The sequence below is a fragment of the Poecile atricapillus genome, chromosome 9 (assembly GCF_030490865.1).
Source record: "Poecile atricapillus isolate bPoeAtr1 chromosome 9, bPoeAtr1.hap1, whole genome shotgun sequence".
Lineage (NCBI taxonomy): Eukaryota > Metazoa > Chordata > Aves > Passeriformes > Paridae > Poecile > Poecile atricapillus.
Genome location: NC_081257.1, coordinates 17,708,637 through 17,852,265, shown reverse-complemented (window position 1 = coordinate 17,852,265; position 143,629 = coordinate 17,708,637). Strand labels below are relative to the sequence as shown.

Genomic DNA, 143,629 nt, shown 5'->3' with positions numbered 1-143,629 from the left:
GGAAGTTTTTGTGGTTTCTAGAGGAGAAGCCTCTTTTGATTGTGGGGAGAAAAAAAAACCCAAACATTCTTGTGTCACTTCCAAAAATAAAAACTTGCCTATTAAGGGAGCTTTCATGACTGTCTCTAAGGTGAGCTGGGCAAAGCAGGGTCGTATCCATCAGCACAGTGACCACAAGGTGCTTGGATTTGCCTTGCTGTGCAATGCTCTGTGGGTGGATGTAGCCATGGGTGCTCTGCCCACTCTGTGGTGAGACATCAGGCAGCCCTGGTCTCAGCTGAGGCTGGGTTTTATCAATCTGCACAAATCATTCGGTGCAGAAGACACAAAGCATGTGATTCCCTCCCCATCATGTGGGAACAGGCACAGGGAGAGAGTGGAAGGAGGCTGTGTCCCACCAGGGCTGGTTTGATGCTGCTGAGCCTCTGGCCTGAGAGCCAGGCTGGAGAAAATCCCAGCAGATCTAAGAGGAGGGGGTAGGAGCTGAGCTGGAGCAAGTACATAAAGCTACATATGTACAAAGTACACACAGAGCAGCATAAAGCTAAATATCATCCAGAAATAGCGCTCAAATGGTAACAAAACACCAGATTTAGGGGGTAAACACAAGATTTGAGTATCTGAGGTAATACCTGCTCAGAGACTGATACGTGCTCTCTGTGTGGGAGTCAGCCAGTGGAAAGCTCAATCAATCATGTCTGCGAGTGCTGCGATTGCACATGCTGATGAAGCATGAATGCAGCCAAGGACTTGAGCTGAAACACCCTCTGAAAATGGATAAACCCTCCTAGAGCTCAGAATCCACTTGAGAGCATGCTGCCCGGGGAAGATCAATCAACAAAGTGAATATATCTTTTGTCCCAGGGCTGAGCTTTCCAAAACAACCATGACCCTTCACTGAAACCAAGGGAAAGCCATGAACGCTCTGTACCTTCAGCTCCCATGGCAACCTGCAGGCCCAAGATGTCTTTACAGGTCCAGACATCACATAACTCCAGTCACTGCAGCTGGAAAGGCACATTTCTTGTGAATGCTGTTTTATGACTGAGCTTCAGCTGGAAAATCAAGTGAAAAATGGCAAAACTGCAGGCATCTGGATGCATTTCTGGGGTACACCTTATCCTTCCAAGGTTTTTTCAATAGGTGAGAAATGACAGGGTCTGATGCTGGTTTTGTGCCAAGGAAAACCATCAGAATCTGAACACAGCCTTCCAAAGGGATTTTAGTGAATTACAAAGCTGTCTCATCCCCCTCTGCTGTGGAACAAGACCTCTCCTGCCTTCCCCTTGTCTCTTTCTATGGCTGTGAGGTCTGGTCATGCCCTGATCCATGGAGAAGAAGCCAGGCATGTCAGGAGTGTCAGGGGGAGGCTCCCTGTGCCAAGCTATGAGCTACTGAGCACCCTGTGAGGGCCTGCAAATGTGCAGACTGACAGGGCCCTTGTTCATGAGATGGCTGGTGACAACAAGAAGCATTTTCTGAGAAATTTTGGGTGGATCCTTTAGGCAGACTAAACTGGAAGACAAAATAATCTGTGCTTTGATCTACCTGGGATATTGGCATTGATCAAAGTTCTCAAACAAATTAAGAAGAGGATTCAGCAATGATGGTTTTGCAGCCTTTCCCTCAGAAGTCTCCAATTCTTGTTGAATCAATGACTTCATGAAAAAGAGCTGGGGGAGAAACAGGCTTTGCATTCCCAAAGATTTTTTAGATTTCAGAGATTTTTCTGTTCTGCATCAACACAAACTCAAGGCCTCCCAAAAGTTTCTGTAGGAAAAAAGAATTTCAAGAGTCTATTCAGGAATAATAGAGAGCCTGAGGGCAAGGCCAGTTGCGTGGGCTTTGGGAGGTGCCTCTTGCTCTGAGTCACTACACAGGCTCTTGAGTTTGATTGTCTCACGTTCCTGAGGAGGTGCCCAGTGAGAAGGCAATTCCTTACACCACAGTGACTGTCTCCTGGCTTTTGCTGAGAAAACCTTTCCTGATGAAAGCCTCATCAGCATCAATACATTCTCCCAAAGTCTTTCAATGAGCTGACATCTTGCAGTGTAGAGGATCCACTGGCAGAGTCCCAGCCTCTCCTAAATACAGCACTCTAACAGGCTTAGCAGCAGAGTAAACACCAACTTCAGTGAAAGATGTTCAAACAAATATTCTAATATTCTCTCTCACACTTTAACAGTACTTTCATGGCATCATCTCGTACGGCAATACAGCAGTTTCCTGCTAGACTGCTGAAGCTTTCCAGCAGCCACAGCTACTGCCTGGAACACTGACTTCTGTAGTTAATTGAGAGGTGCATTCAGACAGAAACCCCCAAATTGCTCAAATACCTTTATTCATCTCAGCCTCACACACACAGTGCATCAGATTTATTTAGCCTGGTAACATCTATACAAGAGAAACTCCTGTAGAAAAGTTTCTTAGAGAAACTTCTTCAGCCCTTTCAGAAATGCATAGCTATGGGTGCTCTGTCACTGAACCTTTCCAAGTATGAAATAAACTCCTTTATAAATTAATGATTCTTGCAGTGTTATTGGAACAGTGTTCTTAACATGCCATTTTATTGCTGTTCTGCTCATAACTTCAAGCTTCTTTAAGTGTTCATGCTCGCTTAGAAACCTCTGCATCTCTTTTTCAATATACAATTTTTAATCTTCATGGTCGGCTTAATCCTGAGTTTAGACATGACCTTCAAGGATCTAAATACAAAAAGCTAAATAGAAAAATCCTTGATACATTTTGTTCATTCTCTTGATGAATTTTTTTCTTGAAGAAAATTGGTCGATCCTAAATGCCAGATTGTTATGAAAGACTAATAGTGACCAAGGTTGCATAGCTTATATCACCTTTCTATCAAAATGAAGCACTCACTACATTAAAAACCATAGTGTTTAGAATGAAAAATATTGTTACCATGGAAAATAAAAAGGGAAGCATTATTGCAAAGACAATACACCAGGAGAAATCACTAACATTTGAAGTCCCCCATCATATTGCTCCACAGGTTGACAATAAAATGATTAATACAGAGATAAAAGAAAGTGCAGAGCATTAGATGGGATGCAAAAAAAAACAAAAAATCTTCAGGCTAGAAAGGAGGTCATAGTTTCGAGCATATTCTTCTGACACAATGAAAGAGAACCTAAGAATGGAAAACCTCACCCATTGATGCTTTGAATAGACGTGGGTGGAGGAAATAGAAATGGGCAGAGGAAATAGAAATTGCCAATGCTGGGATATCCTTAGGGGCATTAAGGGAACACATCATTGGTGTATCACCCTGGGACTGTGAGCAAGGGCCGTGCCCCACCGGGGACAATGGCAGGTGTCTGTGGGCGAGAGCAGGGTCATACTCTGGCAGAACAAATTTTGGCAATTGAACTGTTCCTTTTTCCTTTCTGAATTACTGGTTGTTAATTTCCTTCCTGCAGAGGCCCCTGGACTTTGGCTCAGCTGGCAAAGGGTGGGTTTGTACATCAATTACCTTACTAAGCAGAACCTGGGACCTCTTTGCTGTTGCTGTCATAAAGTCCTGCACAAACTGCTACCAACTCTGCTAACCAAAGTCTGATCTCTCCTTCCACAAGGAGTAGCTGAGCTTTGAGTCCATTTGTTAGTTTTGGCAAGCTTGAATTCCTTTCATCTTCCAATAAGTACTTTTTCCCGCTCCAAACACTGGATCCTTTACTAGAAGGATGTTTTAAATCACTCCAGAAGAGGAGGGGAAGGAAGTAATGACACTCAGCATGTATCTGAAATACTTCTTTTGCATAACCAGCAGTATCAAGGATGATTTCCATGTTTTTAGGAAATGGACATGGATTTAATATCTTCCTTAATACTACTTTGCTTTACTCCCTCACACTGGTGCATGTGTTCCTCCACTCTATACGTGGTGTGGCAGCTCACAGTTGACTGTAACTGCATGGACACCTGTAGAAAATTGGCCTTGAATATATTTGGAACTTCTTGGCAGCCTTTCTCCAGTTTATCTGGGATTGAAACAGCAGTAATTGACTTTCAGGAAAGGAATAGTAATTTCCCTTTCCAAATCTAGTGCCAGATTCTGACAGGACACAAATGCCTGTGCTGGAAGGAGAGCAAGGCTCAAACTTGCCTGTCATCTAGAGCTGCACGGTGAGAGAGATGTGGGACAGGACATTTCTGTGCAAAATTTTGCCCTTTTCTCTGCCTAGAGCATGCTAGCCCAGGGTCCATTTTCTCCAAAAGTGGAACACAAGGGCTGAAGCTCTGGCAGAAGCGTTTGCACCCCAGGACCAAAAGCATCATCAGCCCTTTGTGCTGGCCAATGCCTGACTCCACAGGGAGATGGGCCTTGCAGCACTTCATGCCAGCAGGAGAGGATTAGGCTGCTCAGCTGTAAAACACTCTCCAGTGTCTGCTCTAGCTGCAGGTGGTGGTGAGAAGCAGCTCCCTGGCTGTGCATTAAACCCAGCACCCCTCTTTCTGCTATTAAGTGTATTCTTCTGGGCTGAGTAAATTACCACTGGACATCTGTAAAACACATTTATGTGTCTAGAAGGTTTCTGTAGACAAAGATGGGTTAGTTCTAGCTACCCTCCCAGTTTAGCCCCAGGGTAGGTTTCTGCTGTGGATTTCTCCAGTGAGGAACAGCATTCAATCGCTAACAAAAGGCAAGAGAAGCATTTTTGGTCTGTGTTATCCATTAGCGTCTGGGAGCTTGTGCCAAACCAATTCTTATTGTTACATTTGATTTGTGTGTAGATATCAATGGATATACCTCTAAGACCAATGGAATTCTGTATATAGGAACCCGTCTCCAATGGCTCATGTTTTTATGGCTTTCCATGCACTGCACTGGGTATTGCACATTATTAATACATGTGCTCTCTGATTGCTAAAACCTAGGGGAATACGTTTGCTTTTCCTCATTCCTCTGACTTGCAAAAGTACATTCATATGTTCCAATTTTTGCTTGGTTATTGTCTTTATTGACTTCATTGGACTAATCACAACATTGCATTAGATATACATGTTTTTTGGAAGGATCTGAATCTTATACTGACATTTTTTAGAAAAACCAAGTAAGCTGTTAACTTTGAGACAGATACAATTCTGTTGTTCTGTGTCCCTATGGTGCCAAGCTGTGGATTCCTCAGCCACAAATCCTGTACCTGTGTACTGTAAATATTTAATATTTAATATCTACAAAAGAGCTATATGCCAAGGCAGTGGAGCAGCCAGGGACACGCTCTACCCCTCTGCACACATATAGGCTAAGAGCTCTTTTAGACAGGTGACATTTCTCACTGGCAGAAGTTGTGCATCACTTACACCTAAATGAATACACTGGAAAAATTGATAGCCATTAATAAATGTCACAAGTTCTTCAAGGTGCAAGCAATTTTTTTTAATTTTTCAAAGTAAGTCAAAGAAAATCAAGCAGCAAATCCTTTTCTATTGGCAATGGCCTCTTAACTCTGGGAATCAAAATTACCTTCTAGCAACAGCTAATACTTGGCAAGCAAATGTCTACTGAGCCCACTTGCTGGAACTTTTTATGCCTTGCTCTCACTCTGTATGGGAAGTATATTGCTAGCATAGCACTCATCTAATTTAAAGCTGGGAGTGAAGCCATTGTGTACAGCAGAAGGTATGAGTGGGGAAATCCAAAGATATTATTTTCCAGGCCTTATTTGTTTTTAAATCCAAGACATGTTGCAGTGTACTTATTCCAAATGGGGACAGGAAAAGGAAAATTTCTCCAGGAGTATTTTTATGAACGATGAAGATAAATCACCTTTTTCAGAGCTGAGTTAGCAGTAGTCAAAGAAGCCATAATTCTCAATCAGGGAAGGAACTCGGTGTAACCCCCATTCCCTATGTGCTGCACCCACAGGGTGCTTGTTTAAAAGCCCAGTCCTCCAAAACCCAGAGGAATCCTGGTGAAAGGGAGCTCTAAAGGTATCTGAAGTTTTAACTGCTATTAAAAGCAACCCTGCAGTTTAAAGTTGGCAGTGCATGGATCTTTTCTGATTAGAGGAAGAGCAGCAGATAACAAAATAGAGATATCTACCAGAGCTGGCTCAGAATATTTGCAGAGCACAGAGGAAAACATGGGGAAGGGTGCTGCTGTGAAAAACCCACATTTCATCTTCCCCCTAACATTTCTGCTGAGTGATGCCCCTGCTTTACATGTGCAATTTAGCCACCAAAGGGCCAAGCAGAAGCTGTGCTCACCTCTGTGCATCCAGCTGGGGTTGAATTTGATGCCTGTAGGAGCCAAATGAAAGCAACCCTCTGAGAGCAACGTCCAGAGACATCTTAGACTGCAAGTGTTGTTTGCTCCTAATGCCTCAGAGCTCCAAAGCTCCAGGAGGAGACTGAGCCTTTGCATGAGGGTCTGAGCCCCTCGAAGTCCTCACACCCACCCCAGTTTGTGTTCCTGCTGTGGGACAGCCTTTGAATGGACACATTATCTTTTACAACTGAGCACAGGGGCCCCTCTCCTGGAAGGGATCTCCTGGGGAGGTATTTCATCTGCCATCCAATCCCTTCCTGCTGCCTAAACTCAGTCAAAAGGCACCGTGGGATTAACCCTTGGAGGTCTGATTCTGTGACTTTGGTCAAGGATGGCTTTGCAGATTTTAGGCATAAGCAAGCACAAGATCACTTCTTCGATTTTGGTCTCTGGTGTCCCCAGCTGAAAATGGGATTTTAAGTGCCAAAAAAAATCAGGGCAAAAATAGAGAACAGAAATGTGTAACTCATCTAAGGTACTAGACAGTGACAGACTATATAAAATGTTATTGTTCAACAAACACTGTCTCTAATAAACTCAATTTACTAGTGTTAGCAGCTTGGCAACTTGGAAACCCCAAACTCCAGTTAAGTAAGGAAACAAAAAGCAGAGCCATATGATGATACCCATAAACTACGCAGCTGGTTTCTGTTTTAAAAGATATTCTACTTTCCATATTAAATAAAGCTGCTTAGAGTGCAAAAGAAATCCCATATGGCCTTCTGGAAAATGAGAACCAAGTTCCAAACTAAAAAATCCCTGGCCATGTACCACCATTAAAAATAAAAGTGTGCTTTTTCTCTAACTAGCTACTGTAGCCCCAGAGATGAACCCACCTGGGTAGGGTGAGGAGTGGGAGAAACTGCTGCTTCTGATCTCAGGAGACATTTGGACCTCAGGAGACGCTGCAGGAGGAGCAGGCACTGTGGTGCTCAGTATCACTGTGGTGTTCAGGTAAGGCCAGGTCCTGCATCCCTACCTGCCACAGATTTCAGGAGGAGTTGAAAGATCTCTGGAGTTTGCATCTAAAAAAAAAACAAGTTCTTTATAAGAAACTGACCTTCTCTACCATCCTTATCAGTGCAGTTTGACCTCATATACTCATTTCTGGTTATACCCCAAGGTTTCTGACTCAAGATGATTTACCAAGCAATAAAAATATTGCTTTACTTTACAAATCTTGTACACATCTGTGAAATTAAGATATATGAAGTATTGCTTTCCTGACAGTACCAGGGCTCACAAAGGAAACGTGATGTGGTACACCCCAGTCATTGCTTTTCTGGTGGGGAATTTGTCTATAAACAGCTGTTCCTTTGAAATCTGCCAGTAATTTAAAAAACATCCAAATGATGTTTTACTGAGGGTTTTATAAAAGAATTTTGAACATAGAACACAATTTTCTTCTATCATACAATTTCATAAATAGCCTTTGAAGAATAACAAAACAATTTAAGCTGCAGCACTTAAATTTGGGAAGTTTTGGCAGACTGAATAACTTTAAGAAGCAAATATTTCCATAGGCATGCATGTAAGTAATAACACATTCATACACATGTGGATTAATATAGCAGAGATTAAAAAACAAAATTCAGTTGTTGACTTTGGTCATCAGAATTGGAGACTTTGGGTGAACTGATGCTCATTCCATGCAACTCTGCCCTCTGCTCACAGCTCTCCAAAGCGTTTGCACAACTATGGCATCATTCAGACTGTGCTCCCAAAATGTGAGGGGTGAACAAAGCTGTAGGGAAAGTGATGAGGAGACTGTGGCTGCAGGATTCAGCCCATGGATGGCCCAGCTGAGGGCTGGAGGGTGGCTGAAGCAAATCTGTGGATGGTTTCCTGGGTGAAGGGATGGTTTGGGTTAACAGACCTGACACCACCACCCCCCCAGTACATGGGCAACAGTGGAAAACACAGAGCAGCATCTGGAGGGCTGGAAAGAGGAAAAAGCAGGAGGGAAAGAGGAGCAGCCTGCAGAGATTCAGCCTCCCAGGACAACAGGATAAAAAACCTTACACAAACTTTGTAGTAATAGGCAAGTCTGGGTTTTGAACAGGCAACAGGGTTGGGGGAGATAAAGATGAAACATCATTTCTTTCTATCTCACAGTGAGGAGATAAGGACAAGGTGAGCAAGCTGCTATTTTCAGAAGGAGAGCCCCATTTTCTGGAGTGTGCAAGACTCAAAATGCAAGTCTGGAGACAGAAAATCTCGCTAATTACAGATCAGATTATTTATGAAGTGTGGGACTGCATCTTGCAGGAGCCAGTGGTGAGACATGCAACTCTAATCCTAGAGAAATGCCTTCTGAGAGCCAGCAGCCTGGGAGATAAGCAGAGAGATCCCAAGAAAGGAAGAACATGAGTTTTACAGAGGAACCAAAAGGCAAACAGAAGCTCTCTGGGGTCATGAGCATCCTGGGTCTCAGTATGTGCTGGTCCATCTCTGAGCTATGAGAAAAAGGTTAAGAGAGAGCTTTGCCTCATTCCAAAGCTTCAGTGACTGCAAGAACTAAAAAAATAAGAAGAAAAAGAAAAGTGAAAAGGAAGAGATTTGCAGTGTGAAGTTTTCAGATCCAGACTCAATAAACCCATGAGACAGGAGAGGACTGCCAACCACTTGGCTTCATTCACATGTACATTATTGAATCAACAACCTCTTCCCTGCCAACTGGACTGTCACCTGATAAACAGAAAAAAATTGGGCTGCAGAAATATAACAAAACCCTTCTGAACACAGTGGGGAAATGCAGGCTAGTGATAAGAAACCTCCAAAGCAGGGATGTTACCTTCTGGGTGCAAGAGATCTGCTGGCACAGAGCAGTGTCACCTCCAGCAGTGCAGGAGGAGGGGTGGATGTGGCTGCAACACAGCAGTGTGATGCCACCAGCTGAAGTACAGGACAATATCCCTGTGCAGCTTATTTGGGGGACAAGGCTTTGTCAGGCCTTATTCTGCAGAGATGGATGGATTCAGAGAGAATTCTGTTTAGTCTTGATGGAGCCATTAAATAATGAACTGGCAAACTTTCACAGCAGACTCATTAATGCACCCATAAAAGCCAACATAGTCTGGATCAGCAGCCACATAACGGAAAGAAAAACCTCCAGGAAAAGTAAAGAGCAGCTTATCTAAGTGGAGGAACCACTTAGCCAAAGCTTTTCACCACTATCAGTGCCTCAGGACAGGCCAGTTCAGCTGCCCCACACAAAGCATTCTGCAGCTGGGAGAGCAAGAGCAGCTGCTGGCACTCTCAGCCAGGCAGAAGCAACTTCACCAACCATTTCAGGGGAGCTGGCTTTCTGAAAGGTGAGCAGGGAAGAGCTGTGCCCAAAAGCCTGAAGAAAAATTTTGCACAGATTCAGAACCCTCCATCAGCTTCCTGCTTTAGTTTTGGAATGGATGTATGAACCAGCTTCAGGTGAAGAGAGGTTGAAAGATACATAAAATATCTTTGAGTACTAAGACCGTAACAAATCAAATGGATCAAAGCAGGGACTTCTGGGTGTAACAGAGACTACTGCAGTGCCAATTCAAAGATTAATTCTGCTCTGATTCAGTCCTGCACTTGCCCTGTCCCTGGCCACATCTGTGTCTCTTGGTTTCCCTCTGACATCCAGGTCTCTCCTGCAAGTCCATTGAAGGTCCTGGCACATCCCACATATTCTCCTCAGCTTGGGGGGCTTCAACAGCCACTCAAGAAGCCCCTCTGAGGAATGAGAAATGTGTCTCTTCAGGCCTCTCTGCTCCTGCCTCCTCAAGAATGACACATGACATTTACACTTTGGACAAGCCCCTTTTTCTCTCATGCTGCCTCCAAATGTAACTGAAGGAAAAAAGTCCTTCTTCTGCCCTCCAACACACAAGGAACAATTTTTATCCACAGCATGATGGTACAATACATCTTGGATATTAGCCAGTCCAAAAGCTGATGTCTTTATGGTGGAGACCTACAAAAACATGAACAAGTTGTAGCTCAATTTCAAAGGAAGAAATGTTAGAGATATGACTTATGTTTTTAAAGAAAACTGTATGTATGTTCTCTAGCAAAGGGAGAACCTGATCAGAAGGGAAATGGGAAGTGACTCCCAGGGTTCACACAGGACCATACCCAAAATTGCCTATGCAACCCAGCAGAGACATTTTTCTCCTGAACTCCATTTAAATCAGAACATGGATGTGTGAACCTCCAGAGTTCTTCAGTTTCTCTCAGCCCAGGGAAAGGTTGATATATTTGAGACACTGTTTATTCAGAGAGGCCCTAGAGACTGTGAGCCTTGGAAACAGCACAGCAGGAAAAGGACCAAACCTTTGGAGACAGCCAAGTGTGGCATAACCCCATGGAACAGCACTGCCAGGCACCAGCGAGTCTGACAGTGAAGAAAGGATTTGGCAAAGGGGAAAAGTAGGCAAGTATTGAATATACAGGTCTGGTAGGAAGGAAAGGAGCAGATTGAACTGCTTCAGTGTACAGTGGGTAACAGGAGAGCTTTGGGGAGAGCTCAACAATTACTGGAAGTGCTGTCACAGACTGAGTGACCCTAAGGCAGCTGGCATCTTTGGTAGGATCCAATGGTAATGTTGTTTGAAAAGAAAAGAGCAGTGACCAAGTTTCAGAGGCGTGGGTTCACAGAGAGCCTGCACCTGCAGCCTGCTATATTACACACGCTGCCCCTGCAAGCACATCAGCAGATGAAATGCAGACCTGAGGTGTACTCTTGGCTCCTGCACTTCCAGGGAAATGCTCAGCACTTCTTTAAAGACATTGTAATATGTTCTAAGTACACAGCCTTGCTTTCATCATGCCTTCAACCACATATTTTTTCATAAAGAGTTTATTTCATTACTTGACTGACATCTAACACAATCCTTGTGACAGAAGGGGTGCAGGTTGTAAATGACTGTACTGACCATAATGACCTTGCTCCATTACCCCTCATTTGCACAGCCCTTCCTGTCACAGCTGTGATATTACCAGGCTGGGACTTCACAATCTCAATTTTCACTCTGAGCATGCCAAGATGGTTTTTCAATACTGTGCTTTAATCACATTGCATCCTTTAGGATGAGTGGAGCCATGGCTTTAAAACCCTAGCCCAGTATACTTCAGGATTAAAGGACCACCTTACCACTACTCTTCTAAAATAGGTTCATTCTGAACTGGGACAAATGCTGGAGATCTCACTTCTGGAAAGCACATCTGAGCAGCTGAGTTGAACCAGATACTGTTCACCCTTTGTATCCTTGTATGCTTACTTATTCTGTTTGCTCTTTCCAGTGTGCATTCCCTGCTGCATTAATGTTATGATGCTGGTTAAAATTGCTTCATCATCTGTCTATTAAATTAAAAGATCATCAAGGCATTAAAGTGTTACTTAGTAGCTGGTGTTTACACAGATTGGTCATTAAAGATTCCAAGCTCCATTTAGCTCAGCGCTTACAAAGTAACTCATTAAGCTAAGATTGCAAGGCCCCCATTCAGCAAAACACCTACCATGTGTTCAAATACCATTAAATTCACCGAGTTTTAAGCTCATCATTTTGACTTTTGCCATTCTGTTCATTGGGCATTGCAACTGTTCCTAGTGGTTATCTGAAATGATACCTTTTCCCATGCCACAAAAATTCCTTTAAATATCATCAGTGTTGAAGGCTATTTTAGAAACCAAAGTCCCTCCAGCTGTACTATGAAAATTTATTCGTAGTATTTGTATGTACAAGCTTTGTACTTGAGAGTGGAACTCAGAGCATGGTCTGTGTGTTGCCACTGGAGAGGAGGCAGCCAAGAGACAATGACTGGGAGACACCTTGACTGAGGTGACTCAAGTGTTAACTTTCTGCAAGGCTGAAAAAAATTAAACCCAGTCACAGAACACCTGCATCACTCATTTATTATGTTATTCAATAGAGCTTTTTTGTGTCGGCTTCTTTGTTTCTCTGTCTCCATTGATGCTATCGTAGATTAATTGGCACCACTGCAAATGTTCACAGCTGTCTACAAGATGTTGGTGAGTGCAATCATGTCAGTCAAGCATGCTATCACCAAGGAGATGATTTCAGTCTTCAGGAAGACAGTTCTGTAATGTGACCTAATAAAATAAAATCTTTCAGCAACTTTTGAGAGAATATCCATCAGTCTTCAGGTTAAACCAGAAAATTTAGGCTTGTGCTGATGCTTTATCATTTTAACAGTTAGGCACTGAAATTTTAATAAAGTGGTCATGAGACAAATCATGTTAGATGATATAAGCAAGATTCCTATTTAACTTGGGATGTACAGAGCATGTCAGCCAAAGTGACACCATGCAGTGCTTGAGTTCACTGCTATGCCATTGTACCTTGTATTGGCTGAAACAGTTGCTTACTGTCACTTGAGATTCAGACCTTTAATATATTTATTTAGACCTTTAATATATTAACTTATTATTATTATTTATATACTTAAACTACAACTCAAACTGGGGCTGCCCCTGCTCATAAAGAAGAAGTGCTGGGGAGGGGCATCAGGGCCAGCAGACAATGTCACCCACCTGTAGCCCCTCAGTGGCTTTTGCTAACCAACTCTAACAAGCAAGGCTGAGAGGGAGATAAAGGTGCTTTCACTCTATGATTAACATGAGTCCAATTATTTCCTCTGAAAGGACAGATTTAAGAAGCTAGCTGATGTGTGTGGAGGCTCTTTTTGGTTGGAAGGTGCCCTGTGGCACACTAGGTGGGGGTGAAAGAGGTGCTCCTACATTCCCAGGAGAAAGTTCAGCCAAGGCTACCTCACACCCTTTTTTGCATGAAGACAGAAGATTCTGCATGTGCATGTTCACCCTAGGTAATGTGTGTGTATTTTAACCTAAAATGTTGGTGGAATTGAGTTGCTCAGCCTTATTTTGATTTTCTAAGGAGTCTTTGCAGAAAGTCGCAGGCTATGCTTTCTGAAAAGTTGTGTTTCTGTCCTTTTCCTATCAGCTTTTTATAACAAAGGCAGTATAATAGATCCTGTTTAATGTTATATTGACTTACCATACCAGACTGCGTGTTAAGTGCAGCTAGAATGGAGTCATTACACCCTCTATTAAAGTAGTAACCTTCAATTATGTCTACAGAGACTTGTTTTTCAGATGACAGAATAATTTACCCAAGAACACTAACCAGATTTATTTTGATTTAGTTCTATTATCAGAAAAAGCTAATCTACCCAGAGCAAAAGCATTTGACTGCCTATGAGATTTTTACTTTTTAAAGTCCAGCCTAAAATGCCTTTAAAGCATTTTTTATGTGAGACCCCTGCTTAAAAGCATATCATAGGGTTATCGTTGAAGTATTTCTCTTGAATGATGAGCATTATTTGAAATGATGGTGCATCTATGTCAAGTGCTGGTATGATCTCAGCATTTCTAATTTTTTTGGGAAATAAAGTAATAGAAAACCTAGGCAGTAAGTGTATGTTGGGGATGTATGAAAGGAGAAAAGGAAATTGGCTCATCAAAACCATTTTACATTACAAGTCTGAAGAATGACTCCTTCAAAACAGTGGTTTCCTGAAAGCCATAAATCTTTCTGCTTTGGCAGCCTGTCTTAATTGTTCATAGCTCTGAGCTGTTCATTCAAAGTATGTGCTCTTAATAACATTCAGTTGTGATTTTTAGCCCTGAAAAGAGAGAGGTGGGCACTTCTGTCAGCAGCCTGTGCTCAGCAGAGATGGCCACAGGTATTACTTTGGTGGTAGCCACAATTCACAAGCCCAGGGCTGTTTGACAGCCCACCTGAGCAAGCTGTGCTCATGCACTGTGTTATGGGAAGTCAGGGGTGCACTGGAGATGGAGAAAGAGGTTTATGGGACAGTTTCCAGAGGTGGCCTTCAAAATAAATTAGGTGATCTGGAAGTATGCCCTTCCCATTAAAACTGTGACTGTTGCAAAAGCAATTGAATCCAAATAACTTGTGTAGATGTTTTTGTGCTTTGCTCAGGAAAAGATTTGCAGGGAAATGTTTTGATGGTTCCAGAGAAGCAGCAGAACTTGAGCTGCAAAAGGCCCTGAAATCAGGGATGGGTTCTGTAATGCATAATCCAAGTCAGGAGTTTGCTGTGGTGTAACTGTTAAGGCAATGGGCTCAGCAGGAGTTAAAGGAAAGTTAAAATGAACAGAACCAAATAAAGATATTTGACTATTCCAACTTTAGGCTGTAAGCTATAGATAGTATACAAATATATGAAGAAAGTTCCTCAGCACAGCTGGTGAATAATTATCAGGTAGGAGTTATAATTTCCACATTAATGCCAGGTACAGTATTTCACTAGAGTGGACATAAATCTCCTGGCAGAACAATGGTTTTGTTTCTTGTCTTCTGCAGTAGAAATTAAATTCAACAAATGGCTTAATACACACTGAACAACCGTATTTCAAGTTCAGACATTTGTACAGCTATCATATGTAATTATTGCTTATGGTATTGACTTTTTTGAAGGTCTTTTAGTGAGAGTTAACAGTTCTGTAGTATTGACCTACTTAAAATCTTTGGTTTAGATTCTCAGCTGCCATGCAGCAGCTGGTGTGCCATCTGAAATTCTACCTGCTTTCTTCACAGACCCTATAGACTAATAGTAGAAAGGTCCCTAATTCTCAATTACATTGGCACTCATTCTTGTGGCTGTAATAGAAAGGGGTGAGGAAGGCAGGGTATTTGGTGTTCTGAGCCTGTCTTCTTTTATCATTGAAAGCAGGGGAGTTTGAGTCCCCACCCCCTTGGGACTTCATTAATACTTCTCCCAGGTGAACTTAGCCCTACACAAAAGGGTTCTTTGTACTTTCTCTAACCAGCTCTTTGTTCGGGCAGATATCCAGGGCAGTAGGGAAAAAGTCAATATTCTCTATTGAATCAGTGACTTTTTCCTGCTATGTTTCAAAAGAGCATTTCAGAGATAAATTTTTTATAATTGGCCATAGAAATAAATTCGTGTGTGTGTATATACAACAACAAGGAAAAATACACTATTTACATTGAAAAATTTTCCTTGAAGAGGAAAACTAGACATTAGGGTCATTGCTTCATTTAAAAAAACCAAACAAACCAAAAAAAACCACCAAAAAACCCAAACAAACAACCCAAAGCACACCAAAAAAGCCTCAAGGGCTTTGCCCAGATGGATATGGGCCTTGCATAGCTGAGCAATTATTATTTACAGTACCTGGTAAGATGAAAATAGCCAGAAGTTGCCCTCATGCCCCCTGACCTGACACCAGCATTTTTGCTATGTGCATGTGGCTATGGATGAAGGGAGAAATGCAGAACTCTCTTAATCCTCATTTTCCAGAGGATAGACATTAATGGTGCGTTTGGGAGCATCTGTAGCTGTGAGGTGCTGCTGGCAGAATTCACACTGCTTGTTCTGCAGGATGTCTGGGACTGCCCACAGCAGCTCTGTGTGCACTGGAGCTTTTCTGCTCCCCAGAACCAAAGTGTGGAGGTTGAGTTAAAGCATTAGGTGGCTCAGCTCTGATCATCTTTCTTCTTGCTGATAATTAATGTCCTGAAGAGCCTTGTACTGGTAACTTCTGGAGAGAGACTGAAAGCAGGCAACTTTTTCAGAACAAAGCAGAAAGAAGCTCAGAATATGAGCTTCTCTTAAGGCTTGCAAGCACAGGTACTCTACCACACAAAGCTGTCTGATGCCTTCGTGTTCCCTGTCACCATGAGATCTGAGCATCCATGAGTTCAGTAGAGTTATTCTCCCAATACAGAGGGTAGAGAAGTGCCCCTGTCCTCATTTTAACAGTGTGGCATTCAAGCATGGGAGTCGCATATTTAATCAAAATATTTCAATGCCTAATTAAGTACAAAAAATAATATGTTTTGGGCTGCAAGAGATCTTAAAGATTATCTAGTTTCTGGTCCCTTGTCATGGACAGGGACATCTTCCCCTGGACCAGGTCTCTCAAAATCTTGCACAGCATGGCCTTGGGCACCTCCAGGGATGGGACCCACAGCTCCTGGGGCAACCTGTATGGCAGGCTGTCATTGTCTACAGGGCAGCCTCTATGACAATGAATGCAGCAGTTTAATTGTGGGACTAGCATGCTGCTGGATCAGATTTCTTTCTCTAAACCAGTTCTTAAGTGAATGTTTCACCATGTGAGTCTTGCAGTGAGGTTCTTCTGCCTCAATGCAGTAATTTTTCTAAACAAATTTGTTTTCCCCTGGTAAACTTGTGTCATCTGGAGTCATGAAAGCAGAAGGAAGAAAAAAAGTAGAATTGCTAGGCTAATTTTAATTTCTGAGTTTGCATAGACTAAACTCCTCCTGGGAAGACCCTCTACACTTAAGGATGGGAAATTTTTAAAATATTTTTTCCTTCCCCCCCATGGAGTGGACGTGCAACAATCTTTGTAGACAACCATCACACTCTGCTGTGCTCATCCAGCACTGAACTGAGACTCATCAGTGGCATGTCCTCTTCTAAAGAAAGAAGAGGAGGAAAAATAAATTTTAAGAAGACCCAAACAACTTGCTTTTACATCATCTCACCAGAATGTAAACTAAAGTGAATCTTTGATGTTACATGCACAGATGTTGTAGCTGACATATCTCATGGCAGGCACCAAGCAAGAAGTGATGGAATGGCAGGAAGTTGAGGAGACCACAAACATCCAACGCTACAGGGATGGCCTGGAGCAGCAACCTACACAAACACAATGGTCTAACTTCATTGTTAATTAAGGTAGTGCTTTCCAAAGTACAACAGAAAGTTGGTGCTGTACTTGGGATTCTGATTTTCAGCACTAAAGAAAGATTTGGGAACAGAAGTCGATGTGTAAGCACCTGCCAAAAGAGAGATGCATTTATTGCAGTCTGTCTGCATGCAATAAGTTGTGATATGTGGATGCTTGTTAAAGAGTTACAGATTTTTGGATAATCGAAGAGTTAACATATGACAGCTGTTTGCCCATGGATTAAACCATATTTTATCAGCTAGACAGATACTCCTATTTCATAAATTATTATGCTTCCGTTCTTGGAGTGTCAGCGAGCAGGGAGGATGTCTTCTTGTCACACAAATAAACTCTTGCAAAAATTATTTTAAAGGATAATTAAGCTACATTTAAAGGATATTTAAACTTAGTCACAGACTTCTGACTACATATTTTTTTTCTCAGTCTTAATACAGAGTTTAAATCAGTTCAGTTAGTTCTCATCAGTTGCATTCATATTTCCGGTCTGGGATTTGAATGTGCAGTGTTAGAGAATCAACTCCATTGTAAGTGGTCAAAGTAGGAAATTACACAGAAGTTTAAAAGGCAGTGTTGCATGAGAAATAAAAGAAACTGTGAATATCTGTATTGAGTAAAATGCACCAAAAAGAGCTAACAAACCAACAATACCCACTACCATTCCTTTATGTGTTAGTAGACCTTAGTTTTTCTCTTGCTGCAAAGTGACTGCATGTGTTTGCACAGACATCACGTGGAAATGTGTTTCACCTTCATGTTGTTCATTTAATCCCCCTTTTTGAATCCCAAGTGGCTTTGGGAGCAGCACTTTGTACCATGTTAGCAGCAGTGATCCATCCTCTGAGCAGCTTCTGGGGGCAATGCTTGAGCTTACCAGCTTAAAATTCTTTATTGAACTCACTGATGCAGCAAACACCAGTGGAAAAGCCTGGCTGGAGCAAAACCATTTCTAATGTAGTAATAATGCTCACAGGTGATTTTTATTTTTCTCCTGTTCTTTCCATTGCCTCTTTGCTTCCCTGTGTACTGCTGTGATGAGATGCATAAAGAAAATCCAGTGTTGGAGCCATGCAAGGAGAAGTTGTTCTCTGTGATGTATGTAGAAGGATTCTGTTTAGAGCATCCATAACACTCCTGTCATTGTCCTGATTCTGCTCCTTTAGCTTTTGATGGGTTTGGTGTTGACAATGGATTTTTCTGATTTCTCTGGAATTTTTATTTAAAGTTCAAGATAGCAGGAGAATGCCCAATGTATTTGGACCTAAATATTACATAAATGTGTATAAAAAGATCTGTGCAATCTGTCATGAAATGTAGCACAATAGCTGTTAAATGTTACCAGTTTATCACCAATATTAGCATCCCTGTGTGAGAGAATATGTTTTGTATCTGTACTGCTGGGAGTGTTCCCAGTGGGGAGTTGGAAGGGACGTGCTTGGGACAATGCACTGTTTCTAATCAGCTATGCAAGTGTTGGTGAATGGCAGCAGATTTATCATCTGAAATTATTCTCTTCAAGTAGTTTTTTATTGTAATACCAGGAAACTAGTCTCTTTTTTTTAAGTGATTTATTGAAATCATCTGGCTATACTCTACCTAATAAAACGTAGTCTATGGCTGCTGGACTTCCTGCAGGAAAGAAGAATTAATCAGACATGCACAGGCACTATAAAGTGGAATGGAAGTTCTATCAGTTGCTGTAGCATAATGGAAAGTATGTAGGATCCAGGCTCAGTGGGTGTAAGAGGGTTTAAGCACAGGGCAGGTCGCTGGAGCCATATCCATTTTCCCCAGCTGAAGATGGCGTGTTAGTGTTGCAGTTGATCCTGTGCTTGGGACAAACTGAACAGGACCACTGGTGCAAATGTTTTAGGAGTTATTTTGCTATCCTTTCAGTCAGCAAAAGCAGTGTTTGGAAGTTGTTCTGGGTGGAAACCGTTCCACATGAGAGACTTGAACACGAACAGCCCATTGTCTGCTGCTTACGCAGAACCTCCTGCAAAGAAAAGCTTGGTCATCAACGGGCTCATCAGCAACGTGCAGGTTGAGCCATCTGTGGTGGTGGTGAGAGATCTCTTTCTAGAGCCACTTCCTGTATTTTTACATTGAATGTATAATTCCTGTATTAGGAAAAACCTTGCTTCTTCTTTGCTCTGCATATGCTATTGCAGTTGTCTCGTACTGTAATATTTAACAGCTAACTAATCATGCACTAAGTGACGTGGCTAATACAGACCCTGAGTGCTTATCCAAGGGCAGATCTCTACTGTTTTGAGTTTAGAGAGGGTTTTTTTTCCTCTGAAATTTGCTCCTCTGTCTCTTGCAGAAAGACACCTGGTTAAAAAAGCCTGAATTTTCCCTAAGAGATCTTCTTTCCAATGAATAAGTAGGAAAGTCAGTAAAATACATTTGTCAATGTTTTTATGCAGATTATTTCTTTCTTTACCCCTTGAAGAGACCTGGGGGAAAAACTGTTTGCTTTTCCAAGAGCCACCAAGTTAATTTCAAAAAATGTGGGCTTGTTCTGTCTGAACATTCTCCTCTCCCTGTTACCTGGTGGATCAAGTGAAAATGCTTGCAAGAAGGAAATAAATTAACAAGACCAAAATGATGAAGACTGTGAGACCATGAGGAGACCAGGCTGCAAGGCAGACTGATATGGGAAAATGTAGTGTCTGGCAGCAAGATAACAGGACTTGTGGTGTCTGTGGCTAGATTGGTTTTGATGAATGACCAGCTTAGTTTTGTTGCCTGTGTGACTCACTTCTTAGTTATCTGAGAAGCCTGAGGTCCCAGCTAAACTGAGCTTGCTATTTTACATTCAACAGTTTTCTCTCTCCCACTGTGAATTCATGGCTGGAAAGAGCTTGAATTATCTCTGTCCAGGCTAAAATTTTGGTTTGCAAGACTTGTTTCACATCAAAAAAATATATTTTTCTTGTTTGAAAGAAAATAATTTCCAAAAGTCTTTTGGAGAAAAAAGAAACGTTTCTCACCATGCATTGTTTGCAATATGATTGATACACTGTGTCCTAATTCTACATTAGAATCCTTATGTCAGTCCCTTTTCCATGGATTGAGAATACATGAATTCTGGGAACATCCTTGTAGATTTCATGATGCAGTTGACTCCTGTAGCATGTAGGATTATCCAGGATTTGAGCTGTTAAGTGGCTGGTCTGGGAAGTGGCATGGCAGGAGGGGAAAGCTGGTCCCTCAGGCAGGAGAGATATCCTTTCTTATCTCTATTTATTGAAGGTGGGTCTGACTAAACATGCAGAAGTCTCGTGAGCCCTCAGGATGAGGATGTGAAATTACTTGTAGCTGAGCCTTTTCTTTCCCCGGTTTTTGTTCATTAGTTCCAGCTCCCACATTGTTTTTTGCCTGAAAAGCTTCTGTTACACTATTTTAAAGTTCAGTGTGGGTGGCTTCAGAAAGCAATGCCTGTCTGGTCCCCAAGTGAGACAGGGATGTGGGGAAGTAGTAGTAAATGTTTGAGATCCTAGATATAATTGGTATCCTTGCTATTCTTTTAATGCTAAGTGATGGTTGCTTACACAAAGGAGGTAGCACCAAGGGAAAAGTTGAACTGTTTTGTTTGCAATAGTTCCTCCCTTTACAAACAGAGAAAGCAGTGGTTTTGGAATTTAAAAACTTAGTGCAACAATGCTACCTACATTTTTTGGCTGGGAAAATAATTTGTTGCTCCCTGTGAAATTTGCAGAGAAGGCAACCTTGAGCCAGGTCTTGTTAAACTCACCAGCTCCAGGACTGGGGAAATCTTCCCTCTGGCTCTGGGTTCCCACTGAGTAGTTCCCATCTGCCCATTAGGCTTGTGTTCCCATCCCATGTTCCCAATCTATTTGGCTATGAAGGGCTCTTTGGCTAAAATTGCTCTGAATTTCACTGAATAGTTTCAAAAAAGGATGAAAGGAATCCTGGAGTGTATTGGTTAGAATACTCACCTGAAAGTGGTGATATTGGGATCCAGGCCAGTAGAAATTACATGGTATTGTTTAAATACAGAATAAATATGTAGCTTAGGCTGTAGGTTAGACCCTCTTGAGGTGTTTATCTGTCTAAATATGGTATGGTCCTAGTGAGATTCTTCCAAAGGATCCAGGACACTTGAAACACCAGCTGTATATGGTCATTTTTAGTTGCACATATGTATTTTTCTTGCAGTTGTGTGTCATCCAGGAAGGAAACATTTCCATGGGAGAGGCAGTACATTCAGCCTTACCTATATTTTTTTTAAAAAAAGGTTAAAAAACTGCTACAGTAGAAAAATTTTGCATGTTTCTAGATGTCAGGAGGAGAGCAGGGGAGTATACACGCTTAAAACACCTGCATTGGTTAGGTGTACATTACAGAGAAAATGCAATGTTCAAACAATTCTGGTAGTTTTGTTGCACATTCAACTATCCTGGTCCTTCAGAAATTATTGCAAATTAAAGTGAGCTGGTAATTATCCTCCAAGTATCCCTCAGTGCTCCAAGCAGCACTGGAACAGGGCTTGCTGGCTCCTACACAGCCTCTCAACATGATTCCATGAGCTGGGCTTTGCTGTTGTTATGGTATCTCCATGTGTCAGTAAGTACTGGATACAGATAAATATTTCCTTAAAATGCATAGCAAGCATGAGAGAAATGGAGCTGGACAACCAATTCATAAGCTGTTATTGTAACTTTTCATATTCACCAAGTTAGAGGACAGAAAAAAGAAAAGGTGTTTTGGGGTACATTAAGATCATGGTTATGTTGTAAACATAGTTCATCAACTAATTCTGATCTCTCGAGTACTATTGTTCTTCACAAAATCATGCACTTTTTACACTTTTTCTGTCTCAGATTTTGTCACTTTACCAAGGGGGGATCCTTGCTTTTGTGCCCCTTACACTGCCTGCCAACAGCCCAGGTCTGCTACCACAGCCTTCTTGTTTGGGGTGAAGGTTTCTCTGAAGATGGGCTCCCACAGAGTCAGACATAGGTACCTCATCTCCTACTCCTCTGGCTTGGGGTGATATTCTTCTGGCTGGATTAGAAAATTCACTAGTGTACTTAATGATGCCTAAATGAGAGCTTTTGGTACATACTGCATCTTTCAAAATTGGTTTATTTGCATGTGTGACTGGAAGGGAACCAAAACCTCTCAAAAAAGCAGAGCAAAATAAAATCCCACTTAACCTCCTAGGAAAGATTTAGCTCCTTGACTTTAAGCAGAACAAAGTTTTATATAAATACATCCTGAACTTCACTCAAACTTGTTTACCATTAAAACTTATCTCTAAGCTTGCAATTGCAGAATTTGATGTTGTCAGCATTGTAGAGCCACATAGCACATACTTTAAACCAGTTTACAGTACTGAGAATTTAATAAAGGTAGCTGACAAGATAATTGCCAAATTATAGGAATGCATTGCCACCACTCACACACAAATGCTCTTTAATTATTTTTTGGCATCTGAGGAAAGAAAGAGGAATGCTGAATTAACAGGCAACATGCAATCCATCTGTGTTTGTTTTGGTGCATCCTGGGTTTGTGGAAGACACCAAAATGAGATGTTGACTGGGGTACAATGACCTTTGTGTGCAGGAAAAAAATTGCCACTTGCTAGACTAACAGTGTAAAACAAGAGAGTTGCTTGTCTTTGGATTATGACCTGGTCACCTAAAGCATGTGGGAAAAATGTGTTCAGATAAAGGCTACAAAATTGTTAACACTTTGAATTACGTTTAGATTACAGAGCTTTATACAACTAGCAGACTCCATGTTATTGAAAACCTTATCAGCTGCCATTCAGTGAATGCCCTTGCTAATAAAGCGCTCCATGGAATTTGTGCATGTGTTTGTGCCTGGTGTTTGTCCAGCCACATCTTGGGGATTTCCTTCTGAGGCATCCATCTGATCCTAATCCCAGCCAACAATGGGCATTTTATTTCATTATAGTCTATCACACAGTAATTAAAGAAATTATTTCCATGCTATTGTTATTATTGTCTGTGTATATATCACAGATGAAAATAGGAAAAATATTTCTTGTTAAGACAGTCATCTGTGGCATTATTCAGCCACTTGTCCGTTATGATTTCTTGATTCATTTAGAAAATTACATCAAATTACAATGATATGGAACTCTCTAATAGCATCATTGTCTGATTTCATTCTTTTGGGTTTTTTTAATTAAGTCAGTAGTCTATTCTGTGAGGGGTAAATGATCTTCATTTGTAAAATCCCATTCAAAGCTTGCTGCTTCAGATAGTAGAAACAAAAGGCTTAATGAAAACTGACATAAACTAGGACAGGAAATCTTGATCAGGCATTTCTTATGGATAGGACTGATAAACAGATCTTTATTCTTGTGAAATACAGCTCACTGGCAGCACAGGATACCAGGATTATGTGAGCATACAGCCCTTGCAGATTGTGCTCACCATCCCCAAAGCACTCTGTGGAAGCCAATGTGAAAGCCTGATTTGGAGTTTTGGTTCTGCAGAAGCCCTGGATAGGCTGGGGGTCAGTGTCAGGAATCAGCACTGTCACTTTGGTCAGCTGGGGAAGGAAATGCAGCAATAGCAGGGGGAAGGCGTGGAGAGGAGCCTGGAGGAGAGGGAGTTAATGTTGTGATTGTGCCATGGCCTCATGCAGATTGAGTTTTCCTTATCTGTCAGGAAAGGCTGAGAGCCTGAACACACGGGGCTGGAGATACCTGGCACAGCCTTGTTGGATATTTTCTCATACCAGACACAATCAGGTTCTTGGGGATGCCAAAAGAGGGAATCCTCTCCAATAGGTGCACAGAGCAGGGAAGTGATGACAGGTGGTAGATATCCCCTCACTGAGAGTTGGTTGGAAATCCTTTCCTTTCAGAATCCAAAAGCTTGGATTGTTTCACAGCCCAAATCTCTTAGTCCAGATTTCTGAATGGACTCTTCCAAGAAAAATAAAGGCTTGTCCTGAGGTGTTATTTGAAAGCTCTGATTTTGTCATATGGAGATGGAAATATGCTTGGACAAACCATCTGGGTGAGGATTACGGTTCAATACCAGTCAAGAGCCTGCATCTCAATTCCCCCCCCCCGCCCCCACCACCTTCAGGATTTTCTGTTTGGTTTTTTTTTCTCTTCAGAACTTTTTTTTTCCCCCAGCAGTGCAAAGCAATTGCTTCTTTAGTCACCAGGGTCACACTCTTTGGAGACATGAAGAATTTGAGATGGACAAAAAGAATGGTAGGATTTCATGTAGCTGCAATAGCTGGAAGAAAGTTAAAACCTGATCAGAGGATTTGTGTTCAGCACCCCAGCAGCTGGTAACTCCTGGAGCCAGCACAGCCTTCGAGCATGTCTGCTACCAGCCTGCTCTCCCTGGGACAAGCTCCCAGCAGCTGTCCTCACTGGGCACACAGATCCACCCCCCTGAGTGCAGAAATTCCCATCCCACAGAGGCTGTCTGACTTGCTGTGGGTACAACAGCACCAGAGTGAAACAGCTGGATCAGCTTAGAGTGCTCAAGTGCCCCTCAGCCTTGTCCCAGGTGAGGTTATCACAATTATCAGACTCCATACAAGGAAGCTTTCAAAGACAACATAATTGTTTTGGCTAAAAATATTTCTTTTTGAATCTTAGGAATTTCTAAGCAGGTCTTCTATTTATTCTCCACGTCAGGCCTGTGGTTACAGCTGTGGACATCACATCTGCTCTCATTAGTTACCCATGCTCATCTGTCTCTGATCTGACCTCCCTGGCTCAAGCACATGGTGCAATTGCAAGTTAATTGGCTACCAAGGTGCTTTTCCTGGATAGGAATTTTGAGACTAGTTTCCTATTTGATTTTGCTATTTTCCACTCAAATCCAATTTTCACTGCCAGTGTTGGCATAAATGGGAAATCTTCCTCCATGTGTTTGTCAACATCAGAGCAAAGCCTACAGCTCTCAAAGTGGCATATATCTTTTGGAGGTATGGCCAAGGGATGTTTTCAAAAATCTAAAAAGAAATCTTAAAAATCTAATATTCTGAAATCTCCAGCACAGAATAGCTCATCCTTACATTAACTTTTTACGCTCAAAAATGTATGTCTGAGGAGTATAAGCTGGTTTTCTAACAGTATTGATGCTTTAAGGTACTTAAACATTTGCATTCCACGGGCACCAATACATAATGAATAATATAACTGCAGAAGCTTTACCATAATGTACATGGGTACTGAAGAGGTCTTGTCTTCTGTGATCAATCTGGTTGGTAGATTCATCAGACTGACCTGTCCTTTGGTTGATGGGGAACACTAAAAGCATGTTCTTACCCTTGAGAATAACTCAATCCTAGTCATTTTCTTTATTTCTCTGCATATTTAGTCAATCAAAAACTGGGGAAGACAAAAATCCTCAGTGTGCAAAAATCACTGGAGGGGTGGTAACATGCAAAAAAAAAAAATCTTCATTTGTTTTAAATATCTCTTATTTCTCTCCATACAAGATTTCAACTTTCAGAAATCCTCCAAGTATTCATTCCAGCTTTGAATAATCCATACTTGTAACCAAATTTTGTGTGACTTTTCCTTTCTCTTTTTAAATAAGAAATAGGATAAAATCAACAGGGTATGCTTGCACTCAGCAATTTTGTCTATCGCTACTTTGAAAGAACTTTCCAATTATAAATTATCTCATTATGTTTTTCTTATCTAATGGCATCTCTGAATTAGGTTTCACCTCTGTGCAGTTAAGAATGTAAAAACAGTTTAATAATAATAATAAATAGGTGCTTAAAATAAGGGTGTCAGCAAATGCTTCCCTCAGATGTAAACAACTGGAAGTTCACGCTGCTGTTGTTTTCTGAAGGGTCTTGTCTGAGTCACTTTATTCAAGCACTGTTGTGGTCCTGAGGTCTGTAAAGTCCCTAGTGCACGTAAAGGTAACCTTGGATAAATGGTTGTGGCATCTGGACTTGGGTTTCAAGAATATATTTTGTAAATGTAAATATTGTCTCTCGTTAGTATGCTCCAATATTTGCTTACAAAGTTGTTTGTGTGAATTTCCTAGCAGAGAGATTTGCTAACAAATTATAGCTGGAGAACAGCAAAAATGAAGCAAACTCATTTGCAGGATAGAAAAATAAAAGTACACGAGGTACTACAGACAGCAGCCACTCAGTTTTTCGTGACAGCATTTGCATTTCAACACATTTGTGATTAAAAAGCCCATCACAGGGGCACAGTAAGAGCTGGGCAAGGGTCTCTCCTTGTCTTCAAGGAAAGAGCAAATATGAAGATTCCCTTACTCTCAAAATTTATTTTTCTATTTACTATTCATGATAGTTTCAGTAATTGCACTGCTAGCAGGTAGTATAACTGATAAAAGCTGTTTCTTAACTTTTTCTGTTTTGCTGTAACTAATTGACATAAATATTTATGCTGTAGTTATCAGTAAAATATATTTTTCTGTAAGTACCAATAACAAACCAATCCTTTAATTATTATATAGAACAGCTGGTGGCATTCACAGAAACATTTCCTTTTTACAGATAACTCAGGGAACAGTGCTATTTTCACTTGGATCCTTTCAAAGAAACAGGAAAATAAGAAGGGAGTTTTAATACTGTATTCTACATGCACATTAACTCCCACATTGTTTTCTGTCCAAGATTATAAACAATGTTCATTTGAGAAGCTTTAGATTTATTCCTGTTTTAAATACTGTAGGGAATGATTAAAGATACTGAGCATTAATTTTGTGAGGGTACATCAGAGGCACTTCCAGCTTGTGCCCTGCAAGCTAAACCCTGTGCAGGCACCAAAGTCTGTAACCTTTCTGCTGCTCCCAGATCATCTGGTAAAATTTTCATCAAATACTCAGCCCTTTTTGATGTCTGCCTATGTGATACTTGTCAAGAGCTGGAAAGAACAGATTGGTGCTGGATAACTACTGTTTGGACCCAAAAGGCATTTAATAGCTGTGTTACAATCCCTAGAAACTGCTCAGGGATTCCTTACCAGTAGTTAATGAATGTGCTTTATGATGAGAACAAAATAAAGTCAGAGTGAGCTGAGCTCTCCTAATGGTTTGTAAATCCTAAATACAAGATGGATTCTGCTCTTAACTTAATCCAGCAGTTTATAAATTGATATGAGAATGAGGGTGATAGGAGAACATGGCTTAAGGTCAGCTGTTGTCTTACAGTTTTTGAGAAGCAGCAGACTCAAATTCAAAGCATCTGTTGCAAAACTAAATGAATTCTAGTTGAAATTTATTTCTAGAAAAGTTGTCCATTGGGACATTCCTACAGTAAGTTGAATATTTATTTCTGCTGTGAGACATAATTGCATCTGCTGTGTGTTTTTGATTCTGAATGTCTGGGGGCCAAATCTCAGTTGCTTTAAATGGGTAGTGCTGTTCTCCCTGCTTTTGTTATGGAAAATTCAGCTTGAGATATCAAGCTGTGGAAAAGTTGTTTTGTTTTGGGGCTTTTTTGTGAGGAGATGGGTAGGTTAGGTAGGTTCATTCTGGGTAGGTTTTGGGTCTTTTTCCCTTGTGGACATAGGGTCAAACTACAAGTAGAATACTTGAAAAAATGTTGTTCTCCTGTGTCTGGTTAAAAAAAGCCTAATTTAAGTAGTTTCCTTAATTTAAAAAAAACATAAAATTACTCCTCTAGTAAAAGTTATTCTTTTGTTTTGCTCAAGTTTTATTTCCAATGAGCACAATAATATGTCATTAACAACCCAAATATTTTCATTCAAAATGGTGCCACTTCTCCTAGTTGGGAGTATGAGGCTTCATCTTTTCATCCTTTACCATGGGCCAGGTTCTCTGGCTGAGCTGCCATCCATCATGGGGAGGAACATAAACTCTTCCTCTGGCTGTTTTCCAGTGACACAGTTTTGGGGCTTGGGAGATCTTTTGAGGGTGTTTTGGAGTTTTGGGTTGTTGGGTTTGTAGCCTGGTTGGTTTTTTTAGTGCAAAAATATTTTATTTTTAGCATCTCCAGCTTTGATGTGTTTTTAAACAAATTCCACAGCAAGGTTTTGTTGCTCAGTAATCATTTTGCCCTTGAGAGAGATTTATATAAGATCTTCCAAAACATCTCCCCAAAGCTTCTCCAGTGTCATTTATTGTATGTTGAAGAAGGTTTTCATGGAAACAGGGCAGGTAGAGTAAGTACCCTTTACATACCCCATTGCTGATGTCCCATGCTCTGTGGATCTCAATGTGAGAATCATGAGATACCTTTGTAAAGTTTTTCTTTTAATATAGAGGTTTGGGTGGTATTTTCAGGATTTTCAGCTGTTGTTCCTTAGCTCTTTGTCTAGCTACTTTGTGCATGAAATAATTCATGTGGTTTGGACGCCTATTCAGAAGAAGGATTTAAGTTCAACTTTTAAACTGTTTAGTTTGTGTATGAGAATTTTTTTCCCTTGGACTATTAGCCATAGCTGTATCTGGGCCAAGATTTTTCATGAAGCATCAGGAATTTACTGAGTACATATGTTCATTCTGTTTTTTCCCCTTGAGACTACCTTTCTCCTGCAATCCAGCCTGGAAAAGAAACTTAACACTGAAACAGCCTTGACACTTTGTACGATGCTTCCTATGCTTCATGAACTCCTCCTCTTGGGTTTTTCAGGAAAGCACTGGGGCAGTATACAAAACTGCAAATAAAATGCAAGTTTACAGTTATAACCCTCAAGGATGAAAATCACAATTTAAACAAATAAGTGTAAATATTGGACATGGGCCAGAAGACAGAACAGATTAGGACTTTAGCTGATATGCAGAAATCTTTCCTGCTTTAAGTTAGTTAGTGTTGATATCACGTGCTAGTCTGTGCTTTAGGAACTTGAAAACAAATTTCTAATCACAGACAGTCAAAACTGGTGGCAAGGTGCTCAAATCTCTTGTTTTGAGCTGTGGACCTGCTTCATGTTGATTTTTAATTTTTTTTAACCAGACAAACTCAACAAGTTTTAACTTTCAACAGAAAATGTGTGACCCAGAAAGAATAGACCTCAGCCCCCTGATTTTTCTGACTTCATCCTCCAAACTCTTGTCCTTTCCTACAAAGTTTCCCAGGAAATGCAGCTTTGCAACAGACCCAGTTTTATTATTTACACTATTTAAGATTGCCCAGCTTGAAGCAGATTTTCCAGCAAGGGTGAAGGGCTCCAGCTGCTTGGGTCTTTTAAGAAGCCTTAAATTTGTCAACCAAGAATCATGTAAGCAATTTACACATCACACCTGAAACTCTGGGCTGTTGTTTAGTTACATGAATTCTCACCAGCTTCTTGTTTCTGTTCAAGCTGTGCATGACTACAGCAGATGGACAGAAACTCTGCTAGCAATCCTCCAAAACCACTCTTCTGTGTCCTCACAGTGTGGGGTTTGCACAGCTCTTGGTTGTTATCTGCTCTCTCTTCCTTAAGGAAAAACTGTACAAGTTTCTCTGCCTGTTTCATGTTAGTGTTAGCAGAAAGGAGGTTGCTGCAGAATGTGGACATGAAGAAAAGGTTTTCATGGGTTTGGGTTTTGTCTTAGTTGGCTAGAGTGAGCTAGAGTTGGTAGAAGTGAACTTTACCTTTAAAATAAACAGTATCACTTTGTCTGTAGCTGTTGCCTGTGTTCTCCTTGCCCTGGATCTCCAGTGTTTTGATTCTCAGGCACGGAGTGTGACTGGCCAAGGACTGAGATGGACAGGACAGAATCACCAGAGTAGTTTTACCTTCTCCTCTGACTGATTTCCAGGCAGGACACAGATGTTTTCAGGTTCTCCCACTTGTTGATATCAGGACATCAGTTTGCAACTTATTGCTGGAGGCAAATTCTCCTCATGTGCATTATTGCAAATGCTACATAAGCATTATGTATGATAGAATGTAAGAATATGATAGATGAAATAGAATAAGCAACTGCACTTTCAGAGTTCATATTTGGTATTCAGCTTGCAGCCAGAATAAGAAATTGGATGGTTTAGACCACTATTTTTTGAGGACTATCACTAACAGTGATAAAAATGACAAGATGACAAGGCCACATGTGCACTTAAGGCAGAAAAAATAAAAGCATGGGATAATTCAATCCATAGATTCCATTTTCATGCTCTTGCAGTCTCTAAGGACTTACATGACTGACAACTCTAATGGCAAAAATCTGGATCTGAGGGTCTTCCTTCAATGACCCAGCAAACCTTTGCCAAGTCATGATGGCTGCCTGATGCACAGCCTGAGTGTCAGCTGAAGAAAGAGAAACACCTGGGGTTCAAGAGCTGAAAAAGACATTTTAAAAGGAAATACAAGATGAAGTGGAAGAAGGCAGGCAAAGAGCAAAGACTGGAGTAGCTAAAACTAATAGTACAGACATTGCTGGAGATGAGACTGTTCCTGCTTCATGGATCATACAGATTTCCAGCCTTGGTTTTGTCACTGGCAGCACCATGCTGTTGTGAGATTACCAGTTTGAGAGTGGATTTTCTCTAAATGTCCATCATGTGGCAGTGCTCTGGGCAATGGGCAGTTCTCTTCCTCTGAGAAGAGTATCAGCTGGGTGTAAGAGAGGGGAAGGACACATCAGGGAGCAGTGGGCTGCAAGGAGAGGCTCTGCTACCAACTGGGGATGCCACAGAGCTCATCTGCAGATGTGAGCTCCTATTTAATGTGATTTCCAGCAAATCTTTAATCGAGCTCATGACCAGCCTTCTCATGTCACTTTTATCTGGATCTCTCTCGTCTCACCCCATAAAAAGTGGGTTTTATGAAGATGTGGAGTAGCCTACTGCACAAGTGACACATCACCTCCTGAAATCTAATAGAGCTGTCATCCTCGTGCTGCTGTCGTATCTGTTAAAGCCATCAGCTGAACATCTGTCCCTCTGTATTTTATACATTACAAACCACTTTGCCAACTGCCTCCACCCAGCCAGGTTGCCGGAAACACTGCATTTTAAATGCTTTTAGAGTGGGAGGAAAGAGGGAGTGTTTTATTCATTTTTCAGTCAGCTGCATCTGATAAAAGAACACTTTGTAGTGCTGGGTAACCCCAAACATGTAAAAGCTGGTTTGCAAGCCATGCTGCAGTATTATAAAAAGGACTGGAGCTCTTCAAAACTCATTCGATTGGAATCACATTGGACCCAAATTTGGCAAGAAAACCACCTAATTTCAGTGCTGAAATCTGCAACAAACTGGAAGTAATTCTCCATTAGCATGGAGTTCATATAAATCAAGGCTTCTGCTTCCAAAACTGAATTACCCACAACAGCACAAGCTATTGTTGCTTTTAGGAGCAGACATCCAAACCCAAGCATGTCCAGTTCCAGGTGTTCAGTGCTGTAATGGGGGCCAGGGTTGTTTGAGATATTTGAATAAGTTAAGCAGCATGTTGAGCTTCCCTGAAAAAAACTGATCTCCTTTTGAAAGGGATTTTAACCCTTCCAAAAAAAAAAAAAAAAAAAAATCTGACCTGTTTTTTCTGATTCTGAATATTTTTAGAAATATTCTAGATTTCTATAGAAATATTCAAATTTTCTGGCAGGATCTTTGTATTTGGCTTGATGATGCCCACAGGAAAGAGCTGCAAAGATGTCATGAACCTGGACCAGCAGCAGAAGGCTGGAGAAAGCACTGATGAAACAGAGGGAACAGGAGCAGACTGCAGGGCATGGCCAGAGGAGCTTCTGCAGCAAGTCCATCTTCCCCACACAGTTTGGTGTTACAATTTCATCACATACACCTCAAACAGAATTTGATCTCATTGTAAAGAGTGAGGAGCTGAGCAGATTGCTATTAAAATCAACCAGATTTCATAGAACTAACTGTAGGGTGGCAAACATTAAATAGCCAACTGCTATTTCGTTTTTACCCTTGTTTTAATGCTTTTTTGTCTAAACAGCAGCAGGTGTTCTGAGCTGCCCAGTCAGCGTTCCCATATGGGTCAGAAACTAAATCAGCTACCAAATATGGATGCAGAGTAATTAATTACTCCTGCAATACTTCTCTCTTTGCTGATATTGCATTTGTTTTCATTCTTGGGCTGTACCTGCCTGTGTGTCAGTTCCCAAGGCAGTGTCTGACTCTGTTTGCAACTTGGTGTAGTGAAAAGAACACCTTTTTCTACCCCTAATTCTAAATGTTACTATTGTCTTGTGGGTTATTTTTACCCTTTTGCTTAGAAAATGCTGGGGAGTCAAACCATATGTAAAGATGCTGTAGGTTTAATTGTGATTGGGATTGATATGGAACATGGTGCATTTGAGAGTTCATCTTGAGGGAAAAGTCACAGTATAACCAGTTTATTAGTCATGATGATTCTTGATCTCTTGAGAAACTCACCCTGTTGCACCTGCCAAGAAAGGCTGGAACAGCTCAGGCAGTTTATTTCAAGAGATACTTGGATAGAGCATAAGAGACACTTGCTGGCTGTGTACCTGCATTCAAAATGGGTTAAGACTAAACTGTGTGTGTCTGCAGCCTGAGTATGTGCTACTGATAAACTCATAATCAAAGAAGTTAAACCCTTTTGAAGATCAAAAGAACTGCTGTTATGTGTATCTGATTACAAACAATGGTCTACAGTGTCTTGTAGCAGCAAATACAATCAGTGACATGAACAGGAGTGGCTGGGATGGATTGATGGAGATATGGGGCTTTAGGACTCTCTTCTCTGGTCCTGGGCACTCTGACCCAGTGATAGGAGCAAAATACACATCGCTGCTGCCACGTACTTCCAGTCTCTCTTAGAAGCTGAGTTTTCAATCAACTGGAGAGACCTGGGAGGAGCAGTGAAACTGTCAGATGTATTTTGTCATGGAAAGATATCCTGACTTTTAGAGAAAAGGAAAGCTGTACTTTCTCCCCCGCTTCTCCTTTTCCACATCAGACATGTCCAAGAATGAGGGGAAAAAAAATCAGACTTAACTATTACATGTCTCATCCTTACATTTCCCAGTATCATGAATTCATGTTGCATGGTTTAGGCTTTGTTCTGGTCCTAAAATACTTTCTAGTGTAGTAGTATGAAAAACTGAGAGTCCTGAGTGCTCTTTCCTCTTCCTTGGACAGACTCAGCATTCCCCTCCAGGACCATAACCTTGTCTCCTTCCTGAGGTTTGAGGGATGGGGGGAATTTTTGTACACTCAGGGCACACAGCTCAAGGAGTCCCTGAGAGTAAAGTAGCCATGTGCCAAGATCAGTGCTGGTGGGGTGTGGAGGAGTTTGATTAATATGCTGAAACTTAAGCTGTGTCTGCCAGAGGCTGGTACTAAAATACCAGGAAAAAAACAACAACAAAAAAAAATTCTAACAAGATAGATGTTTGAGAAATGCTGTAGATGCCTTCACATTGTCTGGGGCACAGGGAGGATAAACTTTGCCTTCTTCACTTCGGCACAAGCCAGATATTATTTTGTCAGTAGATATTGAGAAGCATGAGAGAGGATAAATGGAATATCTGGTGACAGGGATTTCCACCAAAGCCACCTCAATGGCAGCCCCAGAGCTGGTTTTTCAGTCTGAAGCAGGTCACAATGCACTGACATGCACTGTAACTAATCCTTCCCTCCTACTTCCTCCATCCTAGGCAAAATCAGCTGTGCCTGTCAGCACTTCCAGGAGTTGGGGTGTAATGGGGTCTGTACAGTGATTCCAGTCTCATCTAGGGTATAAAGGAATCATGCTCTGTTCCTCTCACCTCCTCCCCCTTCCATATATCCCAGCAGTGGATTTCCCAGAGCACTTCTGTCCCATAAATAAGGCATGTTGTCACTCTTGTCTGCCTGACAGAGAAACTGGGTAACACCTGAAAATCTGAAGAGGAAGGAAAGAAATATTTCATTATAAGTGATTTCTAAATGAAGAGTCGCAGAACAAGCGAGTCAAAAGTGTATCTTGAGGAGGAGGGACATTCAGTAAGGCACTGGATGTTGGAAATTTCAGCTGTTATTTATAAGAAATGTTGCACAGAATCATAGCACAGCCCAGACTGGAAAGGATCTTGAATGATCATCTGTTCCAACATTGTAATGAAGAAAAAATGTGATTAAGAAAATGTCCTGGTCTTGCTATTTCCAGGCATGTTGGATTGTGCCTTGCTTCTGCCAAGGTCAGATGGTATTACTCTGATAAAGCAGAGTGAGAAATGGGGCTGGTAGGCCACTTCTATTCATTTTCACATGCTCTATGTAACCAAAAACTGAAGCATAATCTGTTGGCACGGGATTATCTGTATATCCTTAGTTCAGTCAAAGAACTTTTTTGAATACTTGACATTTTAGTCTCAACCATGGTTTACATCTGAAGTATTGAAGGTTTATTTTGATTAGACTCTGAATAGTCATTTTTGATTATCAGTCTGCATAGATCAGAAATGATATTGCAAATCTGAAGCCCTGCTGATTGCCAAAGGTAACACATTCTCTGTGCTTACTCAGGTTTTCAGTGCTGAACTTTTTTGAAGTTGAGCTGAACCATAGAATATTTGTTTGCTTTGCAACTGTTGTCTAGCCATCTGCTTTAGGTTTTGCTTGATTTCAAGAAGGGGTGGATTGTTTTGGCTTTTTGTTTTTTACTAAAGATGTTGGGTGCATTAATCCTCTGAAAAATCAAAACACCCTCAAGATTAATTACAGATATGGGTCAGCTATTTGTTGCATTCTACCCATATGAAACAGGTGTTTGGGTTGGCAAGTCATCCAGGGGCAAAGGAAGGACTTCATAGATTTATTTTTTTTTCCTTTGAGTTTATGGTGAAACTGAACTTTACACATTCTCCAGGAGTCAATTACTTCAAATGTCGTGTTCTGCAAACAATTCTTATTGGAATGGTTTCATAGAATCACAGAAAAACTGAGGTTGGAAAGAAAATTTACAGGTCATTTAGATCAATTCCTACGCAAAGTAAGACCATCTGCTTTTGTCTTTATCTTAGCCACCCATGAGGTAGCTGGAAAAAACAAATAGATGCACCCATCCTCAGCTCATTCCCTTCCAGGCTGAAAAAATGACATTCTTGGTCTGTCCTGTACTCCAGTCCTTGCCTGGCTTGGTTACAGCATTTTCATGTCTTTCTTGACTGAAGTACTTCCTATGGGAATACAGGACAATCTCTTCCCCTTACCTGGTGTCTCCACATGTAGCCTGACAGTTTGGATTGGGTTAGAGAACAGTGTAGGCAAGGTCTGGGGAGATAAAAAGGGAAGGCAATAAATTCACAGCTAAGACAGGCACCTTTGGCTGGTGGCTTTCAGCAGGAGGTGGTGAGCTCACGGTGTTTTCCTGGGGGGAATTCTCCAGTAGCATATTTTGGTGTTTCTGAGACTTGGAACCCAGGTTTGTTTTCCTTCAATCTATTTGGTGAACAAATAGTGCTTCCAGCAGCCAACAGCACTTCAAATCTGATCCAGCAGGGAGCCCTCTCATTAGGTAGAAGGGGCTCAGACTGCAGAGGTTAAACCCAAATGCTGGTTCAGCACCCCACTCAAAAGAGCTTGCTTGCCATATGCTGACAGATGAGTGTCTTTGCCTCAACAACTAAACTCTTGTTTAGCTTCATTTCAAATGTTTACTTTTCTGCTGGGATTTCAATAAAAGCCCCTTGTCCTGCAACAGCAGCAGCAAGTCATCCAGGACAAGAATGGGGTCTGTAAAACTGTCCTGGTTTTGTGCTTGTAAAGCTCTTTGAGAGAGAGTACACTACCCATCCTGTGTTTTGCTTTTGGAAGGAAGTTAAACATACATTATTTAAGTTATTTGTGTTATTGTTAGATCATGGGGACAAAGGGGCTGACTGGTAACAAGCATTAAATGTTAAATATATGCCCCTATGGTTCTTTTTCTAAAAAACTAAACAAAACAAACTCCCAAAACAGGAAAGGAAGAGGGGGGGAAGTGAGGATCAGTTGTTATGTTTTGAGTTGCTTTGGTTTATGCATTGTAGTTTTTTCCTTTTGAGCTATTAGCCTACTGAATCTTGAGCTATCTCTGGTCCCCAGAAATAAGGCCACATCTTCAGTTTCTCTAACAGAAGAGTTGCCTTTGAAAATTAAGTTCTGCAGCTAGCTCACTTGTGTGTCGCTCCACTGAGGAGAATCGCATCCAGCACAGTACTGTGAACTGTTTCCTGTGGCTTTCCCCTCTGTTCAATGATCAACTCCCTATCTTAGAACAAATGCCACAGCAGCTCTGGACAGGAGCAGAAAGGTGTATTTTAAATTTCTCTTGACCTTTTCTGTTTCCAACCTTAAACGGAGCTGAGTAGAGGGAAAAAGCTAAGCCTCAATGTAGAGCAGCAGCGGCTGAGCCCGTGGGTGATGCAGCCCGCAGTAGATTTGGGCGATTCTGCAGCATCCCTGGCCAGCGCTGCGCTGGACCCAGCCCTCTCCCCGGCTCCTGCAGAGGAGGGGGCCACGGAGGAAAAACCTGCCAGTGCTTCTCCCCTACTGGTGTTGACTAAATCATGTGAGAGGGATTAAGGAGAGCAGTGAAGCATTTTAACCCTGCTCTCACCGCAAGAGCACTGGGGAGATGGAGTGTTCTAACTGGGCATGTGCATCTAAGGGGCTCGGACATGAGAGGGGGAGTGAGGTGGAGTTTGACAAAGAGCCCCTAATCCAGTTAGCTCTTGATGCTGCTGATGGGGCCACGACATGGAACTAGAGAGTGTTTGCTCCAGGATTTCCTCCCTCTGGACGCTGAGCACTAAGGATCTTTTGCTGTTTCAGGAAGGCAGCAGTGCCATAGCAGATTTGTGTGATGCTTCCACAGCCGTTCCCACTCCTCCCTGGAGCTTTCTGAAATCACTCTGCCTTTTGATAGTGGCCCAGCTCCCCAGTTCAGTGCCTCCTCTTTGTGCGGGCACCATGGAGTCCAGGCTGGAGGGAGATAATACTTCCTGAAGTGCTCATTTATCCCAGCGGGAGAGAGGCGGCTCGCAGCATCCACACGGGTTATTAAGCTGCACTGGAAAGAAAGAGCAAACTGCAGAGTTGTATTAGTTTATGTATTATCAGCATTTGTAAGGTACCTGTTGCCCTAGTAACGAGGAACAATGTATGTACAGCTTCGACCGGGCAAAATCACCCTCTGGTCAGGGAAATAAAAAATTCATGGCCTCTCCTCCTGAGCCACTCCTCCAGTGCCTGGGAGGAGGGCTTAGGAGACAGAAGAAACTGAGCTGGTTGTTACGATCATACAATCCCGGTTTCTGTTCATTCAGTGCTCCTGGGAACCCTGCAGAGCTGCTAACAAGCTGTGTGTATATTGAGAGCACGTAGGGATCTGCTGGAGGCAGGGGGGACAGAGGGGTGGGCAAGCTCACGCAATTCGAAACCTGCACTGTGCCTTCCAGTGCAGTGGGCTTGGGGATATCCTGAGCTGTCCTGTCCGTGTCCCTCCTGCTCTCATCTCCAAAGAACAGGTTGGGAACTCCCCAGTGGGGCTTCTCCTGACCCCATTCACCTTGGGAACTAGGCTGTGTCGGCATGAGAGGAGTGACAGGCTCTGCTGTTTGTGTGACGAGTGCATGTGCTGCCCTGTCCTCACTTCTCAAGGCTCAGTGTTTTATCATTAAATGGGAATCACAGCATTGCCAAACCTGAAAAGTTACCACAGCTCTCACAGTAGCAATTACTCTTCTAATGAGGGCTGAAGGAGTGAATGGATATGATGCTGTTGCTGTTTGTGTCATGAGATGGTCTGAAGACAGATCATCATCCCATCGTGCTGGGCACTGGGAGCTCACCCTGGCACCGTGTTCCCACTGGCCCATCTCTGGAGCAGGGACCCTGGCTGAGTACATGGTCCTCTGGACTTTCAGATGCTTGACACTTGATATTTTTCTTCTGGAAAAATAGATTGTTCTGTATAAACAGTATAACAAGATAAACATGGTGCTCAGTATGACAATCAAAAAAATACTGCAAGGATGCCTTAAAGGCTGAGATAGGTTCAGAAGACAATGCTGACTTTGTGTCAATGTCAGGGAGAGAGTCATTGCTCAGGTCCTGGCAGTTGTAGGAGATAAAAGAGCACTTTCTATTGCACGTGGGTCAGCTAGTATGGGCTTGTTCCTAGCATTGATTCTATATGCTGGCTAATGACAATACAGTTATTGTTCTGACACCTGTTTGCAAAGGGAAGTGAATTGATAACAGAATTTTAGTGCCTCTCCATGAGGCAAATGGGTCAGGTTTCTTTATTTTTGCCATTTAGTGCAGTACATCTAGTCTCTCAAATCCGAGCTGCAACCCAAGAGATATATATACATATATATAATGTATATATATAAGCAATTCAGACCCTTGTTTTATCATCTTCTAAAAGATGATAAAATAAGTCTTTTAAAATATCCATCAGAGTGAAATAAGAGGTGAGATTCTGATAGTTGTAAACTAGGCAGCCAGCTAAGGGGAATTATTTCTGGCACTGCAGGGTTTTGCTGCAGGATCACATCACAAGTGGTAGCCAGCAGCACAGAACTTACTTCACTTTGGCTTGATGCTTGACACAATTGCTGTACAAACAGTAAAAATTCATCATCTGTTACTTTTCCATGTTCCTATCACTCTCTATTTGTTGCATCAGAAGAGATTTTTCTTCACTCTCTATCAGCCACCACAGTGATTGTCTCACTGTGACTTTGACTATAATTTTAATTGTCTATAGATCCTGCACTGATCTTTCTGACACTGAAAGATTTAAGAGTAGAGTTAAGCTCCAGAATCGATGTTAACAAGTCTTTACTCGGGACCCTTATTTAATAAACTCTCGTAGCCTCTAGGGGTAATTTACAAAACTGACCTTCACTGGCTGTCTGTAAAACCAGAAAATCGGTAAGTACATTTCTTCAGAAAATAATGGATGCTTCCTTATTGGGAATCACCACGGCACCTGAGTCATGGCCACAGCTTTACCTGCCCCAAAGCATTACTGCTCTAACTTTGCGGTAGATGATTTATTGTCCTGCAAAGGTCAATAAACCCAAACTTCTTGTTCAATGCACATTAAGATGTTGCAGCAGAAGTAAAAGTAGATGATGACTTGCAGTGCAGAGCCTCCTCCCATGTCTAGCAGAACTGACAGGGTAATTTTAAATGGTCCAAGTTATAGGAGTCTGAACCAAATGTTGTAAAAGATATGGTATGGAACAGCCAGGCTTTGATGAAGACATGGCTGGCTAATCTAACAGGCATTCCTTGGTTTAACAACCCTGCAACAAAGTGCAGTGAGTTGTGTGGCTTTGAGTTCAACACGAAGGTTTCTGCTTTAAAAATAAAAGGGAAAAAAAGTAATTGCGTTGGCATTCTGTCCCGGCAGACAAGATGCAACTGGGACTATGCCCCCAGTGAAAATGCCATGGAGACAATGTCTGCTCCTACCCATCACATCGCTTTCCATGCCAGTGGCTGACTTCAATCCATACGCAAAATCCTGGCTGCTGGCTGCAGTGGTATTTGCAAAGGTGAAATCATGCAACTGTTACTGAAGCCTGCTCCTTCCTGATTGGAAAAGTCAATAAACATTTTACAGATGATGGGTTTGGGCAGCGGTTCTAAAGTGACTCTGCTTCCTTTTGTCCTCTGATTTGACTGCTGGAGATGCTGTGTGTACTTCATAGTAAGTGGGTAATAAAGGATTATTAAGTGATACAAGTGTGTTAAGAAGTGCTATCCACAAATCAGTATAAAATATTCCAGGCTATTATAAGACCCTATTACAAGAAAATGGAAGGATTTTGCATCAGTTGATTAACCAGTTATGAAACTGTGCCTCTCATTAAACTTTCATATGACATATTAAATGTACAGTTGTAAATGAAAGGTGACTAGGCCATTTATTGCAAAACAAATGGATTGATATGATAAAAAGGGAGCTGTGCTTTTGTGTGGGGATACTGTCAAGAGGAATAGGAAGAGCACTCCCAAAAATGAGAATGCCACGATGTGCTTTTACTTCAAAACAGAGTCCTGAATCTGCCCTGTTAGAAAAATCTATCACTGAGACTTGAGTGAAGTATTATCTAACCATCTGAGACACAGCCCTATAATTCATGGGTCATTGACACAGTAGAGAAGATCAGTTCTGGCTATTGTAGCAGCAGAGGGACTCTTAATCCATGGATTATTAACGTGGAAAATTGAAGGGGCTGTTACAGGCTTGTGGTTTATTAGACTATTGTGGATTTAGGGAGCTTTAATTTGAAGATTATGGACACAATGGAGTGCAACAGATCCCTTGACAATGTCAGTGGCAAGGCTTTTGTACAGGAGAAAGCTTCTGCCTGAATTCTGTCCTTCCCCATCCCACAGGATACTGCTTAGGAAAATACTTATGGGGCTGCAATCACCTTTGAAGCTCATTTGATCAAAGCAACTCAGAAACCCACTTCTCTGAAGATAATGTTCCCTCAGCTCTCCAGTCTGGAAATTATTTTGTTCTAGCAAGTCTTTTCTTGCCAGCACTTGATTTTTGTCCCCTGTTGCTGTTTTGTCTTGCAAAACTTTGATGCTACATTATGTTTGTATAACATCATTAGGTCCATGGGATGCTTTGCTGGACAAGTGAGCTGAATGTGTTATGTGTTGGAGAAGCACTAAGGAATGAAACCTTGGACTTTCATTAGTAACAGCTTTGTGAAATACTCTCCTGCCCCTGATCACCATCTCAAAAGCACTGAGTGAGCTTATCTCTGCTCCCCATCCACCTTGAAGGACTAATAGAGATGTGAGGAGTTTGTGGGTATGGAGAGGCACAGTGAGGCTTGAACACAACCATAGCTCCAAAGACCATCAACCTGCTCTGAAAGCTCACCAGGAAGAGTTTCTTCCCTACCCAAGAATGCTGTATGCTCTCTTTTAACTGTTCTCTGTCCTAGAAGGGAAAGAAGAAGGAAATTGTTACAGAAAACACTGTGGGAAGGGTTGAGGGAGACTCAGAACTGACATTGGGGTAGGCTCTGTAACTGCAGTGGTTCCACAGCACTGGCATGAACTGGAAACCTTTCTTCTCCGTTCTCTGATTTATGTCTGCAGTACAGGAGGAGGAGCTGAGAGCAGACCAGCACAGAGTGGCTGGTTGGATCAAGGCTTTTGGCATATCTTCTGTGCCCGTGCTCAGCTCCAGCTGTCTGTGCCTGCACAGGTGGTTTTGCATCTCTTCCATGACTGTCTGCAGCTGGGGAGTGAACTGAGGCAAGCAGGGAGGAAAGCCAAAACACCATCTGTGCGGGCATTGTTTGGTTTGTTGTGCTCTTGTCCAGAAAAAGTGTGATTTGTTCATGGAGCTTCTTGCTGCTAGAAGCTGAGGAAACCAAAGTGTGAATGGGATCAAAAGGAACTGCACAAGCCCATGGTTGGTGGTTCATGAATGGCTTTTGAATGATGTCTCAGACACAACATCGACACCAAGATTTCTAGCAGTAGGGAGGACAGCAGGAAGAACAGCCATGCTTGTCCTCTTCTCCAGGTCATTTCCCAAAGTTGGATACTTCCTACTTCTTCTACTGCATTTCATTTTAGGGCCAGACAAAACCTTAAAATCTTTCCCAACAGGGGAAGGAAGAAGGCAGCTACACAAAATAAACTACAGCGTGTGTGAATTGGGGAATGAGAAGCAAAAATGAGGCAGTTCTGGAGTTCTCCCAGGCCAAGACAGGTGAACTGAATGCTCCAACATCAGTGAGACAGAGTCACTGTCAGTATGTCATAGAGAAATATGTGCAGGACTTCTGAAGGCAGCTCAAGAATTTCTAGGAACAGTTCTGGGCATTGGGACAGTTCCTACTTGTGATTCTCCAGAGTGTACCCAAAGGTTTGGTATATACACAAAATTCCAGAAATCATGCAGAGCCTTGATTAAATTGTAAAATTGGTTGAGTGATTATTTTATTTGAAAAATATATATTTACTTGAAATAAACTCCTGTTTCTCAACTATGCTTATGTTACACAGATAGTTTGGTTTATATTTGAATAGAAAATGTTTAATATTCAGCCTGGGAATAGTTATTTAGCACAAATAACTATTTCTTCAATATTAATTTCCACTTCAAGTATTTACATTTTCTTGCTTTCCCTCCCTTACCCTCTTCTATTCCTATCCCCATCAAAATTTACTTATATTTCCCAGGGAATATATGTGGTTTAGAGTAATGCAAAACAAATGATGGATTGAGTGTATTTGCAATGCCCTTTGAAAACTGTCCCAGTGTTCAAATACTGCTCAGTTTTATTCCTCTAAGTGTTCTGTGCTTACTGCTGCAACATGTCATCTACACAGCCAGGAAGTTGTACAAGATACACAAGATTCAAGCCAACAGGACAAAATCCAAGTGATCTTTTAGCCAGCTTTTGAAATGAACATAATTTTGTGACCCAGAACTCCAGAAATTAATATTATCTCAGCAGTCAAACACAGATGGTCCACATGAAGTTTTCTGTGTAACTTCTAATTTGATATGTGAAACATTTTATATAATTTTTTAATATACTGTGATTTTTATGCTATTTAATAAAGCACATATTGTTTTAAAGGAACAAAGACCTGAGAAGGGTTTGGTTCAGGAACATTGCCAGCTTTAAGCAGCTTTCAGAATTTGTCTAGCCAAAGATGGCTGATTTTTGACAAGCACTGTACATGCAACCCCATGAAATGGGAGCACACCTTTTAAGGGTGATGTGCTGTACACCTGCAAGGGGTTCTAAAAAGTTCAGTTGCTCTGACACTCTAAACTCTCAAATAGTGGGAAATTTTCCTTTGATTTCAGCAGATGTCTCCCACAAGTATGCAAGAAAATGTTTGTCTTTATATTATCAGCAGTTTTTATATTACAAAATAGCCAAAGGTCAGAATTTCATTTTCTCTCAGGCATGGTGCTGAATGAACAATAGCTGAATAACTGTATTTGGATTCAGTCACTGATTACACTCCCTCAAGATATTCTCAAAATCGCTTATTTTTCCATTTCTACCCAATAAAGTGGTTGGAGTTTGGTAAACAGCTGGAGTCAAAGGGGTGTGGGAGGTAAAAATACAACTGAGGTAGGTGAGAGGTTCTACTGGTGAGAATATGAAGGAGGGAAAGACACTGAGTTCCCGGAGCTCCGGGCATCACCCTCCCTGTGAGAGGATTGGGAAACAATGCATATTTTGGTCATTTGGTTGCTAATGTTCAGAGCAGAATTACATCCTAATTTCAAGTGTTTTGCTAGCAGATGAGGGTTTTCTACTGAAGCCTAGGAAACAGAATGATTGTGTTTGACAGTCATGTTCAGAGGAGATACCTGGGGCTGCTGTGAAATGCTCCATGTGGTGAAGAGGAGCTCCCATTGCCATTGCCATGTGAAACACTGTGACTTGTCCCCAAGGGTGCAGGGGAATAACACTGTCTGGGCAACAACAGGGAACTACTCCTACTCAGGCTACTGCCCTCCTCTGTCTCCTGGCCTTCCTGTACAGCAAGGTCACACAGGGAGCCATCAGGAGACTGCTGATGTTGGCTCAGAGCAAGCCTGGCCACTTCTCCTCCTCAGCTTTGGCAAGATAACCACCTCTGCTGGGAAGAGCCAAGGTGGGGATCTCTTTCTTTGCTTGATCAAAGCAATTCAATTACCTTCTTTTAGAGCTTTATATACTAGCATCACATAACATCTCTTTTCACTTAACTACTCCAGTCATTCATTATCCGTTCAAATGGAACCTGGCAGAGCTTCCTGTATTCAAGTTTTTTGGATCTGTAGTTATATCTGTTATTGGTCCAGAAAACATCAGCTTTCATCTGACCTCTCCCTTGCATGGAGCTTTTCCTTTCAAACCAAAATTTTTGTTTAAATATTTAAACATTTATTTATTTAAGTAGCAAACTCATGCATCCTCTACTCTTGTCAAATTTCACTAGACTGCATTTCTCTGGCTTTGCTTGTTGTCTTATGGCTCAGCAGATAGTGTATTAATGACCTGCACAAAGCTCCAGCAGGATATGTCCTAGGGAGAAAATGGACAATGTCTGACTTCTCAGTAGTCTTTCATTTGGAAATGTTACTCAGAAAGATGATATGACTCCGATGAAACTAATTCAGCTGCTTCTTTGTTGATACTACATCCACAAGGAAAGATCTTCCATCTTCACTTGCCTTGATTCAAAAGTTGCTGGTGTTTCCTATAGGAAGACTAATCTCTGTGTTTATTAGTCCAATAAATGGCCGTCACTTAATGCTCCAACCAATCCTCCCAGCAATTACAATCAGCAGGGTTCCCATGCTGCGCATCAGTGACGGTTCGTGAACTTGCTTCAGTAACTTCCTGTGAGTTAACACAGCTGAAGCAGACAAGTCAAACGACAATTACTTAGTTTTGTTGGGGGATTTCGAAGCCTGGTTTCCTAAAGAGATTTCCACCATCACACTGTAAGTCTCTACACCTGAATATGTTGTTAAGTTTCATCCAAATTTGACAGACAGCTAGGTATGTCAACAAGATAAGCCACTGAGGAGAGATTAAATCCATGCCACTCAATCAGGAACAAAAGTTGACCTGTAATCTCAAGTAAATCCCAAAATCCTTCAGACTACTCATAGGAAAAGTATTCCTGCTGTAGGAGATGTTCTGACTTAGGGTTCATCAGAGACTGGCCAAAGACTGGCCCAGCCCTGAAACAGGCAGCCAAAGGAAACAAGGCTTTGCAGCTCCTGCTGCTCACAGACTGGCTTCTTGTTAAACTTCTTCACAATTTCACCTTCAGAGATGCGTGTCAACTTTTGGGCTTTTGTTTTAAACACACAAAGGTGTTTTTTTTCCATTAAATATTGTGCAACTGTGCTGGGAGGTGCATTTCCAGTACTTACTTTAGTAATAATTTTTGAGCATGGATGGGAAACTGAACCTGAGGGCAGGGAGCACAGAAAGCCTTATTGTATTAGAGAGGATGGCAGCCTGAGAACATCTCTGTGTGGGAACACAGCTTGCAGAAAATCAAAATATAAATGTGCCAGATTCATATAAGGTGTTGCAATGACTCCACGATCCCAGAACTCTGGGACATTTACATTTGGACCATAGTGGTCCTGTGAGGAATGCTGATAGAACAGTGAGCTCCTGACAGGTCTCAGGTCTGTTGTGTGGTGGGGGCTGGCTTTCAGCTCTGTGTGTTTAGTAGACCCTCATGGCCAAGTGCACACCCTGTCACTGCTGAGGAAAGGTGGTGGAGCTGAGCCCTGCTTTCATGTGTGAAGCTTCCCTCTCCTCCAAATCTGCAGCAGCACTTCCTGCTCAGTGGAAAAGAAGGAAAGCAGTGATGCTGTCTAGGCTCTGGGTAGCATCACCCATGTGAGGACAGTGGTTCTGATGGTAAATATTTCATAGGTCATTCATGTCTGATAAAGATGAGCAGCAATACATTAAACTTTTCATATTCCTTCATCTATCTCTTTGTTTAATTACTTGTTTGCTGGAGTGCCTCACTCTCCTGATCCTTCCTGGTGAAGAAGGAAATCACTGGTTTCTAAACAGGAAGAGCCAAGACAGAGAAAACTTCATCTTTTGAAGCAAATTAGGAGATAGAGAGGTACTCAGGGCAATTCTCAAAATTCCCCCAAGATGTCCAGCTTCCCTGAGCATCAGGTATGAAAGAAATTCCTGTAAGTTTTCTATTTACTTATTTGCTAACCTAAATCCCTCTGAATGTCTGGTACTAGCTCATCTACCCATGGTTAGAGAAGGAATTTGAGGTATCAGGAAACTGATCCTTTTCCAATAGCAAAACCAGTGTTTAGTTGCTGTCTTTTCCACCTGACATGCTGCATTCTGGAGAGCTTGCCAGCTTGAACTGGACGCTTTATTTATGGAGGGAAACTCTCAAACTGCTTTGCATCAAGAACAATTTATATGTATACATGTATATTAGTATACAGAAGGGTATATATTTATATAAATATACACAGTGTGTGTATGCATATGTGTGTGTACAAAATACATTTACAGTACTAAGAAAGTAAGAAATGAAAGAGAGGTTCCAAGATACCAAATTCTCATCCAGGGGAGAATTATGCCTGTTGCCAGTGGCTTATGAAAACCTTTGAAGTGTGAGTGCTACACTGCACTACATTCCTCACAAAACTTAAGGATGGTAAATGAATACTAGTAAATTCTGAGTAGCTTTTTTCTTTTTTAATTTAATTTTTCCAGTAAACTCCCTCCTACCAGAAGTTCATCTGGGACTGCTTACTTAAATTTATTTTGCTTAAAACAGGAACTGAGATTTAAAACCATTATTAATAAACAGTTTATTTTTTACTGTGAGGAATCCAACATAAGTCATAAATTATTGTCCACTTAATTAAAGACACTCACCTTTCCAGCTGTTGTTCTAATCAACTCAATCTAAAGCAAATAAATTCAGTGCTTTGCCAGTTCTGTCACGGACTTTGGTGCAGGCACAAGGAGTGTCAGGGTTCCTTTCATCACCACTCCAGGTGTTACTGGGCCCTGTTGGAGCTGATTTTCAGAGGCCCTGAGACATCCTTGAACTTCTGGAAACTCTGACTCTTCATCAGCAGATTGTCTAAGATGTGGACTTACACACCTGACCAACAGAGTGAGCTCACCCCTTGCCTTTATTTTTTTCTTATTTTTCTTGAATCCAAGAGTGGACCTGTGAGAAATTAAAGTAACTTGGCCACAGCTATCCTGGAAGAGCAAGTCTGCCATGGATGTAGCCAGCAACTTGCTCAGTGACCCTTTAAGCTAACCCATATACAAGATCATTTTCTATGAAATGGAGTGGGATGTTTCAGGCAGCTGTTGGAGAGAGGAGCATGTCTGTGACTACTATTCATAGCAAAAAAAATTTCTCATTTTCAGTCTTTTCTACAGCTGACTCTCTGTAAGCCTCCTGAGTTCAGGAATAACTAGATGAGTCCATGGAAAACAATTCTACAGAGCTGTGAAATACAAATAGAAAGATATCACCCTGACCCTAGAAATCACCCATGACATTTGTTAGAGAGGCTTCAGGAGAAATGGGATGGGAAACAGAAGATACAGGTAGCTGGAAATGTCTGGGATGGTAAAATTCACCCCCCATCTGAAGTAACCTGCAAAAGAGGGGACAGTGGGTTAACCTTTGTTTATAGAGAGGTGTCAAAGGTGTACATTCCTCTTCTCTGCATCTCATGCTTAATTGACTTCTGTTCTCAGTCCTGGTATGCTCCAGTGGCATCTGATGTGATTCACAGAGGGGTGAGAGAGAGCCTGTGATAGCGCCTGCAGATAGCAGAAACCAAAACATGGCAATAATTACAGGTAGGTAGGTATTAATCTGAAATCAAACAGAATTTGACCAGCCAACTTTCTCTGTCATCTACTCTGTCAGGCCCCAGAAAGCTGCTTTGATCCTCAGTGTTTGTGTGGGAAGGCATACCAAAAAGGGATGAAATGCTCCTTTTGTAATGTCTTTTCAAGCATCTAAGCCATCTCTGCTGACCTAGTAACTGCACTTTAGTGACTATATCATCTGCCCAGTGACATTACCACTGGTTTGCAGTTAGATAACACTTCTCAGAAAGGGAAATTTAATCTGTTGGATTACTTTTTCTGAGTAACGGAGGCAAAACATACAAACAGGGAAATTTTGCAAGGCCAGAGTTTGTTTTTACTTATGACATCTTTTAAAACAAAGGCTAACCTTCTGTTCAGAGAATTCATTGTAGGGCTAAGGTTCAAAACTGAAAGCAGCAGCCCAGCAGAAGTGTGTAGTAGTAGATGTGACTGGGAATTGTGTAGCAAGTTAGGGGTTATGTTAAATCTGAATCCTTATGAGAATATATGAGGGCTGGGTGCTGCTACTTTGGGTTAGTTTCTCACTTTATGAATTTTTAATATTACTTACTATTGCAGTTGAATGCTTTGTAGTTTATTCTTTATTAAAAAAACAAACCTTTCTAGGTTGGAGAGAAGCGGAAAAGAATGATGAATGCAGCCTGGGAGGCTGTACCCAATTCCTCCCTTCTCAGAAGTAGATGTCCTCAGAACCACTTGAGCTGGTTTGGGATTTTTCCTGTTAGCAGCTCTGTCCAGGGTCTGTTCCCATGAAGCAGAACCATTAACTAAAGCCTGAGCATGTTGGACCAGGGGCATTCTCTGCAGAATGGCCCCTTCATGCACTGCAGCAAAACTGGAGCTGGTGCCACTTGACTGCATTGGGTCTTGTGTTTGTGGATTTAACTGCATTTTCTGCTACAGGCCTCCTGGTATGTAAGAAAGCAAATTCAAGCTTGTTGTTCTGTTCAGTGAGGCAGCAAACTTGTGGGGGGAAATTCCCTTCCTTCTGTAGTTCATGGTGTTCTTCTAAACTATTTATAAATAGGTCTGCTGTAGCCAGTGTTTGCATTTGGACAGCCTCACTGTTCTCTTTTTCAAGGCTTCTCTCAGATCTGAAAGTAAAGGTCAGGTTGACTCCCCTCATTTGAAATAGGAAGAAAGTTAACCCTGTAAGCAGGTGGCTCTAATGCAGTAATTCTCAGGAAAATGAGTACATCTTCCTCTCCCTTTGGCTCCATTTTCATTTCTCTGCCCCCTTCATTAACTGATGATAGTTCTAACTTCCTGCATCCTTTTAAATAGATCCCCCTGCAAATCATCATCTGGGATTCATGAAGTGCAGAAATCTGGTGAGCAGCACAAATCACACGCTTCTGGCCTGCACTTGCCAGAAGCCCTGGATAAGTTTTCAGCTGAGTTTATGCTTCACCTCCCTCCACTCTACAGAGCAATAACATATGGGTCCATTTTCCCCAAAAAAGCTTGCATCAAAACCCAACAATCCACCTCATGAAGGATTATTTTTTGCTGATTGAGAGGTGTTTGGAGATGACAGGCATCTGATCTCATCTTAAGCCTTAAAATGCTGTAAATCCTGTATTGGTTTACTTTTTACTTCAACCAAATAAGATATTACCCTGCCTCAGAGTTAACACTTTCCAAGCGTGCCTCAGTGAGTGTTGCACACCAAAGGCATTATTATTTGCCACCACTGGACAAGGCACTGCCACCAATTCATATGTGACACAGCTAAAACACTAAACAGGATTATGCAGCTCATAAGGCAGGAGGAGAACCAGCCAGTTAAGCAGACTCTGAGTTGTACTACGTACATATAACAACCATTTTGTTTCTGTATGGGGCCCTTGAAGGGCTGGTAAAATACTGAAACAGCCTGAGATGCTGTGTTGTGTGCATGGGCAAAAATGCGAGGTCTCATCATCTTCCAGATGTTGCTATCCAAAGGCTACAGTAGAAAAGGTGCCTGAATGACGAAAATGTGAATGAGGTTGTGAAAAAATTCACTTCTGAAATGGAAAACACTTCTTTTTATTTTTTTATGTCAAATATTCAAGAGCACCTTACCCTCCTTTATCCTCAGGAGCTGTCCTAGCAGTCTCCTTCAGAATAGATTACCTTTGACTCAAGTGGTACATTTATTTTGGGATGGATTGTTAATAAAAAGATGTTTCTAGGTGTTCTGAATGCAGGGAATGTAATTAGTAGGCAGGCACATTATGAACCTAACCAAAGAAGACTTACAAACTAAATATTGTTTTATTGCCTATTTAAGACTTCAAAATGAAATGTTTGTATAAAAGAAGGTGCATTATCCCAAGACAGTTGTTTTATTTGTACTATTACTTACCACAGTGTTACAAACACCCAAGAGGTCTCTGTAAACTTTCTGTTTACAAACTGAGCTGTGAATTGAGGCCAAAGTGAATGTCATGGTTTGACACTGGCCAAACGCCAGGCACCCACGAGAGTCATTCACTTACCTTCTTCTGCTACAATTGGGCAGAGGAGAGGGGAAAAAAAAAGTTAATGAAAGGTTCATGAGTGGAGATAAGGACTGGGAGAGAAACACTCTAGTGGCAAAACAGGTTTAAATTGAAAGGTATAAAGTAAATTTATTATTAACAGAATCAGAAGAGGATAATGAGAAGTAAAATTAGTCTTTAATACACCTTTTTTCCCACATTCCCTCCCTCCTTCCCACCAACAGCCCATGGAGACAGGACATGGGAGTTTTGGTCAGTTTGTCACTAGAGATCTTTTTCCGTTCGCTCAGGGAGAGGAGACTTTTTTCTGCTATTCCATGAGTGCCTCCCACGGGCAGTCTTCCCAAAACTGCTCTGGTGTGGGTCACTCGTCCACGGGGTGCAGTCCTCGAAGGATGGGCTGCTCTAGTTTGGAGCAGGGGCCCTCTGTCTCTCTATCTCTGGGAGCAGGGCCTCTGTCTCTGTCTCTGTTCGGGTCTCCCACTGGATCTCAGCTTTCTCTGCCATCCACCCGCTCCGGCCTGAGCGCTTTTCCCATGGGCTGCGGGTGGATCTCTGCATCCCCCATGGACTTCCTGCATTCTGAGGGGACAGTTTGTTTCACTGTGATCCTCCCCACGGTCTGCAGAGGAATCTCGGCTCCGACACTTGGAGCGCCTCCTCCCCCTCCTTCTTTTCCAGTGACCTGGGTGCCGCCATGTTGTTTTCCCTCACACCTCCTCACTTCCTCCTCTTGTCTGACTGTAAGAAAACTGCTGCTTGTGGGTACCATTGCCATCAAGTTCCACTAATTCAAAGGTTCTTGCAAGGTCCCGCAGCATCGAGGACTTGGTCTGGCCTTGGTTCGGTGTCAGGGAATCGCTCGCCACGCTTCCGCAGCAGGCCAGGCGGCCCCGCCGCCATGGCGCAGGCAGTGGCGGCCGCCGCGGCCCCAGCGCTGTTTAACGCCTCTCCTCGTGCCGGGCGCTGGGAAGGGGAAGCTGCTGCCGGCCCTGCCCTTCTGCCCGTGGTGGGGCTGCCCAGGGGCGGCCAGGCAGGCACGGCTCGCCGCAGGCCGCACCAAGATGGCCCCGGCAGTGGTGCCTCGCCACTCCTGGAAAAACTGCCCATACAAGTTTTGATTTTCTTCTTAAATGCCATCACAGAGGCATTATCAACCTCTCTGACTGGGCCAGCAGCATGTCCATCTTCAGAACCAACAGAGACTGGCTCTGTCGGACATGGTGGAAGCTTCCAGCAGCTTCTCATAGAAGCCACTTCTGTGGCACTCTACCAGTGCCAAAAAATCAGGCAGTGTCAAATCAACACAATGAATTTCTCCCAGTAAGTCCAAATCACTGGGTAAAGATATTCCTCTTAAGGAAGTGCCCTGGTCAATAACAGAGCTCCTCTATATGCATTTTTACAGATGTGTGAGTTTTTACCCACCAGTAACACGTGCAGGTATAACTTCTTTTAGCACAGGAGCACTAATTAATTAATTAATTAATTACTACCATTCTCCTTGGGCGTTCAGCTGCTGCTTATTGTGAACATCCCATGGGCTCTTAGGGGTGGTTTCTGTGCAGGCAGTAGCTGTTACCCTGGCAAGCAAGTGTTCACCCACTGTTTAGAAATCTAATTTTCTCTGCTGGTATGTGAAAAATTGCATGGCATTCTTGTCACAAAATTCCTTTTCTACTTTTCCTGTGTTTTGCGCTTTCACAATTCTCTTTGGCACAGCAGTTATTATTGTGCCAGCTGTAATGCTTGCAAAAGGTGATCATAATGAAACCTTGGTAGGCGTCTTGTGAAATTCCAGCACTGGTGAGTTTTATTATAGATTTTTGCTTTTATTATAGATTTTGCTAATTCATTTGGGTATGCATGTGAAGGCTTTGATGTCAGATACTTCACATGCTATATCCAAGTGAGTTGCCATAATTATTTCCCTATGAACCATGATCTTTTTTATCTAGAAAAGTGTAGTTTGTGGCTGGTGTTTTGGGATGAACTTCTGCACAGTGTGTTCTTTGAACTGCTTGGCACCTCAGTTGAATGACACAGGTTTTAGTTTTGTACAAAACTGAAAAAAGCAAACTTATAAAACACTGTTAATGAGAACTAGCTCTGCATTTCAACAACTATTTTAATTATTACCAAATAATTTGTTTTACTATATTGTTATTTCAAATTTAACTTTTTGTAGCTCTGTTTCAAGTATAGAGGCTGGTTAGATTTATATATATATATTTATTCACAGAGACCTTAAAAATTGAATTTGCTTTTGTATTTCTTCCATTTACATTGATAAAATATCATACACTAAGTAATTCCTATACCCATTAATATATTATTTGCCCTCCCATACTTATTTTGTCATCCTTACTTCCTTGTGCTATTTTCAACTTTAAGCCACTGCTAATCCATGACCTTAGTGCTTTTGTCTCCAGGTCTGAATTATATAAGTATTATGGAACAAGGATTGAAATGAACTACTCTTGACTTTATTGTACAAGAACAGGCAGCTGATTAGCTTTTCTATTTCCACTAACTAGAATAATAGAGCGAATTTAATTACTTTAATTCTTTATTTAATTTTTTTTTTTTCTATGTCAGAAAGCCATTTAAGAAATATTTCTAAAGGGAGAGTGAAATGGAGGAAAATAGCAATGGTCTGCATTTCTGGGTGTCCAGAATTGCTGCCAAGTGCACAGAAAGACAACTGAAGCAAGAATGTAGCCTGCACTCTGCAGTGCCCACTGCAATGGTAATTGGATAAAATCTGCTGAGACAAAAAAACAAAAAAGCACTTTGGTCACAGAGCTGAAATGGAAAAGCAGCATCCATTAAAAGGAACCTTTTGTAGTGTGTCTCCTCAAACTCTGTCTCCTTCCATGAGACTACTCAAAAAGCAGAACACCTGTAGAATGTCAGGTTTCCTTTTGGATGCAGGAGAGCAGCATCGCATGGCATGGCTGTGTCTGCAACAGGCTGGGCAGTTTGCTACTGCTCCTGTTCCAGCCAAGCTGATTGATTCTCATTTGAAATGCTATCTCTAAGCTGCTTTTGTTCAATTGCTTACTTTCCTGAAAGGTTATAATCAAAAGGCCAGACTTCAGGAATAACTTGGCTCGCTTGTATGATACTGGTTTCTATGTAGCATGTAAATAAGGGGCTATATTTTCCAAAGAGAGCATTGCCCCACCATTAGTGCTGTGAGAAATCTGCTTTGCAGTTCCATGGCTGAATTTAGGGGGAAGCATTGCTGACAGGCTGAGTCAGTGGCCCAAATTCTTCTCTCTTTATCCATATAACCACATGAAAATTGTGCCTCCTATCCACAGAATGTGCATGAATAATTTGCTTGGCATGGGGCTGGAGCTAGCTAGCACAATAACTGTGCTTTTGTAAGCTCCATATGTCCTTTGCCTTGAAGCTTTTCAGATGATACAAGACCCTGGTACTGTGATTAAAATGAGAAAAGCCTGGGCAATGACTTCAGAAGCAATTGGGAGTGACCTAAAGCTCATAAATGATTCTTGGCTTTCATGACGTTGACTCAGGTCCATCAGACTTAAAAGTTGTATCCAGACCTTATCAAGATCCTGGAATGACCCCTGCAGTCTGCAGAGATGGGTTTCTAAACCCTGCAAGGGAGTCCAAATTTCCAAGGACTTTAGAAACCCCAGACTCTTTAACTGTATTTTTTGAAATAAATTCAAGAAATGAGTGCACACACGTTGCCTATCCCTCTCCTCCTCTTTGCACTCAACATTTTTGGTGTAGGAGAGTTCAGTAACGGAAGTGTAAACCTTCTGTTTACATCTATAAACAAGATAAGGTACAAATTGCTGCAATACAAACTTCCTTGCTCTGGCCCTTCGCTGACCTCAGCTATAAATGACAAGGACCCTTCTTTCTCACAGTTGCAGGAGTCTCCAGTCTCTAGGGCAAAGTTTAAACCAGCAAATGTGCTTACAAAATCTTCTATGTGAATTTTTCTGACTGCTGTGCTAGTCACACGCCGCTCAGGGCCAGGGGCTCATGCCTGTGATGTGAGATGCAGCTGGACCTACACTTGGAGGGTGCCCCAGACACCTCCAGCTGCAGGGTGAGCCTGGGTGCATTTGCACCCATTTCCTGAAGTCAAGGAGCAAGGTACATGCACTTTTGCTGAAGGACTTGGATAGAGAAGGGCACGCTTGTACCACATTTTAGACTGACAGGAAATATCCGTGTCACTGTATCTCACGCTCAAGTCTACTCCTGGAAGCTCTGTGCTGGGTCAAATAAATTGGTTGCAAAATATCCAAGATTATGCCAAGTAAACACAAGAATAATTAGATTTAAAAGCTACTCATGCATTGTCTTATTTTTATAGATTTCAATGGGTGCAGAAAGAAGAGCTGCCAATAACACAAAAGCTGTTCTAGGCACGGGAACCAAGTTCCATGGTGACCAGGACAGATGACACATGGCCTGAGGGAACAACACAAAAAGAGGGCTGGGGCATGAGAAAAATCTTAGGGAGTGGAGTAGAAAAGTAAAAGGGAACTTCTGAACTTGACAGCTGTAACTATGTCTCTATGCCCTGAGAGATCTCACAGTCACTGGCAGTCACACACATACACGTCATTGAGACTATGGCAGGGGCATTCCAAATCAGAATTGTTAATCTGGGATTTCCACAGCCGTGTCTGTTCTGGATGATGGAAGTGGAAACTAAACCATCATGTATGGTACTAACATCAGACTGTAGGGCAGTGCAAGGTTGGGCTTTTGAACACTAGCACTGCATTTGCACAAGGGCAAGAGTTACAGTGACGTTTGTGTGTCCCCAGGCAGGACTTATGTCCCTCTCCTCCTGAAGCAGCTCAGCAGAGGGGCACCATTGGCATGGGTCACCCAGCTGCAGATCCCTGGAAGATGGACTGGTGCTCAGGCATGGCCCTGTAAGCTTTTCTTGTTTCTGCCCTGTCACCACTGAACACTCACTGTTGGTGTGCCCTGGAGAGTGCGAAATGGCTCTAAGAGGGCCAGGTCAGTAGTTCTTGTGTGCTTAAGCAATGCAGAAACTCCTCTTTTCTTCCTTGTGCTGTGCAGCGAGTTGCAGGAGAGTGATTCAGGGATGGTTCTTGGTCACTGCTGTTAATGATGCTGCTGAGGGTGGTGACACTGGATTCTCTCAAAATGCTTTCAGCAGAAGCATGTCAGCTCCTGAAAAGTGCCAGCTCCTGGCCTAGAGGCCTACTTTCTATACATAATGGTATCCCAGAAAATTTCACGCAATTAGATGCTGCTGCTCTAAACCACATGGCTTTATATATGTACAACCAGGGCTACAAAGTTCCCTTCTCACTGTTCAGAAGAATTAATTGATGCACAGAATCAAGCAGGATAACATGTGTTTGTTTTAGTGTGCCCTGTTCTACTGGTGTTTGGGGAAGTTGCTCTTTTGGCTCTCCATGTGTTTCACGAACTATGACAGGTCTGGGAGTCTCAGCCATGGCAAGTATGTCCCTGTCCTGCTGTTGTAGGAATACAAACATCCACTTTGTTGGTAGATGAAATGGCTCAGATTTGGACAATTCTCTGTTTTGATTATGGGCTTTGTGTTACAAAAAACCATGTGCTGGAACCTCCCATGAAAACAACAGACAGAAAGAATGCTACTGGTGTGTATGAGATTTCTCCTCCCTGCTATTCTTAGCTGGCTGGCTGGTGTGGAGTAACGCATTAACTGAGTGTGATAAGGCAGGGAAACACCGATACTGGCCCCATTTTCAGCCCTGTGTTTGCTCTGCCATTAGACAATGGGGTCTTGGTCCCCTAGGAGGCCCTGACATGTCAAAACAATGTCAGATAAGTCAACAAATATCCTTGTGTTACAGTAATTTCCAAATCATGCTTTGTCCCTTTAAAAATTCTGAATGGAAAGGTTAGGAATATTTAAGATTACAAAATATAGGGAGACAACATGGAAACAGCTGGCTTACAAACATGAGCCTGATTCCCATCACCAACATTTGTTAATGTTATTTATGTTGTAATGAGAGAGTTGAAAGGTCTGAAAACGTGACACGTATATCTCAACATCCATATGTTGTAGGGCAGGAAATTACCCCCTTAGCAGAGCTGCCACACCTCTAGACATACAAAGTATGCTGCCTTGGTGTGTACTTCTCCTCGGGTCTGCCGTGCACCTGCAAGTGATGAGGAGCTCCAGCAGGGCCATGGTTCTCAGGAAGGTCCAAGTGGTCCAACCCCTTTAGATAATTTTCGGTAACGCTTCTGGCTGGGAAAGAAATGCCATGCTCTCACAGTGGGGATACAGGAGCTCAGTTCCTGGTGTCATTGAACTCAGCCCAATATTGGGGGTAATAGAGCTATAATCCTTACTGCAAATTGATCACACCTGGATTTAGAAGGTGCATGTGTGAAAGCAACACTGAGATTACTGACAGGCTGCTTATTCCTACTGGCATCCTTATGGCTCCTGTCCCAGCTCATCCCTCCTTGCATGCAAAAGGTAAAGTAAGGCTCAGTTGAAAAGTCTTGGGAATTTTGAGGGCTGACCCATGTTCTTGAGTGCTTAGAGTTGACCAAATTAGCTGCTTACTTCATTGGCTGAAAACAGATTAAATGAAAGACCTAGTTGTGCTATGAACGATTCATTAGTGAAAGAAGGTGCTGCAGGATAGTATTGGGATGAAAACTGCGTAACAGTTGTCTCACAAGTCAATTTGCTACCTATAAAGGAAGGGATTTCTGTTGGCTGTCCTCTCTTCAGGAAAGAAAGAAAAACAACAAAAAACTCCTCTTAACACTGTCTGCATTTGGAAACAGCATACATTTTAAGTAATTAAAACTGATGTTCCTGACAAACATTCACCTCCAAAGAAATGGTCTATTGTAAATGTAAACTCTCAAGATCCTTCCAGGCATACCAGCAGACTGTCTCCTAAAAATTCTTCCCAAGCCATCTGGTGCCTTATCTCTGTAGCCAAGCCATACAATAACTTTAAAAGAGGACTGTTGCTCACAGGGTTTAGTCTCAGGACTACAGATTCCCTTGGAAGTATCGCAGCTCACTCTGAACCCGTTAGACAAGCAGCTCTGGCTGTGTGAATTCTCCACTACTTTTAATCAAGACCCAAAATGTGCAGCTGTGGTTCTCTGGGGAGATCCCCTCTTCCTGTGGTTTGCAAAGGGAATGAAGGAGTTACAGGGAGAGGCTGGAGATTTCCAAACATGGATTTACACTCCATTAATTCTCTCTCCGGCATCCCAGCCAGAGTGGCATGACATGAATGTGGTTAGGAAGGCTGCAGCCAATTCACATCATTCTTGTAGCTTTCCCTGCACCTGCGAGGGGAACGTATGGATTCCAGGTTTGCTCCTAGACAGCCACTGCCATCAAAAAAGTTATTTAGTGAGCGAGAAGGCATGAAGGCATAGAGCAGAGGTGGCTTTGGAAACAGCTGGGAAGAAAAAGACAATTTTGTTTCAGCTTTGCAGATCATACAGAATTTGCTCTCCCTTAGTTGCATCCTGCTACTTTTGTGCCTGATTTTTAACATATCACTTAAACTCTAGCTTGTAAGAAACTTATTACTGTTAAGTCCCCTATTTTGGTTGCAAAAGCGGAGCCTGACGGTGAAGTTAAGTAGCAAAGCCAAGGCTGCAGGCACCTGACAGCAAAGCAGTAGTTCAGGCAGAAACCAGTGAGGGATCCTGTGTTAGGTGTGCCCAGCCGCTCAGGCAGCGACAGCCATCGTGAGACAGCACAGTGTGTGCAGTTGAAAATAGATCTTGTTCACCACTTCTTCATCCAGGGCAAACACAGCATAGTTGGGGAGAGACCAAATCTCTTTTTGGATTTTTGTCCTGTGTTTATATGCTGAATCTTCCACACTAAGCATTTCCAGTCTGTTCCTTATCAATGCTGCTTTCAGAGGTGTAAGAGTGCAGGAGCACTTATAAGCAGAGAGCTGTTTCCTCAACATATCCTTCGAGTTGGAGACTGCTGACTAATCTAAAGCATCACATTTAAGCAGCACCTCTTAATCATTTAGCATGGGGGGGAAATGGCTGTGGTCTGTTGCACATTCTGGCTGTGGTAATGATGTGGTACCAGCAGTGCTACAAAGTGATGGGCTGCCGTTATTATCTTCTTCCTCCCTGTGTCCATCTGTTCTGTGAACCCTCAGCTACCTGAGAAGAATTTTAAAACATCCTAGTTTTGGATACTGAAACTTAGCAAGCACAGACATTTTTCTAAGTTAAAAATAAATGTGGTGTTTTTTTTTTCAAGCTGTTGCATCTTGGTAAAGAAATACTGGATGTTATATATGCTTGTCAGGTGGATATTAATGAGCAAGATGTGATGCTGTAAAATAGCTCCTGGAAATGACAGAGATTCTGCACTTCTCCAAGTCAGTGGAAGTGTTGATGATGAGTTTTGACAGGCACTGGATTAGGCCTGAAACATTCCCAACTTTTTAGCCATTGACAATTTTTTTGACAGTTTTATAACCGATGGACTTCCTACCACAATACAAATACGACAACATTGTAAAGACTTTCCCCAGGGAGACATCTTTGCTTTTAGCTGAGTACCTTGTTATACCCCAAGGGAAATCAAACAGTGTAGGGTAAAAGAACTTGATATCTGTAAAGTTGCTTAGCTTTTTCCCTGCTTAACTGGATATTTGTATTTTGTTATCTATGGAGACAATCTACTATTTGGGGAAAGAATGAAAATAACCCTCCTAATATAGAGTTTTACAGTTTAATGATCCCTCCACTGAAATATTACATTATACACTTAGACTGCATACATAATGGAGAGGGAGAGTAGAACTACCATGAGGTCAGAGCTCCATGACCCCATGTTCTTTGCCAAATCAATCATCTCAGTCTCCTCTTCATAAGGTGATGGTAACACCTCACAGAGCTGTTATGATAATTTGTTTATATAGCAAAAGTACATGGCTCCAGGGATAAAGCTTTTTGTACCTGCATAATTTCCAACATCCCCAGGTTGCCTTTTGGTGTGGGATTACAGAACATCTGCTCTATTTAGTCCCAGTATTACTGTTAATGTTTTGGCAAAGGCACCAGGAACACAGCAGAGATGCACGTGTACATAATATCAAAAGTCATGAGGAGTGTATTCAGGTCCTGTTTGATTTATAGCATGTCAAACACAAAAGATAAACCAATATAATGTTTAGCTTGAAATAGGAAGGGTCAGAATTAATATTTCTTAGCTACTTTAGGACCTGTCCTAGGTTTACCTGTAGTAAAAGGGCAATGGGATCTATAACTGCTTATTAGGCCAAAGGAACTGGCAGGCTGCAGACCCAGAAGCTGGGCTTCCCTGAGCACGTTCCACGTGGCAGATAAGAGGTGTAAGGAGAAGGAGCAGAGCAGTATACAATCAGCAGCAATGCTGGGAGCAGGGGAGGGGCAAGCTGGAACCAGCAGTTTCAAGTGGAGAGCCTCAAGGGATCATTATGTCCATCTGTGCTGACCTGAAGATGAAAATCCCACACATTTGCAGTGTCTACGTGGGCTTTGCTGTTCCTCCCACCCAGTCCCTAGTTCCTACTCGTGTATCTGTTTTCTAGGGTCAAAGTTGTTTCTTAGGCACACAGAGCACCACTTTCCTTGCCTGTAAGTGGAGCAGTGTGACAGACTCGTTCGCTTTCCCTCTTCCACCTTCTGTTCCCAAATGGTGGTTCCCTACAAGGCAAAGAGGAGGGATGATATCTGCGAGTCCACTGTGCCCCACCTTACACCTCTGTGCAGAGCAGTGGCTGGCTCCCACAGGACACAGGGGAAGATGTTTGAGTTGCACAGTTTGACCCAGGACTGAGATGAAGGATGTTTGTGTATTATTTCCCTGGGTGACCTTGAATTAGTCACCTCAGTGTGCACATCTCAGTATTCAGGGGAGTGGAATGGCACTGATGTCTCTGCAGCATCCTGGCACATCATTTCACATCTCCCTCAGCCATTGGCCCTAAAATGGGGACCAGGATATGGGCCCAAAGGTGACAAATTGTGACAGCAGTGTTGTGCTGGTATTGCTGGGAACAGCAGGGAGCATTTCCCAACCTCCTATGAGTTGGGGGAACAAATCCCCAAACCCAGTGATTCAGACCTTGATGGCAGCAGCACACTACATGGGGTAAGAACAGAACCCCAGGGAGGAAGCAGGAGCTTAAAGGAATACAGTAGATGAGTGTATTTAAATCCTTTTAACGAGGACCAAAAAGAGTTGGCTTGGCACAGATAACAAGTTTGAAAATTAAGTATACACTAAGAACTTGCAAGTTTCAGTCCCTCCAAACAAATGTGAAAGACTTACAACAACTTAAAAATCCAGCTTTGACACAACTGCTGAAAATGTCTTTTAAAGAGAAGCCTTTATGAGAGCTTCCAAAACAAAGAGAAAGGCAGCCTAGAGTGGTATCCTTATTACCAGCACCAGCAGATGAAATGAGAGAGGCAGGAGAGGGTGGTCAGCTGTTTGAAGAGAATGAAATCTTTCACTTTTTGACCACACAGATTAGACAGAAGGAGAAAAGTTGGCTGTTCTCAGATATCTTGTAGCATTGAGGAGCAACCATCAAAGGGAAACTGTGTGCCTTGTGGGATAATCGTTAGGCCAGCAAGAGGATGGAGCAGGTAAAGGAAGATGATGCTTACCCAGAGAGGCTGAGGCACAAAGAACAAAGATTAGTACTGGGGATGGCCTCACCTATAGGGAAAAAGAAATGGTTACAAGGGGGAAAAGCAGTGCAAAAACCTCAGGAAGTCTGGGTTCCAAGTGTATTCTTGCAGCAGTGTGCACTGCCTTAAATTTCTTACTGAAGTTTTGCTGTTGTGATCAAGCTCCAATTTCATAGTTTATAAAAGAGGCATTTGCAGTTCAAGTTCTGCAGTATTTACATAGGCAAAATTCCCAGTGTTTTAAGGGGATTTTTCCATGGGTAGGTATGGGCTCTTAAGGCTTACTTTTGACTGGATGAGGACTTGGAGTCTGCACAATTACCATACCGTAAGTATTAATAGATCCTTCCTAATAGGAAAGTTATTTGAATTTAAGATTGCAGCTTAGTTTCTCTAAACTCCACATAATCTATTTACTTACAGTACAGCTTTCATTCTGCACTTCCTAATCTCCAGCTGTAAAGATTAAAAATGCCACACAACATACAACTTGTGGATATTGATGGGAATGGCTCTGGAAGTCATGCCATGCTGCATGGCATGCATAAATGTTTGTTTAGTTGATATTGCAAGGCCAGGATTTGGTCCTGGGAGGCTTCAGACTGCTCCCAACTCTGCCCCATATTGGAGTCCCATGAGCTGGATCCCCTCTTCTGAATGATACGAGTTGTGTTTCTTGCCTTCTGTCAGGTTGATGTTTTCAGATTAGTGGGTGGGGCTGTGAAGATGCTCCATGAAACAACCTTCCTCCATTCAGTTCAGTGCCAAAAAGGAAAGGGTTCTAACCAAGTCACAGGTATGTGCTGTCACTTCTCACCCTGTGCCAGCTCCTGAGCTCTGTCAAACCTCATCCCTGAGCCAAATTAACTGGTCACCTTATAGAAAACTGAGGAGAAAAAAAAACCAAACAAAATTTTGATAGGTTTTCCTGTGACAGTGAGCTGAATAGAAGCAAGGCAGCTCTCACCAGCACCTGATGTGGCACAAGGGATGCCGAGGCCAAGAGTGGTGGGATGCAGGATGTTTGGGAGATGGGGATACCCTGGGGTACTCTGTGACCCAGATAAACCAGACCTGTTCCCCAACACTATGCTGATCCGAGGATTGAAAGCTGCACCCCTCTTTCCCAGGACACCGGCAGGACTAGCTCCACATAAGCCTCCTCCCCTCCCTCTGAGTCAGCCAGAATGCTATGCTCAGCTTTTCACCTCTCCTTCCTCAGGCAGCTCTGTTCACTGCTCCTCACTCCCCCTTTGCTGATCGGCAGCTCAGTATTGCTCCACATGTCCAACTGGCAGCACAGGCTGCCCCTGGCACTCCTGGGGAAGACCAGGAAGTCCACACCCACCTGAGTTCGGGATACAGCCCACCCTTCCTTCTCCTGCCATGATTTCTGGAGCATTATCCCAAGCACCCTGTGTGTACTTCCCTCTGTGAAGACTGAAAGCTTTGGGGTTCATATGGACATTGCAGGTAAGTGGTCAGGGCTCAGGCTGCTCTGCAAGCACTGCAGCTCAGAGAGATGTGGGCGAGTTATCTCACGGTAAATATCCAAGATTTTAATTAAACCTGGTTTATAAGCATGGGCACAATGCCATGCAGGGAGGTTATGTGTGCCATTACACCTCACCCTAAGGGTGTGCTGACTTGGGTCTCCACAATCCTGGAGATTCCTGCACTGCCGAGGCTCTGCCTCCCAGCCCTGCAAGCCTGGCCAGCCAGTCGCAGGGCTAAAGATGCACGGCTTTGCAGGTGATGCTTCTTTTATATATTCTTGACTCTTTTATATTCATCATACAAAATTAATAATTGACTCCAAATTCTTGAGGTTGTAGGATTTCACCAGATGTTCTGAAGAGTCAGGAGGTGCCATTTTGCCCAGAACTGGACTCTGAATTGATTTTTATTTTAAAATGTTCCCTTTCTACAGCAAATACCAACATTTCTGTGCCTTGTCCCAAAGCTGAGCGAAGAATGTAAAGAACTTTGAAATCTTCTATGGAAGTGCAAATTGAACTTCCAGACTTCTCTTTTGCCTTGCTTATATGCTTAAAAGGTTTAAAAGCCTTTTAAATCAAGCCTGGGGTTTTTGATTTGAGGAACGGGTAGAAGACAACACTTAATTACATTTAGCTCTAAAGCATGTCTTAAATTTTTAGAGAGACCTTTCACACTGTAAAACAAACTCAGATAAGGATATAATCTTCCTTTTCCCTCAGGGTGCCTGAAAAGTGCACAACACAAATCTAATCCTGAACAAAAGTTGCTTGAATTGCCTCTTATTTGAGAAATGCAGAAGAAAACAACTGCTATAAGAAGTGCCACACAGGATTCTTCAATTGCTGGTCCAGTTCTTCAAGCTGCTTTGAAAAAAAAAAAAAAAAGGTTAAACGTTAATTATGTAAGAAAACTCAGCTCTCCTCCCAGTGAGTGACAAAGTGGCTCATCACCAAATCCTGGCAGAGCAGACGGCTGCCGGTGCTGCTCTGCCCGGGCTCTTTGGGATTTTAAAGCCTTTTCGAAGGAGCCGGAGGGGAGCGGGCGCTGGACACGAGTGCTCGTAGCCCGCTCCGTCCAGCTCCAGCTTTTCTTAACCAAAACCTGGACTTCGGCGTTCGCCGGCAACGAAGTGACACTGGAGTGGGGGGGACCTGAGGAGGGCGGGCTTTCCCCCTTGATCTATGGAGCACGCCCCTTTTTAAACTGAGTCCCGGCGGCTCTCGTCCACCAGCCCGACGTGGGGAGAGGCGGAAAGCGAAGGAGAGCAGGCAGGCAAGCGGGCGGGCGGGCGGCTCCCCCGTCCCGGCCCGTCGGTCCCGACCCCGGCCCGTCCGCCCCCGCGCACCATGCGCGGCCCCCGGCGCCCCGCGCGCCGCCGGCCCGCCCGCCCCTAACGCCGCCCGGCTCCTGCGCCTTCCCGCGGCAGCGCTCCGGGGGCCGGGAGGGGGGCCACGGGAAAGGAGAAGAGGAAAAAAAAAATTAAGAGTGTGAAAGGGGGGAAAAAGGAGGAGAAGAAGCGGAGGCGGGGAAGGCTGCTCCTCCGAGGACAGCGCGCAGCACCATGCAGCTGGCGCCGCTGGCGCTGGCACTCACCACGCTCTTCATCGACGGCTTGAGGACGGGAGCGAGGAGGCAGAAGCTGCACCCCAGGCAAGGTAAGGGGGTGCTCGGGGAGGGGCGCGGGGAGTGCCGCGCTGCCGCCGCCCGGGGCCGCGGAGCTCGGCCGCCTCACTCAGCGATATGCGTCTGTCCCCCCGCAGCCCAGCTGCTGGAGAAGCTCAGCGAGTACGAGATCGTGACTCCTACCCGAGTGAATGAGTTCGGTGAGCCCTTCCCCACCGATGTCCACTTCAGGCGGCGCCGGCGGAGCACCAGTGCTGCCCCCGACGCCTGGACGGCGGCCGCCGCCTCCTCCCCGAAGGCACACTACAGGCTGTCCGCCTTCGGGCAGCAGTTCCTCTTCAACCTGACGGCCAGCTCGGCCTTCATCGCCCCGCTCTTCACCGTCAGCCTCCTGGGAGAGCCCGCCGCAGACCAGCGGCGCCTCTACGCCGAGGCGGCCGACGCCGACGTGAAGCACTGCTTCTACCGGGGGCACGTCAACGCCCGGCCTCGGCTCACCGCCGTTATCAGCCTCTGCTCCGGGATGGTGAGACCCGCGCCCCGGCCGCCGGCCCGGCCCCGCCCCGCTGAGGACCAGGGGCGGAAGCGCGGAGAAGGAGGAGGAGGAGCGGGAGGAGCGGGGCCAGGGAGGCCGGGCCGGCGGAGCGATGGGGCCGCCCCTTCCCCTCGCCGCGGCGGGCGGCTCCGGCCCGCCCCGGCCGGGGATTTCTCCCACGCTGCTCTTAATCGCTCGGCTTCCTGGGTGCGCCGCGCCCGCTCCGCGCGTCTTGGGGAAAAAGTGCCTCCCACCGACACCCGGGCGGGCGGTCCGCGGGCCAGACACGGGCACGGACCCCCGTCTCTCCCCGGGGGTGCCCGTGGCTGCGGGCTCACCACCAGCGCTGACCCCGGAGCCACCCAGCAGCTCGGATCAGGGGCATGTCCCAGTCCCTGGTACCCCAGCTGGGTGCTCTTCGCTGCAGGGATGTTGGCACCGGGATGAGCAGAAGCTCTTAAAAGGGCTGACTCTTCTGTCTGTGTCTTTCCGTCCCACGGGGTGCCAATCCCGGGGGCTCCCCGGAGGTTTCTGCTGGATTCATTCGGTCCACGAGTTCCTCTGGGTGCATGTGTTCACCTCAGCTTGGGTACAGCACATGTGTGTGGCTTCCCTCCTAGGCAGTGGCCATGGATGCCAGTATGGGATGGCTGCGGAATGTTTTGTCTTGGATATTTTATTTACCCGCCAAATAGCTGCATTCATAGTTGTATGCAAGTAGGAGTGCTGATGTCTTTTCATAAGCAGTGACTTCACTAGCTGGACACCTTCCTCTGATCCTCATATGTGGGTTAAAAGCCTGCCTCAGGGAGACATGCTGCATGAAACCAGCACATGATGGGGTTGCACTGGGGCCTCCAGCACACAACAGTACCATCACTCTTCGGGCAGGACAGGCTTGATAATCGTCACTGGCATAGGGACAGGGTCTGGCAGACGTGCCTCCATGCTCCCTGCCTGTGGGTTAGTAATTAGCCCTCTGTAAGCACCAGTGGGATGGCTGTGCAGCCCGGGGTGGGTGCAAGGAATGTGACTGAAGATGGAGCTCCAGCTGGTGCCTTCAACAGGTTACCACAGAACTAGGCACACTTCCCTCATTAGCTGCTTGCTGGTGCTGCTAGGTGGCTTGTCATCGCGCAAAGCTGACCTCCTGTTCCTCTCTCTGGTCCCTCTCAGCTAGGCACATTCAAGTCTGATGATGGGGACTATTTTGTAGAGCCACTCCTATCGCTTGAGGAACAGGAGTATGAAGAAGAGCACAATAAACCACATCTTGTTTACCGGCACCGGACATCTCCAACCAACTCTTCAGGGGACAGGCAGACTTGTGATACTCCAGGTACTCATTTTGTTACTGCCTTGAATGACTTGATACTTGGAAGTGCTATTTGCAGTTAAAAGGCAGTAGGTTTGTATGGGAAAGAAGGGATGTGAAGTTGAGGGACCCCTCTAGAAATGGTGCTGTGAATGCTAGGTCTGGGCTTGTGGCAGTAACGCTGTCCTGGAGAGATGTGATGCACCCATGCTTCCTAGGAATTGATTATGAGGAAGTTGCAGTCAGAAAAAATGTTGCAATTTCCCTTTGATTCCTGATGTAAAACTGGCAAGAGAACTCTTGGTCTGTCTTGCCTTAAGTATCCTGTAAGCCTTTAAACTTGTTTTCTCTTCTCTCCTACATGTAATTCCCAACCATCCTAATCTGATATTCTTTCTGTCTGATACTCTGTCCTTTAAATGACGTCCTCTGTCTTGGTCTTGCTGTGCTCCTGGTCTTCCCTCCCCGAATCTGGCTGTGAGTTGCCACATCTTACCTCTTTCTAGTGGAAATGAGGAGGTTCTAACACCAACCCTGACAGTTCTTCCCTTAGTAATCACTTTTCCATGGTTCATCAAAGGCTTTTTTTTTTTTTCCTCATGGCCCTTCCTCCACCAGCACCATCTCCCTGACCTCCTCACTCCTGATTTCTAGTCCTTGCACATATGAAAGAGCACAAGCTTTTTTCTCTCCCCCTTCATGTGCCTTGATGAGCAATAGCCTTGCTCCTACTGTCCCTATTATCTGCAGTGGCCTCCTGCTGCTCTCTGCTTCCTTGACTTCCTGATGTTCACAACTAATCCTCCCCTTTGGCAGCAAATACCTAAATTTTCTCTGAAGAAGCTTATTCCTTCGGTCTCCTGTTTCACCTGCTGTTTTTCCCTCCTCCTTTGGCCTGCAGCTAGATCTACAGAAACTTTAAAGCTTAAACAGAGTAGACCTTGACTGGGTTCCCTTGTGGGCTGCAAGCTGCTCATATGATGCAAAGTAGGTGGAGTTGCTCAGGAAGTAAAGGTTCCACTGGAGGAGAAGTATGGGGCCCAAATTAGGCTGCAGTTAGCACACGTTACTTGTTTGGCGCCCATGACTTTGGATCATGGCTGTGCTGTTCAGCTGTCAATCTGTTCAGTTTGTACCGATCATGCTAAGTCCAAAGATGCTCTGATACTTTGTGACCACCAGAGCAATGTGTGTTTCTTCTAGAAGACATGTGAATCCACGTCCACATGCAAACGTATGTGCCAGGGGTACAGTGGCACCTCTCACAAGGCTGTCATTGATTGTTCTTCCAAGGGCTGCTGCTGGAATATGCCATTCTGGTTTCTCTCTTCCAGCTGTTTCTGCTCCCTTCTTTGAGATCAGATGCAGGAGACTCAGAACAGTTGGAAAGAAACACGGAATCTGGCACATTGCATCAGTAACCCTTGGAGGAACGGAGCAGCAGATCACAGGACTCATTGAATCAAAGGTAGCTGGGAGGGCTCTGAATTTTGCTTGTGGACTTGACTCTTGTGCTGCTGTAACAGACTGCTGTATTTCACCCCACTGTATCATAGTTCCCATTATTCTTCTGTATTATAATTCACAAGAATAATACTCCATCTGTGATTTTACCAATGTGGTGTATATCTCTTCCTCCTTTGTTCCAATATGCTTTGCTTCTTGCTTGTCTTTGTTTCCTTGCTCTTCTCAGTTGCTTCATCTAGCAGAGGAAGTTCATACCTTGCAAACACAAGCTGAAGTGTTCCAGATAGACATGAGAGTCTTATTTGTCTTCCTCTCCTCTTTCCCTCCACCTCCTCCTGTTTACTGTCTCTTCTTTTTGTCATCGTCAAAGCTTTTGAAGCTGTTTTGCTCTGGCTGTACATGTGTGCATGGTGAACAAGTCTTGGTTATTTCATTTAAGGAGAAAATTCAGAGCAGTTTAGGCAATGCTGAATCCTGGCATCCTACCTGAGGTTACATCTGGTGAGAGAAGGTGTCTCGCGTGTCTTTCCAGCAGAGGTGAACATGAGAAATCTAGCATCACTCACTGTTTCAGACAAGGTGTGTCTCTCACTCCTACCAGAGAAGAATGGTTTCATGAGAGTTTGGGAGTTAGTCATAGTTGTAGGGTGTTGTGTGAATCCAGTCTTTTGTCAGAAGAACATGTGAAACTGTGCATTTGGTTTGCAGGCTTCTGGCAGGGGTGGAAATTTGCTTGAAGAGGAAATTCATGTGAAGGAAATCTAAGGTACCCAATGTTGCCAGGCAGTTGTGCTATTAAGAATGACTTTCTGATAGTCATCTTCCTGGAAATGATTAATAAGCAACATACTGGTGTGCCCTTGCCATAATGATGTAATTTTAGACTTCTTGAGGTATTCAGGAAAGTTTCCCTTGTGAATTGACTAACAGATTGTGTAAAAGCTTTCATTTGCAGCAGTCTCCCTGGTCTTACTTTTAGTTTTCAGCATCCTGAGGTCAGCTTAGAAAACCAGGTATTTGCTTTTGTTAAGCTTTAATTAGAAGTTTCTAATAACAGTTTTAGGTCCTGACATAAAAGATACTCTGCAGGTGTTCTGGAAAAAGATCTTTTTCCTCTGAATGCTGATGGATATCAAATGGAAGCTGTGCTCTGCAGATGAACTTTCATAGCACAGCATTGGGGTCTCTGGCAATGCATTTCAGCCGTCTGGCATACAGCTCAGCCGCCACAAGAAAAGCTTTGGACAGTTTTCCTTGGGGTAACAGGTTAATGTAGTTTCAGTTGGAGGAAATGGTGCATTTTCCTCTCCTTCTTTTCTTTTAGTTAGTGCCGTGAATCAGTTTGTCATCTGGCCGGGGATCTGGCAGAATAATTTGTGCTTTTGTGAATAGCCCTGACGGGATGAGGACTTGGCCAGGCTGACAGCATGATGTCACTATAGGTGCAGCACCACTACCACCCATCGCTTCAGGATAGCAAGCTCTTCCGACCCAATTATTAAAATATCCGCTTTCTTGAGGTGGAGGAGGAAGAGAAAAGAAATTGCGATCCTAAAAAAAGAAAAAAAGGAAGTGGCTCATTGCAAGGCTGGAGAGCTCAGCTTTCCTGCGCCCCACGGAGGAACAATCTGACTCCAGTGATAAAGGCGCGGAGCTGCATCCTGCGTCAGCGTGCAGCCGCCTTCGTGAGGCCGGCAGCACCTCTCCCCAAGCCCCCATCCAGTGGGACCTTCTGCCAGGAGCAGACCCGTGAGCCCTTTCCATGTGAAACCCTCAAGGTTTGGTCTTGCAGAGAGATGTCCAGCTCCAGATGCCAATAGGACACTTCCTTTGGTCATCACTTAAATAAACCACTTCAGGCTGCCCCTTGCTCTGGGTCTTATGTCCATTTCTGCTGCTTCTCCTTTCTATCATATTTCCCATATTTTTTTGCCACTGATGTGTATATACATGTACTTGTATGTATATTTTGTTTGTTGAGTTCTCTGGAGCTCTTCTCTTCCAGCTTTATTGGGGTCTGTGATAGCTTTAGCCTTTTACTGAACCTTCACAATCATTCTGCCTGTTGGCCACCCCTTGTTCTAGGACAGATGTGGCCTCCACCCGCTTGGTTGCACTGAGCCACAATTCCTCTGTGTCCATGAGTATAATTGCAGCTATTGTGCCCTTTCATCACCCCACTTCTGTTGCCTGCCCAGCTCTTGTTCCAAACTTAGCAAATTCTGTGCAGCTTTTACTGTGATGCTGATGCAGGACTCCTGACTAAAATTTTTGAGGCAGCTCCTTCTTTGTACCCACTGCCTTCATTTGGCTCATCTGTGCTTCCAATTCACAGCTTCATTAGTTAAATACCTTCCTGTTCTTGCCTCATTTCTCATAATTCTTTTATATTCAAGACCTGTTTGGGGCTGAGATGAATAAACCAATAACTGAATGTATAGTGAGTGCGAGCTGCTCCCTCGCTGCTGGTCAGCTGTGCCCATCCCAAGGCTGGTGTTGGACCTGGGCTCTGGGGCTGCATGTGAGGATCTTGCACAAAGCCCTCACTCTTTAATGAGAGCATTTAAAGCAGGAATATCCACCACAGGCAAAATTCCTCATGCAGAAGCAGCAATAACACTCTGATGGTGCCAAACTAGTAGGAAGATGATTAGAGCTGTTCCTGTTTCTGGAGGGGAGCCAAGGGGCTGTAGCCAGCAAAGAGGCCTTCCAGCAGTTTGTGCTGAGGTGGTGAGGTTTTGGAAGCAGGCTCAGATGAGTGCAGGACAGAGCAGGTCTTACCTGCACCATGCTGACTGTGCCCCCACCCACTGCTGGCAGAGGTGGGAAAGCCCAGTGACTCACCTGCTGAGGCTGCTTTCCAAAATCCAAGTATTATCAGCACAGATGCTGTGGGACACAACCTGCAGGCTTAGCACATCCCAGTACCTGCCAGAAACGGATGCAGGAGTGTCTCAAATTTGCTGGTATTTCGTTGGGTGTTGCAGCAGTTTGACTGCTGGAGAGTACATGTGTGGCCAGGCACAGCAGCTCCCCAGAGGGAAGCCCCAGGTGGTCCAGGTGAGGAAGCTCTGTGTGTAAATTGTGCTGAGAAGGGTCCAATACAAAGCACAGGAGAAACCAGCAGCGTGAACCAAGTCTTGCCGCTGAGCTAGCATTACACAGGCATACTCAGTAATATGTCACTGATTTTTCAGTTGCATTAATGAGTAATTTGTAATAGATTACTCTTTCATAGTAACTGTAACAACCTTTCCCACTGAACATGACACTGGGGAACCACTAGAGCAGAAGTGTGCTACCCTGTGTCTTGAGCAAGCAGATGCCCGGTGCTGCCTGTGCAACGGTTGTGATCTTGTTCCTGCATGATAATTAGTACCAGCCTGCTCTTCTAATGCCAGCCAGCTGCATGGGAAGTCACTGGTGAACCCATGGCACAAGCAGGAGATGGTCTTGTCACCATGTTCCCATGTGCTTGGAGCGGGTGGTCAGGTTGAGGTTGCCAGAATGGGCATTTGTTAGTGTGTTATCAGTGCCATGGCCAAGGAGGAGACCTGGGGAAGGATGTGTTAGGGATCTGGTACTGTGGCTAGAGCCTGGCTTTGTAAGGTGGTCTTTCATTGATGCAGGGAGGGGATGAGCTTTTGTTCCTGCTTGAACTGTGATTCAAGGTGTTTCTGCAGTGTTACAGTTGGCAATGGAGTGGAATGGGGCCAGTGATGGAAAAAGTCCTGCTCTTTCTACAGGCCCTTTGTGTGTGTTATGTTCTTTCTTTATAGCAGTTCTAAGGCAGAAACTTTCAATTCTTTTAGCACAGGACTCAGTGTTTGTACTCTTGTGAGTGGTCTGTGGTGAAATCCCAGATCCTTTGCACTTGGATTGTTGGTCTAGAGCCCTTTAGTATTTTTGCTGTTTCTTTTGGACTCTGTCTTGCTTCCAACTGTGTCCCTTTTTTTTTTTTGTTTTCAACTCATTCATCCAGCAGAATTTTGCATTCTATGTGTCTGGTTTCCAGGCAGGTCTTCAGGCAAATTCTGTACTGCTGAGTGTCACGTAAACTCAGGGTTGCAGGAGATCTGCAGGGAGGTTTTCTTAAGCCTTTGCTTCCAGGTTGAGCAATCCTTGAGCTCTTTCAAGAGTCTGTTTAAGCTGTCAGCTTCGCTTTTGGCCTCAGGGTAAAACACTGACTTTTTTTCTTTTCCTCAGAAAACTTCCTTATCTTAAAGAAGTGGATTGTAATTTTTAGTCAGATAGTAATTAATTCAGGTTTCCTTCCCTCCCAGAATAAAGAAGAGAATTACATCACAACTCCCATATGCTAATGTAATTAATTCTATTTCTGCCTCCCTGTTGAGGTAACAGCACAGTAAGAGCCAACTGGTATTTGGTCAGATGGGCCTAAGGGGTCAAGCACAAGTTTTTTCCATGCTGAGCTGGGGAAGGGATCAGTCTTTAATGTTTGAGGTATCTTGTGGTGTTGGCAAGTGAGATAAGGTAATAGACTTACTTCAGTTAGAAAACAATGATCATAGTCAATGAGACAGATCCTGTAATGAGTTTTGGTTTAACATTCCTCAATGTGGGTTTTAAGTAATGCATTTTGTTGTTACTCTTAGTATTGAAAGTATTGAAAATGTATCAAGCATTCATCTGACACCCTAGAGATGTAAGACTTAAGGTTGTGACTAAACAAATAATTTTTGATTGGTTATTGTTCTGCAATTTAAACATGGTAAGTGGACAGAGTTAAATTATTATCCTGGAATCAAAATGGATGTACTTTTACCTCATCTGTGTGGACATCCACTGAAGGAGGACAGGTGGGAGAAGCAAGGGGGGATCACTTTGGTGCTTTCTGTCTGTTCCCTATGGCATATACTACTGAAAATAAACAGGCTGACTATTCTGTGACTTCTTTTCCCATATACCTGTAATGCCATTATCAATATCCCTGTGGCCAATTGCTGGATGATTTCTTTCCTTTTTTTAATGGGATATTTTATCTTTTCTTTTGCTGACTGTCAGTACGAAGTTGTGGTGGCCTCGGTGTTGTTCTTGTTGGCATGGTACCTCATAGGTGTCACTAGACACAAGTGTGGGACACAGGTTGGTGTACTTGTGACTCTTGTGCATTGGAAGTTGCCTGAAGAGCATGTGTGGGAGTTCTGTAAGATGATCTTGAATCATTTTCTTCCACATGTTCAGCTCATGTGTTAGTATCTCCTTTCCTAAAGAGACAATTTATTGTTTTGTTCGTTAATCTACTTTCTGTCTACTGTGCAAAATTGATAGCTTTCACTTACAACATTTCACCTTAGGCAGAAAACTAATCTTTTAGGCTGGAATGCATTCTGATACTCATCACCAGGAAAGAAAACATCTAGAGTATGTGTGGTCTTTAGTGCTAGCATGGTATAAACCAGAGAATGTTTTATTACTAAGGGAAATTGATTGCTGCTCACTGGAAGTCATGGTTCTCAGCATTCTGGTTCAAGCAGTGAGAAGAAAGGCAGGGTCACTCTGACAGACATCAGGGTTCAGCATCACCTTGAGCTTTGGCACCTCCAAGTCTCTATAGTCACAGACACAAGATGCAGTGAGTGAATTGGGGTGGAACTGTTGGTTTTTGCGACAGTGATGCTTCATGCCAGTCTGAACTGCTCATGGCTTTATAGCTTTGCTTTCTGGCCTTAATATTTTCACATATTGCAAACACAATTTCCAAGCTCTGGGCTTGACACATGGGACTGACTTCAGCAGCAGGAGCTCCTGGACATGGACATGTCTGTGAATCTGAGCATTGCTCCAGCTGGACATTTAGAAAACCACTTTAGTAAAGTGTGCGTGCAAAGTTCAAAGTGGAGAAAGGTGAGAAAATTAACAAGCAGGTGTCCCTTGGTCCTGAGGGCTTATGATCCATCCATGCAAGTATTTTTCTTAGTAGCAAAGTTCTTTGTAGAAGCCCAAGATTTTGATTCTCCTGTAACAGTTTGGGAGGGAACTATCCTGAGCCCAGACTGTTTCTTAATTCAAAGGGAAGTATCAACAACATGAGCAAATCAAAGTTTCCTTCCTTTGTATTGCTCTAAGATTTCTAATTTGTGAAAGTGCTGATATTTTACTGAATTTTCAGTAGTTCCAACCATGAAAGTTTGATCTATGCAGTTTTGTCCAGCTCTTGCTGCTGGAGGTTGAAACCCCAGTTGATGTCAGTTGAGTGGGCTCAGATTAATTTGCAGTTGAACACTTCTCATTTGCAGGTTTGAAAAACCAGGCAAACTTTATTTCTACTCTTAGCACAGAATATCTTTTTCTTTGGATCCTGGCTGGCCCAGATCCTTCATTTCCCTTCCAATGTAGCTAATTGATCTCATCCCTATTAATAAAGCCTCTTTTCCCTTCCCAGCTATAGCATCAGCACTGGCTGCACAGTCAAGGAGCTATCCAGAGGGAAGGCAGGATTAGTCCTGCTTGTAGGACTGATCATCTCAGTGTGGTACAGGGCAAGGCAGTGCCTGGTCCCCCATTGTATTTCCATCCCTGGCTATTGTCCAAGCAGGGTGTGAGGCTGCTGGCAGAGAAGGTGTGTTCAGCTCTGGGTTAGGCTGACCACAACAGCAGCCCACAGTAACAGAGGTGAGAATTTGGCCTCATGTAAATCCATCTGAGATACATTTGTAGATGTATAGAAAGATAGAGGTACAAAACATCTTGATGTAGAATTAAAATTGACCCAGGACTAGAAAAAATTTTTTGGTCCAGCTTAGAACCTGTTTGTGTCCTAAAGAGGAGCCAGTTTCCATTCCATTTCTTGGCAAGAGGAGCCTAAAAACGTGGTTCAATTTCAGCCAGTCTGATCTCTGCATGAAGGCAAATCTATTTTGCCTCTCTCCTCTGTTTCCCAGGTGATGGCAGTCCCTTGGGCAGCTGCTATTGTACCAACTACAGGCAGCAAATCCAGGCAGGCAGCTGGAGCTGGAGCTTGTACTGAAGCTTTTGGCCAGGGTTTGCTCATGTGGGGTTGAGGGAGACAGGTCACATACTGACTGACTGCCTGAGGGGACCTCAGCTGGATTTTGGTCTGTTTTATGGAGGTGTGCAATAAATAATTAACTTCCAAATGATAGTTTTATTATCTGTGCAACTGGATCAGAGCAGGGCTAGAAGTGATGTGGGCCAACCACTGAGTGGCAAACTTTGCTAAAAATCCTAGGTCACACATTCAGAAAAGTTGTTTTGAAAGGATCACACTTTTTTTCTAGCGGGGAGATGTTGTTAGCTCAAGAATTTTTCCCCTCCTTCTCTTCCTCTCTGTGTTTTCCTTTTTTTTTTGCTGCTATGTGCAGCTCTTATGAACTTGGAGCTGAACTGGAATTGCTTGAATTGTTACATGTCTTACTTAATTGTGCAAATTGCTTTCTATTCCAAGGACTAGTTAATGTAGAAATGAAAAGGATTAGGACTGCTGGGATAAGTGATCATTCCATCTTTTAGTATTTGGGTTTAGTATAACAATAGCCACTATGTCAAAAGCAGATCCTGACTCTGCCCTGTCACCCTTTCATGCAGGCAAAGTACTCACATAGGGCCTGAGTTTTCCCTGCCCTCTTTCTTATGGTAGATCCAAAGTACATTAACCAGCAGGAAACATCCATAAATCAGCTGAATGGGTTCTGGGCTGAGGCTTCTTGCCCAAGCAAAAATAAATGGCTTTAGTGGGAAGATGCCATCAGGAAGCGATATCCTTTCACAGGATTGGGTCTCCTTTGTGAGTCCGACATTACAAAGAAAAACCAAACAGAAAAAAAAATTAAGATAAACGACCAGGTCTGTATAAAGACAGTGAAAACAGCATAGATTGTCTTAGTAAAGTATGCAGTAAAATGTACATTATTCTAGCCTTTTACCTGCCTCTCAAATGAATATGAACCGTTGAATCAGTGCATGGGCTCACCTGATACTTGAATTATTGAACTGTAGTTTGCATGGTTTTAAAGGGTTTGTCTACTCACTGGAGTTTAGTTTTTCTACAAAGTAACAAAAAAATGTTTTGTTTCTTAAACCCATCCAGTTACTACCATGTGTAAGCAGAGGTGTTTCAGGTCATTGCAAAGATGGAGAGATGGAGGGCTTGCCATGCAAACCATTTTTCTTCCTGATTTCTGTTACTATGTTAACACAAACAAAAAAAAAAAAAAAAAAAAAAAAAAGGAAAATAAGGTGTAGAAATACCACACCCTTTTCTGGGGCTTTCCCTTCTGCCTGATGGAAGGGCAGCATGTTGCACCATTCAGTGAGACCACTGCTGTCCTGCTTTCAGACAGGATATTTGTAGAGCACACTACGAATGTGATACTCTGGGTAAGAAAAACCTTTTGTCTTTTAAAAACATCTTTTTGTTAGAAAGGCAACCTGTTAGTTGCCTGTGCTGAACTGTGGCCATTGTAGTGGAGCAGGATATCACCAGAATCAGGCACAGCGAGTTCCTGGCACTGCCTGTATGCAGCTCCCATTAATGTGGTCAGGGTTTTACAGATGGGTTGAGCAGTGCACAGCCATTAGCATTTAATTTTTTACAGGTGAGTGCACACTATCTACATGCAAGAAAGATGGGTGAAGATAACAGTTCACTACTACCAAAGTCCAGGAGTAGCTTTCCATGCAGTGCATTCCCATCACTGGTGCCTGGTTTTCCAGTAACCCAAACACCCAATACATGACCTGTCCAAATAGCACACTGCAAGTGTTGGAGTGACTTTGTGAGTGGAAATAATTCAGTTGTTTTGGAAGTGGTGATGTGTCTGATTTCATTTGTGTGCTGGATGGGGAAAGAACACTGATACTGTACCAACACTTGGCAGCATTAGGTTAATGATTAGACTTGATGATCTTAAGTATCTTTTCCAACCTAAATGATCCTGTGATTCTGTGACTCTGTGCCAGATCTCTGCACAAATAGGAAAGTCATTTTTCTCTGTGCTCGGCATACCTGGCTATGTTTGGCTCTGATTCCCCTGCATGATCAGGTGCAGGTCAGGGCTCTCAGATGGGGAATTTCATGTGGTACTCTCTGGGTTTTGGGTGGGTTTGAGGGGTTTTTTTTAGCGTGTGACACCAGCTGCAGGATTTCAGTACAAGCCCAGTATATATCAATTAATTTATTTTATACATCTTCTGTGTGATAGATGTATTAGATAAATTCACTCTTTTGCCATCTAACTTCCCTCTGCCTGGATGTTTGGAGGAATCATGAGCCTCATAGTCCCACATGGGGCCCTGCAGAGCTCTGCTTTTGCTCTGCAGCTTTGTCTTCAGCCTCACTCGAGCCCTGTTGAGTATCTCCCCATCCTTAACACGTTTTTCCTTGGGCACCTGCTCCTTTTGGAGGTTAGTTATTTAAAAGGGGAATTTGAGTGGCAGGCTGAGGGTGCAGAGAGGAAAGGAGCTGGCTGAAGGGCTGGGTTTAGCACTTTCTCCTCAGTCTGGTCTTCTCCTCACCTTCAAGTTATTTGTATGCATAGTTGGCTCCCCAAGCTGATTGGCACTGAATGAGTCAGGATAATGTCATGGTTGCCCACGAAGCAGTGCCAGCATGAGAGCACAACCTTGCCAACACAAGGGCATTGATTAGAGCAGAGGAACTAGGGCAATCCAATTATAACCACAAATGCCATTGGCTTTCTCGAATTCTTACTCAAATAACTGCAGACTCTCTGCTGTATTAAGGTGGTCTGGACTATATCAAGAAACGGGAATGTAGAAGACTTATGTAGTACAGAGTAGACAGGATTTAATTCTTAACAACTCCGTTGTCTATTTGCACATAGGGCCGAAGGGTTTTCAGATAGGTAGAAGCTGGCTGATCCCCTTTGCCTGCTGTGATACTGCAGAATTTTATTTTTTTTTTTGGAAATTATTACAAATATTCCTAAAAGGAAACTACACAGGAAAAATAGCTAAGAAGTTTCCTATCACTTCAATCTTGTTTGAGCATTGAGTATTCCTTTGTTCCCTAATATTATGCTTCCTCTAACCTACTCAATGGGTCAGATAAGGAAATGTGATATTTTTCACCACCATGACGAAATTAAACTAAAGATACAAAGAGCATGAGGGTTGTAGCCTGGAGTCGTAGATGAGTAGTTCAGATCTGGCTTTATATTAAATGCAGAAGTGAACAGTCTTTTGTGGATGAATCACATTCAATTAGCTACTTCCTATGATGAACTGATTAAAAATTAAGTGGCATCAAATAAGCCTGATTTTGCTCTTACATTTAAATAATGCTATAATTACATACTAATCAGATGGTAAATCTTAATTGTACACGTTCCATATGTTATATATGCCTGTTCTCCCTCTTCACTTCGTCGTCTTTGTATCAGCATGGAGTATATTTTCAGGCTGCTTTTATGTTTAGCCTAATTGAATATCAAAAGCAGTATATGTGAAACTTCCTGAATTCTATTCTTCCGCCAGTGGCAGCTGTGCTATTAGATGACCTTTACCATTCCTGTAGCACAGAATAATAAAGGGAGGGGGGGAACTGAAGCCCAGCCGTGTTATTGTTAGAGACAGAAATAAATCATATATAATTGCTTTGCTGTGAAGGCCAAATCCTGCCGTCCTTCATGCCTGAGTTAGAAATACAGGATTTGGACCTTTGTTTCCTGTGGTTTCCTGGCCACCTTGGACGTGCCCAGAATCCTCACGCTCCTGCTGCAGTGGCTAATTACCATTGCAGGGCTCCATCCCTCCTGTATGGGCCAGGAGCTGGCTCTGCTGCAGGGAATGTCCACCTCTAATTGCTACTGGCTTCCCCAAGATGGCTTTAAAAATGCAGCCTTAGATGGTGGGTTACTTGGTGGGCTTCCACAGAGTGCTTCTGTTTGAGTTCCCTGCTTGTTTGGAGCAAGCCCACACAGCTTTGTTGAGGTAATAGGTATTTTGATGTAACATACATGTGGTATTAATTTTTTTCACTCCAGAATGTACTGTATGTTTTTTTCTGCCTTTTAACCATAGATCATGACCACAGTCACAAAAAGAACAAGCGGAAACACTGGAGAAGGCAGTGGGCAGAGAGCAGCATATTGTCTGACGTGGAGATGTTGAAACACAGCCTGGAAGTAAATTCTTTTTCTGGGGACAGCAACAAGACGGGGACCATTGTTGAAAAGAAGAGCCACAAGCGAACAAAGCGTTTCTTGTCCTACCCACGTTTTGTGGAGGTGATGGTGGTGGCTGACAGCAGGATGGTCGCCTACCACGGAGCCAACCTACAGCACTATGTCTTAACCCTGATGTCAATTGTGAGTGTTCAACCAGAGCAAGTAGATTCACCCACAAATCGTTTTCTAGTGGTCACAGAGCCCCTCTCTGCTTGCAGTCATATGCAACACCATCAGTTTGCCTTCCCTAGGCATGGAGATAATGCTGGGGTTACATGAAAAATGGCAAAATGTGGCTGGAAAACACTGGTTGGAGTCTTTTTCTCACATCCATCACACTTCCTGATCCTTTTCACGCCTCTCTCTTCCAGCTTTCTGAACATCAGATACCATGAGCAATATCACTGGTTGTTTAGACCACACGCTCTACTCTTTTATTTAAGCCCACGTGAAATAACAGCTGAATTTGAAAGGTACTTTGGGCCCTGTGCTTTCCAGGGAACTGATGCTGGTAGGTTATGCAGTTGCCTGACTTCCCTTGCTGTCACATGAAGGAGCCTGTGGTCACCTTGATCCTTAGCATCATTCTCAAGCTGGCTTTCCAGGCTGAGAGCAAGCACCTGAATAGCTGCAGGTACTAGGATGCAGTAGTGCAGTTTCCACACAGGCAGTTCTGGCGATGCAGAGTGACTGGCAGGGAGTATCCAACATATTTGTGTCACTGGAGGGATGTTCACCTTGTCTGAGGGTGGAAGTGCAGTGGATATGCAGTCTGAAACTGCCCATGTCAAAATCAGGCACTTAGAAGAATAGGTTGCTTTTGACAGTCTTGGTTAGTGGTCTTTGTGTCTCAGAGCAGAATGATCCTTTAATTTGGTGAAATGTGTGCTAAAGCAAAAGGAAATTTTGCGTTTCTGTGATACCAGCAGGTTTTTTCATTCTAAAATTGTGCTTCTGCCAGGAGGTCTCTCTTCGTAGCATCAGTGCACTGAACAAGGCAGAAGAGCAGCCCAAGAGAAAAACAGTTGCAAAATGGAAAATATATGTGTTGTCTTAATTGTTTGTTTCCTTGAAAGTTAACAATAATTCCAAATATTGCTTTTTTAAACAGGTGGCTTCCATCTACAAAGACCCAAGCATTGGAAATTTAATTAATATTGTTATTGTGAAATTGGTCGTGATACATAATGAGCAGGTAATGGAAATTATTTTCTTTGCCTTGTGCTTGACAATGACATTTGTAGTGAGCATTGCCATGAATAATTAAAATACCTGCTTTCTGTTTGTTGCTTATCAGGATGGCCCTGCAATATCTTACAATGCCCAGACAACATTAAAAAACTTCTGCCAATGGCAGCAGTCCCAAAACCACCCAGAGGGAAGTCACCTTCGGCATGATACAGCTGTGCTTGTTACCAGGTGTGGTGAATATTCTCATGAAAACTGTAGCCACTTGTGTGTCAGGGGCTGTAATATATGGGAAATGTTCAGGTTTTGATGTGGATGTAATGGTACTTGCAGCTGTGGGAGCATGTGTCCACCATAACAGGAGATGATTTTGAGAGGTTCAAGACTGTCTAAAGTCTACCCATGGGTTTAGCATAAGATGGAAAACTTTGACTGTGTTGGGGAGTTAGTTTGGACTCTGGATGATGTGGCAAAGCAGCATGAGAAGGTCCATTGGAGGACCAAGAGTTGTTTCTGCTGTTGTTACTGTGCTTGTACCTTAACTCACTGCTGCACTGAGAATTAATGTGTCAGGTCTGTTCTGCTTTCAGACAGGATATTTGTAGAGCGCACGACAAATGTGATACTCTGGGTAAGGAAAACTTTGTCTTTTAATAAGTTTTTTTGTAGTGACAATGTTAGTTGGCTGTGCTGAACTGTGAGTGACTTTTCCTATCATAAACTTCTTCGTTCTCTCCTAGGTCTGGCAGAACTGGGCACAGTCTGTGACCCATACAGGAGCTGTTCAATAAGTGAAGATAACGGACTGAGCACTGCTTTCACAATAGCACATGAACTTGGCCATGTGTATGTTTTATGTAAATACATTTACATTTAATTAGCCCAATATTTATGCTAACTAGGGCTTGCCAGCCAGGCTGGGAACTGGTACTGCTGAGCCTAATTATTTGAGGGAAGATCAATATACTTGGCTAGAAGATGCACCACTGAGGTAGATGAAATTGTGGGGTGCTCTGGAGCCTACTTGAGAGCAGCAAAACTAGCAGGGCTATGTTTTGGGGAGGATGAATGACAGAGTACCACAAGCAGCACCTAAGCAATGACATCTTGACAGCCATTGGAACTAGCCAGGATTTTGGGCAGAAGGGAGGTGCTGGGTGCCTTGGGGAGGACCAGGGCAAGGGTTGCTGGCACATCTCAACTATCTTTCGGGACTGAAGTCTTCTCTGAGAGCAGGTCCTTAGCCTGCCACAGCTTGTCCCACAGCTCTGTGTGGTGCTGGTGAAGGCAATGCAGCAGCTGTGTGTAAAGGAGGAACTTACCCAGGGCATCTAGGAGGTGATGAGGTGTGTAAGTGAGCTTGACTCAGCTCTTGAACTGGAAAATCTTGTGCTGCTGGACATCCCCAGTAGAGATGCTGCCATTCACCTCCTCCAGTGGAAATTTCTTTCAAATGATTTTTGCTTTTTCTCACTACTGAGACTTTTTCTCACTCCTGAGACTTTTTCTCACTACTAAGCAGTCATGAGAAAAATCATCTTAGATTACATAGTCCTTTACCCCTGGCTACAACCTTAGGCAGCCGATAAAGTCCCAAACCACCACACGCCTGCTTTGCAGTGGAGGTCTGTAGGTGTGGGATGGATGAGTACTTGGGAACAGATCTCTCATTGTTCTAAACTCTGTTTTTCTTCATGGAGAGCTGGCTGAGACAGCCTATTTTTAACCACAGTAGTATTTGTTTAAATGAGACTTCCTGACAGAAAGTCCCCAAAGTTTTGGTGTTCCCCACACCTAACCTGTGGCTAATTCCTTCACTAATGCTGCCCCAGAGCTGCAGGGGGGGTTAGCAGTGCTCCTGAGCAGGAAACACCTCTGTGCTCTTTTTTTTTCAGAGAGCAGAGTGAAAAGATGGTTTGTTGGAGGTAATCTTAATGGAATAGAAACTCCCCAGCCTTGGAACACAGGATCACACCAGGTCACTTCCCCTTCCCCACTTCAAACAGTGCAGCTCTTTAAGCCGCTCTGTCTCCATTAGCGAATTTACCACATTCTTCAAGGTGTCATGTGCTACAAACTTCACGTTGGTTTCTGCTGATAGCAATGCTTGCTGGCAATGGCATTTGGTAAACCTTCCACATAAAGTGTGGGAGCCAAGTCTGTCCCTGGTGCAACCCCACTTAGGCAGCAGCGTGGCCCAGGATTTTCAACTGCATTAGAAAATATTTTGTATCCAACATGGTATTGCCTGTGTGCATGAGGGTCTGCAGTCAGTGGACTCAAGTCAATCATCTCCTTTAGAATTCCCTCAGATCAACTCCTGGATGTGTGGTCAGTTCCAGAGTATTTGTCATTTTTATGAAGGAGGGGCCAGACTCCAGCCTGTCTGCAGGATAGCAACCATCAGCTGAAAAGGAAACTGCATCTTACACCAGGCTCCCTGGAGGACTTCTCTGACTAAATATATGCAGTCATGGACTGGAGAGCTTAGCAGGGTGCTGCACAGCTTTTTCCAGATGAGTTGCTAGGAACCCTGTTCATTAACACTTCTGAATTTATTATGAATATGTGTGTATCAATACTTTTATTCTGGAATATTTGTCAGTAGCTTGTTTATGAAAAAATCTTGGGTTTGCTTGCATTTAGTTCACACTGTTGCCCTTGCTATGCTAAATACTTGATGTTTGCTTCTTAACTGATTCTACTTTTCTCTGCTCTTTTCCTCTTAGATTTAACATGCCACACGATGACAATCACAAGTGCAAGGAAGATGGAGGTAAAAATCAACAGCATGTCATGGCACCAACACTGAACTTCTACACCAATCCCTGGATGTGGTCAAAATGCAGTAGGAAATACATCACTGAATTTCTGGAGTAAGGCCTTGCATATGCATGTGTTGGGCTGTTTTCACATGTCCATGTGTCCATGGAGTTCTTCAGTTAATTTGGAGTCCTAGTGTGCAGCGTTTGGAGGAAATCAGAGGGATTTGTGTGTGCACGCATCCTTTACATAGAGCAGGAATGCACCCCTGGCATCCAGTCCCTGCCAGTTCAGCCTCATGATAAGCTGGCAAGGACCAGCCTCTCAATGGGGAAGAATAAGTCTTCCCCCATGGATATTGCTTTTAAGGAATGTGTGTTCTCCTGAAACCTGAAGAATGACTTTTCCAAGCCTTGTGGCCCAGATACGGAGCTGTGTTTTAGAAGGCAGATTGAATCTGCCTTTCTGCTCCACAGGTCAAGATAAAGCCCTGGCACTAATCCGTGGTGGGAACACCGTTCCAGGAGCCCACGGGTCAGTTTGATGCATAGTGATTCGCCCATTTTGCTGTGATGCCTTCCTGTGTGTTGTGGTGTGGAACAGAATGAGAGCCTTGATGGTGTTCTGGGAAATCCAGGAGCTCAGTCCCGTGGGCAATTCTGCTAATCAGTGATTTTTCTTTCGGAATTCTTTATAAAAATGTACCAGTGCTTGCTCAGCAACTAAATGCACACTCAGAAATGCTTTTGCCGTGGTAGCTGACTGCTGTGGTGGATAGTTGCTGTCACAGCACAGGGGTGGTGGTGTATTGGTAACACACCCTCCTGTGCTTGAGTTTGAAATAGCTCTTGTAGTGCTTGTTAAATATGGCAAATGTGGTGTGCAACTGCCCTAAGGGTAATTCAGGTAAACACAAGTGGGTTCTGATCTCACTGCCTCCTGTTTAACACCATTACTCTGATTTGTGTTGTAGCACTGGTTATGGGGAGTGTTTGCTTGATGAACCTTCATCAAGAACTTACACATTGCCTCAGCAGCTCCCAGGGCTGATTTATGACGTCAACAAACAATGTGAGTTAATTTTTGGACCTGGATCCCAAGTGTGCCCCTATATGGTAAGTGAAATTTCACACCTTATTTTTCCTGGTTTTGCCAGAGCAAAATAAGGTCCCCTGGGGTTGTATGAATGGCAGACTCACAATCCATCAACTTACTGTCAAGCTTGTGAGTTAATGATAAATCCTAGGGGGATAATTTCATAAAGAATCATCTGTCTGGTAAGGCATGTGGCACATATCTAACGTTCTGATCTCTGCAATCACTTAAGCAGATGCAGTGTCGGCGACTTTGGTGTATCAACGTCGATGGTGCTCACAAGGGATGTCGAACCCAACACACACCCTGGGCTGATGGGACAGAATGTGAGCCTGGAAAGGTCTGTAATACCTGGTGGTTTGTGCCTCGTGGCTCTGTTTTCTTGGGCTCAGGTTGAGCATATCAGTGAAAGTCATCCTGCCCTAATGCCAGTTGTGTGGGGCATGGCTCTGACTGCAGTGGTTGAAGTCCAAAGCAGCTCAATGTGTTTTAGTCCTGGTGGTGCCTGGGACATCTCCAGCCCTGATAACATGATTAAAGTCAACTGCTTGGCATAACATTGTTTAAAGCAGATACTCCTTCTGGAGTGCTTATCTTTTTAAATTAATGCCCTTGAGTGAACTTTTGAGCAAAAGTTTTGCAAAGCTTCCCTAAGCTTTTGTTAGAAATTGCCAATGTGATGTGAGCAATTAGTAATTCTGTGTAACATAAACTTGTCAGCTGGCTTTTCATCTTGACAACTTCAGAGTAAAATATAGAATTGGTTGACATTTTCTGTATGGAACATTTTTGGCAGTAATTCATAGAAACTTTCCATTTCCATGTGCAGTGTTAATTTCCAGCTAGCATTGTGGTTTCTAGGATAAGTGTTTAATTTTTAGTTGTTCATATCTGTAGAAAAAGAGTTGAGAGGATTTTTCTTTTATTAAGATACTGAAGCTTTTGAATAAAAATGTGAACTGGTTCTTACCATTTGTGTCTGAAAAAAGTATTCTCCATCTGTGTCTAGTAAAAATAGTGTGATGTTATTCTACATGGTATAGCTTAAAATTTTGCTTTTCTGGCTCTTAAGATAAATATTAATAATAATAATAATGTTTTCTTGAGAAAGAGTCAAAGTTTTAAATCACAGTCTCTGAAATGTACTTTAATACAAATTCTGGATGCTATTTTAAATATTATTTTCCATACAGGCTGTATAACTCTTTAGAAATTTATCTTTTGATGCATGTGTCTGAAAACTCGATTGTTCAGTGACACTTGACTGATTTCCTTCAGGACAATGAGCATCATTTATCAATTTGCCTTCCTTTCTTAGGGAAAAGTGCAATTGCAGATTTGTTTTTATGGTTGAGAATGTGCAGTAGAGCTGTAATTGGAATGTCTAACATTTTTGCGTAAAATCCCCATTTTGAGTGTGGGTGTTTGTGGAGTCCCTGTGACTTGAGACCTTGTGCCCTCAACTTCTCTGTTGGTGAGCTTGGGATCTGCTCACTGCTGAAAGAAATAACTTTGAAATTTTCTTGAAATTCCAAAAATCTGGGCTGCAGCAAACCTGCACTTACCCTTGGATATGACCAGAGTGATGTGCAAACAGCAGCAGCTGAGCAGATCAGCCCCCCCTCAGAGCTGCCCCATGCCATGCAGTGTCCAGCTGCATGGCTCTTAATGAAAAACATTTCAGGCCACAAATTTAGACAATCTGACAAGTTTAGACAAACTAGACAAGTGTGATCTGAACCTCTCAGCTGAGAGCAGATGGGCTCTTAAAAAAAGCTAATGCAGCCCACTCGTGTTCGGGCATTTAAATGTGTTCTCACAAAAGGGCTTCATGGAGTAATTTTCTGTCTGTATGTTCATCTAATTCAAAGTTTGGGTCATCAACTCTGTCCTGCTTGGTATTTACTTGGGCTTATAAAGTGCTGAGATGCAAGTCTGAAGTGCTTTTCTTTGGAATAAATTGCTATTTTGGTACTGTGCTGTGGCCAGGAGCCCTGTCAAACTGCTACTTGCTGACTAATGCCTCAAGTCTGCATGTTTAAAGCCTATGCTGTATGGGTTGGCAGATGGAGAAAATACCATACCATTTTTTATGGAGATATCTTTGGAAATAAGAGAGCCTAAATAGCTAAAAAAAGAGATCTAGCTAAAACTACTGGGATGTAGATTTAACTGGGCTCTAAATTTACTCTTAAACCAAGGACATTAAAAAACATGGGAGTATTAACTTCTGCATGTTTTATATGTGAGGACACCGAATCTGATTCTGTTAAATCAGGCCATAAGCCCAGCCCAGAGTCTGGCTTTGCTGGGTGATGGTTTTACCACGTTCCACAGAACCAGCTCGTTGTTGGGTGGAGATAAATCTCTGGAAGAAGATAAAGTGGGTTGTAAATTTGGGCCACTCTCCATTGTGGTTTTCAGGGTTGTTTAAAGAATGGTAGCAGAAGATCAGATGAGCAGTAGTGATTTGTGTCTGCTGCCCTGTGGCAGCAGGTAGTGTGTCTGTCACACATGCATGGAGCTGCACAGCCCCTTCTGCCCCCTGCTACTCCATTTACACAGCCCAAGGGTGGGAGCTGGATTTGGGGAATTATCTGGAACTCCAGTGGCAAGACGGAAGGGAAAGTCTGCCGTAATGTCTTCCATCCCTGCCAGTGCTCTTCAGCTCCACTGTGTGTCTAAGATATTTTGAATTTGCTCCAGACAATCTGCCTTTTATTCTCTTCATTCTGTCAGCTGTAAACTTATAGGAAAGAGGACCCTGGCAGGCTTTTTAGTCTTTCTGCTATATCTCAACATAGAAATTATTTTTAAAATACAAAAGGCACAAAGGTTGCACAGCCAGACTGTTCACAGTGTGGTTCCAAGAAGCACCATTGCATTTTCATAAGATAATCTTGCCATTTATTTAAAACAGCTGCTTTTTTCCCCTGCTTCACTTTACCATCAACTCCAAACCCCAAATTTTTAATAAAATCAATGGATGTAGATGACTTCCTGGTTAATACTCAACCATGGGATGGGAGACATATAGGTCATGTCACGGTCTGTTAGCTGTGTTCATTCACTAGTTAGCTATTCAGTCATCTTCCCTGGGTCAGTGGTGCCAGGCATGACTCTGGTTAGATATTTAGCTGTGAGCATCAACACTGCTGCAAGCAGTTCTCCACTGGGACAGCACTGTTAGATTGGTGTCATGTATTTCTGTTGTTTAATGATAGCTGTCTGACCTCTTCGGACCTGTATAGGGACCCCAACCTTCAGGTTTTCAACCTCTAAATGCCAGGAGGACTTGTGTATTTTAAGGATTTGTCCTGCAGCAAAGAAACAGGAATTTTAGCTGATTTTATTGCTGTCCTTTACTGTAGCAGATGGGTTTTAGTCAGTTTTATCTGGGGAATCAGATCTTCAGATGAAAGCAAATCTAGGGCATTTTGCAGCCTAGAGATCATGCTTGTCTCTGAGCAAACAGCACATGCAAGACTCAAATTATGAGTTCTTCAGCTGTCCTGCAAACCATGTCCATGGGCAAATGCAACTGAGATCAGCTTTCTTCATCAGCGAAGCTGTGTAACATGTACAGCCTTCTTTGGCAAAAGGTGTCCCATGTGCTGCAGAGCTGGTGTCCTGTGGGATGCACAGCCCCAGAACACCTTGATTCTGCTCTGTTTTCCAAGATAGCTTTATCCAAATTGGTTTTAAGGGTGTCTAAACAAGCAGGATGAGCTTGTGGTGTGTCTTGACACAACCTTGTTGTGCTATTAGTGGAAAGGCTGGAAAAACACGGTGCATCAGCAAATTTGACCCTGTTCCCATAAAGATTATCAGATCTGAACAGCGCCTGGTACACAGAAAATACTGCAAGGGAATATTTTAGTGATGCTCTCTACCTGTATTCTGTAGTCTGCAGCCTCTTCTAATCTGTGAGCAATCAGCAATGTTTGGGCTTCCCATAATTACAAAGATTTAGGCATCTGCATGTCTCTGGGTTTAAATCAACTGTATCAAGCACTGTTCACTGAGAAGGGACGTTTTTCCATCCACTCTGTTGAGGTCAGAAGGTGACTCTTCCCTAGATCTCACTTCTGCAGAGGTCTGTGTAGTCCATCTAGTAAACATACCCCAAAGGACACAATTTACACCATGAAAATGGGTATAGGGGCTTGCCACCGTAATTTAATCCAGCTTTATAAACAAAAGAAAATAAGAGTCATAGCTGGAAAACAGAAGGGTAGACAAGATCTTGGCAAGTCCCATGTTATGTCTGAGTGTAACAAAAAAAAACAAAACAAAAAAATGCTTGAGGTTGAGGAATTAATTTTTCTATTTGCCTTTTGGATTTGGAAGTTTTCTGCTTTGGGTAGTAGTGGGGAGGTTTGCATTTTCCCTGGTGTTTCTCCTCATTGCCTGTCTCCTCCCCTGACATGGCACAGTTTCTGCAGCTCTCCAGGAAATCAGATAGAGCAGCTTTTTGAAAAGCCCGTGGCCTGAGCTTGCTGTGCTGCTTAGCACCAGTAAACAGGGAATATTCAGTGGTTGCTGTTGTCATCACTCTTCATCCCATAAATCATTCCACAGACTCAGCACCTTCCCTTCATGTTGCCATTTAAGGGTATGGAGAAAAAAAAAATATGGGGATGACAGACAATATAAAGTAGTTCAGTTTTATTTGATTGCAAAATCATTGTGTGTGGCTGACAAAAAAGTGAGGCTGGGTCTTGTTGCCCAGGCTGGTCACTCCTAATGCAAAGCAGCACAGTCCCACCTTTGCCATGTCTCTCCTTCACATGCAGCACTGCAGGTTTGGGATGTGTGTGCCCAAGGAGCGAGAGGCACCGGTGACAGACGGAGCCTGGGGCACCTGGAGCCCCTTCGGGACCTGCTCGAGGACCTGCGGCGGCGGCATCAAGACGGCGATTCGAGAGTGCAACAGGCCCGAGTGAGTGCACAGAGGGGAATGCAACAGGGTGAGATGGGCAAAAGCAGTTTGGGTTGCCCAAGTGGGCTGAAATCACCTTTGGCTGTCCCCAGTCCTTGTGGGTGCCAAGGACAGGTGGCTCTGCCCTGGGGATGGATGGATTTGCCCGGCATGGGTGAGGCAGGATCCTGTCTTTGGTGTGTGGGTGAAGTGATCTAAAAAGGGATCCATTCAACAATGAGGGATAAAAAGCTTCTGTTTTCCTGTGGGGGCACTGCTGGGGTCCCTCTTCCAGAGGTGTTTTTCTTTCTCCAAAACTGTGATTCAGAAAAGAGGGAGAAAGGAAGGAACTTTCCTTTTTCACCATTTTACCCCTCCTTAGGTTGCTTTTGCAGCTGTTCCTACAGGCCTTTATAATAAAGTTTTCTACCATTTTTTTTTTTCCTGCTTTGTCTGGTTTTCCAGCTTTTGGCTGCTTTTGCAGCTGATCCTTTATACAGTTACATTTCAGCTGGTGCAGACTAGCCAAACCTCAGCAGAAATCTGTGCCCCATTAAAAAGTGGCACTCAGAAATGTTTGCTATCAGCCTGGAATGCAGAACCCTGCACCCTTTGAAACGGCGGGGAATTTTGCTGTGGGCTTCAAGGAGACAAATATGTAGCTGGTGCAACAGTAATAGCTTGAGCAACTGGTATGAAACAGCCTGTTTACGTAAATTGTGAATTGTGCTGGTTTCTGTTTAACTGCCTTCTTGCAGAAGAAGGGGTGGGCAGGAGGCTTTCTGGGCTTTTATTTGGGACTGATATACAGAGAGGAGAGGGGTCTGTGGGGCTGGTTGGACTGAGTGGTCTTAAAAAGATTCCTGTTTCTCATCACTGGTGTTGGATGGTTTGTTGCAAGGAAAATTGCCACTAGGGATGTGCCAGGGATAGTTTGATGACTGCTAATGGGAGAAGGGAGAGCTTGTGCCTATGACACTGGTGGTGTAGTAACAGGAGAGGCTGCTCAGCACAGCTGGGCGAGTGTCAAAAGTTGAGGCTGAGAGAGTGGGACACCAGCACGTTAATTAAAACAATGCTAAGGAAAACACAAGTGCAAAGAGCTCTCGTCTGTCTGTGCTGAGTCAGCACGCTCCATATGGTCTTTGGTAGCCATGGAAAGACAAAAACAAAGCATCTTTCCAGCTCTGCTGCTGAAACTTTGGATGCTGTCAGTGAGATGTATTCCTGTCTTCTGAGAGGCATCTATTCAGACTGATAGCTTTTCATGATAGAAAATCTCCTTTTTCCTAAAGGGTAGCCAAGGGATTTGAAATTCTGTCTTCCCTAATAGCTTGTGGTTTGTATCCTACTGCTTCAGTAGGTGTATTGCCATGGCTGGGATTTGCAAAAGCATCTAAACACACTGGGCACCAAGCTGCCCAATAAATCCTTATGATTGATAGGGGTTATTTTCCAGGCCCCCTTTCCTGAGCCTTGTGCTGGCACTGGCCTTTCTTCTCCAGCCCCTCACAAGGTCTCTGTGAGGAGTAGTCTATCCTGGCACCATCCACAGAGCTTTCCACTGCTTGTTGGTTTGTGCCCATAATTTGACACCATAATGTGAGCTCCCACCACCTGTGTCCCCATTATCATGGAGCTGCTAAAACTATACAAATGGGTGAGGCTCCACTGGATACTCTCTTGCCTTTTCCCTTTCTCAGAGTACTTCAAAAAGAGACAGTTCCTCATCTGTTATAGAAGGCAGCAAACCCAACCCAGATACCGCGAGTTAGGTCTGAAATAATTCTCAGTAAATCTTTTATCTTCCAAGATGGTTTAGCTTTTTCAAGTTTTTTTCTGTGCATGAGGATCTGGGGTGGGATCTTGCATCCAGTAAAAAATTGTGTTAAATCTGGCATTGAAAATTACCGTTCCCTCCATGGTACAGAAAGTAAGGCTGCAGCTCCTGCCTCACACTGGAGAGTGCTCTGACACCTAAATGGATGAGTATCCTGCAGAGATGCAGGAAGAGATGTAAACCTCTGGAATGGCAACACACTGTTTTGACATACCCTGAAGGAATGTGTTTGCTAACCAGACCAGATACTTCTTACTGAGATTGCCCACATGGGAATTTGAGCCTGGCTGGTGGACAAAGCCCATGGCTGTGGTACATCATCAGAGCATCTGTGGTTTTCAAAGCCCTGGTTTTCAAAGAAAGATGTGAATTATGGGAAAGGGCATATTTGATAAGATGTCAATACCCTATTTTCAGGAATTGCTTTTTGGATGGGGGAGTGCTATCTCTGGATGTGAGTCAGATCACATTTGCATTTTAGTCTATCACAGAAGTATCCACCTGCACTGAAAACTGTCTGAGCCTGACATGTAAACACATGTATAGATAACTCTGCTAGCCACCAACCAATTTCCAGTCCTAGGGCTTCCTGGAAGGCAGGGAAGGATATCTCAAACTGATCTGTTCACACTGGAGCTTCACAGACTTTTCTGCAGTCACACATGAGCCCAGGTACGTGGGCAAATGTGCAGATGAACACATGTGCCCTGCAGTTAATTCTCCTGGGGCTTTTCCTTGTGACAGCCTCAGTGCTCCCAGGCAGAGCTGCTGCCTGTGGGGCAGGTGCAAAGCACCCCCAAAACAGCACTTCTTGGCAAAGTGTCTGCACCTTGTGCTCCTGGACTGCTGGGAGCTGGGTGCTGCCTCAAAATCTGCAAGTGAAGATGCTCAAGGTGATGAGCATCATGTATTTCAGGCCTCTTGGGGTGGGAATCATTCTCTGGGCCCGAGAGTTTCTGGGCTGCTGGGAGGAGTGCAGTGGGTCTGGGGTGTGTGCAGGAGCTTGTCAGGGGAATGAGACTGGACTGAAAGTGCCATGCTGGCTGTTAATTGGCTGAATAGATGATTGTGAGAGGAGCAAAATGGAAGCAAAACAAGGAGGTTTCTATGCATGTACTGCTTTCCCTTCTGTCTCTGTGGTACATTGTTGATGATCCATAAAAATATTACACAGAATGAAGTATGCTGTATTTCTTCATGACACTGAAAATCGATGTTGTATGAGGGTGACTTATTTTTCAGGGTCAGCTCTTTCTGTCCCTCAGATTCTGTGAGAAGCAATGCTGGTTTAAAACACTCTGTAACTGTCAGGGGAGTTTGGAGCTGTTTTTAAATGTCAGCTGATCCTCTACACAAGTGTGAGTGTGCTTAGGCCCCCAGCACAGTCTGCAAGGAGATTTACTACCAGGGTTAAAAAGCTGATAGTTTGCAACACGGTGGCAAGCTTTAGTAACATCCTTCAGTTTGTGGTGTGTCCATGTGTCAATGTTATCTCAATCTCAGGGGTCATGTCTAGAGAAGAGAAAACTAAATAGTAGCTTGGGATTTTTGGATTTTATTAGACATACCTTAAAAAAAAAGGCTCCTCTGTGTTCTTTAATTAAATAGTTAAGAGTTTCATTTTAGTTAAATTCATTTATATTGGAAGCAATGTGGTTGCCATAAAAATGTTGTAATTGCAATTTTTTAAAAAAATAAATGCCCCCTGAAAGGTTTGTATCATTCAGAGGCTTTGTCAAACTGCAACAGTCCTGCAGAGGTACAGATGCTTTTGAAGTGAAAATGACGAATCCTGTTAATTCCCCCATGAATGACTGACTCACCCAGGTCTGGAGTGTGCTGCTGCCATGATTAAGAAGTTTCCTGTGTTCTGTGTAATAAGATGGTTGAAATGTCCCTTTGTAGCTAGAGGTAGCTCATGTGCCTGCATGGGAATAGTCCATGGGATGGGCTCTGGTATTGGGAAACCCTCAGCAATTGCCATCGAGCCTGCAAGGCAAGGAGGGGTTTGGGCTGTCTGCAGAGGCTGCTGTGCTGGGATAGCCCTGGAGCTGTCCCAGGTGTAATCAAGTAACTTCAAAGAGTTGTTTGTCACAACAAGTGGGCAACAGACGAAATCAGTAAAAACCAGGTTTAGACTTACTCTTTCACTAGGAGCTGTAAAGGTGTAAAATCAGTCTGTAATCAGGAATCTGCAATAGGCACTGGGCAATTGCTTGGGGTTTTTATCACTGGTACTTGCTTAATTGCAAACACCAGAAACCTTTGTAAGTGACAGGCATTTCACTTCCATTTGGCATGTGAGAACTCATACCTCAGAGCAGGTAGAGCCAGTGTTTGTAGCTATTGCTCAGGGCTGTGCCAGAGGACAAATCATACCCTGTGGTATTTAGGATGGGACTAGAAGGGACTGCACCACAGCAGTGAGGATCTCAGTGACTGGAGGAAAAATCCCATATGTGTAACTGGTGGTGCTCAGCATCTCATCTGCAGCTGCTCAAGGAGCTGACTCCTTCTGCCAGACCTGGGAGCATCCCTAGTGTGGTGCTGATGGGGTGGTGGGAAGTATGCCTGCCTTGCCCGGTTTTGCAGGCAATCATTTGGCAAGAGCAAGCTGTTCTGTGCTTCTGTCTCTCATTTGTTTCACAGGAACTCTGCTGCTTGAGTCACAAGGAATTTTCAAGCATAAGAGTGAAGAGTTGTTGTTTGTGGGAGAAAAGGCACTGCTGAGCTTCTTGGGTGGTGGAGGTGCTGAGATGCTAAAAAATTCTGTTCAGCTGCAGGAGCTTGTTGACTCACTGTGTGTAGAGACCATTGTGCATGTGCAGGGAGGGTGTCATCCCTTTTGTTAGAGGTGCTGGCTGCATGCAAGATGGAGATCTCATGGTGAGCATCTCTGTTCTGAGGGCAGAGGTGGTTCCCATTTATCACCCTTATCTGCATCTTGGAGGGTTCTCCAAGTGTGAAAACCTTGTGTGTGTTCCTTCACAACCAAGCTTCCAAGGGAAAGAGCATTCTGCCAGCATCCCTGAGGCACTGATGGGCACCAGGTCCCCAGGCAAGGCAGAGCTGATCCTGAAGAACAGCCCTGGAAGGCAGGAGTTGTGGGTGCCAGGATGTTGGAGCCTGGCAAGTCGCTCTTCTGATTGCACTTCTTGCTAGTGCAGGCACTCATTTTTCAGGGAGTAGGTAGAAGGTGTAGGTTTGGTGGTTATTCTAATGAGCAGCTCATTCTTGCACCACTGCTGGCAGCAGATGGAATGGGAGAGGCTCTTTCAGTCCCCAGAGTGATGTTCTCTGGCAAAGGCTTCATCTACATATGAGAAAAATAGTTTTATGACTACAGTCCTGAAATTGTGAGTCAGGAAATTTAAAATTATAGCTTCTCCTAGGCTTATCCACTGGGTTTTATGTGGCTTAGATGGGTCTCCCCAGTTTATACCAGTGTCATCCTGCTATAAAATGGGATAAGTTATTTATTGGCTGTCTTTGGTGCTTTCTGGAATATGTGGAGGTAAAGTTGTTTCAAAGTGCTTGGCATTACCATTTACAACATTTTGGACTAGAAATCCTGAAGGACTAAGTGCTGCCTGACCTTTCAGCCTCTGCAGGAAAGGAAGCCTTTTTTCCTGTGTAGTTTAGTTATTTGCAACCCACTAGATCAAAGGCAAATTGTCAACCACAAAATTCATAGGATTGATGGGATTGTAAGGAAACACAGGCCTGAGTGGGATCCCTCAGTGTGAAAATAAATCCTCAGATGAGGAAGAAGATGTTGCTTTTCTTTTCTGGTTTCTCTCACTACCATGGCATCCATCAGAAAGCAAATATTCTCTTTTTCATCTCTTTTTATTGCATCTGTGATTTTTTTTGTTAGACACCAGCATAACATTTCCTGCTTGTCAACCTGGGATATTAATTAAAGATATGCACAAAGACAGAGCCTACAAAATGCTGTTGCAAATCCTGATTGTACGGAACAGGTTGCAGAATTGCAACTCCACCTCATTTGCAGCCTGGTGTTGTCTCTGCAGACCCAAAAACGGTGGGAAATACTGCGTGGGTCGTCGCATGAAGTTTAAATCCTGCAACACGGAACCGTGCTCAAAGCTGAAGAAGGATTTCCGGGATGAGCAGTGCGCCGATTTCGATGGGAAGCACTTCAACATCAATGGGCTGCCCACCAATGTGCGCTGGGTTCCCAAATACAGCGGCAGTAAGTGGCTGGGGGGTGCAGATCCTGCCTGCTGGATCGCTGCTAGGGGTGAGGGTGTTCAGATAACGTGCTCCTGGTCTCCCTCCCTCCCCTGCAGTCCTGATGAAGGACCGGTGCAAGCTGTTCTGCCGGGTGGCGGGGAACACGGCCTATTACCAGCTGCGGGACCGGGTCATCGACGGGACGCCCTGCGGCCCCGACACCAACGACATCTGCGTGCAGGGCCTCTGCCGGGTAATCATTGTCCCTGCTCCTCACCAAAGGGGGATGGCAGTTCTGTAGGGTGGGCTGGCGCTTCTGTGCCGTGCTCCAGGCAGTTGCTGGCATGTTCTCTTCACTCAGAGGATGCCAGCAGCATCTGCAGGCTCTGTAAGCCCCAAATGGTCTGAAACTTGTGCCAGCCTCCAGATTTGCTGAAGAGCCACATGTAGAATCATAGGATCATTTAGGCTGGAAAAGACTTTTGAAATCAAGTCCAGCCATTAACCCAGCACTGCCAAGTCCACCACTAAACCATGTCCCCAAGTGCCATATCTACTACATGTCTTCTAATACCACCAGGGAGGGTGACTCCCACCACTACCCTGAGCAGCCTGTTCCAGTGTTGACAACCTTTTTGGTGAAGAATTATTTCCTAATATCAAATCTAAGCCTCCCCTGTTGAATGTGAGGCTGTTTTCTCTCGTCCTGTTGCTTGTTACCTATGAAAAGAGCCTGACTCACACCTGGCTACAACTTCCTTTCAGGTAGTTGTAGAGAGTGAGAAAGTCTCTCCTGAGCCTCTTTTTCTCCAGGCTGAGGTTCCCAGTTCCTTCAGCCACTCCGTATCTTACTCTAGACCATTCACCAGCTTTTGGGACACACTCAAGTGGAAGATGTTGGCACATCTGCCCTAAGTCACTGAGGACTGTGGAGTCTCAGCCTAAATCCCAGTGTTGCTTCCTTCTGTGCTTTGCCCCAGTTCTTCCTGATCAGACCCCAGAGTCCTACAGTACCATTCACAATTGTTCTTCACACTTTTCTCTATGGGAAAAATTGATGCAAGAATCTTTTTTCTAGTGAAGGCATTACCTGGTGCAAATAGTTGTTCTGATCCTTGCTTTGCAAAAGTCTTTTATTGTAAAACCTTGTGGGATGGCCACACTGTAAATTAGTGGAAAAATATGAGGAAGCAAACCAGTTTATCTCACAGCAGCCTTTTGCATACACAGCTTTTGTGTGCCTTAATTAGGAGATTTGTCAATGCTGTTCTAGTCTGTGTTTGCTCAATCTATTTTTTTCAATTTTTCTCTTAAAGCAAGCTGGATGTGATCATGTGCTGAATTCAAAAGCAAGAAGAGATAAATGTGGTGTTTGTGGTGGGGATAATTCTTCATGCAAAACTGTTGCAGGCACATTTAACACGGTGCATTATGGTAAGAATCTGTTGCTAAAAACTTAAAAGTGAAGAATGTGGGTCTATAAAAGCCACTATGGCACTTAATCTACAAAAACACTGATGTAAAATACAAAATCCTTCTAGCTATAGTATATTCCATTTTATAACTATTTATGCTATCCCTAAATGAAAAGTATCAGCTTGTATAATGCAAGGTAACTTAGCTCATTTCCCCTCTCCTGTAGAAAACAAACCAAATGCCTGTGTAATAGCCTTGACTTTCTGTTAAATCTTTCCTAGGTTATAACGTTGTGGTTCGCATCCCAGCCGGTGCCACTAACATTGATGTGCGCCAGCACAGTTACTCAGGGAAACCAGAGGATGACAACTACCTGGGTGAGTTGTACTCCTTATTTCACTCCAGAAATCTGCTTGGTTGTCTGGTTGTGGTGGTAGATCTACTGGCAGCTCTCTGCTGGGGAGGTTGAAGAATTAATTTAAGGGAGGTGTTTTCTTGGTGAGAATTTTTCTGTCTGCCAAACATTCAGCCTTATCTTCTTCCTTTTGTTTTGTTCATTCCATCCTAGATGCAAAGTTTGGGAGGTTCACCAGCTATAAGAAATGTTCCCTTAGGATGTGTCTAGGGCTGTGAAGGATGGTTGAGCCTGGGTGGGAGCTGAGGGACAAAGCCGGGAATCAAACAGGATTCTGATCTCTGCTGGAGTCCCCTCACTGCAACTTTGTCTCTACTGTCACCATGCTTTGGCTGGTGCTGTGTCCTGAAAGATGTTTGTGCAAACACATACAAAGAAAAATTACTTTCTATTCTTCTGAGGATAATAATTCTGATTTCACTTAGCGTGAGGCCTTCTTGTCCCTGCCTGACAGTGACATGTAACAGTGAAGAAATATCCTGCACCAAAAATGTTGGTTTGATTTAAACCTGACAGTAACTTGGCCTTTGTCTGTTGAACTTTCATAGTCACTGTTTTCTCTAATCTGTGGCTGTGTCTTTAGAAGCAGATGAAAATGAATGTGGTGCTGTGTTACTCTGCTACATGCACATATATGCTGTTAGCACGGCCATGAGTGTCTTTTCCACCATGATCATTAACTCACCCCATAGATAGTTCAGTTTGGGTTCAAAAGCAGAGACAATACAAATGAACATCATGACTGATGTTACATTTCCCAGTTGAAGGTTGATTTTGCCATTAAGTCCTGTTTGGGGTCTCTCAGAGTCTCTGGTCCTCCTCTTTTGCACATCCTGTGCCTTACACTACCAGCTGTGTTCCAGTAGAATGGGGTCCTGTACTTAGATCTTTGAACAGGGCACTTCATCTTGTTCTATCTCACCAAATTCCTGTATCTAGGTATGTTAAAAAGGGGAGTTGGCTGGTGGCCCCTAGCCCATCAAAGGTAAAGAGACACATTCGAGAAACAAGTACCAGAGACTACCATGCACCAAAGAGAGGCAATTCTGTCAACCTTGGCTGTTATTCTGAAATGCCATCCATGTGGCTGGGCCCTTCATTGAGGCAAAAAATTGAGGTGGTGCAGCTTGAATGCACATCAGCACCAAAAAAAACGTGACAGAGGTCTCAGAATTTTCTGTCTTGGAGAAGGGAGACAAATTTTATTTTTCCTCTTTCCTGGAAAAAATAATCCTCCATATGTTGTGCCTATTCAAACTGGTTCACCCTAGAAGGAGCCCCAAACTTCTCAGCTCTTCATGGAGGGCCTTTAATCTTCTTGGGAAACAATGAAGTCAAATCTTCTTTAATGTTGCTTTAATATTGCTGGGAAAGCATCTCTTCACATTAGGCCTGACTGGAAGCAAATCAGAAGTGTGCATGTGTCCACTTACTTTGCAGCTCACTGAGTGTGAAATCTTGGGCCCTCAGTTACTGTGAACCTTGTAGTTGCTTAACAATTTAGGAGGAATTAGATGTTGTCATCAGGTCCAAGATGTACCTACTGTTATAGGAGATATAGTAAAAGAGAAGGAATCATTTAATGAGTTTTACTACTGCCTAATACACTAATAACACTCCGAAGTGTGGAACTTGGTTGAGTGTAGCCACTGCTTTGTGAAGTTTTCTCTGTCTATGTCTGTTTGCTACTGAGCAGCGTTTTGCTTCATTATCTCTCCTCATTCAATGGAAAAACCTTCCCTTTGGTGTTTTGGTGTTTAGATTTTTCAGTACAGGGGCTTTTTAGTAACGTAGCTGTGATGGGTGAAATGGTGGGGAAACTAACTTAGGAAATTAGCTACATAATCGCATTAGTGTGAAGTTGTGCAGCAGACTGCTGTTTTCAGGAAACTGTTCCTTTTATAAAGCATTTAGGCTTTAAGCCTCCAGAGCTCTCACATACCTTAAGATTTGGAATAATAAAAAGTACAGGGGGAGGAGGGAGAGGGAGACAAAGGGGGAGATACTGACCAAACTCCCTGTACTCACATACTAGAAGATTATGTTTAGGTAATTAGAGTGCATACATTTTACCCTAAGAACACACCTGGAAACACCAGGAAAGTCACCCTATCCACACAGCTAATGAAAAGTTTTGGGTAGGATTATTTCTGTGGTATATGTGGGGATGCAGCCTACATGTGCTCCTTGCAGCAGCCAGCCCACAATGCCTTTTGGATATCTCTGCACTGGGTTATGGATGAACTGTTCAGCAACAACTTCAGGAATTCAGCCTTCAGTTTTAGGAGGCTTTCCAGTGGAAAAAAAGAGAAGGCACAATGTCTGCAAAAGCTCTGCTGCTCACTGTACATCCTTTCTGTTTGAGAGTGCCAGTGGGGTTTTCCCCCCACCCCCAAGGGAAAGGAGCACTGAGAGCACATGACCCACGTTGTTATGTACGTATGAGTTAATTCTGCCTCTTTAGTTCTTGTTTTTTGCACCTATGCAGCCTTATCTAACAGTCAAGGAGACTTTATATTAAATGGAGACTTTGTCGTCAGTATGTTTAAAAGGGAAATCAAAGTTGGGAATGCTGTGATCGAATACAGCGGCTCCGATAATACTATTGAAAGGATTAATTCTACAGATCGGATTGAGCAAGAAATAACACTTCAGGTGAAGTATATGTTGTGTGTATGGACAAGTCTGCCCAGCATTGTTGGACTGAAAACAGTGGGCAGTGATGTCTGTTGGTTTACTCTGCTTCATTTTTCTTCCTCTCAGGTTTTATCAGTGGGCAATTTGTACAATCCTGACGTTCGTTACACGTTCAATATCCCTATTGAGGACAAACCTCAGCAGTTTTACTGGAATGAGCATGGCCCATGGCAGCCCTGCAGTAAGCTCTGCCAAGGTGGGTGCTTGGGAAGGCTTAGTTTTGTCCTGGATTCATCTGGGGTCTGGGCATTGCTGTCAGATCCCTCTCTGATTTCTTCAAGATTCTCACCCTGTGGGTACGATTGTTTCCCTAGTCTCTAGTGGAGGGTAACATCCTACAAGGTGCTTCTGGGTTTCAGAGCAGGGCACCTGACAGCCCCTCCCAGCCAGGTGAGCCTCACAACCTGGTTTGCAGGTGAGGAAGCTGAAGCACAGAAAAGGTCATGAGGCATTTCCTAAGGCTGCAAAATGCGCCAGTGTTTGGTTTCGGGGGTGACATCAAATCATTGCCAGTGCCCACCCTGCTAAATACTCACTCAGAGCCCATCCTTGTGGGGGTACTGCAGCTCTCTGCCTGTGTCCATCCCATCTGCAATAAACCCCTTCTGCTCTGCTTAGTCTTAGACCCCCTCCCTGTTTGTGACAGAGGTAGAAAAGAGCACCTAAAGATTTCTTAGATACTACTATGAAAGGTGTAAGAGAAATAACTGAATTGATCACTTTGCTGCATGACTCAAACCAAGTGCTGGTTTTCTCTGTGCAGGAGAACGAAAAAGGAAGCCTGTGTGTAAGAGAGAGTCAGACCAGCTCACGGTGTCAGACCAGCGATGCGATCGAATTCCCCAGCCTGACCCCACCACTGAGCCTTGTAACACAGAATGTGAATTAAGGTGCACTGTGCTCCACTGTGTATATAAATAACATTGTGTACTTTTTACTTACTCCTCTTTCCTTTTGCTTCTCACCATAATTCCCTTTCTTACCAACCTGTATTAGATTTTGAAAAAGAAAAGGATTGGTAGTTGCCTCTTTGTCATCCCAGAGGGATTGTCCTCCACCAGTGGTGTTTTGAAAGGCACTTTTCAATGTTTTTACATTTCTCTTGCTGGATTCAGCCAGGGCTAACTATAACAAAAGTTCTCTAATGTTGAAAAATCTCCCTGTGCAATACAGGGCCTGAAATTTGCATCTGCCTGGATAAGAAATGCTCAGCACCATTTTACATACAGCCTGCAAAGAGGGGAAAACATACTTAAAGCAAAAACATAGTTAAGACTTGGCTTTTTCAGTTTATTTAAAGCAAAGAATAGGCTTAAGTGTAGAATGGGTTCAGGGCTGTCCCCAGACAATTCCAGGCAAGCTGGAATTGGTGGAGCACAGCCTAAATCATCACAACCCATTTTCCTTTAAAAAGCAATCTGTTTTCCTTCCTGAGGCTTAAATGTGGTGGCATTAAGCAGCCGCTGGTGAAGCAATTCAGATGGCCGCGTTTCCCGAGGGGTTTCTCGGAGTGCGGGGCCGGGTTGTCGCGGTAACAGCTGTTGCCATTGCAACAGGTTGGAAACTTGAGAAGGGCAAACGCAGGAGTCTGAAAAGCATGCAGGGATGTGGGGCTCCCACCAGTCAGGAGCTATTGATTCCAAATCCCCTTGATCTTATTCTTCTCTGGGCTGTGATAGAGTTTGCTCTCTTGGCTTGGGAGTGGGGCTCTGTGCGCCCCAGGGGTTAACCCCAGAGGATGTCATTGCCTCTTCCCCCAGAAGCCACCCCTGCCAGGCATGAGGGGATGTGGGCTCCTGTTGGCTTCAGGGTCTCCAGCACCTCCCTGGATCAGGCCTCATGTCCAGCATCCCTTTCCAGAGCTGGGCTGATATGAAACAGGGGTGTATCCCCAGATGGGTCCTTGGGGCCTCCAGCACCATCCCTGTTGTCTGTCTCATGGAGGAGGCAGCAGGGTGGAAATTTGTCTGTCAAGGAGAACACCTCTAATCCCTGCTGACACAGCTGGGGTTTGAGTGTCTTGTAGCAAGTCATTTGCTTCTCCTTTGGAGAGCTAAAACTGCTTTGTAGATGTCATGCAGTGTGGGACACCTCTCAAGCCTGTGCAGATCATTTTCTGATGCTGTATTTTCCAGCTTTTAGTTTTTAGAAGCTGAGGTGGCAGGTGCAGGGGAACATGGGATGGAAAGCTTTCAGAAGCTTTCAGAGCAGTGTTCCTTGCCTGGCCATGAACTCCCCTTGCCACCTTGGCTGGTCCCACAGGGTTACAGTGTGGCTTTGCTGTCCTTCTGTTGCTTGAGACCTGCTGACAGTTCTTTCCCTTCAAGCAGCAATGCCAGGGTAATTGGAAGTCCCAAAGCACTGGGAAGTGTGTCACAGACCCAAAACTTCCTGTTCAAGAGCATATATTCCTTATTTCTGTCCAACCCTCGAGACATTCCCTGCAGAGCCCGGGGCTGATGTTTGCTGTCCTTGGCGCAGGTGGCACATCGCGAGGAGGAGCGAGTGCACGGCGCAGTGCGGGCTGGGCTACCGCACCCTGGAGATCTACTGCTCCAAGTACAGCCGGCTGGAGGGCAAGATAGAGAAGGTGGATGACCGCTTCTGCAACAGCCAGGCCAAGCCCAGCACGAGGGAGAAGTGCACTGGAGACTGTAATGTGGGAGGATGGCGGTACTCGGCCTGGACTGAGGTAAGGGATGCTCCCGTGGCATGGCAAATGCTGCTCCTTGCACAAGAGTACATCGAGCTGTTTAGGTTGCTAAAAGAATATATGTAAAATGGTCACAGTGGTTCTGCTTTCATTGCTTCCTCTGGAGGACACTTCAGTCTGAATCAGCCTGGTACTCCTTACCCTCCACTGCAATTAATCTATACTTTAGGTATCTATCTTCATTTCATGAAGCTCTGCTAGCTGTCTTCTGCCATTAAAGCCGTCACCACTGCCAGGAGCTGGGGAGGACATGTTGCCATCATCAGAGGACTTCTGAAATTTGTTTCCTTTACACATCTTAGCTTTTGCATCAACAAGAAAATTCCTGAATGCAGGCACCAAGAGATTGATGAGCCTGGGGATTTCCAGGGAGGTCACAGTGAAGGGGGCTGACTGGTCAGAGAGAGTTAATATCTCCTAAAATGAAAATGAGCAGCAGCCATTTAGGAGAACTGAAAGGCAACACTTGTAAAAGTAATAAGGGGGCTATAACCTGAAATGAATTTGTGAAACACGTTGGCATGACATTTTATTAAGCTTAGCAAGATTAGCTTTTTTAAGGAATACATAAAGTAAAAGCCTATTATTCAAGGTATAAATTGTTGTTCAAGGTTTTCTGCAGTCACTCCACAGTGACTGCAAAGAGGGAGGGGGCAATAGCAGAGTGGCAGGGAACACTGAGCGGGTGTGTGTCCCTCGCAGTGCTCCAAGAGCTGCGGCGGGGGCACGCGGCGGCGCCGAGCCATGTGTGTGAACACCTACAACGACGTCCTGGACGACAGCAAGTGCAGCCAGCAGGAGAAGCTGACGGTGCAGCGATGCAGTGACTTCTCCTGCCCACAGTGGAAAACTGGAGACTGGTCTGAGGTGGGTGCTGGTCACCAGGGTGGGCTCACCCCACTGGTCCTCCACCCTGAGGAGCTGGTACCGGAAAAGAGGTGTCTCCATCCCTGCTCATCTGTCATGATTTGTTTGTGCCTCCTGCAGAAAGTGGCAAGCCTGTGCACAGGGAGGCTTCAGAAAAGCAGCAAAGTCATTGGCCTTGTTACCACTGGTCAAGTAGCCACTTTACTCCCTGCAAAGCCACAGAGGGTTAATGTCTCTCCAATCCTGCAGTAATTTCTCCCCAGCTTTTCCATAGTTCTGCTGTATATTTGGGAAGAAAAATACCTTCTGCCCTCATTTTCCCTTGAGATTGTCCTCAAGAGCCCTGGCAGCTCTGGCTGTCACTGGAGGGCAGGATTGCACCCTGCTGATGTTTTGCTCAGCTTCTCTCTGCTGTTTATTACCTCTTCTACTGCTGCTGGTGTTTTTTGCAATGCAACAAAGCTATCTTGATAGATTTGTCTCTGCAGCAGGACTGAGGGTGCTGGAAAGCAGTCTTCAAAGGGTACTCATCATCATTATGGCCAAATTTCTCTTTTTTCTGTGAGTCATGTTCTTTTAGGGCATAATGAAAGCAATTAAATGGGAACAGGGATTGTTCTCTATGAAACATATCTTCTGATTTGAGCTGGTGGCAGTCCAAGCCACGCCAGGACAGTGGAAGAGGCACTCACAGCCTGGAGAAGCCAAGACCCTTAAAAAGCACACTCAGAAGGAACAAGTTTTTTAGAAGCACCCTGTTGCGCACAGCTAAAACCCCACAGGGCAGTGCTGTGCCTTTGCCCCGTGTTTCACAGCTGCTGGAAGTCAAGAGCCTTTGTGGTCTCACTTTGCCCATGCTGAAGGATTCTGGCCCAGCTGTGCTCTCCATGCTCCAGCCCCTGCTCTAGACCAGCTCCTGAGAGCAATCTTCTTGTTGACAAGACACTTCCACATCTCCTAGGACATGTTGATGTTAGCTAAAGAGCTGCACTTAAGCACCAGTAGTTTTTTTCAAGCAGTAGTCGCAGTTCTCCAGGTTTATTTTCCAGTGCCAGAGCAGGTGCTGAGCTGGCTGTGCATCCCCAGCACCACCTGAGCTTGCACTTTTCTCCTTGCAGTGCTTGGTCACCTGTGGAAAAGGACACAAGCACCGCCAGACGTGGTGCCAGTTTGGAGAAGATCGATTGAACGACAGGTTTTGCGACCCCAAGACGAAGCCAGAGTCGGTGCAGATGTGCCAGCAGCAGGAGTGTGCCTCGTGGCAAGTGGGGCCGTGGGGCCAGGTACCACACAGCCCCACAGGGCTCCTGGCTGGGGGGACCTGGATGAGGGTGGCTGGGGCTGGGCGCTGCCCTTTCATCCAGATTCAGCAGCGTAACTGTGTTAATTGATTTGTACACCAAAGCAGCCCTCTCTTTGCTTGGGTTCAGCAGATAGGCAGCAGTAACAGTACCTGCCCTTTGTGCTAAATTTAATCTCTGTCATATTAAATTGGCCGTGATTTTCAAAAAAAGGGGTTTCCAAGGTTACGCTCCTAAATCCATATTTAGGCACATAAATACATGGCCTAATTTTCACAGAAAAGCTGTTCACGTTGGATAACTTTTGTTGCTTTTAATGTTTTCCAGTTTCTGGGTAAGTGAGGGATTTTTTTTTGTTAAAATACAAGTTACTCAATCTTCCCAGAGTGTTCTGGCATTGGCTTTTTCATAAAACTGTTAGCTCTTGACTTAAAAAACAGCAACAAACCCAGACCAGTTGTCCCAGTCAGACATATTTCCCATCAGTAAAATTATTCATTAGCTGCTCATGCTACCATGGGGCTGAACAACCAGTTTTAAAGAAGGATATCATGCAGGTTCTACCAGACTCTGGGTCTAATGTGTGCAGCAAAGTAAATCATTTCAGTGCTTGCACCTTCCTTCCCAAAGAAGCAAGTGAAGCGTGCAAGGCACTGGTGGCTGCAGTGAGTTAAAACTTTGACCTAATTTAAAGCTGAAATGCATGAAGTGGAGAGAAACCAGAAGGGAAACTGTCTTTTATTTTTGGTGCTCTTGCTACGTGCCTAAACAGAAGCTGGGCTAATTAGTACTTTATAACCAAAGCACTACTTAGACCCAGTGCTCTTTTCTCCCATCTTTCTCCCAGTGCACTGTGACTTGTGGCCAAGGCTACCAGATGAGAGCAGTGAAGTGTGTTGTGGGCACCTACGTGTCAGTGGTGGATGATAATGAGTGTAATGCTGCAACCAGGCCTACAGATACCCAGGTAAATCCTGCTGTCTTGTCTCCATCTTTTCCCAGTGTGTGTAGAGAGGCATCCAGGCTACAGGTTCAGGGGACATCTTGCTGCAGGAAAGCTTTGCCCTGAATGCCAGCCCTGCAGAGCAGTACCTTGGGCTGCTCATGGTTGTTGGAAAGGTGCAGCACAGCATCCCTTAGGTAGAAATGGGGCAGATAAACTGTGTTCAGGAAGTTCCCATCCAGATCTTCTCCATGTGGCTCACTTTACACTCTGAAGTACCAGATTGCCAGAAAGGCAACAGACAACCTATGAGGGTATCAGGACTTTGTGGGTGAAGATTAATTACCTTTGATTATGGTTTATATCCATGGAGCTCTAGTCATACAATGGGATGTGAGGGTGTGTTCAGATGCAGCACTAAAGCTGAACTCTTAAGAGTTCATGAGCTAAAGAAGCTGCAGTGGTTGAGTATGGGATAACAAGAGACCACAAAGCTGAGACAGTATTTACTGGCCTTAGTGGTTCAGGTCTTGAGACAGCAGACACCTCCTTTGGCTTGCATGGAGTTGAGGATGCCTGGCTGCAGTCTGGGCTCATGTGGCAGCAGAGCTGTTGCTGTTGCCGCTCACCACAAATGATGGTGAAAGGCCATAATTTCTTGTCTACTGCATGTGACAATGTAATGTTTGTGACAGCTGCAGTTCCAGACATGTCCTCCCTGGTCAGATCAATTGAGAAATGTTGCACATCCTTTGCTGAAGAGGTTTTCCATGCTGTGTACTTGGAAGCAAACATGTAAATTCCCATTTCAAGCAGAGGATATGTCCAGGGTGTTTGGAGGAGCTATGAATAAAACAGAACATTACCATCTATCTGTCATCTAGGAGAGCTGTAGTGCTCATGCCCTGCCCAGCTTCAGTCTTGCATGAACTCACAGAGTTTAACTAAGGCCACTAAATTTGGGAAAGAGCTGTTTCTCCCATGTATAGAGACCACTTGCACTACAGTCAAGGGGTAACAAACCCACCTGTCATCAGCCATCATTTGGCATGCATGCCTCCAGCATAAGTGAAATCACTGCAAAATGGAAATCAGGTATGCCATTTGTCAAAGCTGCTCTCTCCCTCATAGGGACAATCTCTATAATTTCCTTGGCAAGAACTACTCAATGGAGTAAAGTCATGGATGTTCATAGGTTCTGGCACCAGGCCTCCCAGGAGGTCCAGGCAGGACCACAGCCCTCCTGTGAGGCACCATACGAAGTCTGAGCAGGATGACATGCCTGTCCCCAAAAGCTCACGTTGCTTGGTGTGTGGTGGAGATCAGCACATGGATATAGGTGGTCTGGTGGGCTGCAGGGAATCAAAGGGCTGCAATCAGCAGCATAACCTTTACTGTGTGGGCTGCAGGTCTCACACTGAAGGAAGGGAACTTTGAAGGGAGATAAAGTTGCTGTTTTGCAGATGTGTGTTCGTGCCAGAACCCTTAATGAACTTTCATCTTTTGCCTCACAAACATCTGGTTTTAATGCATGGAGATGGCATATGGTTATGGGGATCCCTATTGCAGAGTTTCTAGTAAGTCAAAAGTCCACACAGGGTACTGCATATGAAGGCCCCAGGATACTGATACTGAGTTTTGCTGATTCACCAAGAGGGTGCAGGGAGGAAGCCTGCCTGCACAACACGTGCAGGTCACAGAGTTTCAAGATGTTGCGTGTTCTTCATAATTACATTGAAGAGGAGGTGGTTTAATCAAAACATCTGCAATTTATTTATTTCCTGCTTTTCCCTCATGTATTTCCTGTACAGGACTGTGAAATAGCTGTGTGTCCTTCCCATCCAAATAGTCCCGAAGCCAAGAGAGCCATATCAGGCATTCACAGGACGCAGTGGAGATTTGGATCCTGGACACCGGTAAGCACACATCATAATACTTTCAGGATTATTTTACAGTACACAATGTGATATTTTTAAGTGTATATGCCCAACTTTTCATTACAAAGTCCTTGAAATGTGTATCAGGCAACTTGCTAGTGGAGTGCTCTTTGCTTTTCCCTAGTGCTCCGCAACGTGTGGGAAGGGAACCCGGATGAGATATGTCAGCTGCCGGGATGACCAGGGCTCTGTGGCCGATGAGTCAGCTTGTTTCCACCTTCCAAAGCCATCAGCCACGGAAATGTGCACCGTGACACCGTGCGGGCAGTGGAAAGCCTTGGAGTGGAGCTCTGTAAGCATCACGCTGTCTCTTGCAAGAGACCTCATTGCTGGAAATGTGCTTCATTAATCTGTCGCACTTGCCCTTTTAGAAGTGAGGTTATTTGGGTTTTCTGCTGTTCATTATTAGCAAGATGTGGTTTTCAAAACTGGAAATGTGACTGTGTCTCCTTTTCCCACTGTAACACAGTGCTCGGTGACTTGTGGTCAAGGTAAGGCAACGCGACAAGTGATCTGCATCAATTACAGTGACCAGCTGGTGGATAGGAGCGAGTGTGACCCAGAGGACCTCCCTGCCACCGAGCAAGACTGCTCCATGTCTCCTTGTCATCCAAACAGCCATGACTACGGCAGGCCCATCCCCCCTTTCCTCTATCCGGATCATCGCCTCAAGCCGCACCCCGGGGGCAGCCCAAACCGAAACCGTGCACATATACCAGGAGGCAATCAGTGGAGGATTGGCCCTTGGGGTGCTGTAAGTGCCCTGATTTTCTTACTGTTGAGTTTTGTTTATTTCCCAAGCTAATCCAGTCTTTTCTTAAAGTCAGCACAAATGGAAAAGAGAGAGGGAGCTTTCTCCCCACTGTCTGCTCTCTGCTCACACAAGCAAGTGTTGCAGAAGGGCTCAGGCTTGTCAGCCTCTCATACCTCGTATCTCCAAGATAGTCTAGGCAGAAAGCTGACAGCATCATTTTCAATGAGACAGAGGCCAGCCTCTGCTTCTTGGCCGTCTCCTGGGACATTTACAGCTGTGCAGAGTTGTTGCCAAAGCAGAGCCTCGACGCCAGCTTCTCTCATGGCAAACAGTGTGCTTTATCATGGAAGTCTCTAAAGGGAATTAAGCACAAATGGGATGTCAAACACTGCAGCAGGGATTACTCACCTGCTTAAATCTAGGCTGGCATTTACTTTCTTTGCTTAGTCAGCACCTAAGTCATTGCACTGCAATTAGCAATAGCTGGGTTTTGAAGTTTAATAATGCCTGTTAGCTGTGTTAAACTTCTAGCGGTGCATTCCCACGATGCAAGGCACTGGGAAGGAGCTGGGAATGCAAACTTATTCCTGGACTCAATGAAGCCATGGGCAATTGTGTCTTCCAGTGCTCTAGCACATGTGCTGGGGGGTTCCAGCGGCGGGTGGTGGTGTGCCAGGATGAAAACGGATACACCGCGAATAACTGCGATGAGAAAAGCAAACCCATGGAGCAGAGATCGTGCGAGTCTGGCCCTTGCCCTCAGTGGGCCTATGGCAACTGGGGAGAGGTGAGTGCACCATCCATCTGGGCTCCCTGCCCAGGGCAAGGCTTTCATTAGAAGGTGGCTGAAAAATGGGAGAAGAGAGGGGTATTGTGGTGACATTTATTAGAAAGACTGGAGCTTGAAGGGCAGCCTCTGATAAATGAGTGAACCTGAATAATTGCTGGGTGGTGTTTTCATTTCCATTTGTCATGGGAAAACTTTTTCCCCGGCAAAAGTAAGTTTTACAAAAACAAAGATTTTTTTATCTTTAAGAGAAGCCTAGTGTAACTGAAGGCCTTTTTTTTTAATAAAAGCACCACTTCCTTTTGAAAATTAATCTGAGATGAGCAATCAGAGATGTAAACCTCCAACATCACATTGAGTTGGGCAATATCATGGTGGAGCAGCATGAACAGCTTTAGGGGGAGAGAAGCTGAGGCAGCTGAAGATCCATCTGAGGCTCATGAGGGGCATTTGGCTGGAGCGGGTTAGTCGGGAACAGTAACACTACCATTGGTTTTTTGAGGTGCTAGTGCTTTGGGCTGCAGGTGAGCAGTATTTTTGCTGTCCCAAGGGTGATTGCTCTGTCCTCTGCTGACTTGCAGTGCACAAAGCCATGCGGAGGAGGGACAAGGACACGGCTGGTGGTGTGCCAGCGCCCTAATGGAGAAAGGTTTACGGATCTGAGCTGTGAAATCCTTGACAAGCCACCAGACAGAGAGCAGTGCAATGTGCAGGACTGTCCTAGAGATGCTGCCTGGAGTGCTGGTCCTTGGAGCTCGGTACGACCATAAACTCTTTCTCTTTGTGAACCGTTTTGTAGATATCCCCTAACAACGTTTATTTTGCTTCAAACCAAGGTGCTAATGCTTCCTGTCTTAAAACTGCACTTACAGAGGATTATTTACAATATATTCAGAATAACACCTCTTCAGGAAGGGCTTACATTAGGAGAGCTTGAGTCCTTTAATTTAAAAGGCACTTTCAGCTAAGTAGCCACCTTTGTCCATTTTATTACACTATTCAAGTGCTGTGCATTATGAATCTTGGTTCTTACTAAGTTTTTGCATATGGATTTAAACCCAGAATTTAAGCAGTACAATTCCATTGAAGTTAAAGTGTTCTGCTCTTTAATGGTAATACTGCACTGGGCACCTACTGATTTAGCAGTCACATGTTCTCTGCCAAAAGCAAGATAAGTGGGGAGAATGTGCTAAATGCCATCAATTCCCAGGCATGTGTAAGTGTGTATAGATGTGTGTGCATGTCTCTACCTGCCCACACACAGACCTACAGAGAAATATGTGTGCATTCACATCTGTGCTCTATTTCTGTTCCTGTGTATATAATAAGACTGTGATGTACAGTGCAAAGGCACCTGTGAACTATTGTCATGTATCTCTCTGGTTCTGGAGAGTGATTGTCTAGCTTGATCTCCAGCTGCTGCTCTATCACTAAGTCAGAAAATGATCAGCGAAGTGCTGGAAGGCTTAAAAACCCTGGGAGTTTCCCAATAACAAAATAGTATTTGGAGCAGAGGTATCTTACATTGCTCCTTTGCTGCTGGAGGAGTCTGCTACAGAGATGCTCTTGTGAGGACAGAGCAGCCCTGAACCACAGCGTTGGGGTGCTATCTTGGGTGCCACACCTTTGCAATTCTCACTGCCCAGAGCAGCAGCCTCTGCTCTGATCCTGCACCAAAGCAAGTGCAACCTGAGGTGCTTCTGGAGCCCTGGAAAACCATGGATCTGTCCATTTGGGAGTGGCCTTCAAACAGATGTCAACCTTTATTGTATGTTTTGTTATAAAAGCATTTGAAGACATTTTTTTTAAAAAAATCTGATTCAAAAGCACTTTAGAAAACGAAAAAGGAGGCCTGTTTTTTAATGTATTGGACATCCTTAATTGTCATAGTTTGGAAAGTCATCTTGCCAAAACCTGCTCTCCTTCTGTGGGTGCTTTCAGTAACATGGATGCCTTCAGTAACACTCTTCAATATTTTTATCATACCTCAGTGAGTTCTGCAATAGCCATAAAACTGATGAACTGGTGTGTATCCGGTGCTTCACCAGTACAAGAGACAGTGCTATGAAATATTTCATTTGAGGTGCTAATGTACCCCTTGTCCATCAACCTGGTGCTAAGGACGAGCAAGGTGAGGTAAGCAGAGGTAGCGATGCATGTGCTGGCTGCCCACAGGATTTGTCAGCTGGGAGGTGCTGCCAACCTTGGTTTACCTGTGCTGGACCATTTGCAAGAGCCAAAGCTGTGGACAGAGTTGTGTTTCATTCTGGTGTTATTCAGCCTTTTCGTGGCTGTTGAGGAGCAGGCTCTAGGGCTGCACCTGTTTCTCAGTGTTGGAAAGACAGGGTGCAGTCCTCTAGTCTGATTGTTTTCTTTCCACCCAGGAAAAGTTCCCTTGGCTCCACTCCATTGTATTAGTCTCAGTGGGTTGTCCTTGCTCTCCTGGGAGCAGGTGGGACATCTGGCAAACAGGTGGAGGGCAGGGACACCCTGTCCTGCCTGCAGTGTCTCCTCCCAGCCCTGGGGAGGGGCTGCAGGGCTGAGCCCTCGTCATTGCCAGGAGCTGATTCGATTTTTCAGTCTCATTTACCGAGGTGTCCTTGGGCTCTGACATAGGGGACCCAGAGCTGTTTGAAGATTGAGAAGTATCTGTGGGGTCCCCAGGGCTTCGTGTCCCTCCAGCAGAACACTCCACGTGTATGTCTACCTCGTGCTACTACTGTAGGTAGTAACGGCCAAATTTTTCTCCTTTAGTGTGGTGTCACCTGGATTTGCTTTAGCTCTGTCATCGGTTGCAAACATCATTCTGTAGCTGTACATACTTCATCTCTTGGGATGGAGTGTCACTACCATATTTTTTTGGTCACTTTTGAAACAAGAGTATAGTATTAGCTGAAACTTTTCAGCAGTATGGATTTATGTATTTATGTAAAAGTGTATTTATTTTTCCAATACTGTTATTTAATTTTATATAAATATTGCATACATTTACAATGTTTAATGTTGATGTTGAACAGTGAAAATTAAAGACAAGTAGAATGTAATCATAAATGAATTTGTATAATTTCTTGAGTCTTTTGCTAAATTCAGATCATATACTTAGTTTTGGTAACTTTTGCTAAATTTTCTGAAACAGTTCTGCAATGTTCCATTTTTTTATCTGGCTTTTCTTTTACTTGCTTTGTTCTCCAACAGAAATTGTCATTCTCAATGATTAAACAAACACAGTTAAAAGTGTATGAATTATGAAGTTTGGATAACTAATTTCTTGCAAGCACCTGACTGGCTTAGCATTACTCAAGTTTCAGTGAAATTAATACTATAAAATACATACAAATTAAAGCAGAGAGAGTCTGAAGCATCCAACCTGCAGTCCTTGGGCAAAATTCCACTGGGATTTTATACAGTAAACAAGTGATCTTTATCTGGCTGGTTAAATCCAGGTTTGGAAGAGATAATTAAATGGATAAACAGATTGTATGTGTAAATGATAATTTTATAACAGGAGACTGGTGAGATGTCTTGTCATTATAATGTATGTTCAAAGAGGACTCAGAAGAGGTGACACTTTTATTCCCTTGCTTATTTAAAAACATGTATTTACCCATTGCAGAATTGTACACCATGTGATAGACTTGACCTTCTTATTAAAACCATGCTTTAGAAAACGTGCATTGACTGTCACCAGAATACAGAGAGTGTTTTTTCTCCTCTGAATGCTTTATGGTATGAATGCAGATCTCCATACACACTCTCAAATCCCGAGAGAAAATCTTGCCATGTTCTCCAGAATGAGGGAGATGTTCACAATGAGAATTACCCATTGCTTCACTTAAAACCCAAGGTTTGGTTTTAGTAAATACACCCATATATATACCACATATATAAAATATATGCATAATCTCCCTTAAAGCACCAGTCTTGGAGCAGATTTGCTCTGTGCAATAATCTCTGATATTCTGAATTTGCCTTAATATCCAACTGTATCCTGATACAATTTATGAATAATACTGAATTAACTTGTTGTGGGCTTCTCATTCTTTCCAAGTTAGGAAATGGTCACAGATAAGGTAAAACAATTATATCTCACAGCATCCTGATTCGGTTGGGTGAGTCATTTGGGCTTCACTGCACAGGGCAGTGATCATTTGACTTTGAACTCTGGAAAATGGGTGGGTGAGGTTTAGATTTGTTTGGGGTTTGTTTTTTTTTTCCAGAAAAGTATTATAATTTTAAAAGTAGTCTGCCTTGTCAGGTACTTGTCAGTTTTGGGTATCTGAAGCTTAAGCTGCTGGTGCAGTGGTTGTGTAGCTCTCAGTGCTTCCCAGCTCTGTACCCTGTAGGCAGAGGTGCTGGTATCAGAGTCTTTGAGTGCCTTTTGCTGTAATGAAGAATTAGAAGCTTACTGTCAAGTAATCAGAGCTAAGTTCCAAACTCTGTTACTGTGGATGTGAGTTTGGGTTTGGGCTAGGACAGCATTGGTTTCCCTTGGCAGGAAGCTGTTGGCATTGATGGTTTTGCAGGGCTCTTTGGCTGCACATGGAGAGAGCAGCAAAGGGGCTCTGAACTGGGCGGGAAGTGGAAGAACTGCCTGGCCAACATCTGTGGCAGGCAGCTGGCACTCTAGAATTTTAATCTTAAAGTTGGTGTCAGTGGAAACTTTGGGTTATTTGTATTTAATTCTGTCAAAGCCCCAACATGTTGTTTGCAAAATGCTTTCCCCATGCAGCTGGCTGAAAACAGGCTGCTCAACAGCAATATTTTCTGTGTCGTTGTTCTGATAATGTTCATAGCAGGCAGGATGTCAGGTCTTGCTAAGGCAGAAGTGATAACCAGGGGCAGATTTGGTTGCAAGTGTATATAACTCCGCTGTTCCCTTCTCCTCCTCTGCAGAAAATGAATTTGCTGTGACAGCAGCATTGCTGAACTGCTGTTGGGGTTTTGTTTGAAGAGCTTCAGCCTGTTGCTCCTCTGAGGCAGTGGTGATGGATGCTCATGCATCTCTCTCCTCACCTCAGTGCCCACAGCTGGTGGCTCCAAGGCAATCACAGATGGGCAAAGCCAGTGGTACCCAGCTACCCAGTAGAGTAACATCATTTTTTTCATCTCTTTTTACCCCAAAATCTCCAATTTTTGTTTTACTTTCCATTTTTATTTTTTGCCTCTTATCACCGTCTTTCATTGCTCCCTCTGTTTCTACTTAAATAAGGAGAACTGTATACCTATACTTTTGTTATCAGTTCTCTGTCTCCTCTTTGGTGGTGTTGATGCTCCATTAGCAGGAAACCAGCCATGGAAGCCCATCATCTATGCCCTGCAGGTGAGGGACCACCCTGGGGCACGGGGTGCTTAACACTGAGCCAGCACCGGAGTGATTCCTGGATCAACTCCTCACAGGACTGATTTCCTGCAACTTAAAGCTCAGCTGTTGCAATCCACTCTTCCCCCTTTACAGGCCCCCATTGGTCTTTATACCCCTCATGACCTTTTAGTGTGATGGAGAAGTAAAAGGACTGGTCAGCAATGTCCCTTCTGACCTCCTTAATCCAGTGACTAAATGCAGGGGAATTACCAGGGAAAGGAGCTGCAGAGAGTTTCATCTGCTGTCCTTCAACAACCTCTCCTGTTGCCACTGCCAGGACAGACAGGAGCTGGACCAGTGGTTAGACTCACAAAGGTTATTTTCAAGTGTCTTGAAAATCTTCTCGTCCCTTTGCCACCCAGGCAGTGAGTCCTCTGCCCAAGTTCCTCAGTGCACTTTCCCACTCAGAGCAGTCTCTTTCCTCCCAGAGTGCAATTTGGCTGCATTTGGCATGCCTCTGTGGTTGCCTTTTTATACCTCCTCTCTTACACATTTTCTTAATGAAACAGTCATTTTCTAGGCCTAAACTCAAACAAGAAGTGGTGAGGCTGCTGTTCAGCGATGCCTGGCTTCAGTCCTTGTGTTATGGGTGGCCCATCCCTGGCTGCAGATCTCCTGCACATCTGCAAATGCCCACACAGGAGAAATAAAGTAATAAATAAAAGAGCAATTGCTGGGAATATTTGTCTCCCAAAGCACTGGCTCTGAGTACAGGAATGCATTAGACTGCAAGGGACCCATTGAAGCACTAGCACACTTTCAGGGATGAGCTGTGAAATGCAGCATCTTCAGGCAGATCCCTGAGCTGGGTTTTGGGAGGTCTGCCTGCAGTTTTTCCCATTTTCCAGAGTCACACTGTATACCCCACACTGCAATCATTGCTATTGCTCAGATCCCAGGGATTCAGAAACAGGGATGTATAGCAATGAGGGATACTAAGCACAAAGAGATTTACTGTGCTTCTAACTTTCCCAGTGAGTGATTTGTGCAGTTATTAAGAAAAAATGGTGTAGTTAGTCCTGTTCCAAAGGCACTTAAAGCTCTATTCATACTTTAATTTTAATAATAACTCACAGGGGAGGTGAGTAAGCCAGCAGCATGGATGAAAATCTGTCTGATGCCCAAGACCATATGCAGGTTGACAATATTTATCCCTAGTGTATTAAGCCAAGATTCTTTATAAAATTAGGGAGCAAGTAGCAGCCCCGTGCTCCTACAACCCCCCAGTGTGATGCACACCTGTGAAACAGGGCTGACATTTCTTGGAGAGCTCTTTGCTTTGTGTTTTACTCCATCCAACACAGAGAAATCCTGTTCTGGCCCAGAATATCTGAATGTCATTGTAGTACCACTGTTGCTAAAAATGTGGAAGTGTCAGTCAGCTGAGGCACCTTGCTGCTTCAATTGGTACTCTCCTAAAAGTGCCACAGCATGGAAAATAGTCTTCATCAGTATCTTCCACATCTCACTGTATTGGTGTCCTTAGGTAGCTCACACATCTCCTAATTGGAGGAAATGCCATCTAATGCCTCCCTCCCTGGAGAGACCTGCAGTGGCTCTATGGGGCTTTTATTTGTTTGTTGTTCAAGGTAAATAGTGTGGAGCAGGGCAGGGACACAGCTTTAAGGAGAGCTTTGTGTGCTCACAGCCCTGTTCATTTCTGTGCCTGGTGAAGTCTTTTGTGGTGTAGGAACAGGGCAGGGAAAAGAGGGGGAGAAGGTGCTGCTTGCTGGGTGGATGCTGCAGAAGAGATGCTTGGCTTCTCCTGCTGCAGTTACCTCTTTCTTCCCATATATCTTGTGAGGTTTCCTAGCTTGGGGAAATTATTGTATTGACTTTGGCACTCAGGCCCTTAAATCTTGCAAGAGTTAGAGAACCCAAGAGCATCCTTTCCTCTGGGCAATTTGTGCTGGAGCAATGGGCTCCAGACACACCAGCTCTTTCTTCCACTGCAGCAACACATCAAATTGGACCCTTTTCTCAGAGAAATTTTCCTCTTTTTTTTAATGTGTTATAAGACATTATCTGAGGCCACTCACCAGTCCCTGCAGCTGAGTTTGGTGGTAGGAAGGTGAAGATTTAGTGGATTGTTCCATTTCTCCCTTTTGCAATAATGACTTGGGAAGCTCTGTGCCTCTGCTCCAAGCCAAAACCCAAGCCTCTGGAGGATGGAGACCCTGTGGGCACTGCAGAGACAGGGCAGGCCAGCATGGAAGTTCCCTCTTGCCCATGCCTGGGGCAATGAGGGCTCCTTGGGAATACTGGGGCAAAGCCTGCTGTTGTTCAGACTCCTCCAGCTCTAAGAGGGCTCCTCAGAACACTTCCACAAGGGCTCTGGACAATGCTCACAAGCACATTCAGACTATACATTCCAAAATCCCTAATGTTCATGCCTCTTTTTTATTCCGTCATCCCCTTTCTCTGAGGAGTCAGTTTGGATTAAACATTTCTAAAGCCTCTTTCAAAACCGCAGTGCAGTGTTTTGGTGTGTTTTGTTCAGGTCTCTGGTCCATTTACCCTCCCTTGAATGTAGAGACCCCTCTTCCCTTTTATGAGAGTCACATGTATTTTCTGGCCATGCACCAGCTAAAATCACCATGACCATACACACTCAGCACCCATGTGCCTAAAGTCATGTCTCCTTAGTTTGTCAGGAAAGGAAGACCAAGCTGGGCAACTCCTGCCCTGCATGTATCTCCACCCAATTTTATGGATTCCTCACCGTACTAATGCATGGTGATGGCACAAGACCGTGCTAAAGCACGTAGGTGGGAGAAACAGGGCTCCTTGATCCATTGCTTCAGAGCAGCAAGAAATATTTCCTAAACATCTCTTTAAGTGCTGCAGCCTTGCTTTCAGCCTGTCTGGCTGAAGCCAAGGGGATTACCTGCTGAAATACCTTGCTGTTGTGAAGCTACTTTGGTTTGGATGCCACAGAGTCCCTGTTTCTGGACAGCACACAAAGATTCCAGCATTTTAAGATTCCTGGTAAAGGTTCAGGTGGTGAGGAAGGATCCAGGGTTTCCTTGGTGATGTGTCTGTTGATGTCCTTTGTGCTCAAGAGACTTCAGAGGTACAGAAGTCACCGGGATGTGGTTTCAGTGTCTGAGAGCAGCAGTGACAGTAAAAGGTGATGCAGACTAATGGGCTGCTGAAAGGTACCTATGCGGGTATATTGTTGGGTTTGCTTGTAGGTGGAGAAGTTTGCTGGCATCCAGGAACACATCCCTCTTGGAAAAGGAGTGTAAAGCATTGGAGAGCTCTTGCTTTTCTGCTTTATTTCATCCAACACATTTTGTCTCAGATTGTTGGAAAGGATGAACCAGGGCTTACTTACAGCTGCTGACTTTCCATAAAATCCTTAATGTGGGGAAGTCTAATTCTACAAGGATTGATTTTAATTTCCTCCAAAAGTTGCTCCTGGCAGAATCTGATAAAGCCATTTTTAGTCTAATCCTTCACAGCCCTGCCCTTGCTGAGCTATCAGAGCATACCTATCTTTGGGAATGCATTTGGTGATCACCACAGCTTGTATTCATTGTCTTAAATACCTCCCAGATTGTCGATGCACAGTGGGTCTGAAAAGTGGTCTGACAGCATTTTCTGCAACTTTTCACTGCTGGGGAAGTGTTCCCAGGTTCTTGCTTGGGATGTGCCCTTCTGCCCTTTGTGGAACTGCCCCTTCAATGCACAAAGTTTACAAGGAGCACTCATCCCATTTCTTCTGGACTGCTCTATGGTGCCTTTTTCTTCTTGCTGAGATTTGTTCATTGGTGCCCAGGGCTCTTGGGTTCTCCTGGTGCTGGACTGACCCCAATCCCAGAAAATCACCAGAAATCTAAATTTTTAAGAGATTTTGAACATAATATGTTGGGTTTTTTTCTTCCTGCTGCCAGCCTTGTGCATCAAGTAGCAGCCTCTCTATTTTAGGGAGGTTTTAATGGACAAGATGTACCCTCATCTTCCAAAGGATCAGATCAGGAAATGCAGAAAGGGTTATTTTAGAGCAATTTGCACACACTTGCTAAAACAGAATGATCATCTCCTAAACTCTGAAACAGAAAACAAAGTTTTCGTGGAAACCAAAACAAAAAGCAGAGCACAGCAAGGCATTGCAGGAGATGTTTAGCATCGTGTTCTGACCTTTATGGAAACAGTTGATATGGAAATATTTCTGCTGTATTTATTTAAACTTTTTTCCTTGCATTTATTTAAACTAGGCAGTATATTTATTTGAAAATATCAGCAGCATGCCAATCTCCAGGTCTTGGCATGTTAACAACACTAATCATGCAATAAACATAAAGGCCTTAAATCTGTGCTAAGTGCTTTGATCCTGCTGCTCTTAGGAAAGTCCTTTTGTTTTTGTTCTCCATGTAAAGTGCCAGGTGTGACTGTGGTGGGTTTAGGAGATAATAAAGATAGTGATAAGGGGAAGGTTTGCTAGAGTTTGAAAGTGATGCCTATAGCTGATTTTTTGAAATATTGTTTCTCTATTATTTTATATGCTGCAAAATTTAGTTGGTTTTTTTTACAGAAACATCACAATTCGTTGTTTCACACCGTCATCCATGCCTGGCTGTCCTCCCAGGTTCAGCCAGGGGTGCTGTTTGCTGTTGTGCCTCAATCACAGGCTGTAAACAGCCTTTCAGAGCAAGGTTTTCCCACACTGAAGTGGAGGCAGGGGCAAGCTGACCACAGGTGTGCCCAAGTGCATGTGATCCTTGACTCTAGGCAGCTGGTTAGTGAAGAAATTCCATACAATACCTGGCTGCACCTTCAGGGCTGGCTCAGAGGTGCTTAAAACCGGTAGAGGTTTCTCTGTTGACTCAGAGAGCCTTGGATAAGGTGAGGCTGTTATTCCAGAGAGCCACCATCTCCCCCCAGTACTTGGAAGCATTTTCTATGGCAGGTGTGGGGAAGAAGTCAAGAAAAAGAGGAATGTGAAGACAGTGGTTTTGCCAAATGTTTTAAGGAAGGCAAGGTCAAAGCTTACCTCGTTGTGGTACCATTATTGGTAGGTACCATAAGCAGGCAGCATTTGCAGCCCCGAAGAATCCTGTTAATGAAATGCAAAGTTTCTCCAGGGTCCAAAATAAATGATGAGGCTGATGGTGGTAGTTGGGTGTAGCACTTCCTGGACTCACATGGCGTTGAGATGCAGCCCGCTATTAAATTATGCTTTGCATGTGGCTCACATATGCTTAAAATCAATGTGCCAGATAAAAGTTGAATACCTGAGATGAATTAGATGGCAGTTATTAAGCAGACTCTTTGCAAAAGAATTTTCAGTCTCTGATACTTGGTTAAATTAGATTATTCAACCTTTCTTTTCTGTCAGTGCAAATGAGATCATAACTCAAACGTGCATGAAAGCAAACGGGTGGTTTAGATCTGAAAATGCACAGCTGCCTAAATTTGATTTATATTAAAGGCAGACATAGAAATGATTAATTCCAGCATCTTGGGAATTACATTTAAGTATTAACAAAATTAAGCAAATTATGCCTCAACCTCTGAGTGCACCGAGGTTTGCACGCAGACTTGTTTGATCATGGGATCACGAGATAAATGATCAGGCTCCACACCAAAGTTACACATTTTGTAGAAGGAAAGTAATAATTTTGGAAATAACTAGTACCAAATTGCTTGTGAGATCAAGTATTTATCAACCAGCTTCTGGTCCCCAGAAAGGTGCTTGCATTGTTGCACAGTGTGGTTGGTCTTACTTAAGGAGAAGTAGTGGGATCCCATGTGTTTTTTTTAATTAAGGATGCTCTGTGCTATACCAGCTCAGGATGTGGGATATGAGAGAATCATGATCAATGCTGTAAATTTACTCTTTAACTTTGGCTATCACAGTAAAGTGGCATAACCTGCATGAAGACTGTTTACCAAGGAGCCCTTGAATTTTTGTTTAAGCATCAGTGTTGGTGGTTAGTCCAAAGACAGTAAATGGATGAAAATATTAGAAGTTTAGAACTGGGTTCTGTAAGATGTGACATTTCTGTCTTGCTGCTGACTTTTGTTGCCTGGGGAAAGAAGTAGAGAGAATGAAAAAATTAACTTCTGATGAACATTGAAGGCTTATAAAAATAAGGTAACATTAGCTTGATCTTTCTTCTGTTGATACTAAAGAAAAGAAGTGAAGTTTATGGATCTGGGTAACTTGTGGAAGTTTTATTTTAGACAGCATTTCTTCTGTTTTCCAGTGCAAGGTTGGATGTTGCTTGTTGGGTTTTTAGGCCTATCTTTGAATTGGATCTGGACTCAGGAAAACTCAGAGGCAGCTATCCCTGCTAGGCCTCTCAGAGGAGCATCATTAATGCCTCTTAAACCTGTTGATCAACCGGACCTCAGTGATCTTTTGTCAATCTGTAACATTCTTGCAGCAGGAAAACAACCTTTTTTAGGGCATCGTTTGTAAAAGCTTTTAAGCATCAATGTCTGGTTTTAGGAGCTAGATCCATTTCTCTCCACATTGGTCAGAACTTTTCCATTTAGAAACTGCTGTCTTGCTGGTTCTTTGTGGGCTGAATGAACTGTAAGTAGGGCTGTAATATAAAATATTCACAGGTGTCAATGTTTATGCCAGTTCCTATTCTAGTGGATCTTCCAGAGCTGCTATATATATATATAAAATTTTTAGGTTTCAAATGTATTTATAGACTGTGAAGAGCTTGAGCTTTAATATATTTATTGGGAAATATACTGATGGAGTGACTCCAAAATGAAGGGCGAAGCCTCATTTCTGCATGTTTTCCCCATTCTGAAAAGAAAGCAGAACATTTTATATAGAGAGATGGTTAAAACAGTGTGTTTGCCCTCAAGGATTAAACCAGTGTGCTTATGACGTAGCATGTAATGAAGAAATGGAAGCTGAGTCTCTGGGTGCATCATGCTGAGTAAGAGGCTTGTTCTACATGAAACTGTCATATTAAATTCGTGTCGTGATTCCAGACCCCTTTGATTCCTAAATCTTTGGAGGAGACTAATCTGAAATCAAAGTGAAGTTGCTTGGGGTTTGCATGCCAGAAGTGGTCACATTTGAAAAAGTTCAGTGAACCTGCAGAGGGAGGTTGAAATTATTTGCTTCACTACAAAGCTTGCAGCTAACATACCTGCTGGTTTGCTTTTTGCTTTGAATTCTCCAGGCTCTGCCTTCTTGCCACCTTCTGAGTTGTTTTCAAAATGCATAAATCTTAAGGATGAACATGTCCTGGTTTCAGTCTGTTAAGTGAAGAGAAAAAGAAAAGTCAAACTACACTGATAAAACAAACACAAGCCTTTGTACCAAGGACAAGGAAATGCTGCACTTTCCTGCCTTGTCCTTTTGCAGTTATTTCCCTCTGTGAAGGTGCAGAGCACACTTTACCCTCCTGATTTACCAATATTTGACATCCCTTTGTACAAAGGTAAATGGAAATGGTTCCTTTCAAGTTCTAAGTAGATACTGAGGGCTCCTGCCTTGATCCCTGTAAGATGACTCTGCTCCTTTGAAAGGAGTGGAGCAATGCCAGGAATCCAGCCTGTTATCCCTGCTGAATGTCAGCTGTTTTCTCTGGTTTGATACTGGCATTTTTGGGGCTTTGACCAAGAATATCACACGATATGAAATGTCTGTACTCGCCTCAAGCTTTTCGTGTAGCCTGCCAGGGACCTGGGGAGGTGCTTTTTGGTCCAGCTAAAAGAAAATGCCCTGGGTAGCCATGGCCCCTGTATGAGTGTGAAAGCTGATCTGTTGTTACTTTGTATTTACAGTGTTCTGTCTCCTGTGGAAGGGGCCAAAAGCACCGCAGTGTGTACTGTTTGTCAAAGGAAGGGAGGCATGTAGAAGAAGAGAATTGTAAACACCTTGCTAAGCCCAACATGCAAAAGAAATGCAGAGGGGGCAGATGTCCGAAGTGGAAAGCAGGAGATTGGGGCCAGGTGAGACATGTTGTGTACCCCTTTGCACCTTTTGGTATTCTTCCTCCATCAAATTGGTTAGAGCCTGGTTTTCCAATCATTTCTGTCCTCATGAATTATTATAGGATAAAGGTTTTGGGCCAGATCCTGGTGTAAAACACGGTAGCTTTATGGACAGCAGTGGAGCAGCGCAGATTTGTACTAGCTGGAAACTAGGCAGCTTCTTTTTAGTGTCTATCTGAAAGCAAATTCCATGTTGTTTATTTTAAGTTTTTGCTGGAAACATCATTAGTATATAATATTAAAGAGATTTTATTATTTACTCATGTTTTTAATATCACTTAAATATCATATCTCAAGTAAAATCTTCCTTAGTTTTGGGAAACAAACTCATTACTTGATTTTCCCACTTTAAAAAGTCGAACAGTGATGCATAGAGCAGAGGCTGCTGGAAATTAAAAAGTATTTTGAGTTATTAAATATCTTGCTTGCTGAAAGCATACCTTGATTCCTTGTTCTCCTGAAAATAATGTCTTTGTCATCACCTTGAATCTGCTGCATCACATTTTTCACTCTGAACCTTGCTTTTCCCTCTACCTCATTAGCGTGCTAATCAGAGGAATTATTAAAAATCTCAGACTAAATGAACTGTTAACTTGTAAAACATCATGTTCCCTTGCATTCTGTCTTCCAAATTTAGGTACAAAACACACATTCTTTCTGTATTCAAGTTCCCTGAAAGACAAACTATTAACATTGCTATAGGCACACATGCAAATGTTAGGACAGCATGCTGTTGATTAATATCCACTAATAAAAAGGACAATAAACCCATTAATGATCTATGAATATTTTCAGATTTGTATTAGTTCTTCTTAATCCTTACCTTTGGATTCACAGGATAGGAGTATTTGCCATTATGTGGGTAAAAGAGTAAGTGCTCATTCCCCATGGAGGTTCAGTTACCGAGGTCTGAGTTCTTTACCTGAGGATTGGAGCATCCAGCCTGTGAAATCCACAGCACTGCTCCCATATTGGAAATTAAGTCAATATTATTACCTTTATTACCTTCAGGACTGAAACCTCAATTTTATACATGAGCCAGACTGAAATGAAATGAGAAGCCATTAGAAAGTCTTGTGGTATCCAATTTGCACCTTATTTAAAGTGACTGCTCCTGAAAGCAGTTTTTTTACAGCTAATAATTGTAAACATAATAATGTAATGGTCTGTCAATTGCATTGAAATACACTAATACTAATTGATAAAAGTAAGTGGTTTAAGATTCTCAGCTTTCCACTGCATCATGGATATTAATTTTATGCAGCTAGAGAAAGGAACCCAATAGGGAGATGAGGTGATTTATGGTCTGAGGTAATCTCTTATGACCAGGCAATTAAAGAATATTTGTATGCTAATAAGGCTAAGAGCAGGCTTTTCCTGGAGTAACTCCTCAGTCCAGGTTCCTGATGCAGGATGTGCTCAGCCAGCCAGCACCTTGCTTTGGGAAAAAGTAAAGGGGTAGAAACAATGTTAGGCTACAATGTCAAACTGGGCTTTTTAAAGCCCTGTGAAATGCTGTGACATGGATCTCTGAGCCTCACTGGTGCTGGCAGCATCTTTTTTGCCTGTGACAGACGAAGAGCTGGGGCTGCCACAGGATGGGAGTGCTGGCCCTGGGTCCCTTGTAAGAGATGTTCAAGGCTTTGCCAGAGATTTAATGCCTTGGAGCCAAGCTGGATTTAGGTGCTGAACTTCTCATTAAGAGCATGAAACAGACACAAGTTTGGTGCTCTGAATATACAGTAGATCAGGGTATCAATTGGGTGTGGAAACTTCACGTGACTTTCCCTATCACCAGTGCCACTGTTGCAAATAGGAACCATGATCAGTTTCCACTTAGATATTATCCAAAAAAACCCTAACTTTCTGAAGGACTAATTGTCTCAGAAAATTAATCCCAAAGCTGAGCTGCTGTGCTTTTTCCCCTGAATAAACCAGCAAAAGTCTGCATGAGAAATAAGACAAGTTTTTCCCATAAAAGTGCATCCTTGTGTCACTATATATGCACAGAACCCATTGCATATATCTTTAGGTGTCGGGGGATTTTGCCTCCTGGAAAAGGAATTACTGAGAAAATGAAGATCAAGAAATACAGGACTGGTTAAAAATCAGTTTCAGTTGGACACTGGCTGTGCTGGTGCTCCAATCCTAATTTTTTTTCTCTTTGGATGTTTTGTATTCAGAGGATGGTTAGTTCTTTTCTAGATTGTTAGGAACCCACTTCCCTGGAGCAAAGACATATCTCTAAAAAGGCTTTTTCTCCAAGTTTTAAATGTGTTTATGTCTGCACTGAAATGCCAGATTTAATGTGTTTGTTTCTCCAAAGTGGTGTCAATTATGGCCATTTACCTTTCATTTAACAAAAATACCAATATTTATTCTGCTGTCTGGTATTTGCATACTTCAGCTACAGGCTGAAATCCAGCCCTATCTAAAAACACAGGCAGAGCATCAGGGAGAGCTTCTGGCACAGCCCAGGGACCATCCTGTCCCCAAACCCAGGTGTCACACACAGTGCAGACCACCATGAAAAAGCCACAGTGTCACTTGTGCTCTTTTATCCATACCTAGGCTTTTTATGTTGGTGATAAATGCAACTCAAAAGATATCTTAGAGCATGGCAGGCATCCTGGTGTCTATGTTTCTCTAACTTTGTGGCTTTATTCAGTTTAAGAGTCCCCTAAGGAATGTGTAGGACAAAGAGCACTGCTAATCCCAGGGAAGCAGCAGCATATGGGAAGAATTTGCATCACTACTGACTGAAATCTCACTGCTGCTTTCAAAAGCTACACAAAAATACTCCCACCTCTTATGGCTATCTGAAGCCAGACAAATAGTCACAGTCAGCTTTTCTCTGGTTCTTTTGGCTTTATGGGGCATTTGGATAGTAAAGCAAAGAGCATTATGGAGGAATACAGAAGAGGGAATTGCTTCCCCATTAGGCACCACTTAATTCCCTGCCTTAAGAAGGCTCATTTTAGTGGGCATTGCAATAACAGGCTGTGAACTTATTTTCTTAGTTCCTGATATATTAGTAAGTCATATTAGTTGTTATAAATAACTAATATTAGTTGTTAATTCGGCTGTGTTTTTAATGCATACCTTTAATTTATATGCACTTTCTTCTGTAAATGCAAATTCTCTTTACTCCAAATCTGTATAGTATACTTTAAGGTCTAGCCAGGAGGAATCTGTTCCAGAGGAATACTAAGTACTGCTAAACATATTAGTGTGCAGTCACAACACTAAGAAATGTTGCGTGAAAGAAAAATAAGCCGTTAATAGTATTGCAGTATAGATAATAATTTAAAGATGTCTGAGAAACAGAAAAATTCAGGCTTTTGTTGCTGTGCCTTGAAGCTGGGAGAAATGTGCCCACAGTGTAATGAAGGAAATGTGAAATGCAGTTAATTTCAAAAAGACATTTGTTTTCAAAAACTAACTGTATTCCCTGCCTTGGTGCATGTGCATGTTTAGATGCATGCTGAAAGAAATCCCAGCTGTATCACACCTTTCCCTCTCTACAGCTACACACTATACAATCCAAGTTTACTTTTCATTAAAGCCCACTCTGTTCATAGCATTTGATGTATTTTGAACTATTACTTTTTTGAACCAGTGCCTGAGAAGCAATGCTCAGAGCAATACTCAGAGCCTGGCCGCCTCTGGCATATCAGGGTGGTTTAGCAGTGTCGCTATTTTGCAATAAAAACAGATTTTTCAATAAAAATCCTGTCCAGCAAGTCCTAACCCCACTGAAACCAGCAGCAAATATTCCCAGCGGCTTCAGGTTCCCATTTTTTCCTTCACTCAATGAAAAGCCTCGCTTGGAAGCTTGCTAGAGCATCGCTAGGGATGCGGTGGAGCCCAGAGCAGAGGCTGATCCCCCTGAGCTCAGCACGGTGGCTGCGATGGGGAGCTCCACTCACCTTGTGTCCCTTCCTCAGTGCTCCGTGTCCTGCGGCCGGGGCGTCCAGCGCCGCTCCGTGCAGTGCCACAGCGGCACCCCGAAGGCAGCCGAGGAGGCTGAGTGTGACCCGGCCAGCCGGCCACCTCCGGAGCGGGACTGTCACCTCCCCGAGTGCCCCACGCAGCGCTGGGCAGCCGGAGAATGGCAGCCGGTAAGCGGGGACCCCCCTCCACCCGCCCCGGGGTCACGGCTCCTGTGCTCTCAGGCGTGGGATGATGCTGGATGCCGAGCCTGGGGAGCGCTGCCGGCGGGTCGGGCTGTTTGGGTTGCAACCTGGGGTTGCCAAAAAAACAAAACAAAACAAAAAAAAACCAAAAAAAATAGGCAGAGGGAAGGCTCATGCATGCTGGCTGAAAGGGGGAGCGGAGAAATGCCTCTGTAGGGTTAATTTATTGCTTCGTGCTGCCCTGTGTTTGGCTGGGACCTATGCAAATACTGAGCAGGTTTTGGGTAGGGCGAGTTTGGGTCTCTTCCAGGAGACAGAGCCCTGCCGCGCTGTTCCAGCCTGAGCTCCGTGCCAGGAGGAATTAGGGAGCAGTGGTAATTCCCTCTTCCCTGCCCCATTACCCCAGCTCCATCTGACATCCCTGTCCTTTCGCTGAGCTCCCGGTCTTGGCTCTTTTATCAAGCCATAAGCAGTGCTGAGATCAAGTCTTCTGTGGGAGATGATGCTTTTCTGTGTGAACAAGATCAGTTCCCATCAAAAACAGCTCCTGAGACTGGAACTGGGGATAAAGCTGCTGCTCCAGTGGCTTAGGGAGTGACTCCAACTCTCCTGCAGCATGGGCAATGAGTGGCCTCAAGGCTGGTGGGTGGTAGGAGGATGAGGGGATTCTGAGCAGGAGAATCTCCAATGCACTGCCAAGAGGGTGCTGTGTCAGCCTTCAAATGCACAGCGGGTTTTGGCAGAGCCAGTTCAGACCAGACACCAAAATGATTATTTTCTTTTTTTTTTTTTTTTTTTTTCCCTTGTGTTTAGCCCCTTCATGTGGTACCTCAGCCTGACAGGAACAGGACACACAAGTTTAGCTTCATTTCCCCAATCTCAGCAGTGCTGGGAAATTTGGTTTATGATCCTGTGTAACCCAGCCACGAGTGCAGGAGGCCAGAGGGGGCTGTGCCCTTTCCCAGCTGCTTCCCAGAACACAGGGAAGTGTGATGGGAAGCAGCAGGAGGCAAAGCCAGGCTGGTCACACAGTGCTACCCAATGGAAACATCCCAGCCAGAAAAGGAAATGCAGGAACAGCTGAGGGGGCTCCAGCAGCTTCCTTGCAACAAACTTTTAGTTTTACAGAGCCCATTAACTTCTTCAGCTGATACATTTAAAGGCGGCAAAGAGGTCACCAAACAGCATGTAGTGCCAGTCCTTACCTAGTGGTGTAACCAGCCCTGAAAAGAAACAACTCCTGCCCCATCCTTTCATAGAATCCTCATAGAAATTAAGTTGGAAAAGACCTCCAAAATCAAGTCCAAGTTTCAACCAAATTTTTCCCCTCTCTCCCTTATTTTTGCAATTTCTCAAAACTGTTTGGAGAGGTGACTGCCTCCACCCTTCCAAGCCCTTGATGGGATACAAATACTGATGTTTTCTGAAGCTTTCCAGGATTCCCCATTGCACTGGGGAAATTTTGAACATATTATGGACACATTTTTTTTTCCCTAAGGGATCTTTACAAGGAGGATGGACCTCACCTCATAAATACTCATAAGTAACCATGAACAGGAAAATGCAGGAGCTGCCCAATGTGAGCTTGCCGCTTTGGATGATTCCAAGCATTTCTTCCAAGCACTTCTTATTTTGTTCTGGTGTACACAGTGAAAAAAAGGAATAGCACCTCCTCCCCAGCCATAGGCACTGTCCATGAGGAGGCACAGATTGCATTGGTATTCTCTGAGCAGGGAGCAGCAATGAACCCTAATTGACATGGAAGGCAGGATATAAATAACATCTCAGTGCTGTCTTGTTCTTGATTTCTTATCTTTAAAGGGAATCTGTCAAGAGGGTTTGGGGTTTTTTTTATTGTTCCTTTTTGTTGTTGTTGTTATTTAGAAAAAAGCGTCGGTCTTGACAATGAGAAGGAATATGAAACTTACTGGAAACCATTTACTGCTCTGTTGGTGTATCACCATTAATCACCTGTTCTCAGTGCCCTCACCAGGGGGAAAAAAGTCAATAGAAAGAGCCTTGCTAATGTCAAAATAAAACTCAGACTGGAGTCACCAAAAAAAAAGGGAAAAATTGGGAGAAAGAAGGGTTTTTTTCCTCTAATATGAGCCTCTGTGGAAGGACAATGCACAGCTCTGGAAGCTGCCATGCAACTCCTGAATCTTTGACATTTGCCTTTTGGGGGGAAATTGTGCCATCCTTGCCTAATTTGAATTGCAGAGTTACCCAAGGCATGTTTCAAGCATTCGTGGCATGGGGGGTACATTTCATCCCTGTGTCAGATGGTTATTTAAAAAAAAGAAGAAAACAATCAATGCTTTCGCAAAGCAGTGCCTTTGGGGTTATTTTAATTATTGTTATTGCTCTTCTAAAACAGTTTCAGAAGTGCCTGAAATGATCTTTAATTTGAACTGCCAGGAAAATAGTTCAGAATTTGGGAAATGAGGCAGAAGAGACAAATATTGTCAAATGCCTGACCTGTTTTTGAGATTTTGCTATCAATAGCTGTTACAGCCTGGCCCCACTGTTTGTGTGAGATTTAAATCAGTCTTGAACATGAGATTTCATGCAAAATCTGACACTGCATTAAGAGGAAAAATAGCCTTTCCATGCTAGCTGAACTGTCTGCTTTCTATATGAATAATGTTTTATAACTTCAGGGTGGCTGATTGGAACCTCTGCAGTGTTTCTCATTGACTTAGTTTATGAGTCTCACTGCCTTTGAGCCTCATTTGATATTTCAGTGGGATTATTTTAATTGCCAGTTACCCTTAAAAATACAAATAACCAAACCTTCAATTTCTGATGATGACTAAATGCACAGAGCTGGCTCAGGTTTATTTGGCCACACAACTGTTATTTGCAGACAAACCCAAATCAGGCTGGCCTGTGCTTGGGAGTGTCAGTCTCTCATCAGCAAGTAATGATTTTAAACAAGGATGGGCTTTTGATGTGATAGCTCTTCACTGCCAGTGTGAGAAGATGCCTTGATGGCCTAGAGATGGTTCAGCCTCCTTAAGTGAAGCATGAGTCAATGTGCTTTGCAAATTTAGTCTGCAAATACATTAAGGAGATGAGACAAAATCAGGCTTGGTTCTCCCACTCCTTTCAAGGTGCCTCCTTTGGCTGTGAGGGACCACGGAACAGACCCTGTATTGCTGACCCCTTGCTGGGCTAGAAAATGCCAAACCAGAGAGGAGGGAGGCTTTGAGCATTCTGTGACCCCGCTCCCACTGTGCTGGAGAGTCCCTCCTTAGGGAGGAGCAGGCAGGTTGGGGTTCAGGCTGCCCCAAAAGCTGCCTGGAGAGCTGCCAGGGAAGCTCCCTGATGATGGAGCTGTAGTGGTGCCATATTCACACACAATGACCCCCTTTCAGCTTTTACTTATGTAATAGGGAGATAGTCAGAGACGGGCAAATATAGCTCACTTGGTTTGCTCTCTGGGGAAATCACACTCCAGCAGGTTCCTCCAGCCCCTGTAGGATTCCCATATTTCAGCACAGACCTAGAAGGAGCTTCCTCTCCAAGGACTCAAAGCAAAAAAGTAAATAAGGTTGAAAGCACACAAAGCCCTTGGGGTCTTCTGGCAGACTGCAGATTTTGCAATGTTGACTGTTGCCTAAGAGCTCCTCAGTTATTCCTTTGGAATAAATGCTGCTTTGTGGAGCTGCCTCTCCTTCCCCATCCCTTTCCACTTTGCCCCAGTTTTAAATATTTACACCCAACATGATGTTGTGCTCACTGCTGCTCTCCTGGTTTGCTGCTGCTGCCACAGACTTGATTTTTCAGGATTCTCAAAAAATTTACAATCCTGGTTCTGACAGCTAATTACAGAAACAGGGCCATGACAGTGTCTGCATTTTGCAATCAGCTGAACCCACTAAGATCTTCCTAATTGCTGGCCAGCCAGGAGAGCAGGAGCTGCTTCAGGGAGGTTGGAAATTATGTTTGGAGGGTAAGACTAACTAGATTAAACTGGCGCAGTGTTCCAAACCTAGGTGACTTCAAATGGTGTTTCTGTACAGATAGGGATGGTCTGATTGGATGTTTTATCCTTTTCCTTAAGGGGAAGACATTTCCTACATGTTCTATAAAATGATTATTTTCATGCATTTTTCTCCTTGTTAATCCAGTTAGTTGAAAGTGTTAGAAGTCCATTACAGGCAATAACTAAAAGAAAATAGGGTTTTATCTAGACAGCTGCTCTTACACTGATTTATTTTGTTTTATGTGTTTTTCTAAGATGCTCTCCAAGGACAGCCTCACTCCCAGGAACACAGCCTCACAGTCAGGCTCGTTTTTCCAAGACAAGCAGAGAAAGAACTGAGTCCTTGAAGTTTCCAGAAGGCCCTGGGGAGCAGTTGTACTTGGCTGGCATGGGTTGCTCTTAATATCAGGCAGGGCAGTGTTTAAAAGAGAATAAACCTGCAGGGCTGCCTCCACTGCAGTGGTTGCAGAGTTGTGTTCAAGGCCAGGCTGGGTGAAGCTCTGAGCAACCTGCTCTAGTGGAAGGTGTCCCTGTCCATGGCTGTGGGTTGGAATGGGATGATCTCTAAGGTCTTTTTCACCCAAACTATTGTATGATGATTCTATGTGCCCCCATGCCAAGGCAGAGAGCTGGGGAAGGGGCTCCCCCCAGCCAAAGGTGCAGCAGTGTGATTTTTGCAAGAGGGATAGTTGAGTTGTCATTCCCCAAACAGCTGTATTTACTAGAGGCTGAAATAATGGGGGTTTCTTCTCCCCTTGCCCTGTCTCCTCGCCCAGCTTGCCCAATCCTGCATCTTTTGATCCTATCACAGCTGGACCCCACATCTGCCCCATCCCAATACCTGCTACCTTGCTTTCTCCTCTCTCCTGTGGGTTTGGGTTAGCACCTCCCGAGGACAGGAGCGGTTTGGCACAGGCAGCAGCACGTGGCACAGCAGGATCCTGGCTGGAAATTTTCCCCCAGGTGACACCAGTGACAGCTTACAGGGGCTGCTGGGAGGAGGGCTCGCTCTGGATGTGGATCCATTCTCTGGAGTCCCTCAGGGGTTGCATGAGCTGCTGTTTCTTGCACACAGTGCACGAAGACGTGCGGGGAGGCGTCCCGGTTCCGCAAGGTGTTCTGTGTGGATGAGAGCGAGCAGCTGCAGAGCAGCAGCTACTGCGACCCCAGCAAACGCCCCGCCGAGATGGAGAGCTGCGGGCTGCCCCCCTGCGAGTACATCTGGATCACGGGAGAGTGGTCAGAGGTGAGTCCCCACCCTGTCCCTGCACCAGGCCATGCTCTCCTCCTCTCAGCACTGCCCTTGCTGAGGTATTGCAACCCAAATCAACAGTGGCAAGGCAGCGCTGTGGGTTCTAATTATTATTTTTTGGTTTATTTTGGTGTGCAGTCTCTCTGTTGGATAGAAAGGAGCAGTGCTGTGGGACACAACCAGGATATTAAAGACTAAAAGCAGAATGCTCAGGGTCCTAGCTAATACTATCTGGAGGCAATTTTCTTCCAAAGCACAGTGCATTCAGCGGGCACCCTCTTTGATTTTCTGCTGGTTTATTTCATTTATTTAATTAATTGGTTTTATTCCCATCCACTTCTTGGGGGCTCTGGGGCCCTGTAAGTTGTGTAAGGGTCCGGGTGTGCTTCATGGGACAGAGGCAAGCCTGGAGGTGACCATGGGGGCACATCCTTCCTCAGTGCTGTCTTTTCAGGGGCAAGGACCCAGAGTGAGGGAAGGCAGGACATTCACTCTCACAGCTGGGAGGCAAGGAAAATAGATGAGTTTTCCTTGCGGCGGGCGCCGCATGCAGGAGGACCCAGGCTAATCTCAGCCTGTTTCCTTCTGCAGCCAGTGAAGGATTACTTTCCAGTTGGAGAAACAGCAGAGGGAAATGACAAGGCAGCTGCTGACACAGCACTGATTAAAAAGAAAGAACAAGAGAAGGGAAAAAAGAAAACATGCCAGGACTGAGGGGGAGGAGAGACAAGCCACCTGAATTAGTGCAAGGAGGGAGAAACGCAGAGACGTGAGAGTACCTCAGAGCAGCCTGGTCTCCTGAGTGGTTTCTCAAGAGAAATACTGAGGTGCCTGTCAGGCTGGAGCTCTGGCTGCTGCTTGCCCAGGCACCCTCTACCCACTCCCAATGCCAGGGAGACCACCTGGGAGCACTCAGGCCCATGAAGACAGAGAGGTGAGGAGGGCTTACAGAGCCAGAGTTTGGCTCTCTCCAGGTCCCACTCAGCCCTTTGATGAGGAGGGCAGAAGTGCTGTTTATCCGCTAATTAAAATGAAAAATTTCTCATTCTTCTAGATGCTGACAAGTGCCTGCAATCCTGCATCAAGCTTGACCATTTTCTATCTCTGTGTATCCCATGCAAAAAAACACCACCAAACCAAAACAAGTAATAGAGGCATTTCCAAATTCCCAAGGATCTTATGCTCCTTTCTTTGTGCTTGGGAAGAAATAACACATGCCCAGGAGCCAGCCTGGAGCAGAGAGTCCTGGAGCAGCTGTAGATCCAGCCCAGAGAGGAACTGGGTGCTGAAAAATAGTGTCAGGCACCAGCCCACTTGTAGTAGCCACTTAAAATATTCGTGACTGGCTTAAATAGACACCAGTGATCCCTTGAAGCAGTTTCCTGTGTTAAAAGCTGACAGGCCTGGTTTCCTCCCCTTGCATTTTGGGCAGCCTTCCCGAAGCACGTGGTGCTCACAGGTATTTCCTCTGCCCGCAGTGCTCCGTCACCTGTGGGAAGGGATACAGGCAGCGCCTCGTGTCCTGCAGTGAGATTTACACCGGCAAGGACCACTACGAGTACGGGTACCAGAACATGGTCAAGTGTCCTGGCACACAGCCCCCCAACATCCAGCCCTGCTACCTCGGGGAGTGCCCCATCTCGGCCTCCTGGCGCGTCGGCAACTGGGGAAGCGTAAGTCGGGAAAACTTCTTTTTTTGGCCAAAAAGACTAGAACAACCTGGGGTTTTTTTAAACACAGGCCAAAGGTTTGGCAGGGGAATGTTTTAGAGCTGCTTAAATTAATGCATTGAATAGTCTGGTGCAGCAGTAGCCCTGGTGTGTGTAAGGCTTCATACTTCAGACTGAACCCCTTCTATGGGGGAGTCCCAACAGCTACAAGTAGAGTCATTGATGAAAATTGGGATGTAGCCAACATTTGTGGCCATGCTGAATGCTTAGTCAGAGAGTGGGGTCATTGTGAAAAACAAGAGTTTGAAAGCCTTATGCTGGAAGGATTTGTGGGTCACTGGCAACTTCAGTTGATCCTACTTGGCCATGTGTATGAGAAAGACTTGGGAGCCAGAATTAGGCTGAAACACTGGTCATTTGAGCCTTGTCTTCTTCTTTCCTCCCCCTTCTTCTCACAAATGATGGGACAGGTCAGGGGAAAGAACTTGGCCTTTATGCTAAAGTTATTTGTGTTGAGCCTCTTCTGGGAGCTGAACTACAAGATCAAATTTTAGTTAAGGTGATAACATTTCACTTCTTAGGGCTTCTGACATTCTTTGAAATGTGATGTTTCTCCCATAAACTTGATTTATTAACCCAGCTCTGGCATTTGTAGGAATTTGTCAAACCTTTACAAGGCAATGAGTGTCAAGCCAAGTAAAACGTAGTAGGAGTTGTCACGGTAACTGGCAAAGCCATTTGAAACCTATGTTCCTCCTGCCCCATAGGAAGCTTCAGATCCTCCCTGTGAGTCAGCACAGAGGAGTTACAGCAAAGAGTTCAGCCCCAATTAATTGGTATTTTCCCCTCAGAATTTAAGTGCAAAATACCTGACTCATTAATCCAACTTCACTGCAAAGAGCATTCATTTCAGAGAGCAAGACCTTTCTCCTCGCTTTGGGCTGCTGAATGTCCCAGTGACCACCAAGTGCCATGACCCTTGTCAGCCATGATTTTGAAAGTGATTTAATGTAATATGCCATCACCTTTGATGGACAGAGTCCTACTTAGTGCTTTAGCTAAGTTTTATGGAACTGGACTTGATAAAGAGTAAATGCCCAAGCTGTGAATACCATGAGCTATTATTGAAGACCATCTTCTTCATGGTGTATTCCTTTAGAATAATCATTTCTAAATGGATGAGCAACTTCATTTTTCTTCATAACCTAACCTGGTAGCTGTAGAAAGAGCTGATTTTCATCTTTCAGGTACTTCAAAGAACAAGCTGTGAATGGGGAGCAAGATGCTTCCACCTCCCATAGCCCATTCTCAGTAGCTGGATGCTCTGCTGCTTGGTATCTCCAGTAACTTGTGCAATTTCAGCCTTAGGATTGCCCTTGTTTTGGCTGGTTTGAGGGTGACCCAGTGTTTGCACAGATGTAGCCATTTTCCCAGCAGGTGAGGGGAGAGAAGATTTCAAGTCTCTTTTTTTGGGTGCAATTGGCATAGAAAAAAACAATCTCCCTAATGTGAAAAATAAGCAATTTCACTTGAGCACATGGTTCACTTTAACCAACTGCCTCATCCAGCAAAGTGTGCAAACACTGAGCAAAGTATGTAGTCTTGAAGTAATCAATGATAATAAGGAAGGGATTAATTACCAAAGGGACTACTCATTTGATTAAAATTAAGCCTGTGCTTGAACACTTCACAGGATTGGAGTTTTGCTGCTGTCTCTTGGTAGAAGGGAAACCATCTGTCTCTGTTCTTTCTTCTGGAGCCCATAAACCCTTGAGATAAACCAGGAATCTGTCTTGTGTCCTGCAGTGCTCTGTCACCTGTGGAGTTGGGGTCATGCACCGCTCAGTGCAGTGTTTGACCAATGACGACCAGGTCAGCAACTTGTGCCATGTGGACCTGAAACCTGAAGAGAGGAGGACATGCCACAATGTCCATGACTGTAAGTCTGCAGATGCACACCTTCTTTTGCCTTTCTCATGGCTTCAGCATCTTTTCCCACCAAAATCCTAGAGATCTGCAGTATTTCCAAAGATTGGGAGCCATCCAAGTAAGCACTAAGTCACTTCAGGGAAACCTGTTAAAAATAAAAAAGATGTTTTGATGCTTTGGAAGCCTCAGAGTGTTCCAAAAGAAATTCTGATGTATAGTTGTTCAGTGACTACAAGCACTTCTGTTTTGTTTCAGGTGACTTACCAAGGAGTTGCAAAGATGTTAAACATCTCGAAGGTGTCACTGAAGATGGTGAATATTTCCTGCAAGTCAAAGGAAAGACATTAAAGGTGCATTTCAGCAACAGAATGATAGTTAATGTGTTTTCTAAAGGTTCAAGAGGACTCTGCTTGTGGTCTTCACTTCCACTCTAGGATTTTCTGCCTTTGGTTGTCTCAGTGATGCCTTTGCACATGACACAATTGTGGCTTCTCTCTCTCAGGTGTATTGCTCTGGGATGCAGACTGACAGCCCAAAGGAGTATGTGACCCTTGTAAACGGGGATGCAGAGAATTTTTCAGAGGTGTATGGATACAGGTAAGAAATCCTGTAATCATGAACCTCACAGTGTTTTTGTTTTCCATGGCAATATTTCCTGGTCATGAGTAGGAGTTTTCTTTTGATTTAGATTGCATAACCCGACCGAGTGTCCGTATAACGGGAGCAGACGAGAAGACTGCCAGTGTAGGAAAGATTACACAGCAGCTGGGTTTTCCACCTTCAGCAAAGTAAGGCTGGACCTGAACACTATGCAAATAATAAGTGAGTAAAAACAGGGCCTTGCCATTAAAAAAAATGTTTATTTTACACAAATATAGCTGTAACTAAAACCAAGCAGTACTATTCTAGTGAGCAATATTCTTGAGAATTTTGGTTAAAAGCTGCTTTTAGACTTGGTCAGCTGTTTGTTTGGAGACTGCAACTTGAGTATATCAGAGATGCTCATGTTATTTCTCTCTAAAACAGGAAAATACAAAGGCAATTGCTGGTGTATCTGCCCTGCAGAATGAGTATCTGCATGATCCCAGCAACCCAGTGTGTTTTGTGAAGGATTTTATTTAATTTCATTTGGAAATTTCATATTTTCTCTGTTCAGACTGGACTCAGACACAAAGCCTAACCAGGGAGGAGCTGCCCCCACCCTCCATCCCCCTCCTCCCTTTTAATCAGAGAGGTGTCAGGACATCCCAGTGCAGGGGTCTCCACCAGGGTGGGGATGCTGTTCCCAGTGGTTAGGGCAGAGAAGTCTCCTGGCAGAGCCAGACCACGGGGAAATAACTTGTGTTGAGGGCTGGGGACATGGATTTGCAGTGGAGAAAGAGAGTACAGCTGTGCAATATGAGCAACACACTGTCTCTTTTGTCATTCCCGTGAGCTGGGAGCCAATCCCACCACCAGAGACCCTGTAGCATTCCATGGGGTTATGGTTTCAGTCCCCCTGACTCCACTGCTATCAGTTTCCAGCAAATGTTTTAAAAATACAACATATTGTTGGGAGTTCATTCAGTAAATAGCTAAGTGGTTTCTTAGCAAATCAAAATCCTTCCCTGTAAAACGACTCTTTATCTGATAAGTGGGTTTTATCACTTAATTTTCAAGACCTCCCAGTCTATCAATCTGTAAAAAGCAACTAATAATCTGTAAAAGCTCCTAGGTAAAGATCTCAAAGGAACCACCCTCTGGGAATTTGATACCAGCCCCCTTTGAATTTCAAAAGGAGCTGGGCACCTACCTCTGTCAGGCAGGAGCTATCTCACATCCCCATCTAAATGAGTCTCAGTTACTTCAGATCCCTCCAGAGCAAAATACTCCAATTCCCTTTGAAAACCCGACCCCTGGGCTGGGGCAGCCAGGAGAGCAGAGATGTTGTTTGCTTTTGTTTAAAAGAGAGATTTAGAAGGTGCTGTAGCCTTCTTGGAAGTGGGGAATTTTTTGATAGTGAAATAAACCCCAAGTCAAGGGTTTGAGTTTTGTTGTTATTTATATCTTGGTCCCAAATCACCAAAAGATTTAAACTGAGCTAACTGTCCTGTTAAATTCAGTGTTCATGTGCTGGAATCACATGCAAGATGAGTCAGGAGATTTAATATTAAAAAATATAGTAATCTTGATTTCATAAAAATATAATAGTCTTGACATCATACATTAATGTGGGAAGCCAGCTTTGGTGAATTTAAACATTAGCAAAGAGCATGTTTACGTTTATTTTGTCTCTTTCTCTGCATCTTTCTTTCCATGTTGCTCACCAACTCTTCTCCACAGCAACTGATTTACAGTTTGCACAGACACATGATGGACGACCTGTTCCTTATGCCACTGCTGGGGACTGCTACAGTGCTGCCAAATGCCCGCAGGTATTTGACAAGAGCATTTAACAGGAATTGGTGCCATTTGTTATGTTCAGGCCCTCTTAATTACTGCTGGTCGCAGCAGCCCAACTTCAGTGAGTGGCCCATTCTTATCTCAGTGATCTGAAATTTTTCCCTTTGTGAACGTGGAGAAAGTGATGGAGAAAGTCCCCTTTGTGAACGTGAAGAAAGTAGTTTCCATTTTCCATGTTATCAGGCCAGTGGCTGGCTAAGAGACATTCCCTAGGGCCCCAGTAAAGGAGAAAAGGAAGAAGAAAGAGGCTGTGAGGGGAGAACTGGGTTTTGCCTGCATAGTTGAAGACAGGGGGATCAGTCTATGACAGGACTTGGTGGAAATGCTGGGCAGAGAGAGCCGTAGGGAGTAGATGCTTTTTGAAAGTCTGTAGGGGACAAATAACACTGTTAGGGATGGCTTGCTGCCTGTTCCCAGCACACCTACTTTTTGTGGGGCTGGGGATGATAAGTGATCTCTCTGGGCAGTCCAAGGTATTGGGTGGGCATTGTTGGCAAAGGGCATTAAACAGGGAGTCGCTGCAGCAGACAGCAGATGCAAACCTCTGCATCTCCTTCCTTCCCTCCTTTCAGAGCTGACACCTTCCTGCACATCTCAGCAGCTTAGAGACTGACTCCTTACCTCAGGAATGCTCATAAATGCTAATATCCATCCACCTGACCCAGTTTGCTCCTCACAGAAAATCAGCATTCCCAAGGCAGCAAGTGCAAGGAGCAAAGCTCACAGCCATCTGGTACTGCACAGCCATGCTGGGCTGTGGGTCAGCCTGGGGATGTGTCCAAAGGATCCCTCCATGGGTCCAGAAACTGGCAGGACTGCCATGGTGCATATGATGCTGGCATACTCTTTATTTTTCTAACCATCTTTTTCATTTTGAGAAAAGGTGGAATTAAGTGTTTTAAAGAAATAAGCAAATGGAAGAGTTTTTATTTCACTAGTCTGGGAAAAAAAAAAACCCAAAAACAAAAATAAGGAAAACAAGGACAAGTGTGCCCTCTCCAGTTGAGGAGGGAGCAGTGACAGTGGCTGCAGCACATCCCTGAGGTTCCTTCCCATCAGCTGCTGGAGCACGTCCGGCTCTGCAGTTTGCCATGGGAAAGCCAACAATGCCCTCAGCCGGCAGAGAAGAAGCAGTGCAAAACCGGGAAAAAACGGTGCAAAACCGGGGTAAAGCAGTGCAAACCTGAGGAGAAAAGGCAGTTCAAAAGCAGTCTGAAGCCCCTCCTTCTCTGCCTCCACCGAGGAGAAGGAATTCCGAATGTGAGCCATGCTGTGATTTGTGCAGTGATCATGGCCAGAGCAATGGAAAACCAGGAAAACATTGCTGTCAGGATCCTGTCAGAAAAGTGACACCGTGGCATGCCAGGAGTCTGGAGCATGGCATTTTGGGATAACCAGACTTTTCTTGTTTTTTAGGGTCGCTTCAGCATAGACCTGTACGGGACAGGCCTGTCCCTAATGGGAACAGCCAAGTGGCTCTCACAAGGGAATTATGCGGTGTCGGAAATTCAGAAATCCCCAGTAAGTTGTAACTTTAATTATGGCTGTACCTGCTCATCAGAAGTTTTTAATCACCACATTTTCATTCATGGCAACGTCTTCCAATAGAGACTAACAGAAAATGAACATCTGACATTAAAGTGTTGCACGTAATTGTAGTGGGGCGAGGCCCTCGAGGGTTTAACTTGATCAGGTTTAATTAATTAGTGAGCCTGATTAACTGTGAAGCTGAAAGCACTGAGTGCTGTGGGGCAGACATATCCTTAATCAGTTTCCTGAGATGTCCAGCACGGAGTGTGCATCTCAGGGCAGGGCAGCAGGACAGGGTCAGGGCTGCAGAGGAGAGCTGGACCTGCAGTTAGGGTCTGGTGCCAGGCAAGTTCCCAACACATCGCTGGTAAAGCGTGGAGGATGTGGACCTTCCTGCTGGTCTGGTCTGGGTTTATCTCTTAGGAAAATCTCGAGTCACTGGAGTGTTGCAGAGGCACCATCCCCTGTCACTACCTGTGGCTCTGCTGGCTGGAGCCTCAGGGTAAGCCAGGCAGCCCTTCACAGTCACTCGAAGCCAAATTTGTACTTGTGCTGTTTAATTTGCCTGCCTGTAAACACCTCCTGCAGTCACTGTGTGCCTTCACTCTGTTGCTTCTGTGTCATACTCTGAAATGGTAGAAACCATTGCTTTTTTGGCTGTTCCATCATGTGAGTCATCCCAATTTCCCCTGTTAAAACTCTCCAAAGGAGGTCACCATCATTTAACAAACAGCAATTTGCAAAATATCTTTTCCTGTACTGCTTTCAGTCTCCCCCCAGGCTCTGGGGAGCATGAGTCTCCTCTGTGCTGGTGCTCTTAGAGCAGAATTAATGCTACAGGTCTGACCACGCTACAGGTGGAAGAGGACCAGCACAGACCCTGTATGTCCATTCTGGCTGGTGCTCTTTTGTTTTTCCCTTCTAAAAGGAGAGAAGTCGACTTTGGGGTTGCAGAAAACATAATGGCTGGCAGGACTAAAACAAACTTTAAGGAACAGGGGTGCTCAAAAATCCTCCATCACCTGGTAGCATCTGTCAAGTGCTGTTCCAAGGGCATAATTGCCTGCAGGAGCAGAAGAAAGAACGGTGTAGTGAGAAGAGATGATAGCAGCCTGCTGCAGTCACAGATCAATAGTGTCAAGGGCAGGGTGGAGCTCGTTTAAAAATAAATGCTTTGTGCAAGCTTGTTGTATGCTTAAGTTCAATTTTCTGCTAATTGAGGGTTGAATTCCCCTCAAGGACTGTCTGTCTATGTATATCGTAATGACCAAGAGGAGAAAGACTCTGCAGAGGTGAGATAAGGAAGGTCAGATGGAGGTATTAATCTCCTGACTCAAACCCAGAGTTCCACCCTGCTTGCTGGGCTCACCTGGAGACCAGGTCAACCTCAGGACCGCTCCATACTTATCCCTTCTGGCTGTGGGGAAGGGAGGAGGGTTGGCACCTCACCCCATCACTTTCCCTCCTCTGTTGTCTCTGGAGCCACTCCAGGACTTTCCCTTCCAAGTGGATATTTCCTGGTATTGCCTGCAAATACCCTTTCCATGCCCTTGCCTTGCACAGGCAGAGCTGAGCTGTTGTTACTGACCCCGAGTGGTTTTGCTCTTGTATGAGCCATATTTTCTACTCATTACTGTTATTCACTTCAGGGCAAAGTGGAGAAAGCAAATACCTTTGAGATACCCTACAAATGGCCTTCTCCTTGGGCAGCTTTCAATTTAATAAATCAAAACTACCCTTTCCTATTTGTGTCCACCATTTGACCTGCTAGCACTAAAGAGAATTACTTTATGTATATTTGAAGACAGCAGTGACTTCATTGATTGATTTTGGCATGATTTGTTTTCTTATTGATCCTAAAAACGGTGGCTTGAGTAACCCAGACCTGGCCCTTCTACAGCATGGAATTCCTGAGCTCTTACTGAGCTGTTATTTCTGATTTTGCCTGCAGGATGGTACCAAAGTAGTAGGAAGATGTGGTGGTTACTGTGGGAAGTGCACTCCATCATCTGGAACAGGCCTCGACATTCAGGTGTTATAGTAGTGGTGAGTTCTCAGCTACTTCTGCATGAAGGAAAAATCTTCCCCAAAATGCCCTGAAGGAGCAGATCAGGCCATGCTTGCAAAAAGACATGGAGTGCATTGGTGACAAACACCTCCCCACCTTACTGGCACCCACTTTTGCTCTGCTCTTGTGCCAGTTTCTCTAGTGAGATGTTCCAGAGGCCAGGATGACTCTAAATGTGCTCCTTTTCTGTGTTTTCCAGGTTCTCTGGGAGCAGCCAAGGGAGATGAGAGATGGATGAAGGATAGTGATGCAATACCTCTGCCTTCCACTTTTGTATCTGTGTATATGTGTATATAGATTGCATATTCCTAATGTACAGTATAATATTTATGTTTGGGATTATTTATTTTGATTTAATATTTTTGTACGTAAAATCATTATATTAAGGCTGCTTTTACTATTTTTATTTTTTATTGTTAAATTCTGCAGTCAAACCACTGCATTTTGCATACTCTACATTATATGTAGCATTATGACAAGTGATACTTTATTGTCACTGTATTCAGTTGTTTACTTTCAGTCAGTAATTTTCCTTCAGTTATGGGCTGCTTTGGCCCTCCACGGTGCTACACAATCTGCATAGGGGTATTTTTGGCATTTCAATCTGTCTTTATGTGAGGAAATTAGACAAGATGTGCTTAAATTTTTATTTTTAGGGATTAGGCTGACAGCACTCAAGGAAAACATGACAATGAATACTGTGCTAGTTGCATTAGCAATCTTTTATCTTTTAGGTGTGTTTTAAATTTCACATGACCTCTGTGGCCAGTGCTGAAAGGACTGGTTTGGTGCTAACATGATATTTATTAATGCTCTGTAGTTTTAGTTAATCCAGTGCCTTTATCATTGAAGAAGGGGATAAAGCAGAAAAATTGTCAGGCAATTCAAGTCAATCAAGATCTACCCGAGGTTTTGGAAAATTCCTGCAGATGGATCTTCAGCTCAAGCCCCTTTTTTTTAGAGTTCTGAAGTGAACTCACTTTTTAAAAAAGCATATCTTTGTCTCCTAATTGCATGTGCCACTGTGCTTCCTGACTCCATCTGGAAGCGGGGTATTAACTCATCCCAGACAGGCTGATCAGGCCATATGTTTCCCTGGGCTGTGTGCTCAAAAGAGATGTCTTTTCTCACAGACTTTATTACAAAATCCTAGCGTGAAGCTGAAAGCATCCCTGTGGTGTTCCCTCCCCGTGGGGCTGGTGAGGACCATGGGGACAGCACGCCCCAGGGATGGGGACAGCACACCCAGCCAAACACCCCTTCTCTTGGCCAGGGTACTCCCCTGCAGGCATTTGCAGCATTTCCCCAGCTTCCTACTCACTCCCAGACCATCTGCAAAGGGAGGCTTCACTGCCTCCTTTCAACAAGATCACTCTGTACCTACTGATGATTCTGCCCCCCCTTCAAAAGCAAGCCGCTTTACGCCTACTCCTGTGTTGCTTTGGATCTTCCTGGTAAGGCATCTGTGCTCCTCGCCTCTCCTCATTCCCATGTGCAGCCAGACATTTGCTGTTGGCTTTTTTTTAATCAAACTGAGGAGCCTGTCCCTTAGGTGTGGTGGCTCCTGCCTGTACATAGCCCTCTGCCTGTGGCACGCCAGGCTTTCACAGAGCTTCGTAGCACATTGAACGGGGGTGATGTGACCAGGTTATTGTTGTAGTCTGTGACTATGTTCCTTATCGCTTTCTCCACAACTTTACTTAGTGATAGGAAGATGCTGCCCTTTCACCTTACATGTGGAGGCAGCCAGGAGCACAAAGTACAAGGAAAGGAAGCTTTTCAGCACAAAATTACCAGCAGTTTGAAAACCAAAGAGGCTTATCTGCTACCCCAGATAACTCTTCCCATTTTGGATGCAAGCAGTTACCAAACACAACCTCGGGATCTTGTGTGAGTCTTTTACAGAGCTCCCCAAAGGATGTGTAATCAGTGTGTTACAAAAGAGTGGGATCAAAGGTGATAAATGATGTGATCCTTGGATTTATAACCTGTGTGTGCCGGGCTGTGTTCAGCCTTTGGAGTGAAACCTGTCAGCCTGACAATCAGGGCCTGACACATTCCTGTCAGCTGGGAGACATCTCACAGGCAGGGCTGTGGTGCAGCCTGGCAGCTGAAGAACTGGTGAAGGAAAGAGGAAAAAGGGAAAGAGAAAGAGAAAAAAGGGAAAGGGGAAAGGACTAATAATGGAATAGTGATTTTTCTAATGATAGTTGCTTATGTATAAATTCTGTAGGGGAAAAGGGAAAATTGCACTATGAACTTTAGAAAGAAATAGTGGTGCTTTACCACTGGAAGTGAATTGCTATTTATAAAAAGAAATACTGTTTTGACCTGAACACATTCATTTCTACCATCTAGTTTCAGAGCAGCTATTAACAGAGCTAGCAGAACCTAAAAAATACAAAATAAACTATAAGGGAAAAAATGACAGAGCACTGATCCTGACATTGCTTTAGAGTCATCATTAAATAGAACAGATTTTGAGGATCAGAGACAATAGACATTTCTTGTTCAGGAAAGAACTCTGGATTTTGTATATCAATGCCATTATTTTTCTACAAACTGGGGTATTTTTTTTGCAAGCACTTTCCTGTACAATGTTTCTTTTCTTTCTGCTTTTACTCAAAAGGAAATGAGAATACCTGTATGGCATGTCTGTATGGTCTTGCTGCATTTGCCATCGTATTTCAATACCTGCGTGCTACTATAGAGGCAAAATACTTTGTACACAAGGGAATAATACATTGAATGGTAAACATTCCTTTCTGTACTGGTGTTTATTTCCAAGGTTTGGGTTTGATTGTCCCATGCAAAAGGAATGAGGGATGGGAAGAATGTTGTTTATATGGAGCCCTGCCCCAAACCTGTGTTGGAGGCTATGGACCAGGGACCACCTTGAAGAATGGCCATGACCACCCACTCATGTCCTGCTGCTTGGAGAGACTGATGCTCCCAAATTTCTGTCCAAAGAGGACTGCTCCAGGGTGCAAAACATACACAAGCACATCCCAGAGATGTCCCATTGTGTTGTTCAGACATGTCTGGTGATTGGCTGGTGCTTCAGTGACCAGGGACATCCTTTAACATGGCATATAAGGGAGACAAGCAGTTCATTTTGCAAATGTGTTTGAAGGATGAGCTGGCATAATGGGCCTGGTCCACACCATTTACAGTGTTATGGAAAGAAATGTGCAAAAAAAAAAAAAGCAACAAACCAACTTTTCTAAATTAGAAAAGCTAGTATCAAATATACAAGAAAATTCAGGCAGGAGAAATTTGGTTTAAAAGGAAGCAAATGTAGGGACCA

The 143,629-nt window shown here is 43.9% G+C and overlaps 1 protein-coding gene and 1 long non-coding RNA gene across 13 annotated transcripts; one reads left to right on the top strand and one right to left on the bottom strand.

Moving 5' to 3' along the window:
• Window positions 1-62,396: 62,396 nt before the first annotated feature.
• Window positions 62,397-63,767, bottom strand: LOC131581926 (uncharacterized). Its single transcript, XR_009278229.1, has 2 exons — window positions 63,623-63,767; window positions 62,397-62,889 (listed from the first exon to the last, which is right to left on the bottom strand). It is a non-coding gene; the product is annotated as an uncharacterized LOC131581926 (long non-coding RNA).
• Window positions 62,900-143,082, top strand: ADAMTS9 (ADAM metallopeptidase with thrombospondin type 1 motif 9). Of its 12 annotated transcripts, none has more exons than XM_058844557.1 (40): window positions 62,900-63,684; window positions 63,790-64,178; window positions 65,364-65,526; window positions 77,995-78,281; window positions 79,252-79,335; window positions 79,438-79,559; window positions 79,919-79,959; window positions 80,069-80,174; window positions 82,058-82,204; window positions 83,065-83,206; window positions 83,422-83,526; window positions 87,983-88,128; window positions 93,982-94,163; window positions 94,261-94,397; window positions 95,461-95,578; window positions 95,842-95,937; window positions 98,464-98,630; window positions 98,739-98,868; window positions 99,436-99,562; window positions 101,154-101,364; window positions 102,088-102,252; window positions 103,371-103,535; window positions 104,401-104,520; window positions 106,308-106,412; window positions 106,558-106,725; window positions 106,903-107,187; window positions 107,813-107,974; window positions 108,556-108,732; window positions 121,098-121,265; window positions 125,255-125,428; window positions 130,507-130,677; window positions 132,162-132,356; window positions 134,160-134,292; window positions 134,538-134,632; window positions 134,785-134,879; window positions 134,971-135,104; window positions 136,605-136,696; window positions 138,141-138,245; window positions 140,206-140,300; window positions 140,522-143,082. In XM_058844557.1, the coding sequence occupies exons 1-39, from the start codon at window positions 63,591-63,593 to the stop codon at window positions 140,293-140,295; spliced, it is 5,793 nt and encodes a 1,930-aa protein (XP_058700540.1). In that variant the 5' UTR covers window positions 62,900-63,590; the 3' UTR covers window positions 140,296-140,300; window positions 140,522-143,082. The 12 variants fall into 12 exon arrangements, 11 of the variants coding, with proteins under 11 accessions (XP_058700540.1, XP_058700539.1, XP_058700536.1 ...); XM_058844556.1 differs by having other exon boundaries at window positions 83,419-83,526; XM_058844553.1 differs by having other exon boundaries at window positions 63,790-64,394; window positions 83,419-83,526.
• The last annotated feature ends 547 nt before the right edge of the window (window positions 143,083-143,629 follow it).

What these genes read in the sequence shown, in the direction of transcription:
- ADAMTS9 (XM_058844551.1), top strand. Translation starts at nt 63,591, where the DNA reads ATGCAGCTGGCGCCGCTGGCGCTGGCACTCACCACGCTCTTCATCGAC. An exon ending in GCGTGCAGGGCCTCTGCCGG is followed by an intron (nt 94,398 to 95,460) that starts GTAATCATTGTC and finishes TTTCTCTTAAAG; the next exon opens with CAAGCTGGATGTGATCATGT. An exon ending in TCAAAGGAAAGACATTAAAG is followed by an intron (nt 134,633 to 134,784) that starts GTGCATTTCAGC and finishes TCTCTCTCTCAG; the next exon opens with GTGTATTGCTCTGGGATGCA.